Here is a 121896-nt window from a genome sequence, read left to right as displayed (position 1 = left end):
TGCTGTACAGAAACCCAGCCTAAAACCCCAAACAGCAAGCAATGCAGGTGTAGAAGCACGGTGGCTTGGAAAAACTCCTTATAAAGGCCAAAACCTAGGAAGAAACCTAGAGAGGAACCAGGCTATGTGGGGTGGCCAGTCCTCTTCTGGCCGTGCCGGGTGGAGATTATAACAGAACATGGCCAAGATGTTCAAATGTTCATAAATGACCAGCATGGTCGAATAATAATAAGGCAGAACAGTTGAAACTGGAGCAGCAGCACGGCCAGGTGGACTGGGGACATCAAGGAGTCATCATGTCAGGTAGTCCTGAGTCATGGTCCTAGGGCTCAGGTCCTCCGAGAGAGAGAAAGAAAGAGAGAAAGAGAGAATTAGAGAGAGCACACTTAAATTCACACAGGACACCGAATAGGGCAGGAGAAGTACTCCAGATTTAACAAACTGACCCTAGTCCTACTACTGCAGCATAAATACTGGAGGCTGAGACAGGAGGGGTCAAGAGACACTGTGGCCCTATCCGAGGACACCCCCGGACAGGGCCAAACAGGAAGGATATAACCCCACCCACTTTGCCAAAGCACAGCCCCCACACCACTAGAGGGATATCTTCAACCACCAACTTACCATCCTGAGACAAGGCTGAGTATAGCCCACAAAGATCTCCGCTACGGCACAACCCAAGGGGGGCGCCAACCCAGACAGGATGACCAAATCAGTGACTCAACCCACTCAGGTGACGCACCCCTCCCAGGGACGGTATGAGAGAGCCCCAGTAAGCCAGTGACTCATGCCCTGTAATAGGGTTAGAGGCAGAGAATCCCAGTGGAAAGAGGGGAACCGGCCAGGCAGAGACAGCAAGGGCGGTTCGTTGCTCCAGAGCCTTTCCGTTCACCTTCCCACTCCTGGGCCAGACTACACTCAATCCTATGATCCACTGACTTAAATGTTGAGACCGAGTTTGCATCTCTGACATGGGTAGGCAGACCGTTCCATAAAAATGGAGCTCTATAGGAGAAAGCCCTGCCTCCAGCTGTTTGCTTAGAAATTCTAGGGACAATTAGGAGGCCTGCGTCTTGTGACCGTAGCGTACGTGTAGGTATGTACGGCAGGACCAAATCAGAGAGATAGGTAGGAGCAAGCCCATGTAATGCTTTGTAGGTTAGCAGTAAAACCTTGAAATCAGCCCTTGCTTTGACAGGAAGCCAGTGTAGGGAGGCTAGCACTGGAGTAATATGATCAAATTTTTTGGTTTGAGTCAGGATTCTAGCAGCCGTATTTAGCACTAATTGAAGTTTATTTAGTGCTTTATCCGGGTAGCCGGAAAGTAGAGCATTGCAGTAGTCTAATCTAGAAGTGACAAAAGCATGGATTAATTTTTCTGCATCATTTTTGGACAGAAAGTTTCTGATTTTTGCAATGTTACGTAGATGGAAAAAAGCTGTCCTTGAAATGGTCTTGATATGTTCTTCAAAAGAGAGATCAGGGTCCAGAGTAACGCTGAGGTCCTTCACAGTTTTATTTGAGACGACTGTACAACCATTAAGATTAATTGTCAGATTCAACAGAAGATCTCTTTGTTTCTTGGGACCTAGAACAAGCATCTCTGTTTTGTCCGAGTTTAAAAGTTTCAGAGTTTTCACTCACTCACTCAGATAGTTACAGCAGGCCAAGGTAGGAGAGTCAGACACACACACATGCAACATCACTCACACTTACTTCCGGTATTGAAGTTGTTGGTTCTGTGGGTCGGGCAGATGGTACACCAGCATCCTCCCCCTGAATCCTCCTCACAATGACTGCAGAAGCTGTGGTCCTTGAGATATGTCGCCTCCTATGGATTTGAGGTCTTGTCCAGCTCCTCGAGAAAGACCCTTCTCCTCTGGAGCTTCCCTCTGTTCCAATCTGGGTTCAACGCCATCCAGATGACAAATGCCAAGATGTTGAAGAATATGAGAAGTGCCCAGCGTAGGGTTCTTCTTTTGCAGCTGTGGCCAGTCACTAACTTGTCTAAATGGTCCCTCCGTACTTTTGTGGCATTGTAATCAGTTAGACACATTTCTGATGTTTCTGGCTACAGATTCTCCCATCCCTATGCAGGGTACTCATGAGTACCACATTTTTGCCTTTCTTTGGCAAGTAGGACACTAGGGAAGTGTCGGCCGTGAACACAAACTTAGAGGAATTGATAGGCCTGTTCCATGTATTCAAGAGCTGAGGTGGGAGCTCTGGCTTGTTTTTGCATACTGTTCCTACCATCGTCAGATTCCTCTTGAGGAGCTCCTGTCCCAGATTGTGCGAAGTAAAAAAGTTATTGCATGTGATGTTGTGGTCACAGAGCCTGTGTCATGTCCAGGACAACCCTTGGTTCTTCAGGGGAAGGCGGTACACCCACTTGTCCCACACTGACCTGATTACAGCTGGCTTGTCTCTCTGCCGCCAAGCTGGTCTGGTGTCTCAGTTATCGAAGAAGATAATCCTGAAAATAATGTGGAAGTTTTCAAGAGACATTGTTGCACGGAAAAGTTATCTGCCAGCTTCTGCATCTCACAGGGATTCCCCATTGGATCTGAAAACACTAGCAAGAATAAGAACCCCAAAGTATGCATGTAAATGGTCCCTCTCCTTCCATCCCTCTCCAAAAATCCACTTTTCCCTCCAAATTAGTGCAGTCCAGAATGATTTTGTGGATGGAGTCTGGAATGAACAGTTCAAAATAAGACTATGTCCTGCACATGAGTAACCGCCATCCGCGTCGGCCCTGGTTGCATCCTTATCACATTGGCAGCCATGCGGGTGGCTCATTCCTTGGCCAAGAAGACCATTCAATTTCACAACATTTTTTAACATACATATTTCTCCTCCTGCAGGCTGATGAGCTGGTTGCTGATGGGCTGGTCCTGGGGAATGCTGAGGGTCAATCTCATCCTCTCCTTCCAACTCACTGTCAGACTCTGAATAGACAGAAACATTATCCTCATATTTCGGAAAACTCCTTCCACACTAGCTTCTCTCTCTGCGAAAATAATTTTAAGGGCCCCCTGAGCAGAGATCATTCTTGCCATACTGATCGATTGTGACAAGGAGCTACACATGCAAAGCTATTTGTTGTGCCCCTCCTCCCATTTGCACCTGGTTGGGGTAGAGTGTGGGAAATACTTACTTTTTTACAATGTATCAAAATAATGTAATGTAATAACATTGTTCAGGTTCCCACAAGACATTGTGTAGTTTTACACACTACAAAAGGGTAAAGAGAGACAGCAGGAGACAGGTTCTTGGTGCTATGTTGAAACAGCAGGCTCAAGGAGGAGCAAGGCAGAGTGAAGGCACACAGCAAACCTTGTTTATGTATTACTTGTTTTCACCTACACACACACACTTGTATTACACTCAGGTCCAGTGGACTCAAACACCACATATGTAATATAAATGTGCAGGGGGGGTGGGGGTGCAGTGCATGACAGACTCAATGAAAATGTGTTATTTTACATGTTCACAGAAAATGAGCCAAGTCCAATGAGTCTCAGGTTGAAAAAATTATTAATTGTATAATTTGTCTTTTAGTAAACATTGAAAATGGGTTCCACAGACCTGAACACTACACTAGGGTTAAAGGTATTTTTTAAACTTTACATATTTTTTTAGCTTTTATTGAAGCAATAGAACAGTGTTGGAAAGATGGGGAGGGCGAAACACAGGGCAGTGAGACGGATTCGAACCCATGCCGGCTATTACCACACAGGCCACCTACCATCCATAATATTTTTGAGAATGAACATCAGATAAGTGCATGCTTGAGTACATTGAATTGTCACAATCCCAATTCAAAACAGTCCTTTTTACTTATCTGTACATTTACATGCTCCTTTTCTCATTGCATTCATCAGAAGTTCCATTTTTTAAAAAAATCACATTTGACCTCGGGCCAAACTGAGATTTGCTACTTCTTTCCTATCAGTAAGTGTTCACCAATGCTGTTGAAGATAAATAGTCAAGTAGAAAAAGTTGGGGTTGTCCAGATAAACCAGCTGCCCTATTTCATTCTGACACATTCTGAGCAAAATAACTAGATTTAGGTAATAACATATAAAAAGTGTAATGTGTAAAAAAAAGTATTTGGTTTATTTCAGTACAAAATACACATGGCAGATGGCAGATTACAGGATGCAAGTTAGATATAGTTTGAGATTCATTGGTATACAAATACAAACTGCTCTTTGCTGTTAAAAATTATTACAAAGAACAGACTTAAGTACAGTTGTATGTTGTGGCTTATTAGACTACAGTAATAAACACAGAGTCAATGCATTATTCTAGAATTAGGTAAAGAACAAATGGGGGACAAACGTTGATCCTACATCAACAGGGTTCTATTTCACAAATGGGAATGAATACGAACGTATTATCATCAGCATAGCGGCCTTCTCTTTCCTATTAGCCACGCCCGGAATGTAATTCATTATTTACCTTATAACTCATAAGCACGGCACAATAATGCACATTCCTCATGCCTGCTGTTCAGTTTGAGCTCACTTTTAATTAGCACCGTCCTCTCTCGCAACCAATGGGCAATCTTACGATGTATTTATGTGTCAACTTACCCATGTTCTCTCACTTTCTCATCAACAGTTGTCGACAACCATCCCCTCCCCCAGTTATAATAACGGGCAGCGGGGTTGGTTTCCGATGCCAGCTGCCCAGTGTAGGGCTACCCGTCATCAGCATCTGGCTCTGAGGAGCCCTCCCCGGAGACGAGGCCATACCGCAAATTTAAGAAAATTCCATATTACATTCTGCCTCTGTTGTTAATTCAGTTAACCCTGTATACTATTGAACTTTACATAACACCAAAATTATAAATACACTGCATTTGTTGTCATTGTTGTACCCACAAGTATTTTGGTTGATAGGAATGATGCCTTGTCTGCAGCATTTCAACGGATCTTCATTAGCTTTGACTCATTCATTTAATACAGTTCAAAAACGAACTCCTTGATGTACATGGCTGGTAAGCAGTGTGACAAAAAAATTGCAAACAGCATTACAATAAAAATGACTTAAAAAGCAGGCCTACACCTGTATGCAGACAAAAAGTACCTGGACACGCCTAAACTTCCACCCAATAATTTTAAAATAAACAATAGTATTTTAGTGTCAAACTACTTTTGCCTACCAGTCCGTAAGTTGAAGTTGTGCAAAAAATATATATTATGTGGTCATGGATACTACACCGTGAAAAAATACCAGTGTTTCAAACATTTGTTTCCACTCTCATTCTGCTTATTCTTTATCTCACTCGTTTCCATGCGGTTTTTCAAAAATCCAATTTATCTAGTCAGTTTAACTGGGCTCCCTTCCTTTTCTGTTGTAGGTATGAATAACAGCACCCTCTAGTTTCTAAATGATCCCATTCCTTCCAGCAATGTCAAACCAGTGACTTACATCAGGTTGACCCAATGTAGGAGGCCACCTAAAACACAGTATCTGTGAGATCTCCCCCTTACCATCCCTCCTCTCTCACTCTTTCTTCAGGCTGTGGACTCATCTCTTGCTCTCTTCTCATCTAGCTCAAGGCCTCCCTTTACATCCTTACTCAATAATGAAATAACAAAACCGTAAATACAAAAAGTATAGGAAAAAAAAGTTTGAAGATGCTAATTTCTATGTGTGAATGAAACCATAAAAATGTGTAACACCACTTTGCCCACCATTGACGTAAGCAAGCTCTCCCACACACACACATCCCTGCCCCATTCACCAAACAGGTTTTTTTGCATTTCCAAGTGTATATTTCCCCCCCCCCTGCCCAATTTTCCCATTTCCCTCCAGGTAAGTCAGATAAGACTTGCATCAGTGGTGAGGTGAGGAGGTTTTGGTCTCTGTGACAACAGTGCTATGCCAGGGGAGGGGACAGTTAAAGGAGGGTGCAGGGGCAGCCATCGCTCTTCCGTTTTCCTGTGTGGTTTGCAGGTAGAGGGGGACTCTCAGTCTCCTGAAACTTTCTGTGTTTAAAAAAAAGAGAATGAAAGAGATAGAGAGAGTGAGGGAAAGAGCATTGGATGCTTCGACTCAGGAGCAGGCTATAATGGACACCACAACATCTGTCCCTCAACTTTACCTCTAGTCACCAACTCTTCTAATCATCTAGCTATAAACATGATGACCTATTAAAAAGTACCTTACAGCTTTCTGCAACATAATAAAATATTTAAAACAGCCTACCTTGCAGCTAGCTGTTAACGTTGTGACATTACCTTATAGCGCGCACCACCTCCAGGAAGGCTTCGTCTACGTTGTAGCGGTTCTTAGCCGAGGCCTCCATGTAATGGATCCTGTTCTCTCTGGCAAAGCCCTGGGCCTCCTCTCTGGAGATCTACGGGCAGTACAGAGAGAGAGGTACATACACTCAGATTAAAAGCGAGCTGCTCGCCAGGCGAGTTTCATTTCCTCATTCCATTAAACTGTGTAAGATTAAGAAGTTGCTATTAGATCTAGCCAAAGAAACACTTGTAGCCACCTGTTGGCAACTCAAACGTATTTTCAAGGCCTGAGATTTTGAACCAGTAGGATCTAAATTGGCATTAAAGCTAGCAGAAGATCTCTTTTAACAATGAAGACCAGTACCACTCTCGACTGGTCCAGGTCAGCCTTGTTCCCCACCAGCACCATGGGGAAGTCATCCCGGTCCTTCACTCTCAGTATCTGGGTGTGGAACTTGTGGATCTCATTGTAACTGAAAAAAGGGAAGGAAAGTGATCAAAACGAGAACACATTAGGAACTGATCACAAGTGCTTTGTCCTTAAAGGTGCAATCCATTAATTACATTTACTGTAAAAAACAACAAGTATATATACCCCCTAAAACAGAGGCATATTCATTTGCATAAATCCAACTTATTTTTTGTTTGTTGAATTGTATACTCTTATTTTAAAATGTACACAGATGACAGCACAGTGACAACAAACACTAGAAGAGGGAGGGGTAGCCTGTGTCCTACCAGGACACAAAGGACATCTATCGAACCCTGCCAAATCAAGCCAGGCATCCTGTGTGACCTGGCAGGAGTCAAGTCTGGGGGGAATGGTACAGTTCATAAATAAATACAGACAATTGTTATATTAGGCTAAGCTCTACATATGTTCTTAGAATGTTGTGTTTGTACTTAGACTCGTCGCCGCATGGAGACAGAACTTCTGCAGTGCACCTTTAGGACCCATTCTACAGCCCATAAGAGGGCAAGGGTTTGTTGCAATTCATAGGAGCTTCACAACTAATCTAAACTAACGGCACACATGAACTCTGTTAAGGTGCAATTGCACCCATCCACCTTTCAATTCAGAGAGAACTACTACAGTAGCTCATTACGCTGCCTGTATTTGACACCATGTCATGAATGCGACACTTATGAGAGGTGAACGCCTATAACAAGTCTCACTTCCCCTAGTTACTGTAGCACTGTTTGATTAGTGTTGCACGGCCAAAACCAGAACACACAGTATAGACTAAGTGTAATACTGACCATGGCTTGAATGCCTCAACACCTCAAGGAATGAATAAATGATCATGAGTGTGCTGCGTTTGCATCGCAAATAGGGATGTTAACGGTTAACCGTTAAATCGGTTAGCAGCCAAAAATGTATTTGACCAGTCATGCTTATTGGTCTATACAGGGATCATCAACTAGATTCAGCCGCTGGCCAATTTTTCTTGAACAGACGGTCGGAGGGACAGAACATAATTTTTAAAAGTTAGACTGTAAATAGTACGACAAGAACAGATATACATTTTGACTAAAATAATAATTTCAGACCTTGATTACATTTGGGAACATTGCCCTGCGTAGGGTGCTGTCTTTTGGATGGGACGTTAAACGCGTGTCCTGACTCTGTGGTTATTCAAAATCCCTTGGCGCTTATTGTAAGAGTAGGGGTGTTCACCCCGTTGTCATGGCAAAATGTTCTACCTGGCTACATTCCATCATGGCCACTTAATCATCCCCTTCATTCCTAATCGCATACATCACTCCCCACCTCTCCACCTGATGTGTAGTGGTCGCTGTGCATCACTGAGGTGGGTGAGGGGAGTCTTCCCTTGACTATATAAAAGTGCTTTGAGTACCTCAGCTGGTAGAAAAGTGCAATATAAATCCAATCATTTATTTGTAAAGATTATTATTTGAATATGATCACATCTCTATAATGCATAGGAATATATTTCCAAATAAAAAAAAACTCACTTGGAGCCGATATCCTGGTGTTTATATAGTCTTATGTCCAACAATGAAAATCCAAATGTATTTATTGCTCAGAAAACTGGGGGGTGGGGGCAAATAAAACCACCCACAGGCCACATTTGGGCCACACGTTTTGGGGAACCTGGGTCTATAGGTTACTTTGCATAATTTTTTTACATTAAAATTGCCGCATGTGTATTTTCAATAGTCGTCATAAATCAAATGTATCACATGTGCACAGCATACAGAGAGCCTAGTTTACAGAGAGGAATAGCCTACCAGACAGCGTGAGAGTAGCTCCTCAAAACCTGTAGGCTACTGGAGTGAAACCTGCATTTGTAAGCCCACTCATTGCACAACAAACAACAATTCTAAATGCAACCGCATGTTAAAACCTTGTGGCCATGACTAAAAAGGAGCTATTTTTATTTCTCAATCTCAACTCGTAAAGCGAGCCTCCCATTTGCCATAAGCTATTCATGAAAAATGTCCGGTCCTTGTATGCATATGCATGCATAGTATCAGAGAGGAAGAGGCAAGGCGCCAAAATCTGTCCAAAATACTGTCCAACATGTTTCTATGGGCTTATTTTGGACCTAAGATTGTCGCCTGCTTTCCTGCCTTGGGACGACTCCCATTGTTAGAGCGGAAACATAAGCATCTCATCATTATATTATTATCTCTGATAGTATTTTCTGTTGGTTATTTTAATGTTCAGAATTTTTTTTTACCCTTCATTGGACTGGTTAATGAGGGTCAGTTAGTTGGCAGCTAAATTTACCAAAATATGCATCCCTAATTGCATACAGTAATGTTGCCTTCCTGAAACCTTGAGTACTGTGGCCCTGACAAATGCTTTAGCTCTGAGGACTTCATAGTATGTTGTGTAGTTGGGAATACTGTTTTGAATCTACAGCTTGCCTATGACTCGAGATTGTCTGGGTGGATGCATTCACCCAGACGATTCTTACCTTCCAGTGTCATTCAGAGCGAACACCAGCAAGAAGCCTTCTCCTGAGCGCATGTACTGCTCCCTCATTGCCCCGAACTCCTCTTGACCTGCTGTGTCCAAGACTGACAGACACACAGAGAGAGAGAGAGAGAGAGATTCAGATGTACGTACACAGGGATAAATATGTATAGTGACATACTGTGCATTCGGACAGTATTCAGACCCCTTGACCTTTTGTTATGGTACAGCCGTATTCTAAAATTAAACTCCCCCCATCCCTGACCATTGTGTTCTTGGTCACCTCCCTGACCAAGGCCCTTCACCCCCAGTTGCTCAGTTTGGCCGGGAAGAGTCTTGGTGGTTCCAAATTTCTTCGAATGATGGAGGCCACTGTATTCATGGGGACCTTCAAAGCTGCAGAGATTTTTTGGTACTCTTACCCAGACCTGTGCCTCAACACAATCCTGTCTCGGAGCGCTCTCTAAAATTCCTTCAACCTCATGGCTTGGTTTCTGCTCTGACTTGCACTGTCAACTGCGGGACCTTAAATAGACAGGTGTGTGCCTCACCAAATCATGTCCAATCAACTGAATTTACCACAGGTAGACTCCAAAACAAGTTGAAGAAACATCTTAAGGATGACCAATGGAAACAGGATGACGGCGATCACTCTTGAGTCTCATAGCAAAGGGTCTGAATACTTATGTAAATAAGCTTTAATTTTTTATTATGCAATTGAAAAAATTGCTAAAACCTCTTTTTGCTTTGTCATTATGGGGAATTGTGTTTTAGCCCGAAGAACTACCTCTTCCCCTACTGTATTTATTTTTCTCCTTTGCACCCCATTATTTTTATTTGTACGTTGCACATTCTTCCACTGCAAATCTACCATTCCAGTGTTTTACTTGCTATTTACTTTTGCTTTATCTTGGCCAGGATGCAATTGTAAATGAGAACTTGTCTCAACTTGCCTACCTGGTTAAATAAAGGTGAAATAAAAAATAAAATAATTAAAGATGAGAAAAAATAATTGCATGAATTTTAGAACAAGGCTTTAATAACAAAATGTGGAAAAAGTCAGGTGATCTGAATACTTTCCGAATGCACTGTCGATGCAACATAGTAACAAATGCAGGAGGGGTGCAAGGAAGGCTCACTGACAAACACAACACCCTCCTTTTGTGTCAGTAGGAATTATGCTTCAGCTCAGATTTTCACTTTAAAATGTATGCAAAACAAAAAACATTGATTTAAAAGTTCAAACCATACAACTCTATGCACACAAAAACACATTTACTGATAGAACTTGAGCAGATGCAAAGTTTCTAAAAAATAATTATGATAAACTGATTTTATGAGACCACATTTTCCAAAAACGGTTAAATATCTGCTCCGAATTAAGATTCAAAGATGTCTGCTGAAAGAATGGGGTGTCAGTTATGACAGGACACCTTGAGTTTAAAATAAAATATTTTGGTCATTGAATAACAGTAGGTGAGTGAAGTGGATTTACACCCCTGATCTGTACTATGCAGGAATGCATAATTATGGATATGAATATCATTCTCTTCATGGTGATGTATCCTGAACCATTCAGAGGTGTGGGGGACAAATATAGAACAAAGAGGATAAAACGACAGAAGAGGACAGAGACAAAAGACAAAGAACAGCTTAAAAGAGGAAGAGCTTGCGTGCAGTGGTGGAAAAAGTACCCAATTGTCATACTTGAGTAAAAGTAAAGATACTGGAGTCATTTTCTATTAAGGTAAAAGTCACCCAGTAAAATACTACTTGAGTAAAAATCTAAAAGTATTTGGTTTTAAATATACTTAAGTATAAAAAGTGAAAGAATAAATAATTTCAAATTCCTTAAGCAAACCAGACAGCACAATTTTTGAAAAGTACTTGTTACATTTTGAATGCTTAGCAGGAAAGGAGGAATGTTCAAATTCACACACTTATCATGAGAACACCCTTGGTCATCTCTACTGCCTCTGATCTGGCAGATTCACTGAACATGAATGCCTCGTTTGTAAATCATGTCCGAGGGTTGGACATAATTTACAAACGAGGCATTCATGTTTTGTGAATCTGCCAGATTTGGATAGAAAACCGTTAAAATTATGTCTGAGTGTAACAGAACTGATATGGCAGGCGAAACTCCGAGGACAACCCCCCCCCTCCCCTCCCACTATTTTCAATGGCTATCACTTTTATTATAAGGCCAAGTCTTCCCAGATTGCAGTTCCAAGGGCTTCCACTAGATGTCAACAGTCTTTAGAAAGAGTTTCAGGCTGGTTTTTGGAAGAATGAGCCATTTGTGATGTAACTGGGACCTTTTGGAGTGCCAACAGAAGAAGATCAAAGGTAAGGCATTTTTTATATCACTATTTTGTGATATATTTGGACTTGTGTCACACCTGCCTGGTTGAAATATGTTTTTCATGTGTTTGTATGCAGGGAGCTGTCCTCAGATAATCACATGGTTTGCTTTCGCCGTAAAGCGTTTTTGAAATCTGACAATGGCTGGATTAACAAGAAGTTAAGCTTTATTTTGATGTATTACACTTGTGATTTTATGAAAGTTAAATATTTATAATACTGTAGTTTGAATTTTGCTCTCTGCAATTTCACTGGATGTTGGCCAGGTGAACTCTACCGTCCCACCTGCCCATAAGAAGTACTTTACACTACTGCTTGCGTAAGTGATTCAAATAATAGAGGCCTATCTGCTATCATTCAAGAGGTCAGCAGTAAGAGAACTATGGGCCCCAGAGCGGTGGGCAGGGATGCTGGCCCCCTTTCTTTCTGGGTGTGTGCAGGCTGCGTAATTTCAACCTGGATCCTGCAGATGCAGGGAACTAAAAGCCAAAATCTTATCCCGGTGCTGTCTGAATCCACAGGCCAAGCGTTTCCACGAGTTGACCTTCGATAGCAATGAGTCAGTGCTGTCAGCAAGAGCCCAAATGTATCAACTAATATGGCTGACCAGGGGTTGGAGGGAGACGGTGTGTCTGGTGCCCACTGAGCCTTCCTCCGGTTCAAGGGGTGCACATCCATGTAATCTATCCCCGCAGTGTTGGACCATAGAGGGAGCCCCTGTATTAAAAGTCCAAGGAGAGGATGCAGAAGCGATGTAAGATTACCCTAGTTCGGTCACACATAGTACAGGAGGGAGATTTATGTCAGGAACAGATGTCAGTCTCCTGTATCCATGGGGACACAGGGGCGCAGGTTACGTTAGTTACTCCACGCGGCAAGTGCACTATGAAGGTGGGGGTTGTGAACCAATTAACAGTACTGCTAGGGAGAGACTAATTTGTTCGAGAGTTTGTGGCGGATTAAACAGAGCAGCCCCAAGACCGCACCAGTGCGTGTAAGCAATGCAAAGCAGTCACTGGCACACTAAGAGAAAACACATCCCCAAAAGGCACGCAACCGATATGCCCCACTAGCACTCCAGGGAGAAGTCACCCAGATCAAGAGCAGGGGAGGAAGAAAATGAAATTCAAGATCAGAGGCACAGGCAGCTGTTTCAAGAAAAGACCGGAGGATACATGCTCAGATCTCACAACGGAGAGCGGAGGAGACCAAGGGCCCGCACGGGCCCCAGTGAGAATATACAGCCAAGACGTTAATTTATCTGATGAGTTGACAGGACAGTTTAGCACCACACAGCTGCAGGACCCAGACCTGGTCTCGGCGCAACACAGAGTGAAGGTGATGGATGGGAAGCACATGGAGAACATCAATCACCCTTATTACTGCATAAAGGGCTTACAGTACTGGTGGTTAAGAGAAGGGGCCTAGAGCATATAGAGACATGGTACGGTACCTGGCGCATGTGTTGAGAGGTCACTTGGCAGTAGACAAAACTAAAGAGCACATCATGAGTAGATTCTACTGGCCCCACATTACAAGTGATAGTAAAGAAGTACTGCAAGTCAAGTGACAAGTGCCAAACATAATGCCTCCGCAGCAAATTACAGAAACCCACTCATCCATGGATCTGGTAGGTCCTATTCCCAAATCAGCCAGGGAGCACGAATATACAGTGCCTTGCACCACCATCCCCCTTGGTGGTTTTCCTATTTTGTTGCAATTACAACCTGTAATTTAAATTTATTTAGATTTAATGTAATGGCCATACAAAATATTAAAAATTGTTGAAGTGAAATGAAAAAAAAGTAAAAAAGAAAAAAAATGTAAAAATCAAATTAAAAATGTTAAGTGGTACGTGCATATGTATTCACCCCCTTTGCTATGAAGCCACAAAATAAGATCTGGTGCAACCAATTACCTTCAGAAGTCACATAATTAGTTAAATAAAATTAACCTGTGTGCAATCTAAGTGTCACATGATCTCAGTTATATATACACACACACCTGTTCTGAAAGGCCCCGGAGTCTGCAACACCACTAAGCAAGGGGCACCATGAAGACCAATGAGCTCTCCAAACAGGTCAGGGACAAAGTTGGAGAAGAACAGATCAGGGTTGAGTTGTAAAACTATATCAGAAACATTGAACATCCCACGGAGCACCATTAAATCCATTATTTTAAATTGAAAGAATATGGCACCACAACAAACCTGCCAAGAGAGGGCCGCCCGCTAAAACTCACAGAGCAGGCAAGGAGGCCATTAAATCAGAGGCAACAAAGAGACCAAAGATAACCCTGAAGGAGCTGCAAAGCTCCACAGCGGAGATTGGAGTATCTGTCCACAGGACCACTTTAAGCCATACACACTTTGCGGAAGAGTGGCCAGAAAAAAGCCATTGCTTAAAGAAAAAAAACAAGCAAAGATGTTTGGTGTTCGCCAAAAGGCATATGGGAGACTCTCCAAACATATGGAAGATGGTACTCTGGTCAGATGAGACTAAAATGTAGCTTTCTGGCCATCAAGGAAAACCCTAAGTCTGGCGCAAATCACCCAGAAAACACCATGCCCACAGTGAAGCATGGTGGTGGCAGCATCATGCTGTGGGGATGTTTTTCCATCGGCAGGGACTGGGAAACTGGTCAGAATTGAAGGATGGCGCTAAATACAGGGTAATTCTTGAGAAAACCAGTTTGTCCTCCAAAGATTTGAGACTGGGACGGAGGTTCACCTTCCAGCTGGACAATGACCCTAAGCATACTGCTAAAGCAACACTCGAGTGGTTTAAGGGGAAACATGTAAATGTCTTGGAATAGCCTAGTCAAAGCCCAGACCTCAATCCAATTGAGAATCTGTGGTATGACAAAGATTGCTGTACACCATTGGAACCCACCCAACTTGAATGAGCTGGAGCAGTTTTGCCTTGAAGAATGGGCAAAAAATCCCAGTGGCTAGATGTGCCAAGCTTATAGAGACATACCCCAAGAGACTTGCAGCTGTAATTGTTGCAAAAGGTGGCTCTACAAAATACTGACTTTGGGGGGGTGGGGGTTGAATAGTTATGTACGTTCAAGTTCTCAAAATGTTTTTGGTCTTATTTCTTGTTTGTTACGTAATTTAAAAAAAATTGCATCTTCAAAGTGGTAGGCACTGTGTAAATAAAATGCAAACCGCCCAAAAATCTATTTTAATTCCAGGTTGTAAGGCAACAAAATAGGAAAAATGCCAAGGGAGGTGAATACTTTTGCAAGCCACTGTATACCGGTGGTAATTGATTTTGACACGCTACCCCAAAGCCATACCACTGCGTAATATGTCCACTAAAAGGTATTGCTAAAGAGTTGTTTCAGATATTCTCCCGAGTCGACATACCCTCCTCTATTTTGACCGACCAGGGACCCCGTTTATGTCCCGCATAATGAAAGACTTGTGTGCCTTGTAACAGGTTAAACAGATACACTCAAGCACATTTCATCCTCAGATGGTTTATGAGAATGCTTGAATAAAACTGTAAAGTCGATGATAAAAGGTGGTTGTGGAACGGCACAGGAGGAACTGGGACATGGTATTACCTCACTTATTGTTTGCTCTTAGGGAGATACCCCAGTTGCCAATGGACTTCTCCCTGTTTTAACTGTTAAATGGGAGGCCGTGCCGAGGGATCCTGGACTTGTGTAGGAGATAAGGTACATTGGATCTTACCGCAATGGAAGTAATGGCAAGAGTATCCCCTGTAAACTGCAAAGTAAGGCAGCCAGGTAGGAGAAAACCTGAGCAGCTATACCACATCAACCTTATGAAGGAGTACCATGAGAGAAATGAAGATATTAGGTTCTGCTCCCAACCCGCAGTCCAACAAGATCAACCCCAACTAGAGGTGCGGGTAGTGAAGTCACTGACACACCAGCAAGAGCAGGACCTACATGCCCTAGTGGTCCGACACCAGGAGGTATTCTCTTCCCTCAAAGGGAATATAAATCTCATCCAGCATCATTTATACACAGAGCCAGGCAAAGGAGTGAACTTAAGGCCTTACAGAATCCATGCTGCGGGACAAAGAAATAGTCAGAGAGATGCTGGGTTGGGGAGTTAGAAGCGTCTCAGTGCATGGTTACGAAGCCAGATGTAACGGTGATATTCTGTAACGACTTCCGAAGCCTGAACGACATCTCCAAATTTGAACCCAATGCCCAGGGTAGATGAGCTGATAAATCAAATCAAATGTTATTTGTCACATACACATGGTTAGCAGATGTTAATGCGAGTGTAGCGAAATGCTTGTGCTTCTAGTTCCGACAATGCAGTGATAACCAACAAGTAATCTAACTAACAATTCCAAAACTACTGTCTTATACACAGTGTGAGGGGATAAGGAACATGTACATAAGGATATATGAATGAGTGATGGTACAGAGCAGCATACAGTAGATGGTATCGAGTACAGTATATACATATGAGATGAGTGTATAGACAAAGTAAACAAAGTGGCATACTTAAAGTGGCTAGTGATACATGTGTTACATAAGGATGCAGTCGATGATGTAGAGTACAGTATATACATATGCATATGAGATTAATAATGTAGGGTAAGTAACATTATATAAGGTAGCATTGTTTAAAGTGGCTAGTGATATATTTACATCATTTCCCATCAATTCCCATTATTAAAATGGCTGGAGTTGGGTCAGTGTCAATGACAGTGTGTTGGCAGCAGCCACTCAGTGTTAGTGGTGGCTGTTTAACAGTCTGATGGCCTTGAGATAGAAGCTGTTTTTCAGTCTCTCGGTCCCAGCTTTGATGCACCTGTACTGACCTCGCCTTCTGGATGATAGCGGGGTGAACAGGCAGTGGTTCGGGTGGTTGATGTCCTTGATGATCTTTATGGCCTTCCTGTAACAACGGGTGGTGTAGGTGTCCTGGAGGGCAGGTAGTTTGCCCCCGGTGATGCGTTGTGCAGTCCTCACTACCCTCTGGAGAGCCTTACGGTTGAGGGCGGAGCAGTTGCCGTACCAGGCGGTGATACAGCCCGCCAGGATGCTCTCGATTGTGCATCTGTAGAAGTTTGTGAGTGCTTTTGGTGACAAGCCAAATTTCTTCAGCCTCCTGAGGTTGAATAGGCGCTGCTGCGCCTTCTTCACGATGCTGTCAGTGTGAGTGGACCAATTCAGTTTGTCTGTGATGTGTATGCCGAGGAACTTAAAACTAGCTACCCTCTCCACTACTGTTCCATCGATGTGGATAGAGGGGTGTTCCCTCCGCTGTTTCCTGAAGTCCACAATCATCTCCTTAGTTTTGTTGACGTTGAGTGTGAGGTTATTTTCCTGACACCACACTCCGAGGGCCCTCACCTCCTCCCTGTAGGCCGTCTCGTCGTTGTTGGTAATCAAGCCTACCACTGTTGTGTCGTCCGCAAACTTGATGATTGAGTTGGAGGCGTGCGTGGCCACGCAGTCGTGGGTGAACAGGGAGTACAGGAGAGGGCTCAGAACGCACCCTGTGGGGCCCCCGTGTTGAGGATCAGCGGGGAGGAGATGTTGTTGCCTACCCTCACCACCTGGGGGCGGCCCGTCAGGAAGTCCAGTACCCAGTTGCACAGGGCGGGGTCGAGACCCAGGGTCTCGAGCTTGATGACGAGCTTGGAGGGTACTATGGTGTTGAATGCCGAGCTGTAGTCGATGAACAGCATTCTCACATAGGTATTCCTCTTGTCCAGGTGGGTTAGGGCAGTGTGCAGTGTGGTTGAGATTGCATCGTCTGTGGACCTATTTGGGCGGTAAGCAAATTGGAGTGGGTCTAGGGTGTCAGGTAGGGTGGAGGTGATATGGTCCTTGACTAGTCTCTCAAAGCACTTCATGATGACGGAAGTGAGTGCTACGGGGCGGTAGTCGTTTAGCTCAGTTACCTTAGCTTTCTTGGGAACAGGAACAATGGTGGCCCTCTTGAAGCATGTGGGAACAGCAGACTGGTATAGGGATTGATTGAATATGTCCGTAAACACACCGGCCAGCTGGTCTGCGCATGCTCTGAGGGCGCGGCTGGGGATGCCGTCTGGGCCTGCAGCCTTGTGAGGGTTAACACGTTTAAATGTCTTACTCACCTCGGCTGCAGTGAAGGAGAGACCGCATGTTTCCGTTGCAGGCCGTGTCAGTGGCACTGTATTGTCCTCAAAGCGGGCAAAAAAGTTATTTAGTCTGCCTGGGAGCAAGACATCCTGGTCTGTGACTGGGCTGGATTTCATCTTGTAGTCCGTGATTGACTGTAGACCCTGCCACATGCCTCTTGTGTCTGAGCCATTGAATTGAGATTCCACTTTGTCTCTGTACTGACGCTTAGCTTGTTTAATAGCCTTATGGAGGGAATAGCTGCACTGTTTGTATTCAGTCATGTTGCCAGACATCTTGCCCTGATTAAAAGCAGTGGTGATAGAGCGATTGGGAAAGGCAAGCTACATAACTACGCTAGATCTCACGAAAGGCTATATGCAGGTGCCTCTGGCGGCCTTTTCCATTACATGAAATTACCGTTGGGTTTCACAGCGAGACCACGTCACAGCTGTTAATGGACAGCTACTCAGACCCCACCGAGCCTACGTGGCCACTTACATCGACAACGTGATGATCCATAGCGAAGACTGGGAGATGCACCTACAACAGGTACGGGCCATGCTGGGAAGCCTAAGGAGAGCGGGCTTGACAGCTAACCCTAAGAAATGCAGGCTCGGGTTAAGTGAGGTAGAATATCTGGGGTACACTGTTGGGTGTGATGTCATACACCCCCAGACAAAGAGAATGGAGGCTATCCAAGAGTGGCCAAGGCATAAAAATCAGGTGTGATCCTTCTTTGAGATCACAAGTTACTACTGGTGCTTTATACCAAATTATGTCTCTATAGCCACTCCATTGTCCGACCTGACCAAGAAAGACCTCCCCACACATGTGAGATGGACTCAAGCAGCAAAGATGGCTTCCTTAAACTTTTAGAAAGCTCTGTGCGGAAAACCAGTGCTAAGAGCACCAGATTTTGGCAGGGACTTAAAAAAAATATATTTCACCTTTATTTAACCTGGTAGGCCAGTTGAGAACAAGTTCTCATTTACAACTGCGACCTGGCCAAGATAAAGCAAAGCAGTGTGACAAAAAACAACAACACAGAGTTACACATGGAATAAACAATTGTACAGTCAATAACAATAGAAAGATCTGTATACAGTGTGTGCAAATTGAGGTAAGGCAAAAAATAGGCCAATAGTGGCAAAGTAATTACAATTTAGCAATTTACACTGGAGTGATATATGTGCAAGTAAAAATACTGGTGTGCAAAAGAGTAGAAAGACAAAAACGGGGATGAGGAAGAGTTGGTTGGATGGGCTATTTACAGATGGGCTGTGTACAGCTGCAGCGATCGACAAGCTGCTCTGACAGTTGACACAACATTAGCGAGGGAGATATAAGTCTCCAACTTATATGATTTTTGCAATTTGTTCCAGTCATTGGCAGCAGAGAACTGGAAGGAAAGGCGGACAAACGAGGTGTTGGTTTTGGTGATGACCAGTGAAATATACCTGCTGGAGCGCGTGCTACGGGTGGCCGTTGCTATGGTGACCAGTGAGCTGAGATAAGGTGGAGCTATACCTAGCAAAGACTTATAGATGACCTGGAGCCAGTGGGTTTGATGATGAATATGTAGCGAGGACCAGCCAACGAGAGGATACAGGTCGCAGTGGTGGGTAGTATATGGGGTTTTGGTAACAAAACGGATAGCACTGTGATAGCAAATTGGATGTAGTCTGAGTAGTGTTGGAAGCCATTTTGTAAATGACATCGCCGAAGTCAAGGATCGGTAGGATAATCTGTTTTACGAGGGTAAGTTTGGCAGCATGAGTGAAGGAGGCTTTGTTGCAAATTAGGGAGCCGATTCTAGATTTAACTTTGGACTGGAAATTCTTAATGTGAGTCTGGAAGGAGAGTTTACAGTCTAGCCAGACACCTAGGTATTTATAGTTGTCCACATATTCTAAGTCAGAACCGTCCAGAGTAGAGATGCTAGTCGGGCGGGCAGCTATTGGTTGAAGAGCATGCATTTAGTTTTACTAGCATTTAAGAGCAGTTGGAGGCCACGGAAGGAGTGTTGTATGGTGTTGAAGCTTGTTTGGAGGTTTGTTAACACAGTCTCCAAAGAAGGGCCAGATGTATACAGAATGGTGTCGTCTGCATAGAGGTGGGTAAAATAATCACCCGCAGCAAGAGCAACATCATTGATATATACAGAGAAGAGTCGGACTCAGAATTTAACCCTGTGGCACCCCCATAGAGATTGCCAGAGGTCCGGACAACAGGCCCTCCGATGTGACACACTGAACTCTATCTGAGAAGTTCATTGTCCAGGTGGATACCTCTGATGTCGGTATCGGAGCGGTCCTCTCCCAGGGAGTGGGAAAGGTCGAACACCCCATAGCCTACATGAGCAGTAAGCTCTCAGGGATGGGCAGTAAGCTCTCAGGGAGGGAAATAAAACATGCCACGGTTGACCGAGAGGGGCTGGCTATAAAATTGTCACTCAACTACCTCAGATATTATCTGCTGGGAATAAAATTCCCCCTCGTGACTGATAATGCGCACTCACCTGGATGGCGAGAAAAAAAAAGAGAATAACAGGAGGGTATGTAGATGGTTAATGTGCTTGCAACTCTGTAACTTGACAGAGCTGCAAAATCTGGACCCCTACAAATCAGCCGGGCTAGACAATCTGGACCCTTCCTTTTTAAAATGATCTGCCGAAATTGTTGCCACCCCTATTACTAGCCTGTTCAACCCCGTGTCGTCTGAGATTCCCAAAGATTGGAAAGCAGCTGCGGTCATCCCCCTCTTCAAAGGGGGGGGACACTCTTGACCCAAACTGCTACAGACCTACAGTGGGGCAAAAAAGTATTTAGTCAGCCACCAATTGTGCATGTTCTCCCACTTAAAAAGATGAGAGAGGCCTGTAATTTTCAGCATAGGTACACTTCAACTATAACAGACAAGATTAGAAAAGAAATCCAGAAAATAACATTGTAGGATTTTTTATGAATTTATTTGCAAATGATGGTGGAAAATAAGTATTTGGTCACCTACAAACAAACAAGATATCTGGCTCTCATAGACCTGTAACTTCTTCTTTAAGAGGCTCCTTTGTCCTCCACTTGTTACCTGTATTAATGGCACCTGTTTGAACTTGTTATCAGTATAAAATACCTGTCCACGACCTCAAACAGTCACACTCCAAACTCCACTATGGCCAAGACTAAAGAGCTGTCAAAGGACACCAGAAACAAAATTGTAGACCTGCACCAGGCTGGGAAGACTGAATCTGCAATAGGTAAGCAGCTTGGTTTGAAGAAATCAACCGTGGGAGCAATTATTAGGAAATGGAAGACATACAAGACCACTGATAATCTCCCTCGATCTGGGGCTCCACGCAAGATCTCACCCCATGGGGTCAAAATGATCACAAGAACGGTGAGCAAAAATCCTAGAACCACACGGGGAGGGTGGGGCTAGTGAATGACCTGCAGAGAGCTGGGACCAAAGTAACAAAGCCTACCATCAGCAAGGGCATTGAAGATGAAACGTGGCTGGGTCTTTCAGCATGACAATGATCCCAAACACACCGCCCGGGCAACAAAGGAGTGGCTTCGTAAGAAGCATTTCAAGGTCCTGGAGTGGTCTAGCCAGTCTATAGATCTCAACCCCATAGAAAATCTTTGGAGGGAGTTGAAAGTCAGTGTTGCCAAGCAACAGCACCAAAACATCACTGCTCTAGAGGAGATCTGCATGGAGGAATGGGCCAAAATACCAGCAACAGTGTGTGAAAACCTTGTGAAGACTTACAGAAAACGTTTGACCTCTGTGATTGCCAAGGGCTATATAACGAAGTATTTAGATAAACTTATGTTATTGACCAAATACTTGTTTTCCACCATAATTTGCAAATTAATTCATTAAAAATCCTACAATGTGATTTTCTGGATTTTTTTTCCTCATTTTGTCTGTCATAGGAGAAGTGTATCTATGATGAATATTACAGGTCTCTCATCTTTTTAAGTGGGAGAACTTGCACAATTGGTGGCTAACTAAATACTTTTTTGCCCCACTGTATATCTATCCTACCCTGCCTTCCTAAAGTCTTTGAAAGCCAAGTCAACAAACAGATTACCGACCATTTCGAATCCCACCATATCTTCTCCGCTATGCAATCTGGTTTCAGGGTGCACCTTATAGTCACGCTCAAGGACCTAAACGGTATCTTAACCACCATCGATAAGAAACAACACTGTGCAGCCGTATTCATTGACCTGGCCAAGGCTTTCGACTCTGTCAATCACCACATCCTCATCGGCAGACTAGACAGCCTTGGTTTCTCAAATGATAGAGTTCAGTGTTTCAAATCGGAGGGTCTGTTGTCCGGGCCTCTGGCAGTCTCTATGGGGGTGCCACAGGGTTCAATTCTTGGACCGACTCTTCTCTGTATATATCAATGATGTCGCTCTTGCTACTGGAGAGTCTCTGATCCACCTCTACGCAGACGACACCATTCTGTATACTTCTGGACCTTCTTTGGACACTTAACAACCCTCCAGGCGAGCTCAATGCCATACAACTCTCCTTCTGTGGCCTCCAATTGCTCTTGAATATAAGTAAAAACTAAATGCATGCTCTTCAACCGATCGCTGCCTGCACCTGCCCGCCTGTCTAACATCACTACTCTGGACGGCTCTGACTTAGAATATGTGGACAACTACACATACCTAGGTGTCTGGTTAGACTGTAAACTCTCGTTGGCTGGCCGCTTCTACATATTCATCATCAAACCCAATTCTTCCTTTGGCCGCCTCTCCTTCCAGTTATCTGCTGCCAATGACTGGAACGAACTACAAAAATCTCTGAAACTGGAAACACTTTTCTCTCACTAGCTTTAAGCACGAGCTGTCAGAGCAGCTCACAGATTACTGCACCTGTACATAGCCCACAACTACCTCTTTCCCTACTGTATTTATTTTGCTCCTTTGCACCCCATTATTTTTATTTCTACTTTGCACATTCTTCCACTGCAAATCAATCATTCCAGTGTTTTACTTGCTATATTGTATTTACTTCGCCACCATGGCCTTTTTTTTGCCTTTACCTCCCTTATCTCACCTCACTTGCTCACATTGTATATAGACTTATTTTTCTTCTTTATTAGTGACTGTTTTTTTTTTACTCCATGTGTAACTCTGTGTTGTTGTATGTGTCGAACTGCTTTACTTTATCTTGGCCAGGTCGCAATTGTAAATGAGAACTTGTTCTCAACTTGCCTACCTGGTTAAATAAAGGCGAAATAAAAATAAATAAAAAACTTCATCATCCACAGATCCATCACGGAAATACAGACGCACTATCCCGCTGCGACACACTGAATTTTGTTTCCCCTTCTTGAACCGGCCGAGTGCAATTCGATGAACATTAAATATATTGTTTAGATTTTTGCAACTTACAAAGCCAACTCGTCATCTGTTTACACCACTCCTCGCTACCGCATAGATCGCAACCCCTCTGGACCGATCCCAGTACACAAAAGCTAGAAATATGCAATATCCTTCTTTTGCATATTTGGGTATTAATCTAATGAGCTCTGCCTCCAAACAAGACCAGTTTTGGTTGGTCCGGACCAGACCAAATCTGAACCAATCATAGATGTCGGTGTTTCTCAAGTTTGGACATTACAATAGAGCACAGTAGAGTACAGTTCAGCACAGTAGATATTGGGCGGATTGACCAAATTTCAATTACTTTTCAACATCCATGGAGGTCCGTTGTCGGTTGATGCTCAGTGGTTGAGGATGCTTGTTATAGTAAATGGAAAGAGGGTAGGTGGTTCGGTGTAATGGTAGGTATCAGTAAGAGTTGGGAGAGGTGACATTAACTGGAGAGAGATTAAAAGAAGAGAGCGGCAGAAAGGAGAAAAAGAGAGAAATTTTTAAAAAAGAGAGAAAGAAAAAAGAGAGAGAAAGAGAAAAGAGAGAGAAAGAGAAAAGAGAGAGAAAGAGAAAAGAGAGAGAAAGAAAAAAAAGAGAGAAAGAGAAAAGAGAGAGAAAGAGAAAAAGAGAGAGAAAGAAAAAAGAGAGAGAAAGAGAAAAAGAGAGAGAAAGAGAAAAAGAGAGAGAAAGAAAAAAGAGAGAGAAAGAGAAAAAGAGAGAAAGAGAAAAAGAGAGAGAAAGAGAAAAAGAGAGAAAGAAAAAAAGAGAGAGAAAGAGAAAAGAGAGAGAAAAAAAAAGAGAGAGAAAGAGAAAAGAGAGAGAAAGAAAAAAAGAGAGAGAAAGAGAAAAGAGAGAGAAAGAAAAAAAGAGAGAGAAAGAGAAAAGAGAGAGAAAGAAAAAAAGAGAGAGAAAGAGAAAAGAGAGAGAAAGAAAAAAGAGAGCGAGAGAAAAAGAGAGAGAAAGAAAAAAGAGAGAGAAAGAGAAAAGAGAGAGAAAGAAAAAAAGAGAGAGAAAGAGAAAAGAGAGAGAAAGAAAAAAAGAGAGCGAGAGAAAAAGAGAGAGAAAGAAAAAAGAGAGAGAAAGAGAAAAAGAGAGCGAGAGAAAAAGAGGGCGAGTAAGAGAGAGCGGTTGTCGAGACAGTTTTCACAGTCTTGCTTTGACCACCAGACGACAGAAAGAAAACAGTTATGAGCAGAAGATAACAGTATGCCAGTTGAAGGGAGGACAGTAGCAGGTGATCCACATTGGACCCAAATGTTCCGTGTAGAGCATGGCGCTTGCAATGCCAGGGTTGTGGGTTTAATACCAGTATGGGAAAAAGTACAAAAATGTATTCACTTACTAATGTAAGTCGATCTGGGTAAGAGCATCTGCTAAATGACTCAAATGTAAATGGTTTGTGACTACTATGACTACTACTACCCATTTTAGCCAATTCAATCGCAGTAATTCCGTTACTGATTGTTCGGTAATTCCATTACGGATTTGGTAACAGAATTACAAGTTTTAATCACTTAATAATTCATAAACAAACTTGTTATCAGTAAAACCCCTATAACGAATTATTAGGTCTACCTTTGCTTGTTACTTATGTGAACTTTCATTATCCTCCTTAGAAAATATTTTAGATGTATGCGTTTCTGGTAACAGAATTACAAGACAAGGCAATGTTTCTTAAACTTACAGAAGGCAAATAATTTCTCTGTAACTAAATATAAGTGTTCATATTAGTTGGCAGGGGTCTTTACTTCAACATTGTGTTTTGATGTATTTATAATACCTTAAAAAAAATATCTGGTAGATGTTGTCTAAGACCCCTTTTCCATCTGTACAACCAGAATTCGAAGCCTTTGATTATTCCTCATTTTTAGGATGGAAATGGTTAAAAACATATATGTCTTAATTTAAAAGATAATAATATAGACTTCGCTTTCATTTGACACTCAATTTGACATGTTCCTATGAACTCCTCATGGGTCCTTTTAGATGTAAATGCCCAGGGTTAACCGACTCGACAGGGGCCAACAGGCCATATAGTGCACTTACATATTGTTATCTTCCTTGAATATGAACACAGACGGACAGAAACACTTTTGTTACGGCATAGTGAAAAGACTACACCTTGGCTTAGAGCATCAACATCTGCCAACTGCAAGTCATAACAGAGCAGATGTTGGTGAATCATACAGACAGATTTGGCCTTGCTCACTCACCGACTCAAGTAGTTTACGCTTTCCCTCTATTCTTGGAGCAAAGAACGCAAATAAACTTACAGTATGACTTACTGTCTAATCGTGTCTCTTTCCCATCCACTGTGCATATTTTGGTGTAGGAGTCCTCGATGGTTGGGTCATAATCCGATACAAAGTATGACTGCGAAAAAGATAGGAGAGCATGGGTCAAGACTGTGTGGGTTGGCCTATATGGGTTAATATGCAAAAGTTCAATGACCACTACAACATACTAGTCACATCAGAAGATGTGACAAATTCAAGACAAACAAAACAACACACAGTTGACAATGTCCAAACAGTTGGGGGGATTCTCTCACCTGAATGAATTGTATGGTCAAGGCACTTTTCCCCACACCGCCCCCGCCCACGACGACCAGCTTGAATCTCTCCTCCTCAGCAGACATGATTCGTTTCGTAAAATACTTTCAACAATTGTCTAAAAACGAAATGATAAAACTGACTAGCTGGTAGGATCTATTGACTAAGTGTAATTTAGTAATCCGCAGGGTAGATGAGGGGGGAAAATGAAAGTCCACTTCTCCCACGATTGAGCGAACTACTTTTATCAAGGTAACGTTAGTTCATAGAAAAATCCGAGAAGGTAGCAGAGTTGGGTTTTTACCTCGGTATTACGCCAATATATTTAACTTGAATTACCTACGATAGGTTATCAATATCTCAAATATAAAATGTATAGTTCGTTTTCTGATACTATTTCGTAACATTGAAAAGTTTAGTTTTAGCCTGGCCCAGTGTTGTAAACGATCCACAAAAGTCGCCTCTAACCCCAATAGTTTCGTATTACTGCTCCTAAAATGCATAGGTCGCTACATAACCCAGTAAAAAATATATATATTATTGTTAAAATCTAACGGTTTATCGGTCTATCTCACATCATTTTTGTCAGGTGAAAAGCCTTCCGCACCCGCCTTAAGTAAATTAGGCTACCGATGCCAACTTTGTGACTCCAGAAGAAAGAAAAATATGAGCTTGATTATCAACTACCCCGTCAAACTTCAACCCACTTGCCTAACTTGCATTATCTCGAGATTGATCCGTCTACATATCTCTGCAGACGCATTATATACAAACGTTTGTGATGTCTAAGTTACAGGGTTTTTCTTGGCGATGTGTTTTTTTCCCTCTTCTTCACGGACTTATTTTTTCATCGCTCCAAGGCAACTTTTGTTTCTCAACCAAGAAGGGTTTCTCGAAATCTCATGCATATGTAAAACCAGGCGTGTCTTACCGACACTGTTTCCTCATTGTATAAATTCTCACGCTTCTCCCTCTTTTCATGAATCAGCAAAGGCTCGATTAGAATGAGATACATTCTAAAAATGTTTATTTAATTAAAACTGACCGTGTATTCGTGAAACTGAAACAATACGGTTAAACCAGATTTTAAATGAGTTAACCATAGTATTCACACATTATGTGTACTACATTACGTTTACTACCTTATTTGGCCGTTGAGCCCAGTTGTATGAAGGTCTAGTCATTCATTTGTTTAATGAGGAATTTTACAGCAGAGTGTACATATATCTAGGGCAGGGGAGTATACCTATAAAGCTGCTTTTGCAACATATGGGGGGGGGTGTATTGATCCCTGGCACATGGAATGTTTTTTTTACCCCTTTATTTCTTTTTTTGTTTGGGTTTAGTACTTTAGCCAATTCTTTTGAGAGTATTGTATGATTACCATCAAACGACTAAGGCCAACCTGTTGAGAATATGAGGAGATATGGGAGGGAAAACTAGCATATAGTATTTTATACTAATAGTTCTTGCCAAGTAAAGCATTCTTGTCTTCCTTTCCCTCCCTAATTTGCCCATCCCTCAACCGGATGTGACTCATTTACATGGGCATGTTGCTCATTTTTACCACACCCACATTCAGCCTAGTAGTTAGAGCATTGGGCCAGTAACCAAAAGTTTGCTGGATCAAATCCCTGAGCTGACAAGGTAAAAATCTGTTGTTCTGCCCCTGAGCAAGGCAGTTAACCCACTGTTCCCTGGGCACGGTGGATGTCGATTAAGGCAGCCCCCGTACCTCTTTGATTCAGAGGAGTTGGGTTAAATGCGGGAGACACATTTCAGTTGAAGGCATTCAGATGTACAACTGACTAGGTTTCACCCTCAACTCCTCCTTATTAACCCAAGTAATTTGTTGATGTTTAAGGGTGGATTTGTCTAAATGTGAAAATGATCCAAACTTTATTTTGTGTTCTTGTAATATTTTATAAAATAAGTGAATAACCATATCAGATTTTTTCCTCATAGGCCTAAATGATTGTACATTTATGGTGAAATACATGGGAGATGAGTCAGAATTGAAGAACCAGGAGAGAACAGGAGTAAAATATGTCATCTCTAATGAACACTTGTGATCCCATTACAAACAACAGTGCCAAAATACCATCCTCAAAATATTCATTTTATAAATAACAACAATAAACTGATCACTTAATTCACATCAATCAATAAATAAAAATCAACATAATCAAGCCTTAATCCATGAGCATTGTGTTGGAGGCATAAACCGCCCTATTTGTAATATACATAGTGCTTTTGAAGGAAGTCAACAATAAATGAGCATTTATAGGACAAAGCATTCACTCAGAGGACTGTGAACTTGGTATGGGCAGACAAATATTATACATGGAGTTCAGTTCTCTGTTCACACACACACACACACACACACACACACACACACACACACACACACACACACACACACACACACACACACACACACACACACACACACACACACACACACACACACACACACACACACACAAATCAATCTCCTGGCATTTATCAGCCCTCTCTCTGTCCTCGCCAACGGTCTCTTACTGCATCAGCACCTATAGGGCAGAATAGCCGGTTCCACTTTGATCCGGGGGCCAAACAGCACCCCCAGCAGCATCTTCTCCCCCCAGCCCAGCAGCTTGTTGACAGTCAGGTTGAGAGGAAACAGGAGGCCCTGTTCGGCATCCACTCTTTCCTCAGCCCTCACTGCAGATGCAGACAGCTTAGCTGCTGGCGACACCTGCTGGTCAACTACGATACTGTCCTGGCTCAAAACAGAACTGCTGCTCAGGCTCCCTGTTAGTGTCTCCCTCTCTGCTCTTCCCTTGCTGTGGTCGTTCCCTGTCTTTGGAGTCGATTTAGGCCTCCCCTTCTTCACGCTCTGACAGCGGCTGGGCTCTCTTTTAGGCTTGCCTCTTCCCTCTCGCTCTACCTTTGCCTGGGTTTGGGAGGAGTAGCGATTGGGCCAACCTGCTGCTTTGACACAGGATGTGCTCCTCTCTCTCTGTTGTACATCTGTCTGTGAGGAGGAAAGGGCCATCGTTGAAGGCTTTCTACCGTGCCTTTTTGAACCACTGGTGCCTTCTGACTCCCTCTTGTGGATGGTGTTAGAAACGCTGGACTGCATTGGCTTGTGGCTAATGCTGTGCCTATTGCTGCTTTCTGGCTCATTCTGGTGGGGAGTTGGGGGAATTGCACAAACGAGAGACAGGGAGAGGGTGAGGCTCTTGTGCTTCTCAGAGTGAGATGCAATGCCTGTTGGGATTTGTGGTGTGCTGGACTTTGGTGTCGGTGTCGCTGGTTCGTTGGGGCTTGGAGTCATTGCTCCACATGGGCTCTGGGCCTCCCTCTGGTTCCGGTTATGGTTCAGGTTGAGAGTGAGCGTTTTATGTTTTCTGGAGAGAGACAGCACGCTCCTCTGGTCTTGCTGTGGCTTCTCTGATAAACTCTGAGTTTCACCTGAATATGAGGACCTTTGCTCTATATTCTCTGTGTTACAAGTGGAATTCTCATTGTACATATTATGTACTTTAGCAACCTCTAAAAAGTCCTTAGCAACATAGCCATTGTCGTGAATATTCATGATCTGATTGGCTGACAGGGGGACAGAGGATCCGCCGCTAATGTTTTCATTGCTTGGCTGCAGACATGTGTCCAGTGATCTGATTGGCTGGATAATGGGGTTGCCATTACAGGTTTTCTGAGTGAGGGTTCCTTGGAAGTGTTGTAGCTGACCCAGAAAATTGAAGTTTGGGGAGATTGAAGGCCTGCGCTCTTTCACAAACCTGAAAGTGAGGAACAGACAAGATCAGATGTGAATAGTTTACACACACACACACACACACGCACGCACGCACGCACGCACGCACGCACACACATTATAATACACATACAGCACAGACAAACACACCTGTAGGCATGGTCAAGGTCCATCCCCAGGTTGTACATAATGTAGGCCACAGCCAGGGCAGGGGAGCGAGAGATTCCTGCAGCACAATGAACTACCACAGATCCACCTGATGACATAGCCCCATCTGAGAGAGAGAGAAGAGATAAGACATTTTCTTTTATTTGAAATCATCCATACTGTATTGCATGACATCACTTCAGCCAGACTGCAAACTGTGCAAAGCACACAGTTTATGTCAACTGTCATGAAGTCGCTCTGGATAAGAGCGTCTGCTAAATGACTTAAATGTAAATGTAAATGTAAATGAATGGGCTTCCTGCAACAGTAGGCTTGTATCAATTGTCCGTGGTACTGAATGGGATGTAACAACATTCAATATTTCTGAAACCATGGGAGCATAACTGGCCTGCATGAAACCCTGATCAATAACTGCTCATCACTTGAACTGGGTCATCTGTGTTTCTTCCAGACAGACAGTCGCCAGTGTGTAATGCATACATGATGATGCAGACTATAGCATAATGATGACATGCAGAAATGTCCTATTACCTCATCTGCAGGATTTGCGTTGTCAAATCTCCAATGATGCCTATATTCCCCTTATACTGAACTAGCTCTATCGTGCACTAGCTGTGTCTTGTCGAAAATAGTGCATTTGCACTATATGGGGAATAGGGTTGCCATCCATTTGACACCAAACTAACCCAATCTCATCATTATTCTCACCGATAAAACGCAGTGCCTCCGGGATATGGGGCAGCAGGTCGTCTCGGAGAGAGTCCTCGATTGGGATGCGAAGGTACTGGGAACGGGGAAGGAAAGTAGGCTGCGGGCTGAAGCGGCTCACGCTTAGCACGTATGAGATCCCGCGGGCGTCGAGGCAATCCTGCAGCCGAGTAGGGAGTGCACGGGGAAAAGCGTGACAGGGAACACGAAATATTAATAAATTCTAGTCTTCTGGAAGAGGTACATTTTCGGTGCATTGTGAAAATACAAAACTTTGGCCAGTGACGAGAGCTAGGTTATCAATTATATAGACTGACCTACTGTATGAAAACATTATTACCTGCGTAACGTCCGTCTCTGCACCCAGGTAAAGATGCGGTAGGATGAGAGACAGCGGTGGACGCTCGCGTGTGCCGTTCTCTCTCTCCCTGTAGAACACCATCTCTGTCCTTTGTGTCTGGAACCGAAACATGAGAGAAAACGGTGTTCATTTCAATATCAAGGGATTACAATTATGTATTAGGCTACAATACATAGGCATCGAAAAAAGACTGCATGTAACTTTGACAATCATTTTAACAGTTGCATGAAATATATTAGCATTATTATTGCTATGAATGTTAATGAAGAAAACATTAATTTGTTCTATTGCTGCTAGAGAATGACGTTCTCTTTGCATTACGTCGTGGATTTTGCAAGTTTGCATTCATTAGATGATCATAGGAGAATATAAAAACCAGTCATAAATGATGCAAGCAAAATGATGCAAGCAAAATGCATATTACATTGTACTTACAGCGACGATTTTCACTCCAAACGAAGATACTGGAAATATCGCACAAATCAACTTGCACACCAAATAACTCGATCTATTCAACCCGAATGGTCTCAAAGAAAATGGATTAAGAATGCAAAAATATATGTTATGCTTAATTAATAATAAGTAGAGTATAGAGCTCGCTCTCTCTTTCTTGACTTGTACTCTCGTCCTCTTCCTTGTTTGTCTGCGACTGTAACATTATTTGTTGTTGTATGGCTATACCTGCGCGAGGGGGAAAGGATGAGGTAATGCTGTTTCTACAAGCTAAGAATAGTACAATTGTATGTGATGTCATTTTCAACCAATCCGCCGCCCATGCGGACTCATTTGTTAATCATCATCAATTCGCCTGAAGACCCTTTGCCTTTTATTGTGACGAATCGTACCTTTTCTGACGCTATTGTTGCAGAGGCGTTTAAAAAAACATGCAGCTGCAATACGTCGTGCGAAAAGCATTTATTTGTGAAAAAAAACCTATAATCTCTTCCAGTGGCGATTTTAGCATGTAAATCTTGGCGGGGCAAAAAAGAAAAGAAAGAGTGGGATGCATGCCAGCAAAGCCACAACACAACACTAAACAATACATTAATTGTACCATAACGGTGACAAACGGTGCCCATAAACTGTTAGGGCCTACATAAACCTGTCCCAACAGCAGAGTCCCAACACTTTACCACTGCTACACCTGGCTGTCAGTGGAGCCTGGTCTGGCAGCGAAACAGTTCATTTAGCCTCATTTACTGCCATTAAAAAACCCATAACTGATATGGCTGACTTCCTTAAACAAATGTGGTTTCTGCTGACAATTGAGATGTACAAACTACGGCATAGGGGGACGACAAGCGGATTAAGAGGCTATCTGTAATTCCGATTAAGACATTAATGAGCGAGCTAGGATATAACTATTTGTTCAGTGTTTTTGAAATGTACAGCAACAGAATCCATGTAACAGTATAACTTTAGACTGTCCCCTCGCCCATACCCGGGCGCGAACCAGGGACCCTCTGCACACATCAACAACAGTTACCCTCGAAGCATCATTACCCATCGCTCCACAAAAGCCGCGGCCCTTGCAGAGCAAGGGGAACCACTACTTCAAGGTCTCAGAGCAAGTGACGTCACCGATTGAAACGCTATTTAGCGCACACCACTAACTAAGCTAGCCGTTTCACATCCGTTACACTTACAGTGTTCTCCCTGTACACCAAGTCAGAACTGTAGGATAAATAAAGGAGGCATATAAGCAGACAAGGAAAGCTCTTACAATATTTGATGATTACATTTATCACGACTCAGGATATGACCCAGATGCAGACAGAGGACCCGGATAGTACAGTTCTCAATCATTTATTATAACACTGGGCAAAGGGGAAAGGCATAGGTTCGTAATCAGGTAAGAGTCAGGCAGGTACAGGACTGCAGGAGGCTCGGAGTCAGGGCCGGCAGAGGTTTGTAATCAGGTCAGAGTCAGGCAAGCACAGGATGGCAGGCAGGCTCGGGGTCAGGACAGGCAGAATGGTCAGAACTGGGAAAACTAGGAAACAACCACTTGAGAAAATTGAAAAATTCCAAGTTTAAAATGATAAACATTCAACATTGGCCTTGCTGTCAATGATGCATGATTTGTGCCGCGCTCAAAACAACTGTTAACTCGGAACTGCGAAAACTTGACTTCAGTGAGTTCAAGACAACTGGGAAGTCGAGAATAAACATGCTCCGACTGAGTAAAAACCCTTTTGAACCGTCATCCAACTTGAAATTGTAAATCCGACCTCTTTCTAGAGCTACGACCTGAAGATCAACGACATCATTATGAATCGACCTTGCTTTTTTCAGAGTTCCCAGTTGTTTTGAAAGCACGATAAATCCAGAGAATGCAAGACTGGAATGCCAGAAAGGGATGTTAGGATGGCGCCGAATAGGATGGCTGACGTTTTACATGCCCAACTGTGCAATTTTGTAAAAAAATGTTGCATTGTTTGTAACTTTTTAAACTTATTTTGTATATAATGTTGCTGCTATTGTCTCTTATGACCGAAATTAACTCAGAAAAGATGGAGGAAAAGGGGGCTGCCTTCTGAGAATCCTTAGGCGAGTGAGTAAACTCCCACTGCCATCCGTTCTACTGGCTAACGTGCAATCATTGGAAAATAAAATGGATGACCTACGATTACGATTATCCTACCAACAGGACATTAAAAATTGTAATATCTCATGTTTCACCGAGTCGTGGCTGAACGACGACACGGATAATATAGACCTGGCGAGATTTTCCATGCCCTGGCAGAACAGAGAAGAAGCTACGTCTGGTAAGACGAGGGGTGGGGGTGTGTGTCTATTTGTCAATAACAGCTGGTGTGCGATGTCTAATAATAAAGAAGTCTCGAGGTATTGCTCTCCTGAGGTAGAGTACCTTATGATAAGGTGCAGACCACACTATCTACCAAGAGAGTTCTCATCTATATTATTCGTAGCCATCTATTTACCACCACAGACCGATTCTGGCACTATAAGGCCATAAGCAAACAAGAAAATGCTCATCCAGAAGCGACACTCCTAGTTGCCAGGGACTTTAATGCGGGCAAACTTAAATTAGTTAAACCAAATATTTACCAGTATGTGTCACCAGAGGAAACTAGAGGGAGAAAAAAAACTCTAGACCACCTTTATTCCACACACAGAGATGCATACCTCGCCCTCCATTTGGTAAATCTGACCATGATTATATCCTTCTGATTCCTGCTTACAAGCAAAAACTAAAGCAGGAAGTACCAGTGAATCCCTCAATAAGGAAGTGGTCAGATGATGCGGATGCTACGCTACAGGACTGTTTTGCTTGCACAGACTGGAAAATGTTCCGGGATTCATCCAATGGCATTGAGTATACGACCTCAGTCCTCAACTTCATCAGTAAGTGCATTGACGACGTCATCTCCACAGTGACCGTACGAACATATCCCAATCAGAAGCCATGGATTACAGGCAACATCCGCATCGAGCTAAAAGCTAGAGCTACCGCTTTCAAGGAGAGGGACATTAATACGGATGCTTATAATAAATCCCGCTATGCCCTCAGACGAACCATCAAACAAGCAAAGCGTCAATACAGGATTAAGACTGAATCCTACTACACAGTCTCTGATGCTCATTGGATGTGGCAGGGCTTGAAAACTATAACGGACTACAAATGGAAAACCAGACGCGAGCTAAGCAGTGACGTGAGCCTACCAGACGAGCTAAATGCCTTATATGCTTTTTTCAAGGCAAGCAACACTGAAGCATGCATGAGAGCACCAGCTGTTCTGGATGACTGTGTGATAACGCTCTCAGTAGCCGATGTGAGCAAGACCTTTAAACAGGTCAACATTCACAAAGCCGCAGGGCATGTACTCAAAGCAAGTGTCTTCACTGACATTTTCAACCTCTCCCTGACCGACTCTGTAATATCTACATGTGTCAAGCAGACCACCATAGTCCCTGTGCCCAAGGAAGCAAAGGTAATCTGCCTAAATTATTACCGTCCGTAGCACTGACGTCGGTAGCCATGAAGTGCTTTGAAAGGCTGGTCATGGCTCACATCAACAGCATCCTCCCAGATACCCTAGACCCACTCCAATTTGCATACTGCTCCAACATATCCACAGATGACACAATCTCAATCGCACCCTACACGGCCCTTTCCCACCTGGGCAAAAGAAACATCTATGTGAAAATGCTGTTCATTGACTACAGCTCAGTGTTCAACACCATAGTGCTCACAAAGCTCATCACTAAGCTAAGGACCCTGTGACTAAACACCTCCCTCTGCAACTGGATCCTGGACTTCCTAATCCTCAACACTGGGGTCCCTCAGGGGTGTGTACTTAGTCCCCTCCTGTACTCCCTGTTCACCCACAACTGCGTAGCCAAACACGACTCCAACACCATCATTAAGTTTGCTGACGACACAGCAGTGGTAGGCCTGATCACTGACAACAAGGACACAGCCTATAGGGTGGAGGTCAGATAACTGGCAGTGTGGTGCCAGGACAGCTGATCGTGCACTACAGGAAAAGGCGTGCCAAACAGGCCCCCATTACCATTGGCGGGGCTGTAGTTGAGCGGGTCGAGAGTTTCAAGTTCCTTGGTATCCACATCACCAACAAACTATTATGGTCCAAACACACCAAGACAGTCATGAAGAGGGCACGACAAAACCTTTCCCCCTCAGGAGACTGAAAAGATTTGGCATGGGTCGTACTGCCCAGTATATTGCGTAAGTCCCAGTACATCACTGGGGCCAAGCTTGCTGCCATCCAGGACCTATATAATAGGCGGTGTGAGAGGAAAGCCCATAAAACTGTCAGAGACTCCAGTCACTCAAGTCATAGACTATTTTCTCTGCTACCGCACGGCAAGCGGTACCTGAGCGCCAAGTCTAAGACCAAAAGGCTCCTTAACAGCTTCTACCCCCAAGCCATAAGACTGCTGAACAATGAATCAAATGGCCACTGGACTATTTACATTGAGTCCCCCTTTTGTTTTGTACACTGCTGCTATTCGCTGTTTATTATCTGACAGTTTGTAGGCACCATTTGACATCGTTATAGTGCAATTAATGTATTGTTTAATGTTGTGTCGTGGCTTTGCTGGCATGCATCCCACTTGGTATTTTTATTTGTTGCCCCACCAAGATTTACATGCTAAAATCGCCACTGCTGCTAGAGCTGCCCTGGTCAACTAAGTGCTGTTATTGTGAAGTGGAAACGTCTAGGAGCAACAAAATCTCAGCAGCGAAGTGGTAGGCCACACAAGCTCAAGGTCACAGAACTGAAATGCTTGATAATGTTTGTGATATCAACAGAGAGAATTGTGTCAAGGCACAGATCTGGGGAAAGGTACCAAAATATTTCTGCAGCATTGAAGGTCCCCAAGAACACAGTGGCCTCGCTCATTCTAAAATGGAAGAAGTTTGAACCACCAAGACTCTTCCTAAATCTGGCTGCACGGCCAAACTGAGCAATCGGGGGAGAAGGGCCTTGGTCAAGGAGGTGACCAAGAACATGATGGTCAGTCTGACAGAGCTCTAGTTTAAAAAACAGATACAAATACACCTTATGGAACAGCAGGGATTGTGAAGAGACAAACACACATGCACAGACAAAAACTTACACAATAAGACACACACTCTACAAACACATAGATTTTGCATTGTAGATATGTGGTAGAGTAGTTGACTGAATGTACACACTTAATGTAATGTAATATTTTAAATTGTATATAACCCCCTTAATGTTGCTGTACCTCAGAAGAACAGCACCTGCATTGGATCCTAATAAATACAAATAATGTAATCATTCAATCATAGCCTATATATAGTGACCCACAGATGCAAGAGGGGGAGAAAACTCACATAACATTGCACAACTCAAGATAAAATGGGTTAACATGAGAAGTACATAGATCATTTATATTAAATTCACGTTTTATTTCTGCATCAAGGCTGATTTTTGCTTTGCACGGGGCACACGTTTGCATGTTCACTGTAGCCTAGGAGACGGCCTAGTTCGTCCCATTGGTGCATCATGACGAGTTACTCCTCTTGCTGAAGCCCTATATTCCCATTGGATCAAATTAAGAATAAGAAATAATGAATCTAATCTGATCTCAATCCAGTTCTGCGTTTACCCCTGTTAACAGTTCAGGTTTATGACTGGGGGAAGATTTGCTGATCCGAAACCTGTGCTTGAGGGCCATTTTAACCTGGTGTTGAATTAGGAAAATAGAAATATGACTCTAGAACTTGTCTGTTGTCGTTTTGATTATTGAGGGATAAAAACACATGCAGGTGCCGCTTTCTTCAGTTGAAGCTCGTAATAAATGTGATCAGCACAACAAAGGACACCGGGAACAGGTGAATAATGGGTTTGGGTCACTTTCACTCCCCCTCTGACCTGTTCATAGAGGTTGTAATACCAAATCAGGAGTTCCTTTATGATTAATCAGGAAAAATCTAATCTCACACCAGAAGACATACATTTAATTTACATGTGGATTGAGGGTCGGTCTCCCAAACATCTCCATTGATCATGCTTTTTAGTCCAGGAAAAAGGCTCTATTATGTCAAGATAACAGTGAGGATGGAATCCGTTATCTTTGCACACTTGAGCTGCATTTACACAGGCAGCCCAATTGTGAATTGGGCAAAAGATCTGATCCGATTGGTCAAAATACAGAATTGGGCTGCCTGTGTAAACACTTCCTAAATGATCTGTAAAGGCCCACTGTGACACTCCATATCCTATCACCCCTTTCATCCTCAGCCATTAGGTTAGAGGTACAGGTTGGTAACATGGTGTTTGAGAAGCTACTCTGAAAATATTGTTAACCAAGCTACCAATTACTTCACACTGGAAGTTAAGCTACACTAATTCTAACCTCAAGAAAATATAGTTCACTTTGAAGTAGTAGTTCACTACATCCAAACTAGTTCATGAAAAAGCATCATATGTAAATCCGATGTCAGACTACAAATCAAGAAAAGATCACTTTGGGGTCATATGTTAACATAATGTGGAATTTAGCCTATTAAACACCATTTCAAGTGAGAGTTCGGCAACTATGATGCAGAAAAAGGAACTTATTGCCTACTTCACCCACATTTTATTTTAGCAAAATCAGTAGTGTCTAGTTCCAGTAGTTAACTACACTGCTACATGGCAAAAAAATATTCATTCAATGAGCAAAATCACATAACATCTACTACTTTAGTCAATGTGATGAGTTCTTATTGATTGGACTATGTGATACATCCAACTACAGTTCTGGAGAGCTGCTGGGTGTTCAGGCTTTTGTTCAAGCCCAGCACTAACACATCAGTTTTTTGTTGTGGACGTGGAACTGTGGTGAGCTTTGGAAAGAAATTCCTCTTCACATCATCACACACAGACACACTTTCCCACCAAGAAACAGAGAGCCAGTGGTAGAGTATATGGCATAGTTTTACTTTCACATTATTCAGTACAGAGTAAATCTTAAATCTAACACAGGTATCTCACAGGTTTAACACCGATACACAGGGCTGCATTAGCTAGCAGATACTGCACACACACAAAATTATTCTACAGTTTCCCCTACAATGATCAGACTGTCCCACTAATGTTGCATGGGTTAGACATAGAAGTGACTCCTGTTGAAACTAATATGACCATGTCTCAAAGATAATTTAGGATATTTTTATCATGTGGTACACCGACACACACACGCGATGCCCACCCCTGATGATTAGATCCTGGTAGTTGTGATTGACAATTGGTCTGGGTTCTCGCCTCCCTCTCATCTCTAAGAATGGACATGTTGGTGCGTGTGTCTGAAATGTGAGTTTACAGATAAGTGCTGTCCAGTGTCTTTGTGGTTGGTTGTGTTTTCAAAGATTATAATCAATCTATTTGCAGATTGCTATCTTCTCCCAATTAATACCATATGGTAAGTATTTGTGACGTGTGTGTGTGCATGCGTGCACAAGCCTGTGCGTGTTTAGAGATCAAGTTCTGAGGTACTCCTCTTTTTTCAGTCAATCACGGTGTCAAGCAGCACTCTACTCTCCAATCCCATCCCTCTTTTCAGCATGAAAAAATTAAAATAACGAATACTAGGCCTCTGCTCTGCTGCTTCACTCTTCATGTGAACACGGACTGCCCTCTAACTCCTTCCAACTACCACCTGAACTCCCATCAATGGGACTTGCTCAATGCTTGCTTATGCACGACAAACATTTCATAAACTGTCGTAAAACAGCCCACGTCAGTTCTCAACCAATGTTCCCTGCCTCAAGTGTCAAAAAACATTGCTAATCTGAAATAAACAGTTAATTACAATGGTGGTAAGTAGGTTTTATGACAGGTTTAAGTCAAGTGTCAACCTCACCGCTTTTTGATTAACACTGTAAACAAGACCAGCTACTCTCTCCCTCAATCCCTCAATCTCAGCCACCTTCGAGCTGACCCCTCTACCCTATTCGCAGGGTACACTGCTAGCCCTACTCTCTCACACACACACACACACACACACACACACACACACACACACACACACACACACACACACACACACACACACACACACACACACACACACACACACACACACACACACACACACACACACACACACACACACACACACACACACACACACACACACACACACACACACACACACACACCATTAAAGAAACAAACACTTCAATAACTACTACTAATAAAAGTAAAGATGACAAAAAAAGATAAAGTAATTACATTCTTTTTTTAAATATATATATATATAGATATATAGATATATATATATATTCCATGAACAGGTACATAATCATTTGAGTTTATGTATAAAGTATGGGTACACGCCAGAAAGACAGGGGAAGTGGGAGAGGGGTGGTGTGTGTATGCGTTTGAGGGGTATTGAAGAACTGAGGTCTCTTAGAACCACCTAAAGTGCACTGGCCATTTCCACTGGAATAGAGCTGGAACTGTAGACTTGGGAATGTGCCGGAGATTTTTATGGAATATTACATCTCAGGGATTATACTGATAGAGGCCCTTGGAATGTATAACCGGTGGGGGACTGGGACAGCAGAGGGTGGAGAAGAGATGGGGTTGGGATGAAGGTGGGGGTTTAGAGTGTCATTTTGGACCCTTACACAGAAGAGTCCCATTTCTTTTGTGATTTCGTTTTATCCCTCCCTCCAACTAAAGGAGGACCCTATACAGATATTTTACACGGACACTTAAGCATGTACAAATATATGTATCTGCCTACATGTGAGAGTATCTGGGTGTGTATTACGTGTGTGTGTGTGTGTGTGTGTGTGTGTGTGTGTGTGTGTGTAGAACTCCCAGGAATAGTCTAAGGTTGAAATGTCGCGGAATCAACGCACAGATTCTTCCACCCTCCCTCCATGCATCACACAGGCACCAGCTGTCATCACAAGTACTCAGGGCTTAAAGACAGGACGGAGAAGAACAGGACACGCACACACACACACGCACGCACGCGTAAACACCAGAAAAAAACCAAGAATTGTAGCGCCAATGATAATAAACAGTAATAACAATAAGAATCGGAATTATAATCATGACAAAAATAATAAATGACATTAATAGGGCAGTCGTGCAAGTATGCAACGGCTGCTTTTTTTCCCTTATGTAGGTATTTTTCTTTCTTCTCGTTGATTCTTTGTTCGGGGGGTTGAAACACTGGTCTCGGTGTGTTGGGCTTCTAGAGCGTGGTGATGATGGCCTGGAGCGTGTTGGGTGAGTTCTAGACTCAGGGATTCAGAACTGTTCTGCCAGGAGGTCACAGACGCGCTGGGAAACAGTGTCCTTGCTGCTGCGCAGAGTCAGCCGGTACATCTGACAGAGAAGGGACACAGATTTAACATGTGTGTACGTGTGTACACACACACACACACACACACACACACACACACACACACACACACACACACACACACACACACACACACACACACACACACACACACACACACACACACACACACACACACACACACACACACACAGTGGTCAGTAAAGTTCAAACACACATAATATATATACAGTGCCTTCAGAGAGCATTCATGCCCCTGGACTTATGACACATTATGTTGCATTACAGCCTGAATTAAAAATGGATTACATTTAGTTTCTCACCCATCTACACACAACATCCCACAATGACAAACTGAAATCAATATTTTTTTTAAATGTTTGCAAATTGATAGAAAATCAAATACAGAAATATCTCATTTACATAAGTATTTATACACCTTTGCTATGACACCCCAAATTGAGCTCAGGGGCATCCAATTTCCTTTGATCATCCTTGATACACCTGGGGCCAACTCAGTTGTTTGGACATGATTTAGAAAGAGAAACACTCTATACAAGGTCCCACAGTTAACAGTGCATGTCAGAGCGGGAACGATACCATGAAGTCCAACGAACTGTCCGTAGAGCTCGGAGATAGAATTGTGATGGTGTATATATCTGGGGAAGGGTATAGAGTGCTGAAAGTTTGCAAGAGCAGTGGTCTCCTTCATTGGGAAATTGAAAAAAATATGGAACAACCCAGATTCTGCCTACAGCTGTCCGTCCGACCAAACTGGGCAAGAAGGACCTTGGTCAGGGAGGTGACCAAGAACCCAATGACCAATCTGACAATTCCTTGGTTGAGATGGGAGAACCTGACATAAGGACAACAGTCTCTAAAGCACTTAACCAATCTGGGCTTTATAGGAGAGACCAGACGGAAGCCACTCCTGAGAAAAAAGGTACATGACAGCACACCTGGAGTTTGCAAAAAGGCACGTTAAAGACTCAAAGCATGAGGCAAAATATGATTCTGATGAGACAAAAATGTATCTCTTTGGCCTGAATGGAAAGTGTTATGTCTGGAGAAAACCAGGCACAGGTCATTGCCTGTCAACACAATCCCTATGCGATGCATTTCAATGAATGGAGCCAAATACAAATACAGCAATGCTGGGATGGCTTCAGGACAAGAATGTGAAAGTCCTTGAGTGGCCCAGCCAAAGCCCAGACTTGAATCACATTGAACATTTGTGTAAAGACTTGAAGATTGCTCCCATCTAATTTAAGCGCTTGAGAAAATCTGCAAGGAAGAATGGGAGAAAATCCCCAAATTCTGATGTACAAAGCTGATACAGACAATGACACATTCTCCAAGACGACTCAAAGCTGTAATCGTCGCCAAAAGTGAATCCATAACGTATAGACTCAGGGGTGTGAATACTTACGTAAATGAGATATTTCTGTAATTAAAAAAATAAATAAAAATCACTTTGTCATTATGAGGTATTGTGTGTAGATGGGTAAAAAATATACATTTAATCAATTTTGAATCCAGGCTTAACAATAAAATGTGGAATAAGTCAAGGGGTATGAAAACTTTAAGGCATTGTATATATTGGATCATCAAAAATTTTAACACGAGTTTAGAATGGATTTACAATGATGACACATTATCAACCTCGAGTCTAACACTGCACAGAGACCGAGAGAGACAGAGAGAGAGAGAGACAGAGAATGTGGAGATTAAAGTGTTCAATTTTGGGGTGTCAGTGAGAAAGTGTGGAAGAATCAATGTGGAGGGAAAAGAGAATGAGAACGTGAAAAAAGGGTGTGAAAGAGAGAATAGGGGGATGAGAAAGAAAGAACGATAGTGAGAGAGATCAGAGACAGTTGTGTGTTACCTGCTCGCCAGGCTTGATTTGCAGCAGCACACAGAAAGACACAGACAGCAGTGAGTGATGCAATGAGAGCAGCACAGAGAAGGACAGACGGACTCTGTGTGTGTGTGTGTGTGTGTGTGTGTGCGTGTGCGTGTGCGTGTGCGTGTGTGTGTATATATATATGCATGTATATTTGTGTGTGTGTATATATGCATATACATTTGTGTGTGTGTACCTGGGCCTGCGCATTGGGTTCCAGTCTCAGCAGACAGCCGACCTGTTGGGCCTTGGTCTGGATGACTCCAGCACACACATAGTTCTCTGGGTTAGGATCCACATTCTCCAACAGGGCTGTCCCCAGGCCCAGCAACTAGAGACAAGAGTGGGGGGAGAGAGAAAATGGGAGGGGGTAGAATGTGGTAGACATTCAGCAGGCAAAGGAATTAAATTAATATGCCTAAAGTGTGTGTGTGTGTCTACCTTGGCCTTGAGCACTTCTGTGTCCATGCCATGACTGGCCTTGAAGATCTTTTGTGCTTCTTGCTGGGGCCTGAAAAGAGAATAAGTCATAAATACACACACACACGCACGCACCCTCTTACATGCTCGCACCCTACACACACTCTCGCTCACTGGCTGAGTTGTTTCCAGCGCTGGAAGAAGTCTGCGGCGGCCATCTCTGTGGGTTGGAAGAACTTGTTGATGGTGACAGGCAGCTTGAGAGAGATATTCTGCAGGGCTCCCCCATACCTGAGAGGAACACACACACACACACACACACACACACAACTTAATAAACTGAAGATAACAACAGAAAATGTTTGCGTGTATGTTTGAGTTACTACTGATCTTCCGTGCATCATTGCGAGGTATTTGTATCATATGTTCTGTGTAATATTCTGTGCGCGTGTGCACCTGAACTTGATGTTGAGCAGCGGAGCATCAATGAAGTCGGTCAGACACTCGATATTGATGACTTGCTGCACCTGTGCTCCTCCCTCCACTAGGGGTTCCACTGTTTTGGTCTGCACGTTGAGCTGTGGGAAAGCCAGTCAAGGAGAGGAACAGAGCCGGGACTAGAGACTACACTGGGGGGACTGTAATATTGAATATAGCTATGCGTGTTAAACAGTATAGACTACAACCCAATGGACACACATAGTAGTGTTGCACAGTACAGTCGTGGCCAAACGTTTTGAGAATGACAAATATTAAATTTCACAAATTCTGCTGCCTCAGTTTGTATGATGGTAATTTGCATATACTCCAGAATGTTATTTAGAGTGATCAGATGAATTTAAATGAATTGCAAAGTCCCTCTTCGCCATGCAAATGAACTGAATCCCCCTCCAAAACATTTCCACTGCATTTCCGCACTGCCACAAAAGGACCAGCTGACATCATGTCAGTGATACTCTTGTTAACACAGGTGTGAGTGTTGACGAGGACAAAGGCTGGAGATCACTCTGTCATGCTGATTGAGTTCGAATAACAGACCGAAAGCTTTAACAGCATTCTCAAAAGTGACCACAAATGAGATTATGAGTGTAATGCTTTTATTATAAAAAGGTGCATTTTTATGGTGAAAATTATCAGCGTATGTATGCCAGTTAGGCTCTACACCCGTTGTAATGCGGATGAATGTGTTTAAATTTTAAGAAGCTATTTGGCCACATCAGTTATGATGCAAACCTCATCAAAACATATATGCCTATGGGCAAGGCTACATGAGGTGTGTGATTGTAACCGGTGTGAAATGGCTAGCTAGTTAGCGGGGTGCGCACTAATAGTGTTTCAAAATCGGTGACGTCACTCACTCTGAGACCTTGAAGTAGTTGTTCCCCTTGCTCTGCAAGGGCCGCGGCTTTTGTGGAGTGATAAGTAACGATGCTTCGAGGGTGGCTGTGGTCGATATGTGCAGAGGGTCTCTGGTTCGAGCCCAGGTAGGGACGAGGAGAGGGATGGAAGCTATACTGTTACATTGATGCTGTTTCACCCAGATCACTGGTTGCTGCGGAAAAGGAGGAAGTCAAAAGGGGGGTGAGTGTAACCGGTGTGAAATGGCTAGCTAGTTAGAGGGGATGCGCGCTAATAGCGTTTCAAAATCGGTGACGTCGCTCGCTCCGAGACCTTGAAGCAGTTGTTCCCCTTGCTCTGCAAGGGCCTCAGCTTTAGTGGAGCGATGGGTAACGGAGCTTCGTGGGTAACGGTTGTTGATGTGTGCAGAGGGTCCCTGGTTCGAGCCCACGTAGGGGCAAGGAGAGGGACTGAAGCAAAAAACTGTTACACGACTATGGTTTGGAAAAAGAAGGTGGAAAAAAGCATGTGAAACAGCAGGGCATCATTCACAAGTGAGTGGCTAATATTGTCACCCATCACACTATTCTTGATATAATCTTGTCTTTACATATACTAAATAATATACAGTACCAGGCAAAAGTTTGGACACCTACTCACTCAAGGGTTTTTCTTTATTTTGACTATTTTCTACATTGTAGAATAATAGTGAAGACATCAAAACTATGAAATAACACATATGGAATCATGTAGTCACCAAAAAAAGTGTTAAACAAATCAAACTATATTTTATATTATTCAAAGTAGCCACCCTTTGCTTTGATGACAGATTTGCACACTCCTCCCCCATATGCTGAGCACTTGTCGGATGCTTTTCCTTCACTCTGTGGTGCAACTCATCCCAAACCATCTCAATTGGGTTGAGGTCAGGTGATTATGGAGGCCCGGTCATCTGATTCAGCACTCCATCACTCTCCTTGGTAAAATAACCCGTACAAAGGCTAGAGGTGTGTTGGGTCAATGTCATATTGAAAAACAAATGATAGTGGGACTAAGTGCAAACCAGATGGGATGGCGTATCGCTTCAGAATGCTGTGATAGCCATGCTGGTTATGTGTACAGTTGAAGTCAGAAGTTTACATACATTTACGTTGGAGTCATTAAACTCGTTTTTCAAACACTCCAAAAATGTCTTATATCCGCAGTAAAAAGAGTCCTATATCAACATAACCTGAAAGGCCACTCAGCAAGGAAGAAGCCATTGCTCCAAAACCACCATAGAAAAGCCAGACTACGGTTTGCAACTGCACATGGGAAAAAGATGGTACTTTCTGGAGAAATGTCCTCTCGTCTGATGAAACAAAAATAGAACTGTTTGGCCATAAGGACCATTGTTATGTTTGGTGGAAAAAGGGAAGAAAAAAAGAACACCATCCCAACCGTGAAGCACGGGGGTGGCAGCATCATGTTGCGGGGGTGCTTTGCTGCAGGAGGGACTGGTGCACTTCACAAAATAGATGGCATCACGAGAAAGGAAAATTATGTGGATATATTGAAGCAACATCTCAAGAGATCAGTCAGGAAGTTAAAGCTTGGTCACAAATGGGTCTTCCAAATGGACAATGACCCCAAGCATACTATAGAACATTTGTGGGCAGAACTGAAAAAGGGTGTGCGAGCAAGGAGGCCTACAAACCTGACTCAGTTACACCAGCTGTCAGGAGGAATGGGCCAAAATTCACCCAACTTATTGTGGGAAGCTTGTGAAAGGCTACCCGAAACATTTGACCCAAGTTAAACAATTTAAAGGCAATGCTACCAAATACTAATTGAGTGTGTGTAAACTTCTGACCCACTTGGAATGTGATGAAAGAAACAAAAGCTGAAATAAAATCACTCTACTATTATTCTAACATTTCACATTCTTAAAATAAAGTGGTGAATATTTACTCTGAAAACCCGAGTTTAAATGTATTTGGCTAAGGCGTATGTAAACTTCCGACTTCAACTATACCTTTAATTGTAAATAAATCACTGACAGTGTCACCAGCAAAGCACCAACACACCTCCTCCATGCTTCACGGTGGGAATCATACATGCAGAGATCTTCTGTTCACCTACTCTGCATCTCACAAAGACACAGAGGATGGAACCAAAAATCTCATTTGGATTCATCAGAACAAAGGACAGATTTCCACCGGTCTTAATGTCCTTTGCTCTTGTTTCTTGGCCCAAGGAAGTCTCTTTTTCTTATTGGTGTCCTTTAGTAGTGGTCTCTTCGCAGTAATTCGACCATTAAAGCCTGATTAACACAGTCTCCTCTGAACAGTTGATGTTGAGATGTGTCGGTTACTTGAACACTGAAGCATCTATTTTTTAAATTTATTTTACCTTTATTTAACCAGGCAAGTCAGTTAAGAACATATTCTTATTTTCAATGACGGCCTGGGAACAGTGGGTTAACTGCCTGTTCAGGGGCAGAACGACAGATTTGTACCTTGTCAGCTGGGGGGTTTGAACTCGCAACCTTCCGGTTACTAGTCCAACGCTCTAACCACTAGGCTATTTGGGCTGAGATGTCTGAGGTGCAGTTAACTCTAATGAACTCATCCTCCGCAGAAGAGTTAACTCTGGGTCTTCCTTTCCTGTGGCAGGCCTCATGAGAGTTTCCTCATAGCGCTTGATGGTTTTTGCGACTGCACTTGAAGAAACTTTCAAAGTTCTTCAAATGTCTTTGCTTATTTAAGCTGCTCTATCCATAATATGGACTTGGTCTTTTACCAAATAGGTTTATCTTCTGTATACCACTCCTTACTTGTCACAACACAACTGATTGGCTCAACCGCATTAATGAAAGAAATTCCAAATTAATTTAACAAGGCACACCTGTTAACAGAAATGCTTTCCAAGTGAATACCTCGTGTTGCTGGCCAGTACATTCAGGAATTCCTGCCAGTGATGCAACAAAATGCCAACATGGCGATTTACAGTTAGCTGGTGTTCTAAAGCCTATTGTTTCCATTCCGCTTTAATGCATACATGTCTGTCTCCAAAAAATGTTGACGAAAAAAAAAAGAAATGTAATGATATTGAACTTAAAAGATGCCCAAATACTGAACAGAGCAGCAGCAGCGTTTGTCTGGATCATCTGCCATTTTGTGACTTTGGCTAATATACCTTCTTTTTTTGCAGTGGTATCATTTTGGTATCGAGTATCGTGATGGTATCGCGTATTGTGATACTAAACCTGGTGTCAGTATCGAAGTCAAAATTCTGCTATTGCTATAGTGTGCAAAATAAGGGTGTGCCGGTGTGTGTGTTTGTGCAAATGCATTGAAGGATATGAGACTGCAGCTCCCCTGGACAGCTGACTGTGGTGTTAAAGCTGACAAACTGCACCGAGGTTTTATTGCCATAGAACAGATACATCCTCCCTAAAAATATATAAAAAAAACATGTTAGAAGATATGTCAAATGGACACATTTAGGTTACATTTCCAAAATAAAACATACAGGTTATAATGCATTATGTACTGTTATGTATGCTCTCGTATTAAGGCTATAATGCAGCATTACACACCAACTCATTCCCAGTTATAATGTATTATTCATAATACCTACAGTACAACACGTCTGGACACAGTCGGTAACTCACCCATCTCATTAGTAAAAGCACATACATACATAAACACAGCAAAAAAAGAAATGTCCTCTAACTGTCAACTGTGTTTATTTTCAGCAAACTTCGCATGTTATTTTTATACAAAATATTTACACAAGATTCAACAGACAAAAACTGAACAAGTTTCACAGACATATGACTAACATAAATGGAATGGTGTCCCTGAACAAAGGGGGGGGGGTCAAAATCAAAAGTAACAGGCAGTATCTGGTGTGGCCACCAGCTGCATTAAGTACTGCAGTGCATCTCCTCATCATGGACCGCACCAGATTTGCCAGTTCTTGCTGTGAGATGTTCCCCACTCCTCCACCAAGGCACCTGCAAGTTCCCGGACATTTCTGGGGGGGAATGGCCCTAGCCCCCACCCTCCGATGCAACAGGTCCCAGACGTGCTGAATGGGACTGCTATCCGGGCTCTTCGCTGGCCATGGCAGAACACTGACATTCCTGTCTTGCAGGAAATCACACACAGAACGAGCAGTATGGCTGGTGGCATTGTCATGCTGGAGGGTCATGTCAGGATGAGCCTGTAGGAAGGGTACCACATGAGGGAGGAGGATGTCTTCCCTGTAAAGCACAGCATTCAGATTGCCTGCAACAAGCTCAGTCCAATGATGCTGTGACACACCTCCCCAGACCATGATGGACCCTCCACCTCGATTCTGCTCCAGATTGCAGGCCTTGGTGTAACGCTAATTTCTTCCAACAATAAACGCAAATCCAACCATCACCCGTTGCCACCCCCGTGCTTCACGGTTGGGATGGTGTTCGTCGGCTTGCCAAGCCTCCCCTGTTTTCTTCCAAACATAACGATGGTCTTCATGGCCAAACAGTTCTGTTTTTGATTCATCAGACCAGAGGACATTTCTCCAAAATGTACCATCTTTGTCCCCATGTGCAGTGGCAAACCATAGTCTGGCTTTTTTATGACGGTTTTGGAGCAGTGGCTTCTTTCTTGCTGAGCGGCCCTTCAAGTTATGTCGATATAGGACTCGTTTTACTGTGGATATAGATACTTTTGTACCCGTTTCCTCCAGCATCTTCACAAGGTCCTTTTGCTGTTGTTCTGGGATTGATTTGCACTTTTCACACCAAAGTACGTTCATCTCTAGGAGACAGAACACGTCTCCTTCCTGAGCGGTATGACGGCTGCGTGGTCCCATGGTGTTTATACTTGCGTACTATTGTTTGTACAGATGAACGTGGTACCTTCAGGCGTTTGGAAATTACTCCCAAGGATGAACTAGACTTGTGGAGGCCTGCAATTTATTGTCTGAGGTCTTGGCAGATTTATTTTTGTTTTTCCCGTTATGTCGAGCAAATAGGCACTGAGGTTGAAGGTAGGCCTTGAAATACATCCAGAGGTACACCTCCAATTGACTCAAAGGATGTCAATTAGCCTACCAGAAGCTTCTAAAGCCAATTTGTAAGTCGCTCTGGATAAGAGCGTCTGCTAAATGACTTAAATGTAATGTAAATGTAAGCCATCATTTTCTGGAATTTTCCAAGCAGTTTAAAGGCACAGTCAACATAGTGTATGTAAACCCACTGGAATTGTGATACAGTGAATTAGAAATGAAATAGATTATTTCATTTCTAATTTATATGTAAACAATTGTTGGAAAAATGACTTGTCATGCACAAAGTAGATGTCCTAACGGACTTACAAGAAATTTGTGGAGTTGATGAAAAACGAGATTGAAAGACTCCAACCTAAGTGTATGTAAACTTCCGACTTCAACTGTACATACACACGTGCAAATACACCCATGCCGTATGCTCACTCACCCAGCATCTAATGCATTATAGAAACTGAAGCGTACCTTACCACTGAATAAACATTCTGTATACTAAAATGGACATGACAAAGCTAGGATGTGAACACAAATACTAAATGACGCCATCTAAATGCACGCTCAGAGGTACTTACCAATGCTATAGAATAGCACAGACATCAATTCAAATAGGTTTAAGCATATAGGTTAATGTATTTCACACGGGACTGATCTGCATGAAAAGGGTTAATACTTCAAGGGAGGAATCCTAACTTGAAACTCACACATAATGCAATCTCCCAGAACTCACATCAATGTGACAAATGTGACTTAGGATTCAAGCATCTCCCCGCATTGTCTAGTAGCCCAAACTCACCCAGGTTCTGGCGGTACTCAGACTTGATGCCGATCTGAAGCAGCTGGTTCTCAAACAACACACCGTTGTTCTTACACACAAATCTGACAGGAGAGAGAGAGGGAGAAAGTGAGTGAGAATGAAAGTGTTAGGATTTATCATCATGTATCATTTGCTGCTTATAACATGTCAATCAAGTGCTACATACACTACCTATAAGTTATTGGAACTCTGCAGGCATGCCATCCTATCGCAATATCAATTCACTTTGCAGACAAACATACGTAGCTTACCATACGTAAATGACTTAAGAGAACAGACGTCAGTGACATCTACACAGTTGGTTTTGTGTCAATCCAGTATGTTGTTAGATACCTTTGCTCAAGAGTGACAGAACCCAAAAACAAGCCAGCCCCGCCGGAATGAGAGAGATAGGAGGAGCGAGAGAAAGCTCTTACTTGTTGAGAAGCTCGTCTGACTCGGGCAGAGGAGGGGCAGGATCCTCAGAGGCCACAGTAGGGGGAGCAGAGCTGAGAGGAGGAAGGAGGGATGGAGAAAGGATGGATGAGGAGAAGTGGATGACAGCACCCACAGAAAATGGCAGTGGGTGTGAGAGAATGTAAAATGTGTTTGAAGGGGATAAAATGAATTACAGATAGAAAAAGGGATAGAGAGGAGGAGGAAAAGAGTGTGTCAAGCAAGACCCAAAGCAGTGAGGCATGACAAACAGGAGGAGAAGGAGAAGAGAAAAAGCAGAGGTGGGTTAGTATGAGCACTTAGATCCAATTCATCAAAACTGACAGCATTAACAAAAACAATGAGAAGTAATTTTGCCTGTAAAAATGTTTTTGTGTGTGGAACATGTATGTATGAATAAACAGCATAGGTAAACTACAATAACATAATCCAACAACCAACATGCAATAGAGGGTATATGTGTCCATGTGACTAGTTTAAGGTTAAGGTGCCCATGCAGCCTCCCTAACTAGCTTTAGATTAGAACAACAGTGTTCATATGTATGTTTGGGTGCAACATGACAGTCAGCCATCTTATTGCTGGCCCCTTACTCCGAGTCACCAGGACCCTCCACCAATGGGGAGTCAGAGGCCTCGGGAGCGTGAAGAGCGCTGCCAATGTCCAATCACAATCGAGGACAAGAGACACACAAGCACGCACGTTGCCGGACCAAGCACGCACACGCGCACACACACACACAAAAACACAGAGAAGGGGAAATAGAAAAGGGGAAGGAGAGAAAGTAAGAAAATAGAAAGACAGTCACATACACAGCAAGATAAAAAGAGAACATACAAGATTACACATAGAAGACGCAGAGGAAATAAGAAGAATGACTGATATAAAGACAGAGACAGACATATCACAGACAGCAAGCACCACAAGAATAAAACAACGCTCATTTTCAAGAGCAAGCTTCTACCACATTGCATCTGGACAACTAAAACACATAACAGCCACACAACAAACATCAAGTATCCACTAGACACTGATCTTAGGTCAGTTTTGAATTTATCCTCAAGGGTATGCTTGGAGTGGGGGTAATCTAGGCTGATCCCAGATCTGTGTCTATGGGAGTCTTCTAGTCACAGGGTGAACATTCACCTCAGGAAGCCGTCGTCGTTCACGCCAGCAGAAGTGGCAGAAGGCCCCGCCTCTGAAAACACATCAACCAATAGGCTGCCTGCACTGGGAGTGGCCCCACTAACAGGAGCGGTCGAACGAAGGCCAAGCAGATCCGCTGAAGGGGAGGGTGTGGACTGGAAGACAAAGAAAGATGGACAGGGAACAGAGAGAGAAAGCGAGAGAGAGAGAATAGCGAGAGAAAGCGAGAGAGAGAGAAAGCGAGAGAGAGAGAGAGAGAGAGAGAGAAAGCGAGAGAGAGAGAAAGCGAGAGAGAGAGAGAGAGAGAGAAAGCGAGAGAGAGAGAGCAAGTGAACAGAGAGACATCATTTGTATAATAGCAGTGCTTTGAGAATATATTGCTCAACATTAAGTAAATCCATTACACAGACCGTGATTGTGGTTTTTCCAAAGCAATCACTATCTCTTTCAACTGCTGCCAGTCTTTGAATTGTCAGAAAAGAAATTACAAGATTGCAATAACAGTATTATAACATCAAATGGTTGTTTAATGCAACAGAATAGTTTTTTTTAACACTCATTTGTGTGTGTGGACTGAAAGTGGGTCTCAGAGATTAACCCTGACTGTGGATTTACGACGGATTGGTGATAAAACAACATCCCATTCCATGATTAGTGTCTCAGTCAGTAACAGGGAGAACCAATCTCCAGTTTCTTTAAAGAAAAGATTTAGTATTCTAGGTTGCATTAGTATTTTTGTACCAGAAAGCAGTAAATTAACTAGAGACAGATATTTGGTGCCATGTAAATCTTGATGTCTGTTGCATGAGAGCAAAATGTGCCTTTGTATAAATTCTCTCATATGTGATTTGTCATGAAAATCCAGGAGGATGGACTTTGTTATAAAATGCTGTGGCTTAGTCCTGCTGGCTCTCAACAAATCACCTACGGGGGGGGGGGGGGGCTCATTGACAAGCTCCATTACTGCAGTAATTAAATAATAACGATAACTTGCTTTGAAGAAATGTAAAAGTCTCTCCTTTTGAGTGGGGTAACTAGCAGGACTGAGTTGATAAGAGTGTTCTAAAGTGAGGTATCAGTTGCGGGCTTCCAAAGGTCCAGATCTGTGGTACTGGTTGATCACAGTAGGACTGGTGAGGTTAAAGTATTGATCGAGGAACCAGAGTGCGGGTGACGCCTTGCGAGGGCATTTGGCTTACTGAAGTTAAAATTATAACATGAAATGTTTTGATAAATTAGTTAAACAGGTATGACCTGGGTTACAATTGTTAAGAGGTTATTGTGAGTTTATTTGTTGTTGGGACCACTAATTAGGTAATCATTTGATAATGTTATGCGTTTTCCTGTTCATATAGACAAGGTTTGAAATCATGTGTGGGTAATCTTTGTAGAAGCGTTCTGACCAAGTCTGTGTGAGTGGTCTGACCATTCCTCTGTGGATGGTTATTTAGTCATGTTCTGTGTGAGCATTTGATCAATCATGTGTGGATGATCATTAAGGTTCTGTGTAAGCCTGAGACAAATAATAATTAGGAGATAAGTTCATGATATGCAATGGTTTAAAATAGGTACATATGTGAAAGCTGTAAACCAAATTTACCTATAGAAGTAAGAAAATAGTCCGTCAGGCGATAAATATTAAGTGTGTTTGGGAACAGTGCTGTGTGAATGTGATATGAAAGTTCTGAGTGTAGAAATGTGTAAAATAAGATTGAAATTTGGTTAATAAATGTTGATAATGTTATTTTGGGGTTCCGTCCATTACTTCCCATCATAGAATATCACCGGGTGGTATTGAGAGTGGGATGTGATTTTATACCTGAAGAGCATTATTCCAACGACCCGCTGGGCAGTGTCCAGGAAACTTCAGGTTTTTTCCGCTGGGAGATTGCTGAACCAATGGATTTGGTTGATGTGAGTACCTAAGAATTTCTAACGTTCTATATGGATTCTGTGAAGATATGAAAATATGATGAATTGTATGTGTGTATAATCGATTACTAGAGATTTTTTAAAGTAATTCTGGGAAAATAATGAGATGCAACTTAAACAACCCATACGTAGACGTACGTCGGTTTAGAGTTGGTCCCTTTAATGGATCATTTGATAAAGATGAGGTTTAACATTATTAAAACTGTCTACATAGTCTGGACAATTGTCTCAGAAGATGATTAGAGTGTTTCCACTTTTGGTTAACTTACCCTAACGATGTCACTATAAAACGCTTATTGGATTTTCTCCGTCCGGGTACTACATTTGAAATAAAACTGCCCTTAAGGCCATTTTTTTTCTTCTTCCCAGTACGAGAGGAGTTGCTATATTTATTGAATAAACCTTTTTACATAAAGTTCGAGCGAAGTAAGATTGAATCTCTACAAAGCCTAGGGTATCCATCAAACGATCATCAGTTCAGTAAATAAAATATATTGCATGAGAGAACAATCTGCTTTTATTAAAAAGCGAAAAATCCGTTTCCTAATCAATGAATGTCGATTTAACTCGTTGACTGCTAATCTATTCCTTTTGCGCATGTGAGAATCTCTGCAGAGACACGTGTGGACCTGTAGGGCTATTTCCTGGGAATTGTGTCGTTACTATGTGCCAGATGTTAAGACTACAAACCATTGTAATTGGGTTATTTGTGGGATTTCTTCATCATTTCAATAGCATTGGTCTATAATATTGACCAAAATATGAGTTTCTGATTGTAAATCAAGTATTGGTATGTTTTGCCTAGACAGAAACTGCCGGCAGTGTTTGTTTAATAATATAATAATAATAATAAATGCCATTTAGTAGACGCTTTTATCCAAAGCGACTTACAGTCATGTATGCACAGTCATGTGTGCATACATTCTACGTATGGGTGGTCCCGGGAATCGAACCCACTACCCTGGCGTTACAAGCGCCATGCTCTACCAACTGAGCTACAGAAGGACCAAACTGAACGTTTTAGCAGCTTGCTTAGTTCGAATTAAAAGCATTAACAGCCCCGAAACCGGAAGGATCTGGAGAAGGTCTGTATGGAGGAGTGGGCCAAAATCCCTGCTGCAGTGTGTGCAAACCTGGTCAAGAACTACAGGAAACGTATGATCTCTAATGGCAAACAAAGTTTTCTGTACCAAATATTAAGTTCTGCTTTTCTGATGTATCAAATACTTATGTCATGCAATAAAATGCTAATTAATTACTTAAAAATCATACAATGTGATTTTCTGGATTTTTATTTTAGATTCCGTCTCTCACAGTTGAAGTGTACCTATGATAAAAATTACATACCTCTACATGCTTTGTATATATATATTTTTTTTGGTAAAAGTTTCTGTTTTAGTCCACTGGTGAAAGTGAGTCGTGCTCGCTGGGCTATATCGGGCTGTAAGGGATGCAGTAGAGGTCTGAATAGTTGAATCGGAAACGTTCAATCATTTCTGATTACTGTTGCAGAGTTTTATAGTTTATGTAACACCAGTGAATTTGAGCAGGTAGTTAATGTATTCTAGCAGGTAGTTAATGTATTCTAACATTATAATACGTTTCCATTATGTGGAACAGTGTCCGGTCATTAAAGTGGATTGCAGTTCGAGTTTATTTTTTACAGGGACAGTGCACATTAAATCAACGTTTCAATAAAAGTGCCGGTTTTAGCCAGCCGGCTAATTTTCAATCACAGTCCCTGGGCAGGTTATTAAAAACAATTACAGTACAGACAATCAATGAGCAGTGAGCACATGCAGAGCAACATAGAACAAGCAACACGTCGCACGCAGACAGAGCAATAGCACAAAAAGCAACAAAACACATAAAAGCAACAAAGTGTTTCCACAACTCACAAGCTACAGACAACATGGAAAGCGGCAAATACACAGTTAGGGATACTATTCACTAGTCTGATTGGCCTTTAGCCATGTCTTCATGTTTTTTGTGAAGGTGTGAAACTTGGTACAGTTGTGTCTCTCTGATGGCAGTGTATTCCAGACATGGGAAGCTCTCACAGAGAAAGCAGATCGACTAAAGGTGCTTTTCCTTAAGGGAACTATAGGTCACCTCTCATGGCAGACCTTGTGGATCTGCTGGTTTGAGTTTTCATTTAACAAAAGTACTGAGTGGATGGGGAGCAAGGCCATTTAGGATCTTGAATACAAGACATACGTCAGTATATTGCACAAGATTTTTCCAACTCAGGAGCTCATGCTTTCTGAGGATGTAACAGTGATGATGGCAATTGGGCTTCCTATCAAGCACTTTGAGAGCCTGTTTGTAGACAGACTGAATGGGTTTTAATGTTGTACAGCAAGCTTGGGCCCAACTAGTCAAGCAGTATGTATGTTAAGGGAGACGTAGGAGACCACGTCTCAAACAACTGTTTCATAGATGCCTGAGATCAAATATCACTGATTCCTTACGCTGAGAAATTGACTACATTTGTGACCGGGAAAAAAAAGTATTACATTTAGTAACGATACCAGGATAACGTTATATGGTTATGGAAACGAGAGACCAGTCAAATAATATGATATGGGAGGGAATCGTTAGTGGCGAGACAGATTTTGCTGTGTCTAAGGGTAGCACATGCTAAATTAAGCACACAAACGTTGGGGTACATTAAAACAAAAATGATTTGAGGGAGTACAGTGGACTTATTATGTTATGTTTGTAGTTATAACTTTGGGTTGCTGATTAAGATGTAGTATAGTGGATATTGATGAAATGTACACTTTCTCTAGGATAAGAATGGGGGTTGTCATTTTCTCTCTTTGAAATGTTTCCCCGGGGCTATGGTCTTGGCGAGAGCAGTGAGTGTGACTGAGACCGAAACTACCAAATTAAATAAGGCCTGGCCATTTTTGTTTGTTTTTACCTTAAGATTTGCAAATACCCACACACAACATGTGACTATTTGTTGGTCTTTTTAAAATACTATGTTTGATTTATTGTGAGTGTTCTATTTCAGGGTAGCCTAGTGTTCAAATCCCCGAGCTGACAAGGTACAAATCCGTCGTTCTGACCCTGAACAGGCAGTTAACCCGCTGTTCCTAGGCCGTCATTGAACATGAGAATTTGTTCTTAACTGACTTGCCTAGTTAAATAAAGGTTTAGTGAGTTTTCCATTTGTCTTTGCACCAAGGTATCTTAAAAGGGACACGCACACACAAATGGAATTTTCTGAAGTTTTTATTTTCTGAGTTTTAATTGAACCCAATTTAAATATTTTGATAAGATACGCTGGAAACTTATTGGAAACTAAATGTATGACATTGACTGTTTTTCATTACTTAATCTAATATTAGTAAGAAACACTTCTTTGAAGGGTTTGTATGACCTCTGACATCTGTCCTGACTTTCCAGTGTGGTTTGATTACCCTTATTGGAAAGCCATTTGGATAATGAATTTAAGGTCAATTGTAATACTAATTTGAAGGTAATTTGTAATATTGATAATTATGATGTAGTTTATAGTTCTTAGCCAGATTTGTGATTTGGACAAATGTGAAGGAAAGGGTGTTGCCTTTGACTAAGGGTAGGCTTAAGTCTATTTTACTATGACCGTATAGGTGCAATTATTTTTCTTTATGGAGTTGTTAAGGATCGTGATTCTAATTAAATCATTTGAAATAATTTTGTTTTATTTTTAACCAGTAGTAGTTTTTTTTAATACACATTACTCACACTGGGAGTCATGCATCAAAAAGGGGGTGAGGTAACAGTCCTCTGAGGTTTTGGATTTAAGTTTACACGCCTTTAGTGATATATAGAAGTGTATTGAGTGACATGTGAAGGAATGTATTGTTGTGTTGTTTGTTCTGTTCTGTTCTGATACAAATCTCACCAGAATAGGTCTGCTGGATGGTTGGGATGTGGTCTATGTTCCTGATCCTGTGGCTCTGCGATGAAGTTGACAGTGTGATGGGAGTATAAGCCAATTTGAAAAAAATTGTTGTTTCAATATAATGTTCTCTTTGACATACGTTTAGATATTGATATTAAGAATAATTGGTAAACGTAATAATTTATCATATAGCCAATGCTTGCCTGGATTTTCTGAATCAGAAATTAACTGAGCTAAACTGTTGTTCTGATTATTTCCTCTCTCGAGGTCACAGTCGGTGTGTCTTAATGCATAAAAGGGATAATTTGCCCACGAGAAGTGTGAACCTCAAAACCCCCCCTAACTGGCTGAAGAAGAGCGACAAAGGCATTCAATACGGCCCTGTCCGCACCACTTCAACAGAGAGACCTGAGTCCGAGCCAGCAACCGGTGTACAGCATCCAATCTAAGCTGTTTTAACTTGCATGTCTTTTCTCTCAGGAGTGTGACAGGAGTCCACATTGAGTGAGCTTGGGGAGAAATCTGTTCCAAAGTTCTCTTATGTTGTTGGTATACTGGTTGACAAATGGACAAGACATAATGGGTGGTAAATGTGGTGGTGGCTCAGGTGAGACATTGAAATTGGGACATTATCATGGACATCCACTTTGAACTGTAAAGTTATCTGAAGACAATGACGAAGACGCCAGAAGAATCAGTGCCTGAAGTGTTGGGGGGGGGCATTGGTCAACAACTGTGCCCAAAATTGATTGTAGAGGTCTACACAGTGCTAAAATAGTAATTTAGATTAAGAATGATGCATTAGGATACTGATCTGTAATTATAATCATGATAAGAAAGTTAATACTAGAATTGGATAATTATGCAGTATGTTAATATAAATGTACATTCTGCCAATGTGGATGTGTGTTGAATTGAGGGTTTTGAGTGATTGGTCCTATCACTGAGCAATGTCATTCTACAATTTGGTTAGAAAATTAATTGGGTTTTAATTATGATTTGGAAACTGAATGATTTTTAAAACTGACGGATTGATTGGTGAATGGGTAGATTGAAACTGATCCTAATCTATTTGACTTAGTTCCACAACCAAATTACATTTTTGATGATAGTGATAATAGTCAGGAACTATAGCAGGTATGGTGTTATTAATGGCAGAGAAACTATAGGAGTTGCCTTATAAATAGTGGAATCATGACGCTTGTCTCGGGTCATGTTCATTAGGCACCAACGGAATACATTTTACTTAAACCAGGAGTCACTACCTGGATTTGTCCAACAATATATGCTAATTTTAGTTTCTAGAAATAGTTATTTCCACCATGCTGATCCATTGGAGTGTGATAGATAACTAATAACTAATGCTTATTTTATTAAACTCCATTGTTGCATGCACTGCATTATGCATTAAATATTTGATTTTCACTGTCTATGAAGATATATAGCCTTGAATCATATAAACTGTATGCATCTTTTGCTTTTCTTCAACTGCTGCCAGTCTTTGAATACAAGTGATTTATGTCATTGTGCTGTGTCTTGTAATTGCTACAAAACAAAATGGTCCCTTCACAGAAAAGCAATGATGATAAGGGCTTTCTACTAAGCTATCCATTAAGATGGTCATACCAAGTATCATTTAGCTACTTGATTTTTAATTTAAGGACCCATTTAGGTATAATTAATATTTGTAAAGATTGTTATGAAACATTGAATTTGGCCTTACTGCCATTAGCCCATAGAAACCCATTGAATAACAGATAGTCAAATAAATAACAAAGGGATGTTTGTTTAATTGTGTCCGTCTTCTGAGAGATAGGTGGACACCTGCTCGTCAAACATCTCATTCCAAAATCATGGGCATTAATATGGAGTTGCTGCTATATCACCCTCCACTCCTCTGGGAAGGCTTTCCACTAGATGTTGGAACATTGCTGCGAGGACTTGCTTCCATTCAGCCACAAGAGCATTAGTGAGGTTGGGCACGGACGGATATTGGGCGATTAGGCGTGACCCGCAGTCGGCGATCCAATTCATCCCAAAGGTATTCGATGAGGTTTATAGGTCAAGGGCTCTGTGCAGGCCAGTCAAGTCCTTCCACACCGATCACGATAAACCATTTCTGTATGGACCTCGCTTTGTGCACGGGGGTATTGTCATGCTGAAACAGGAAAGAGCCTTCCCCAAACTGTTGCCAAAGTTGGAAGCGATGAACAGTTATTGTGCGGACGTTGCATCCAGAGGCAGTTTGGAACTTGGTAGTGAGTGTTGCAACGGAGGGCCGGCAATATTTTTAGTGACGAACTGACTTGTTGGAAAGATGGCATTCTATGCCGGTGCCACGTTGAAAGTCGCTGAGCTCTTCAGTAAGGCCATTCTAATGCCAATGTTTGTCTATGGAGATTGCATGCCTGTGTGCTTGATTTTACACACCTGTCAGAAACGGATGTGGCTGAAATAGCTGAATCCACTAATTTGAAGCGGTGTCCACATACTTTTGTTTATATAGTGTATAATAAAGATCAGGAAATTATGTTTTATTTGGTTTGACCCATATTTCACCAATTTCTTTTGGCACTAACCTTTTTCCATATTTACTTCCATTCATTTTTTAAACTGGTACCGCTACCTTGAGACGAGTCAAATAACCAACATGTGAGAGTGAGAGTCTCAGTGTGTAATCCCAAAACTGCTCGGTAACTACAGACAGAGGTTGGCAGATCGACAATAGCGACTTCGGAGCAAAACGGAGAACACCATGGTGTTCTTGAGTTTCATCTTTTCATAGAGTGGTTTGGACGCTACAGGAGTTTTCGGGATGTCTCATGGTCTGACAAACACAGCTGTAGCTTGGCCACCTTCCACTGCAGAAGGCCACCATTGGCGGATGCGGTGGATTGAGATGCAGCCCATTCAAAAAAACTTAAGACGGGTTTTGATGAGGATTTTTTGATTATGCCAATTAGATTTCCGCGGGTGTAGAGAATAGGTGCCATTTGGGGTGCAGAGAAAGTATATTGAATTGAATGCTCACAGCGTTAGAGGCTGCGATGGCAGCGTCGCCCCCCCTGTCCCCTCCACCGTTGAGCTCTCCTCTCTCCTTGCCGTCCTCCAGCTCCACCGACACGGCACCCGGACCCTTCTTCTTCTTCAGCTTGGCCAAGATGGAGGACTCCCTCTCTGGGAAGGGAGGCATCTCCTCCAGCACAGTGGCCTGAAGAGGGGGGAGGGAGGGATGTGGTTACAGTTATGACAATGTGACTAAACCAGTCACTGAGGTTACAGTCCTGTCAGGCCTGTGACCGTATAGCAATGTCCATGACCGTGGTGGAGGTTTACATTTGAAACACTGAACCGCATCTGAACACGGCAAGGTTGTTGTTGCTCCTCTGTGGCCTGCAGTCAAATCGAAAGGTATTCTACAGTGCCTTCAGAAAGTACTCGTAACTCTAGACTTTCTCCACATTTTGTTGTGTTACAGGAACATTTTTACTAAATTAATTCATAACGAAAAGCAGAAATGTCTCGAGCCAATAAGTATTCATACCCTTTGTTAAGCTTAAATAAAGTGAAAATGTGCTTAACAAGTCATAATAAATTGCATGGACCCACTCTGTGTGCAATAATAGTGTTTAACATGATTTTTGAATGACTACCTCATCTCTGTACCCCACACAATTATCTGTAAGGTCCCTCAGTTGAGCAGTGAATTTCAAAACAGATTCAATCACAAAGACCAGGGAGGTTTTCCAATCCCTCGCAATGGCACCTATTGGTAGATGGTAACAATTTTAAAAAGCAGACATTAAATAAATGCATTCTGTTTGCAACAAGGCACTAAAAAAATACTGCTAAAATTAGACAAGTCCATTAACTTTTTATACAGAATAGAAAGTGTAATTTTATGGGTATGCTTGTATTCATTAAGAACTGCAGAGCTTTTCAGGATTAAAAAAAACAAACGGAATGGAGCAAAGCACAGGCAAAATCCAAAAAGAAAACCCGTTTGTCTGCTTTCCACCAGACAGGACTAAAACAAACCTAAAACACAATCTACTCAAGAGTTGCTTACCAAGAAGACGGTGAATGTTCCTGACCTAGTTACAGTTTTGACTTGAATCGGTTTGAAAATCTAGGACAATATTTTAAAATGGCTGTCTAGAAATGATAAACCATCAATTTGACAGAGCTTGAAGAACTTTGAAAATAATAAAATAGGCAAACAGTGTACAATCCAGGACTGCAAATATCTTCGAGACCACCCAAAGGTGATTCTAAAATGTACTGACTCAGGGGTATGAATACTTATGTAAATTTGATCTATTCTGTATTGTATTTTATTATTTTCAATACATTTGCAAAGATATCTAAAAACATGTTTTCACGTTGACATTATGGGGTATTGTGTGTAAAGAAAGAGAAAATCTATTTAATCCATTTTGAATTCAGGATGTAACAATGCGAAATAAGTGAAGAGGTATGAATACTTTCCGAAGGCACTGTAAGTGCATATAAAATAGCAACATATTTTACAGTAAACAATAAAAAATAAAGAAGTGAAATAACAAAAACACGTGCAGAGCTACGGTAGCCTGACACCTCACACTAAATTCTTACATTTACATTACATTTAAGTCATTTAGCAGACGCTCTTATCCAGAGCGACTTACAAATTGGTGCATTCACCTTATGACATCCAGTGGAACAGTCACTTTACAATAGTGCATCTAAATCTTAAAGGGGGGGGGGGGTGAGAGGGATTACTTATCCTATCCTAGGTAGGTTCTTCCTCTGCTCTGTTCGCTACAGAAAGTCTGAAACTGCTACCGTAGAAGTCATTTGTATGACTTTAAAATGAAGGGTGTGGTACAAAACAATTAAAATCAGTGATTGGATAGTGTATCAAATCTAACCAGAGGATCAAAATTGATCACGACATCTTGTAGTTCGGCTCTGGCCCAACCCATCAGTTTTTGGGACCAATCAGAACGGTAAGAATGTGTTCACATTCTAGAAATCGTCGGGGAGAGTGGCAAATCCAGACTCATTGTGGAAAAGAAACGTCAGTTGGTCAGAGCGATGTGGATGGGTAGCCAGGCAAGAGCGGTGTGTGCAGTGATAACACTCCCTGGCACAGTCACATATACAACTCTCACACTGGAGACCAGGGTTCAATCCCTGTACCCACCCTTCCAACCTGTCACAAAGTGTCAGAACACCTACAAATATATAGATCTCTTTTTTTGCCGATCAAAAACCCCAAAAGCTCACCAGGACGTCGGTGCTGGCGATGGAGGAGAGCTTGAGGTACTCCACGGCCCTCTGCTGCAGCTCCACGTCTGAGTTCCTGATCTGGCTGTCGGAGCGAAGCACCTCCTGGATCGTGGCCTTGGTCTCGGGGAACAGGTTGATGAACTTGATGTAGGCGGAGAGCAGCAGGGCGCGCGTGGGCACCGAACACAGGTGGAACTTTGAGTGGAGCAGGTTGAACTGGACCAGAGGGCTGGAGAGAGGGATGAGAAAGAGGGAGAAGAGGGAGAGAGAGAGAGAGAGAGAGGAGCGGTAAAAGAGTTAAAATGAGCATGGGAAGAGAGGATGAGAATGGAGGAGAAGAGGGAGAAAAGGATGACAAAAAGGTAGAACCATAAAAAGAAATGAGAAAGATGGGGAAGAAAAACCTGATTAATACATCAGAAAATAAGAGCACCCCGCATATTTGTGTGCGTCTCAGGTTGATGATGTCACTGGTGTGGGAGAGGACACCACTCACCTGGAGCGGGGATCCCCGGCGATGAGGTTTCCAAACTCTCCCAGGATGTACCCCCCCACCTTCACCATGTTCTCATGACAGGCTGGGGCCTGCAGCGCCTGGAGAGGGGGAAGAGGGGGACAGTAAGTAATTTGAACAGATTTTATGATAGCCAAATGCTATGGATCTTCAGAGCCGTGTTCAGTAGGCACCAAACAAACAAATTACTCAAACGGGGAGGACTTTATAAACATATATATATTTTTTTATAATACATTTTAATTGTTTTAAAAATGTTTTCACCGTAATGTACTCAACCAGGGAATATGATTGAGGAATTTCCAAGCTGAGACAAAAAGAGCACATTGGATCCAGACGTATCCGGCTTGGGGAACCCCTACCTCAAAAACAGTCTTGGCGGCGTAGCCCTGCACGTCATCGCGGTTGATGACAATCTGGATGACGCGGTACCACACCTCCTCACTGACGTAGTCCCCGGCAATGCGGATGAGGTTAAGGATGGTGTCAACATACCATGAGTAGTCCACTGCATACTTTTCTGCCAGGATGGCCACCTTCAACACCTGGGAGAGAAGGGAGCAGAGGTTACACCAGGGGTTCCTAAACCTTTTAGTCCTATGACCCCATTTTGATATCTGAAATTTATTTTAGCCTCACCCATGTGATACTTTTAAGTACAACAGCCAAGTTGTACGTTTTTATTTGGGGCTATGGCAGTCAATTGAAAAACATTTTCATTTAGATTTTTAAGATTAACCACATTACAATGATTGAGATACAAAGACGATACGATAATATATATCTACATATATATTTTTTTCATTCTGAATTTTATAAATTCTCCCACGACACCATTTTCATATCAGGCGACCCACAGTTTGGGAAACGCTGGGTTACACACTCTTTAACGCAGACACAGAGGCACTCAGAGGGGGAAAACATACAATACACACACACACACGCAGACGCATACCATCTCCTCTCTGATGGAGTAGTCGGCTGTCTCCAGGTAGCTGAGCATCTCGGCAACTATCTGCTTGGCGTTGCTACGGTCACACATGGCGTAGAGCAGGTCAGCAGCCCTCTGGCGAACACTCACATCCCTTTCAGTCTGAAGAGAAAAAAGGTAGAAAATGTGTTACAAACACCAAAGTACTTCAAATAAAGTGTTAATCATCTGAACAGTGCGTGTGTGGCGTGTGTTTTGACAGAGACTGACCTTGAGTGCGTTGATGACGGTCTCGATGTGCGTCTTGACGGCCTCATGGGAGAACTCCGAGCTGGCCAGGGTACACATGCTTTCCAGAGCCAGGTAGCGCAGATTCGTCTCTCTGTGCTGCAAGAACTGACCTAGCTGGTTACAGGCACGCACCAGCAGGTTGGGCTCACTGGAGAGGGGGAGGTAGGAGGGAGAAAAGAAAATGAGTAAGCCACACCATAATCGCCATTCTTTAGGTTTAGGATGAGAAAGAGAGAGAGAGTAGAAAGAAGAATATAATGTGTGTGTGTGTGTGTGTGTGTGTGTGTGTGTGTGTGTGTGTGTGTGTGTGTGTGTGTGTGTGTGTGTGTGTGTGTGTGTGTGTGTGTGTGTGTGTGTGTGTGTGTGTGTGTGTGTGTGTGTGTGAAAAAGTATTCCACATTTTGTTGTATTACAGGATTGATAAAATATATTTCTCTCACCAATCAACTAAGAATACTCCATGAAATACAGTATTCCAGAAACTATTTAATACACCTTTGGCATCGATTGCATCTGTTAGTCTTTCTGGCTAAGTCTAAGAACTTTGCACACCTGGATTGTACAAAATTTGAAAGGTGAATGTCTCCCAGTGTCTGTTGGAAAACTGAACCAGGTTTTCGCCTGTGCTTAAGCTCTATTCCGTTTAGTTTTATCCCCTCAAAAACTCCTAGTCATTACAAATGACAAGCATACTCATAACATGATGCAGCCACCACCATGCTTGAAAATATGAAGAACAGTACTCAGTAACGTGTTGTGTTTGCCCCTAACATAATGCTTTGTATTCAGGATAAAGTGAATTTCTTTGCTACATGTTTTTGCAGTTTTACTTTAGTGCCTTATTCCAAAACATGCATCCTTTTGCAATATTTTTTTATTCTGTACAGGCATCCTTTTCACTCTGTCAATTAGGTTAATAATTGACAGAGTGAGTCAAGAGAGTGAGTCCATGCAACTTATTATGTGACTTGTTAAGCACATTTTTACTCCTGAACTTATTTAGGCTTGCCATAACAAAGGTGTTAAATACTTGACTCAAGACATTTCATATTGTATTAATTTGTAAAAATGTGTAAAAACATAATTCCACTAGCAAGGCCAGTGACACAATATCTACATTTAATCAATTTTATATTCAGCCTGTAACAACAAAATGTGGAAAAAGTCCAGGGCTGTGAATCCTTCCTTCCGTCCGTCCGTCTCTGTCTGTATGTATATACACACACACAGAGTGTACACAACATTAGGAACACCTTCCTAATATTGCGCTGCACCCCTTATTTCCCTCAGAACAGCCTTAATTCGTTGAGGCATGGACTCTACAAGGTGTACACTGAGTACACAAAACATTAAAAACACCTGCTCTGACTGACCAGGTGAAAGCTATGCTCCCTTGATGTCACCTGTTAAATTGATTTCAAATCAGTGTAAATTAATGGAAGTAGACAGGTTACAGAAGGATTATTAAGCCTTGAGACAATTCAGACATGGATTGTGTGCCCTTTGGAGGGTGAATGGGCAACTGGGTATGGTAGTAGGTGCCGGCCGAGTGGCGCAGTGGTCGAAGGTACTGCATGGCAGTGTTAGCTGTGCCACTAGAGATTCTGGGTTCGAGTCCAGGTTCTGTCTCAGGCAACCACGACCGGGAGACCCATGGGGTGGCGCACAATTGACCAAGCCTCGTCCAGGTTAGGGGAGGCAGGGATGTCCATGTCCCATCGCGCACTAGTCACTCCTGTGGCGGGCCGGGTGCAGTGCACACTGACACGGTCGCCAGGTGCGGGCTGGCTTCTGGGTTAAGTGGGCATTGTGTCAAGAAGCAGTGCGACTTGGTTGGGTTGTGTTTCGGAGGAAGCGAGGCTCTCAACCATCGCCTCTCTCGAGTCCGTACGAGAGTTGCAGCGAAGAGACAAGACTAACTACCAAATGGATACCATGAAATTGGGGAGAAAAAAAGTGGTCAAAACCACACAAAAAAAAGAACTGCAACGCTGCTGGGTTTTTCCACACTCAACAGTTTCCCGTGTGCATCAACAATTGTAATAATATAATAATAATATATGCCATTTAGCAGACGCTTTTATCCAAAGCGACTTACAGTCATGTGTGCATACATTCTACGTATGGGTGGTCCCGGGGATCGAACCCACTACCCTGGCGTTACAAGCGCCATGCTCTACCAACTGAGCTACAGAAGGACCACATGAGCTACAGAAGGACCTTGTCCAACACCTAAAGGACAACCAGCCACAACATGGGCCAGCATCCCTGTGGAACGCTTTCGACACCTTGTAGAGTCCATGCCCCAAAGAATTGAGGCTGTTCTGAGTGCAACTCAATATTAGGAAGTTGTTCCAAATGTTTGGTATACTAAGTGTTTATATGCACATACTGAACAAAAATATAAATACAACATGTAAAGTATTGGTCCATGTTTCATGAGCTGAAAGATCCCAGACATTTCCATACGCACTAAAAGCTTATTTCTCTCAAATGTTGTACACAAATTTGTTTACATCCCTGTTAATGAGCATTTCTACTTTGACAAGATCACCTGACAGGTGTGGCATATCAAGAAGCTGATTAACCAGCATGATTATTACAGGTGCATCTTGTGCTGGGGACACTAAAAGGCCCCTCTAAAATGTGCAGCTTTGTCACACAACACAATGCCACAGATGCAAGTTGAGGGAGCGTCCAATCGGCATGCTGGCTACAGGAATATCCACAAGAGCTGTTGCCAGAGAATTTAATGTACATTTCTCTACCATAAGTCACCTCTGTCATTTTAGGCAATTCGCAGAATGTCCAACCGGCCTCACAATTGCAGAACACGTGTAACCACGTCGAGTGGGCGAAATGTTTGCTGATGTAAACTTTGTGAACAGAGTGCCCCATGATGGCGGTGGGGTTATGGTATGGGCAGGCATAAGCTGCAGACAATGAACATAATTGCATTTTATCAATGGTAATTTGGATACACAGAGATACCATGACAAGAACCTGAGGCCCATTGTCGTGCCATTCATCCGCTGCCTTCACCTCATTTTTTTTCAGCATGATAATGCATGCCCCGATGTTGCAAGGATCTGTACACAATTTCTGGAAGCTGAAAATGTCCCAGTTCTGCCATGCCCTGCATACTGAGACATGTCACCCATTGAGCATATTTGGGATTCTCTGATATACAACTTCGCACAGTCATTGAAGAGGAGTGGGACAACATTCCACAGGCCACAATCAACAGCCTGATCAACTCTACGCGAAGGAGATGTCACAATGCATGAGGCAAATGGTGGTCACATCCAATAGTGACTGGTTTTCTGATCCCCACCCTTTCCTTTTTTTTAAGGTATCTGTGACCAACATATGCATATCTGTATTCCCAGTCATGTGAAATCCATAGATTAGGGCCTAATTATTTTTATGTTTTACATTTTCTGATTTCCTTACATGAACTGTAACTCATTCAAATCTTTGAAATTGTTGCATGTTGCGTTTATATTTTTGTTTAGTGTATATGAGAGAGAGAAATATACAGAGATACTGAAAAAGAGAAAAAGAGAGCGAGAAGAAGAAAGACCCCTAGAGTGACATACAGCCTCCTCACCTGTCGTAGTGGATGATGAGTGAGATAGCCTCGAACAGGATGGCGTTCTTGGCGTTGGAGTGCTGCACCTTTTTGGACTTGGGTGGTTCCTGGGCCTTGTTCAGGATGGTCTCCAGACACTCCACCAGGCGGCCCTTCACGGCGCCATCCTCTGGCGGGGGGTAGCACTGCAGCAGGCGCAGCAGTTTACAGGACAGCCACGGGGCCGGGACAAAGTAGTAGGTGTAGTCCTGCAGGTCAGTGGAGGCTGACGACACAATCTGGAGGAGAAAGGGAGGAGATGGGTTGAAATCCAGGGGATAGAGACAATGAGGCAAAGGGAGGATGGATCGCTGGACTGACATACATTATTTTATAGGTATACATGCACACGTGCGCAGACACACACACACACACACCCTGCTCAGACGAGAAACAGCCAGGGACACACAGGTTTTGAACTCATCTGGGTTCTTCGAGCTGAGACAGGTGATGAGGGAGATGGCTGCTGTGACAACACCCTGCGAGAGAGAGACACACGCTCATCATCAGAAACAACAGTAACACCTAAAAGGCATAAACCTCAACCTTACAGTCTCAATGAAGTCAGTAGTTACGTTTCAATATCCATACCAGCATACCACTTTTAAAAAACATATGCAATGCCTTGCTTCATACTAAGAAAGCCCCCTGAGAGGGGATGTCAGCAAACGGATGCATACGGTTTTCAGGAGAAATGGAAAAGAGCCTGTAACCCAACTTCCGCTTTTGGACATTAACAAGGCGACACTCCATCTAACTCCTCCATATTTTCTGGATTGTTTGAACAGTGCGTAAGAACCTCCCCTGACATTTATTTTTTTCTCATCAAGACCATTATCTGAGGCATCTATTTTCAGGCATTTATGCCTGCTATGTTAGGTTACTCTGGCTTAGTTTGGAAAAAATCTGAATTGGGCTGCCTGTGTAAACACATTCTAGACTAGTGTGGATATTGTAACAGAGCTATTTAGCTAGCACACCTACGGCCTGGAAGATAAATGCACACCTGATTCAACCTGATAAATCAGGGGTGTATTCCTTAGTGTAGCAAACCGCTTTACAATGGAAAACGTTTTGAAACGACCGCAAATGTTTCTAATTAGACAATTCAGTTTAGTCGCTCTCAGTCTTCATTGTTTGCTTCCTAGGTGAATACACCCCAGGTGTGCTAGTGTTGGGCTGGAGCAGAAATGTATGGTCTGTTTCTCACCATGTGTTGATCGTTGAGGAGGTGCACCACCCGGGAGGTCCACTCCCCCATCAGAACCAGGTCTGGGGAGGCCTTGTACAGACGCAGAAGACACAGGGCAGCAGACTGCTTCACACTGTCCATGGTGTCCCTGGCAATCACATCACAAATAACACAATGCTCACTATAAAGGACTACCAGTCTCCAACATCTCTGGTCCTGGAAAGATATAGTCTGTGCCGCAGATTTTGTTTAATCATGCTGTTATAGCAAATTAATACAAAGAAAATCATGTCCTCTCTGTGTCCTCAGTCCCCCTCCCCCATTTGCTTCTCCGGTCTCCTCGCCCTCCCTTCCACTACCCCCCTCTCCTTTTCCCCTTCTCCATCCCTTCCATTCTTACCCGGCCACCAGAATGCGTGGTATCTCTCCAGCGAAGGCCTCGGCCATCTCGCGGCTGCCCACGTTGGCGATGCAGTGCAGGGCCAGGCACATGAAGGTGGGGTTGCGGCTAGACAAGTCGTTCTTGATGGCGTTGTTGATGAGGCGGATCAACTCGCTGTTGCTGTTCACCAGCACCGAGATGAACAGGTAGCCCTGGGAGGGGAGCGAGAGAGGGAAGAGAGAGATCAGTCAATCATATTTTATTTGTATAGCCTTTTTACAACAACTTTTGACACAAAGTGGTTCACAGTAACCCGACAAGCAGCAGCACAGTGGCAATGAAAATTCCTAAAAGAAAGAAACCTTGAGGAACCAGTAGGGAGTGATGGCAGGACACCTTGTGCAGGGTTCATTACCTCCCTGCTGTTCGTCTGTGTCACTTTCATGTGGCTGAGACTCAGAGAGACGGAGTAGGCCATCATTATGAAGCAGTCTCACCACCTGAACTGTGGCTGCCTGCCACTTCCTCTCACATCATATTCCTTCCATAACACACTCATTCCTGTATACAGTGTATTCGGAATGTATTCAGACCCTTTTACTCTTTCCAGACTTTGTTACGTTACAGCCCTATTCTAAAATGGATTAAAAAAGAAAAAAAAGAAACCCTCCGCAATCTACACACAACACCCATAATGAAAGTGAAAAACAGTTTGTTTCTTTTTACAAATGTAGAAAAAAACAGAAATGCCTTATTTACATAAGACCCTTTGCTATGAGACACGAAATAGAGCAAAGGTGCATCCTGTATTAATTTATCATCTTGAGATGTTTCTACAACTTGATTGGAGTCCGCCTGTGGTAACTTCAATTGATTGGGCATGATTTGGAAAGGCACACTACTGTCCCACAGTTGACAATGCATGTTAGAGGAAAAACCAAGCCATGATGTCAAAGGAAACCTGGCACCATCCCTACGGTGAAGCATGGTGGTGGCAGCATCATGCCGTGGGAATGTTTTTCAGTGGCAGGGACTGGGAAACTAGTCAGGATCGAAAGAAGGATGAATGGAGCGAAGTACAGAGAGATCCTTGACGGAAATTCAGGATGCTCATGACCTCAGACTTGGGAGAAGGTTCACCTTCCAACAGGACAAAGACCCTAAGCGCACAGGCAGGACAACGTAGGAGTGGCTTCAGGAGAAGTCTCAATGTCCTTGAGTGGCCCAGCCAGAGCCTGGACTTGAACCGGATCAAACATCTCTGGAGAGACCTGAAAATAGCTGTGCAGCTACGCTCCCCCTCCAACCTGACAGAGATTGAGAGGATCTACAGAGGAGAATGGGAGGAACTATCCAAATACAGGTGGGCCAAACTCGATGCTGTAATCGCTGCCAAAGGTGCTTCAAAAAAGTACTGAGTAAAGGGTCTGAATACTTATGTAAATGTCATGTGTACTTACATTTTCCCAAAACCTGTCTTTCGATTTGACATTAATGGGATATTGTGTGTAGACAAAACATAACAAAATGTGGAAAGATAACATTTGGGAACAAATTGATTGTTATAGAATAAAGTATTTTTACCTATCTATTCACCCGTCTATCCATTCCCCATCCCTCTTCATTAGCCAGACAGAAAACACTCTCAGCCATTACACAGCAGAATAAGCTGCAAATAAGCTGTTGAGCGGTAGCATAGAAAGACAGGCCCCAGAATGTTTGGAGTGTATTGTGACTGTAGGCTAATGTACTCTAATGCTAAATAGGGTCCTGACTGAGTGAATTCCTATGCTGTTAGGGGGCCGTCATAAGGCTCAGAAATGAAAATCAATCAGGAATATTGCAAAAACCCTGGGCATGCCCAAGTCACCGGTGAACGCAATTATGTCAAAAGACCCGGTAGACTGAGGAAGACCACTGTAGTGGATGACCGGAGAATACGCTCTATGGTGAAGAACCCCCCGCTGACAACAGCCCAAAAGATCAAAAACACTATCCTCGATGCAGATGTGTCAAAGTCTACCATACGTAGAAGACTACACCAGCAGGACTACAGAGGAAACACTACAAGATGCAAACCACTGATAAGCCTGAAGAACAGAAAGGCATTTCATCATTAAGACCTTTAGGAAATAATGTCTGGAGGGTGAAAATGCAAAAACAATCTCTTTTGCTCAGAGTATTATTTATATCACCTCCCCTGTCTGATATCTTAACTTTCTCTATGCCACAAAATCTAAATGGTAGAAATGTAATGTTTTTTGTCATTAAAATGTACTGCGACTGGATAATCCCTGTTGTTTCTCCTGATTGAACTTTTATGTTCACTAATTCTCTGTTTGAGAGAGCAGGAGGTTTTACCGACATAGCAGAGCCCACATGGACATTTAATAATGTAAATAACATGGGTGGTAGAACACGTAATGATGTCATTTATTTGGGGACAGTTGTCCTGTGTGTGGGTGGCAGAAATATTCACACTTCATCATATTGTTGCACTGTGCGCATCCTCTGCATTTATAGCTACCATTTGGTAGCTTGACTCCAGGCCATCCACCAAAAGTCGTCGCCTCACTGTGCGAGCAGATGCACTCACACCTGCCTGCTGCCATTCCTGAGCAAGGTCTGTACTGGTGATGCCCCGATCCCGCAGCTGAATCAACTTTAGGAGATGGTCCTGGCACTTGCTGGACTTTGGGCGCCCTGAAGCCTTCTAAAAAACAATTGAACCGCTCTCCTTGAAGTTCTTGATGATGGGATAAATGGTTGATTTAGGTGCAATCTTACTGGCAGCAATATCCTTGCCTGTGAAGCACTTTTTGTGCAATGCAATGATGATGGCACGTGTTTCCTTGCAGGTAACCATGGTTTACAGAGGAAGAACAATGATTCCGAGCACCACCCTCCTTTTGAAGCTTTCAGTATGTTATTCAAACTCAATCAGCATGACAGAGTGATCTCCAGCCTTGTCCTCGTCAACACTTACACCTGTGTTAACGAGAGAATCACTTACAGGATGTCAGCTGCTCCTTTTGTGGCAGGGCTGAAATGCAGTGGAAATGTGTTTTTTTGCAGTTCATTTGCATGGCGAAGAGGAACATTGCAATGAATTGCAATTCATCTGATCACTCTTCAAACGCAAATTGCCATCATACAAACTGAGGCAGCAGACTGAAAATTAATATTTGTATCATTCAAAACTTTTGGCAACGACTGTACATATGTGGATATCAAATTATGTTTTAATTTCAACGGTTTTCTGCAAGGGTGCCAATATTGTTGGCCACAACTGTATATAGGCTATTTCAAATCATATTGAAATCAATTGAGTCCTATTTTGCGACAAGGCTACTGTCTAATTTTATGTCTCAACGTGTTTCATGTGACCAATCTGTGATTTAGTGCATCATTATTTGGTAAGCATAATTAAGTGCCTCATAGCCTACTTGCAGTTATACAGTTGAAGCCAGAAGTTTACATACATCTTAGTTTCACAATTCCTGACATTTAATCCTAGTGAAGATTCCCTGTTTTAGGTCAGTTAGGAACCCTACTTTATTTTAAATGATTGAAATGTCAGAATATTAGTAGAGAGAATGATTTATTTCAGCTTTTATTTCTTTCATCACATTCCCAGTGGGGCACAAGTTCACACTCAATTAGTATTTGGTAGCATTGCTTTTACATTGTTTAACTTGGGTCGAACGTGTCGGGCAGCCTTCCACAAGCTTCCCACAATAAGTTGGGTGAATTTTGGCCCATTCCTCCTGATAGAGCTGGTGTAACCGAGTCAGATTTGTAGGCCTCCATGCTCACACAGGCTTTATCAGTTCTGCCCACAAATGTTCTATAGGATTGAGGTCAGGGCCTTGTGATGGCCACTCCAATACCTTGATTTTGTTGTCCTTAAGCCATTTTGCCGCAACTTTGGAAGTATGCTTGGGTTCATTGTCCATTCGGAACACCCATTTGCGACCAAGCTTTAACTTCCTGACTGATGTCTATGTGAATATAATCGAAGCCATCTCAATTTTCCTCCCTCATGATGCAGTCTATTTTGTGAAGTGCACCAGTCCCTCCTGCAGCAAAGCACCCCCACAACATGATGCTGCCACCCCAATTGCTTCAGAGTTGGGATGGTGTTCTTCAGCTTGCAAACCTCCCCCTTTTCCCTCCAAACATAATGGTCATTATGGCCATTTCTCCAAAATGTACGATCTTTGTCTCCATGTGAAGTTGCAAACCATAGTCTGGCTTTTATATGGCAGTTTTGGAGCAGTGGCTTCTTCCTTGCTGAGTGGCCTTTCAGGTTAGTTTGATATAAGACTCATTTTACTGTGGATATTAGATACTTTTGCATCTGTTTCCTCCAGCATCTTCACAAGGTCCTTTGCTGTTGTTCTGGGATTGATTTGCACTTTTAGCACCAAAGTACATTCATCTCTAGGAGACAGAACGAGTCTCCTTCCTGAGCGGTATGACGGCTACATGGTCCCATGGTGTTTATACTTGCGTACTATTGTTTGTACAGATGAACGTGGTACCTTCAGGTGTTTGGAAATTGCTCCCAAGGATGAACCAGACTTCTGAGGTCTTGACAGATTTCTTTCCCAATGATGTCAGGCAAAGAGGCACTGAGTTTGAAGGAAGGCCTTGAAATACATCCACACCTCCAATTGACTCAAATGATGTCAATTAGCAAAACAATTAAATTAAAAGAGCGTAGCGCTGCTTTTCCTTCAATCCTATTAGTATCGACACATGGTCTGACAATGTTGTACCCTGCTGAAAGTGCAATGTGGCCTTGTAAAAATACTACGTACCGTATTGCATGCCTTCCTTTTTCCTCAATGAAACCACTAATCTGACATGGCAAGAGTGAATGTGTGGTTTCCACAACATTATCAAGGAAGGAAAGGAAGGGAGGAAGGAAGGAGGATGCATTTTCAAAGTATTCAAACCAGACCAAAGGCTCCCATTGTGAAAGAGTTTGTACTGAAACAGGCCCCGTCAGGTCAACCTTAGACCAAAATATTTTTATATACCCCAATAGTCATACAGACATATTTAAGACTACTTATAAGTCTTTGCTCTGGCAATTGAATGTTCCGGAATATCTGAACACAAAAGCAGAGCTTGGCGTTCAAATGAATGACACTAAGTTCAATGATCTGTTGTACTGCAAATATAGACAGACAAGACTAGGACCCCAGAATTGGTTTAGTAAATGCATCAGTGTATGTTTTGTATCAACATTGAAAGAACAGTTTAACCTTTTGCGTTTAGGGGGCGTTTATGGCTAAAAAAAAAATACCCATTTGAAACTGCCTATTTCTCAGTCCCAGAAACTAGAATATGCATATAATTTCAGATTAGGATAGAAAACACTCTAAAGTTTCCAAAACTGTCATAATATTGTCTGTGAGTACAACAGAACTGATATTGCAGGTGAAAACCTGAGGAAAATCCAATCAGGAAGTGCCTCTGATTTTGAAACCTCTCTGTTCCTATGCATGCCTATCCTCCATTTAAAGGGATATCAACCAGATTCCTTTTTCTATGGCTTCCCTAAGGTGTCAACAGTCTTTAGACATAGTTTCAGGCTTTAATTTTGAAAAATTAGCGAGAAAGATCACATTGCGTAAGTGGATAGGCAGGGGCTCGCAGAGTCAGTTTTGTGCAACAGAGTAAAGCGGCCATTGTTTCTCCCAGTTGATACATTATCGAATATATATTTTAAAAACAACCTGAGGATTGATTATAAAAAACATTTGACATGTTTCTATGGACATGGATATTGGATATTATTTGGAATTTTCGTCTGCGTTGTCGTGACCACTCTTTCCTGTGGATTTCTGAACATAACGTGACAAACAAACGGAGGTATTTGGGGTATAAAAAAATCATCTTTATGGAACAAAAGGAAAATTTGTTGTGTAACAGAGTCTTGCGAGTGAAAACCTCCAAAGATCAAAGGTAAACGGTTCATTTGATTGCTTTTCTGATTTTCGTGACCAAGCTTCCTGATGCTAACTGTACATAATGCTATGCTAAGTTACCGATAAACTTACACAAACGTTTGGATTGCTTTCGCTGTAAAGCATAATTTCAAAATCTGAGACGACAGGTGGATTAACAAAAGGCTAAGCTGTGTTGTGCAATATTGCACTTGTGATTTCATGAATATGAATATTTTTTGTCATATTATTTGACTGTGGCGCTATGCTATTCAGCGGTTGCTAATGACAATTATCCCGCTTAAGGGATGGGTAGCATCAAGAAGTTAAGAGAAAAAGAAAAACAGTGGCAGGCAACCAGTACAAACTACTGACAAAAAACAGACACTGATACAGACAGACATAGACAATGAGAAATGGAGTGCCACAAACTGAAAATACCTAGACAACCAAACACAGACAGACATAGCTGTGGTAGAGTGGCAATTTTTCATTCATACAAAGTTCGGTGCTCTCTCACATACACACTTCACTTACGATCTGTTTCTCTGTGTACTTGTTGGAGCTGAGCAGGTTGACAGCTTCCATGTGTCCAAAGTCGATGTCATGTCCCAGCAGGAAGATGAAGAGCAGTTTGCAGACATACTTCTTCTTACTATAGCCGTCCAGTGCCTTATCCCCCTTGAACTTGGAGCGGATGTTGGCCAGCTCCTTATTGATCCGCTTGATCTCTGCCTCCTTGCTCTTACCTGGGGAAGAAGTGCAGCCCTTTTAGTTTGGATTAACGTTTTAATACTTTATTGCCATACCAACCAAAGATGTAAGGAATTAGATTTAATGCGGCTCTTAAAAAAAGGGACAAAAAGATACACATATACATAACAGGGATCAACATTCAGGTACATTTATTTACTATCAAATGAGAGACAAACTTATCACACAAGTCAGAGTAATACTAAATCTTGAATCACTTATAAGGGAGCAGGTCAAAAAACGCACACATATAAAGTGAATCGATTGAGTGCGCTACGATAATGATGGCTGGTCAACGAAACACCCTCAGATGATTCATTGAGAGCCCTGAGACAAAAAGTACAAAAGTTATTTTATAGCCAAGATACACCCGTTTCAACCTACATGACGAACAACAGATGTACAGGTCACAAGGTTAAGATTTGTATTAAAGGCACTTATATTTCACAGCAGACAGTATCTGCTGTAAAAACAGTTCCTTGTGTAGAGACCAGGGTCTGGGGTCATCTCTCCCTGGTACCATATAGAACAGAAACTGTGCTGCCATCCTGTTAGAAGGTAACAGATTATTTTATTACAATGGTTAAATTGGATTTTTCATTGTGTTCAATGGTGTATATTGCAGTTTCACAAACAAACGTTTTCAATATATTCATTCAAGAAAAGTCACGCCTTGGGATTTTATTGAAGACTTAGTTGTTAGCTCTCTGTCTAGTTTTGCATGGGAACGCAACTCAAGGGCAGAATAGAAACATTAACTTATGCTCTGGAATGCGGTCTCTTTAGGTTTTATCACCCAAATGACACCCCATTTAGTCGACTGGTTGATTGTTTAGTCGACTGTTTTGTCGATAGGCTGTTGGTCGACCAAGATCTCTTTAGTTGAGCAGGTGCAAATTGTTAGATCTTATTTTATTGGGCAAAAAAAAAATACATCGGTATGATTTGCGCCTGTCTCTGTGGACTAATCCATTGCTGAGGCCACGGGGACGGCAGTCACTCGAAGACATGTGATACTGAAATTGTATATGGTTATTAAGCAAAAATAAATCGTGCAACACTAATCAATCTAATATTATTTTATAACAAATGCGCTTTCTCCCGCTGTTGGATACGGTTGCAGTTTGTGGTTCTGTAACAGTCTTCAGTATACCGTAGAATGGCTGCCTTTCCTTATGTTGCTAGGTGCATAATATCAAAGTTACCCAACATATTAGGATTGAACACAATCGCAGCAGTAGCAGAGACGAGGAAACAGACCTTGCCTTAGCTTAATTGTTTAAGAAAACTCAGGAGATAGGAAACAAATTGAAATGGGGCTATTATTTATAGACCTAACTGTTAAATCATCCATATACAAGTGTATTCGGAAAGTACAACTTCCCCTTTTCCACATTTTGTTACGTTACAGCCTTATTCTAAAATGGATAAAAACCTTTTCTCCTCATTAATCTACACACAATACCCCATAATGACAAAGTGAAAGCAGTTTCTTAGAAAGGTTTGCAAATGTATTACAAAATAAAAACAGAAATACCTTTTATTAACATAAGTATTCAGGCCCTTTGCTATGCTACTCTAAATTGAGCTCATGTGCATCCTGTTTCCATTTATCATCCTTGAGATGTTTCTACAACTTGATTGGAGTCCACCAAGACTCTTCCTAGAGCTGGCCGACCGACCAAACTGAGCAATCGGGGAAAAAGGACCTTGGTCCTTGACCAAGAACCCGATGGTGACTGACAGAGCTCCAGAGTTCCTCTGTGGAGATGGGAGAACCATCCAGAAGGACAACCATCGCTGCAGCTCTCCCCCAAATCAGGCCTTTTGTGGTAGAGTGGCCAGACAGAAGCAACTCCTTAGTAAAGGGAACGACAGCCCGCTTGGAGTTTACCAAAAGGCACCCAAAAGACTCTCAGACCATGAGAAACAAGATTCTCTGGTCTGAAGAAACCAAGATTGAACTCTTTGGCCTGAATGCCAAGCGTGACATCTGGTGGAAACCTGGCACCATCCCTACAGTGAAGAAGGGTGGTGGCAGCCTTATGCTGTGGGAATGTTGCTCAGTGGCAGAGACTGGGAGACCAGTCCGGATTGAGGAAAAGATGAACGGAGCAAAGTGCAGAGATCCTTGATGGAAACCTGTCCAGAGCGCTCAGGACCTTAGACTCGAGCCCAGGTTCACCTTCCAACAGCACAACGACCCTAAAAACACAGCCAAGACAACACAGGAGTTGTCTCCGAATGTCCTTGAGTGGCCCAGCCAGAGCCCCGACTTGAACCTGATCGAAGATCTCTGGAGACCTGAAAATAGCTGTGCAGTGACGCTCCACATCCAACCTGACAGAGCTTGAGAGGAACTGCAGCAAAGAATGGAAGAAACTCCTCAAATACAGTCACACCCTAATCTGTGTCACCTGTCTTTGTGCTCATCTTCACCCTTATCCCCAGTGTATTTATACATGTACATGTTGTCCTGTTGCCAATTCGTTTTCCCATGCTCCTGTCTTTCTCTAGTTCCTGTTATCCCAGTTTTGACCATTCTGCCTGCCGTTATGTACCTTACGGACTCTCCATTGGATTACTGACCTCTGCCTGCCCTTGACCTGTCGTTGCATGCCCCCATTTTGTAATTATCTTTGGTTACTTCGAAACTGTCTGCATCTGGGTCTTCTCCTGAGCCTTGACAGTACGAACTGGACATGACTGACCCAGCAGACTCGGACCAGCTCCGCAATGCCGTCTCCTCCCAAGGAGCCACCCTTGGAAGGCCCAAGGAGTTGCTACATGGTCTTATGGAGGGGTTCCAGACCTTAGCCAAACGCCATGCCCGCAAGTTGAACACATTGCTGGAGCAATTACGCAGGTTGTCTGTCAGGCAGCCTACCACGACGGTAACCTCTCAGCCCCTAAGTAACCCGGCTGTTAGTAGCACAGCCACCCCGGTTTCCCGAGAACCCCACTTACCTTCTCTAGAAGGCGTCGCTGGAGAGTCTGGAACCTGTCGGGCATTTCTCGCTCAGTGTTCTCTCATCATCGAGCTGCAGCCCTCCTCCTCATCGGACCGCTCGAAGATACCGTACCTCATCACTGATGTCCGGGAATGCTCTCGCCTGGGCTACAGCTGTGTGGGAACAACAGTCAGCCGTATGCTTCAGTCTGGTGGAGCTCGTGGCAGAAGTGAAGAAGGTTTTTGATTCTCCATTGTCCGGGAGAGAGGCTGCCTGAAGTCACTCCATCTTCGTCAAGACTCCCGCAGTGTGGGAGACTATGCAGTGGATTTCCGCACATTGGCAACTGAGAGTGCCTGGAACCCGGAATCGATGTTTGACAGGTTCCTGCACAGATTATCGGAGGAAGTGAAGGACAAGCTAGCAGCCCGGGAACTACCGACGGATCTCGACTAGCTCATTGCCTTGACCACCTGAATTGATGGGCGGCTACAGGAATATAGGTAAATGTGGAGGTCCAATTCCACCACGCCTCTGAGGCGTCCCGGACGTCCCCCTGACAGAGAGGACCCGAGTCTCCCGGAGTTCCCCTGAGAGTCTCCGAAGTCTGACGATTCACCTTTTCTCGAGTTGACGCAACTAGGCAGCGCTTGGCTGTCACATGAAGAGTTGCGTCTACTGGTAATTTCGTATCCTCCAGTCCACTGAAAGACCAGCCTCACCGGTAGGGGCGAGTACTCTGGTGGGCAATACGAAGAACTTTCCCTCTTAAAATCAATTTATAACATGTTTTATGCGTTTTCTGGATTTTTTGTTGTCATTCTGTCTCTCACTGTTCAAATAAACATACCATTAAAATTATAGAATGATAATCTCTTTGCCAGTGGGCAAACATACAAAATCAGCAGGGGATCAAATATATAAGGGGATCAATGTATATAAATATTAGGACGAGCAATGTCGGAGTGTCATGTAAAAAATACAGAAAAATACAGCATTTGAAAAGAGTAAAACCGTATGTAAACAAACTGACTAGTGTTTCATTATTAAAGCGACCAGTGATTCCACGTCTATGTACATAGGGCAGCAGCCTCTAAGCTGCAGGGTGGAGTAACCGGGTGGTAGCCAGCTAGCAATGGCTATTTAACAGTCTGATGGCCTTGAGATTGAAAAACAGATTCTGTCTCTCGGTCCCAGTTTCGATGCACCTGTACTGACCTCACCTTCTGCATAATAGCAGGAGTCAACAGGCCGTGGCTCAGGTGGTTGATGTCCTTGATCTTTTTGGCCTTCCTGTGAAATCTGGTGCTGTAGGTGTCCTGGAGGGCAGGCAGTGTGCCCTCAGTGATGCGTTGGGCAGACTGCAACACCCTCTGGAGAGCCCAGTGGTTGAGGACAGTGCAGTTGCCATACCAGGCGGTGATGCAACCTGACAGGATGCTCTCAATGGTGCTTCTGTAAAAGTTTGTGAGGGTCTTAGGGCTCCCGAGTGGCGTCAGTACAGTCTCTGGTTAGAATCTAGGCTGTATCACATCCGGCCGGGAAGTCCCATAGGGTGGCGCACAATTGGCCCAGGGTCAATTGGCCAGGGAAGACAGTCATTGTAAGTAAGAATTTGTTCTTCACCGACTTGCCTAGTTAAATAAAAGGTCAAATAAATATATATATATCTCAAATACATTTACAAAAAAAGCCACATTTCTTCAGCCTTCTGAGGTTGAAGAGGCACTGTTGCACCTTCATCACACCATCTGTGTGGGTGGACCATTTCAGTTAGTCAATGATGTGTAAGCCAAGGAACTTGAAGCTCTTCACCTTCTCCAGTAAGGCCCCGTCTATGTGGATAGGGGCGGGGCTTCCTCTTCTGTCTCCTGAAGTCCATGATCAGCGTTTTCATTTTCTTTACGTTGAGGGAGAAGTTATTGTCCTGGCACCACTCCGCCAAGGCCCTCACCTCCTTGTTGGTAATCAGGCCTGCTACCGTTGTGTCGTCTGCAAACTTGATGATTGAGTTGGAGGCGTGCGTGGCCACTCAGTCATGGGTGAAAAGGGAGTACAGGAGGGGCCTGAGCACGCACCATTGTGGGGCCCCTGTGTTGAGGATCATTGTAGTGGTGTTGTTTCCTACCTTCACCACCTGGGGCAGACATCTGAGGACGCGGATGGGAATGCCGTCTGGGCCAGCAGCCTTGCGAGGATTAACACATTTAATGTCTTACTCACGTCAGCCACGGAGAACGGGAGCCCACAGTCCTTGGGAGCGGGCTTCGTCGGTGGCACTGTGTTATCCTCAAAGTAGGGGAAGGAGGTGTTTAGCTTGTCCGGGAGTAAAACGGTGCCCGTGACATGGCTGGTTTTCACCTTTGTAATCCGTGATTGTCAGTAGACCCTCTCTCATACGCCTTGTGTCTGAGCCGTTGAATTGCGATTCCACTTTGTCTCTGTACTGATATTTTGCCTGTTTGATTGCCTTACGGAGGGAATCACTACACTGTTTGTATTCAACCATATTCCCAATCACCTTGCCGTGGTTAAATGCGGTGGTTCGCACTTTCAGTTTTGCTGCCATTTATCTGCGATCTCATTCGGGAAAGTTGTATTTCTTGTAGTAATGCTATTGAGTTACCACCACTCTGATATCCAAAAGTATCTTCTGACTATGTAATAACAAAAAACATTCATGGCTAATAATCTAAGAAATAACAAAAAAAAACTGAAATAGAAGCAAAGCTGCCATGTCTGACGGCTCCATCTTCTGATGTTGTCTTGCTCATAATAACCACACATGGTTAGCGCAACAGAGTACCGCAAAAAAAACTCCAATTGAAACGCCAGTAAACAAACTAAAGCGGCTACCTCTCTCATAAAAACTGATCAGAAATTAAAATAACAATAATTATATTGGAGCAGTAGATATTCTAAATCAGCTACAATGACTAAGGACAAAATACCATATGGAAGTGTCAGATTTTCAAGATGGGCTATTCCATGGTGACCATTGCACATCACAAATATTCAACCAAGACTTTGAACTTTTTAAATACCTGGTTTTCATACCCATTCTGCAAACCCATTCTTGCCTTACCATTTACTGGTAGATATCACTTGGAACAGCTTTCCTACCCCTACCGGTGTTGGTCTTTGGTGAGCTGCTCCTTGCAACAACCAGCTGTTTGAGAGCTGAGCGCCCTCTCTGCCCAACAGATTACCTCAAACAAGGCTATGTGCGCAGCGCGTGTACACAATAATCAACATTAAAAAATTATAATCCCGAAGCTGGTAGTTTAATCAATTATATAGCCTTGATAAAAAATAGCATTATTACAATCTTTTTTTTTCTTCCACTGGCCCAAGTAGGCCACTGATGGAGATGCTCAACTGGCCAGCAGGCAGCCCTGTTTGTCGAGCCCTGAATACATTCATTTGCATAGCTGTTACATACAATCAAGACATTACATATGTTAGGAAAGTTCATAATCAGCAATATAAATATGGTCGTGTGTGGTAACATCTAGGTTACACGATATACATATTGTATATCGTGATTGTATATCGTGTAACCTAGATGTTACCACACACGACCATATTTATATTGCAGATTATGAACTTTCCTAACATATGTAATGTCTTGATTGTATGTAACAGCTATGCAAATGAATGTAGTATGGAGTAAATCCATTTTAATTCAATCACTTTTTGACATCACCCTTTTGATTTTAATAAAACCATCCATACATATTTGCCCATTGTAGAAGTGCTCAGAAAGTGAATTTTTGGACCTCAATGCCAAAACATTCAAGAGATAAAAGGTGCTCAAAGTTGACCCATTTTGCATACCCCACCATACGATTAGACATCCATGTCTTCATCACTGCAAAAGATAAAAGGTGTAGACTTATTTAATTTAAAAGCTTACAAACAGGGTTGTCAAAGTATTTTATCATTTCTGGGAAAAAAATGTTTTATCAAAATGCATGTCCTTTTTAACCTTTAACATCAATTATCTAAAAAGCACTTAAAAAACATATGCATACGTTGTAGTTTAGACCTTCCTATTTATATTTTTAGCAACAGATCATAGAAACGTTTTCACATAGACACCCGTTTGGTGCTGGAGGTGATAAATATTAGGTTGAAAAGTGGTGGAATTGCCCTTTGACATACAGTGGGGCAAAAAAAGTATTTAGTCAGCCACCAATTGTGCAAGTTCTCTCACTTAAAAAGATGAGGCCTGTCATTTTCATCATAGGTACATTTCAACTATGACAGACAAAATGAGGGAAAAAAATCCAGAAGATTACATTGTAAGATTTTTAATTTATTTATTTGCAAATTATGGTGGAAAATAAGTATTTTGTCACCTACAAACAAGAAAGATTTCTGGCTCTCACAGACCTGTAACTTCTTCTTTAAGAGGCTCCTTTGTCCTCCACTCGTTACCTGTATTAAATGCCACCTGTTTGAACTTGTTATCAGTATAAAAGACACCTGTCCACAACCTCAAACAGTCACACTCCAAACTCCACTATGGCCAAGACTAAAGAGCTGTCAAAGGACACCAGAAACAAAATTGTAGACCTGCACTAGGCTGGGAAGACTGAATCTGCAATAGGTAAGCAGCTTGGTTTGAAGAAATCAACTGTGGGAGCAATTATTAGGAAATGGAAGATATACAAGACCACTGATAATCTCCCTCGATCTGGGGCTCCACGCAAGATCTCACCCCGTGGGGTCAAAATGATCACAAGAACGGTGAGCAAAAATCCCAGAACCACACGGGGAGACCTAGTGAATGACCTGCAGAGAGCTGGGACCAAAGTAACAAAGCCTACCATCAGTAACACACTACGCCGCCAGGGACTCAAATCCTGCAGTGCCAGACGTGTCCCCCTGCTTAAGCCAGTACATGTCCAGGCCCGTCTGAAGTTTGCTAGAGAGCATTTGGATGATCCAGAAGAAGATTGGGAGAATGTCATATGGTCAGATGAAACCAAAATATAACTTTTTGGTAAAAACTCAACTCATCGTGTTTGGAGGACAAAGAATGCTGAGTTGCATCCAAAGAACACCATATCTACTGTGAAGCATTGGGGTGGAAACATCATGCTTTGGGGCTGTTTTTCTGCAAAGGGACCAGGACGACTGATCCGTGTAAAGGAAAGAATGAATGGGGCCATGTATCGTGAGATTGAGTGAAAACCTCATTCCATCAGCAAGGGCAATGAATTTGAAACGGGTCTTTCAGCATGACAATGATCCCAAACACACCGCCCGGGCAACGAAGGAGTAGCTTCATAAAAAGCATTTCAAGGTCCTGGAGTGGCCTAGCCAGTCTCCAGATCTCAACCCCATAGAAAATCTTTGGAGGGAGTTGAAAGTCCGTGTTGCCCAGCAACAGCCCCAAAACATCACTGCTCTAGAGGAGATCTGCATGGAGGAATGGGCCAAAATACCAGCAAGTGTGAAAACCTTGTGAAGACTTACAGAAAACATTTGACCTCTGTCATTGCCAACAAAGGGTATATAACAAAGTATTGAGATAAACTTTTGTTATTGACCAAATACCTATTTTTCACCATAATTTGCAAATAAATTCATTAAAGATCCTACAATGTGATATTCTGGATTTTCATAGTCATAGTTGAAGTGTACCTATGATGAAAATTACAGGCCTCATCTTTTTAAGTGGGAGAACTTGTACAATTGGTGGCTGACTAAATACTTTTTTTGCTCCACTGTTTGTGACTTGTAATCACGTCAATATCGCAATTTCAATCTGAATTTGATTAATCGTGCAGCCCTATAATCTAAGGTTGTGTTGTGCCCGCCATCGGTTGAGACAATATGCTCTTGAATACAGGGTGAGTGTCATGTTTTGGCTAACAAAAGTACTAACATTTGAAAAAAAAAATGTACATTTCAACTGGTACCACAAAGTTGTTTGGAGGTCCACACATCAGAGAATGTTGACTTGAAATGGGAATGTCGTTTTAAATTATAGTCAATCTTCCATAGGAAACCTATTGAAATCATAGAAATATAGGTAACTTAATGGTCATGTCTATTCAATTAATATTTCGACAGTGGGTGGACCAGCAGTTTGTGGTAATAATAAGTTGAATTCTTATATCGAATCCACATTTTAATGGTGTACCAGTGGTCTGAATAGATTGAAAAACATTTCTTAGAATGGACCTATGATTAAAATGACACCCACCCTGTATTCAAGAGCATCTCAACCGATGGCAGGCACAACATAAAAACCTGAATTTACGCGTTTTAGATAATTGTTGAAGGTTTAAAAATTATCCCTTTTATTTTGATGATAACCTCAAATGCTTATTTTTTCTAGGGATGACGACATGGATGTCTCATTGTATGGTGGGTTATGCACCATACAATGAGCACCTTTAAATGCTAAAAATTGTGGCATTCAGGTCCAAAAAGTTACTTTCTGACCACTTCTTCTATGGGCAAACATGTACGGAAAGTTGTTTAAATCAAAAAGGGATGCTGTCAAAAGGAATTGAATTCACCTTATGGTTTCATGGATTCACCTTAATGTGCCCCTGAACTATGGCACATTTTTGGGCTTAAAGATCCAAGTCACAGAATCTGCAGTTTAAGAAGTAGGCCTATGTAATCCAAGGTTGAGCTAAAGGTTTAGGCTACAGTCTTTGACTAAACTGAAGAATAAATACCTACTCTGGATTGGTCTAATCTGAGTCTGTTAAACCAGCTCTCAATAGAATAGTGTAAAGCTAACTCATTTCAGATAATCTCTTCAGTTTGCACAAAATGTCTGGAAACAATAAAATGCTGCAAACGGACAAAAATATGCAGGTCCGATGCATGACCAATAAGGTTTGAGGAAACCACACCTTTTACATTTTGAGACATAAATTTAAGGAATGCTTATAACAAGAGAAAAGTTGTGTGAAGGGTGTGGTGAAGAGGCGACTATTTTCAAGAGTGAGGAGGTGGGTAAAATGCTCTTGGAACCTCTTCAGACTTAGTATAATGTTTGTAAAAAATACAATTGGCTTCACATATTACTCAAATGTAGGAGGTAGCGCACGAACTCGCCCGACAGTTGCCCCCTTGAAGCAGGGCAATGTAAACAGAACTGTTTCACTGAGCCAACACTCAGTCTAAATGGTAACAGCAGAGCAATATTTTTGAAACTGCTGAAATGTACAGACATTTTCCTAATATGAGACTTGTTTTATTGAGTTTTACCTGAAATTGCAGGAACAGACAGTTACATTATTTGTCGCAGCAGCCACCAACTGCACTGAGCCACAAAGCTATCAAAGCCCATCCAACACCAATTGATTTATTTTTATGTAGATCATACAAATAAGATAAGGTTATCCAAACAATAATTATATCCCAAGAGCAGTAAAATAATATATTTCACTGAAAGAATAAAAGTTTTGTTTTCGAAATTATAGTTTCCGGATTTGACCATATTAATGACCTAAGGCTCGTATGTCTGTGTGTTTATTATATTCTAATTAAGTCTATGATTTGATAGAGCAGTCTGACTGAGCGGTGGCAGGCAGCAGCAGGCTCGTAAGCATTCATTCAAACAGCATTCATTTGCCAGCAGCTCTTCGCTGTGCTTCAAGCATTGTGCTGTTTATGACTTCAAGCCTATCAACTCCTGAGATTAGGCTGGCAATACTATAGTGCCTATAAGAACATCCAATAGTCAAAGGTATATGAAATACAAATGGTAGAGAGAGAATAGTCATAATTCCTATAATAACTACAACCTAAAACTTCTTAACTGGGAATATTGAAGACTCATGTTAAAAGGAACCACCAGCTTTCACATGTTCTGAGCAAGGAACTTAAACGTTAGCTTTCTTACATGGCACATATTGCACTTTTACTTTCTACCCCAACACTGTGTTTTTGCATTATTTAAAACAAATTGAACATGTTTCATTATTTATTTGAGACTAAATTGATTTTATTTATGTATTATATTAAGTTAAAATAAGTGTTCATTGAGGATTGTTGTAATAGTCTTCATTACAAATATATATATATATATAAATAAATGGCTGATTAATCGGTATCTGCTTTTTTTGGTCCTCCAATAAATCAGTATTTGCTTTGAAAAATCATAATCGGTCGACCTCTAGTTCTGATAGTACGAACTAACCATGACTGACCAAGCAGACTCAGACCAGCTCCATAATGCTGTCTCCCTGCAAGGAGCCACCATTGGAAAACACGAGGAGCTACTGCAATGTCTTTACAGAGAGACTCCATACCCTGGCAGAACACCATGACCAGGCTTTCGATACATTGCTGGAGCAATTCCGATTCCCTCCTGGGCAGCGGGTCACACCAGTAATCTCCCAGCCTACCCCAGTGTCATAAAAACCCCGCTTACCTCCTCCGAAGCGCTACGCTGGAGAATATGGAACCTGCCGGGCTTCTCTCGCCCAGTGTGTTCCCTCGCCTTCGAGCTGCAGCCCTTTTCATTCCCCTCAGACTGCTCAAGGATAGAGTACATCATAACACTGACGTCCGGGAGGGCACTCGCCGGGGATACGGCGGTGTGGGAGCAAAAGTCCGCCGTCTGCCTCAGTCTTGAGGAGTTTGTGACGGATGTTCGGAAAGGTGTTCGATTCTCTGTTGTCCGGGAGAGAGAGGCTGCTCGTAAGCTGCTCCAGCTATGTCAAGAATCACGTAGTGTGGCAGACTATACGGTGGATTTTAGCACATTGGTGGCTGAGAGTGCCTGGAACCCGGAAGCATTGGTCGAAATGTTCCTTCACGGATTATCGAAGGTGATCAAAGACGAGCTCGCAGCCCGGGAGCTGCCCACGGACTTTGACTCCCTCATAGCCTTGACCATGCGGATCGATGGGTGGCTTAGAGAATGTAGCAGGGAGTCTGTGCCCTGTCGCGAGTGTCAGGGAACCACAGCGAGGCAATCCAATTTATGTTGATTAAGTCTCTTCAGGTTTCTGTGGTAAAGGGGATTCCCTTGGTTCCAGCAATACAATCCCCTCAAAGACTGAACTGCTGGTGCCATTATGAGCTGGAGCCCGTTCTGCCACGGCCATTGAAGTCAGCACAGCCTGCCCCGGGATATCTTCCTGTGGGCTCGGAGGTTGCCCCGGACCCCTCCGCCATAACCGCGGAGTACCAGGAACTGGATACTGGAAGGGGACGAGTGGAAGACTACCTCCAACACAGCCAGCGGCCACTACAAATACCTGGTTGTGCCATTTGAACATGTTGAACCGGTTAATTTGTCTACCTCGATAACATCCCCGTTTCTCCCACTCAGCCAAAAAACACATGCTCCACGTCCAACAGGCCCTCCACAGCCTCCTGGAGAACCAGCTTTTAGTAAAAGCAGAGTGGGGGCGGTCCTGTCCCAGCGTTCTGCCATGGACCTCAAATTACATGCCTGCGCCTCCTCCCATCGCCTCAACGCCATGGAGAGGAACTACGATGTGGGGAATCGTGAGCTTCTCACGGTGAAGATGGCGTTGGAGGAGTGGAGACACTGGTTGGAGGGGGCGGGAACATCCGTTCATTATGTGGACGGGCCACAAGAACCTGGAATATCTTCACACCGCCAAGTGGCTCAATTTCAGGCAAGCTATGTGGGCCCTGCTTTTCACCCAGTTTAACTTCCCACCTCGTCACCATCCTTCCCACCTCGTCACCATCCTTCCCACCTCGTCACCATCCTTCCCACCTCGTCACCATCCTTCCCACCTCGTGTCTGGCGACGGCACTCAGCTGGGGAATAGAGAAGCAGGTCAGTGAGACGCAGTGCTCCCAGTGGGGCGGTTCGGCTGGGAAACATCTGGCCCAGATAACCAGATGTTTGTACATGACGCTGTCCGCTCCTCGGTCCTGGCCCACTCCTTCAGGCTGCCAACAGGCTCTCGCCTTTCGAGTGTTCCCTGGAGTATCAGCCCCCACTCTTCCCGGAGGAAGAGGTCGGCATAGCCTCGGCCCAGATGTTTGTCCTCCGCTGTTGCCATACCTGGAAGAGAGCCCGGTTGGCTCTTCTCAAGACCATCTCCAGGTATCGACGACAAGCAAACCGCTACCGGACCCCGGGATCGTCTCGGGCAGAGGGTGTTGGCTGTCCACTCATGACCTGCCCCTCTGAGTGGAGTCCCGCAAACTTTCCCCATCTCCAAGACCATTAGTCCCTCTGCTGTTCAGCGTCTGTTACACCGTATCATCCCACTTTTCATGTGTCACAGATTAAACCTCTCACAGCCCTTTGTCTCCTGTAACGTAGCACCCAAAGTTTTAATATAAACCAAATTTGATCATATTCTCCAAGAACACAAATAAAATGGGAATATTTGATTCTATAAATACAAAGCTTAGGCTATAAAAACACGACATTTATTTCCCCTTGGTCCAGATGAGATCAGAGTGAATAGACTTCTCTAGGCTACCTGTAGCTGTGGTCGATGTCAGTAGGCTACAGTTGATCAGACTGAAGCACAGACTAATTATGCACCTTCACAAGTAATTAAGCATTTATTTTGTGTGGCAGGTATGGGCTTACACATAAAACAACTCATTGCAACTCCACAGTGAATTCACTTACACCCCTGTTTACATGATATTGATAAAAAATGTCTGATTTGTTGTAATGTTGTAAGGTAGGCCTACTGTACTTTTATATTCGTATAAGAGAGGGTTAATTGTTGTTGTTTTTTTAAAGCTAACGTGACTTGATGAACACATCCCATTTGTCTTGCAGCTAAAATGTAATGAGTGTAGACTACAGAGAAGAAAATATACCTTTTAAATTGTCTGCACCTGCTTGTGAATTGTTGCATTATTCAAGAGTGAAATGTGGTTTGGTTACCTTATTCAATAGTGTAATATGTTTTAGAAGAGAAGTTTGTGGTTTACTGGCTTGGCTAACTGTGATATTCACAGTCAATTTGAGTTATGGACCAAGAATGTCACGTTGCCAACCACAAAGGAAGGCAAGGCAAGAATGAGAACTGCTTCTCCACTCTTCAGACTCTCCTTCATATCTCAGAGGGAATAGGGCCATGTGGGGGAAAGAAAGGGGTGAGTAGCCTATTGAGTAACTTGAAAGAAATCGGGCCTAGCATGTGTAAAGTTCTTAGATAGGGTGAATGTTGGAAAATTAGGCTGTGTATTTATGAGCAATAAATAAGCAAAGAACTTGAGTTAACTAACAGAATAACAGGAACAGCGACTAAATTGGGGAACAGTAGGGAAGGAGAGATCAAAGAGAACACAACGTTCCAGAGGGAGAAGAGAGGAAAAGCCAAACTGTACAAATCATCAGAGGGATGGATGGGAAGAGGACAAGAGTTGGAGGTGGGACAGGGCTGGGGTGAATAAGGGTGAAAGTCAACATCTTAGTGTGTGACACTGTCCATTTCAAATAGAGGCAGTCCTTGCCATTTCAGTTTAGACGCTGGACTAAGGTAATGCGTGTGCCGTTTGAGTTTTCCAACTTTTCAATCTGGACTACTAGGATGTCATTTTGTGATCTCAGAGAGCAGTCTATTCCAAATCAATCTTAGACTAACCCCACAACACCACTAGCAGTCGTGTAACCTCTTCAGGTCTTGTTTCTGTTGTTTATCATATTTGAAAGAGGGGCAAGGTACCCTAAATGCCATGCGGTGCCCCCTTATGAAAAAAATATTGCAGTCAGAGCACAGTAAACTGAAGTATAATGCAATTTTTTTTTACTGCAAATACCACAGTCGACTGTTGTTACTGCACTTTTTTGTAAGGGCCAGCTTTACATGAAACAGGCTGCAAGCAAGACACTGTCTATTATTCTTAAAGCCTGCATTTTCCCTTACAAAAAAAGATTGCAGGTTTGAAACTGCAGTAAAAGTGCAGTAACTGCAGCCGACTGAGGTATTTCTATTGCAGTAAAAAAAAATGTATATTGGACACAGTATTTGCAGCATACTGCAGTTATACTGCACTCTGACTGCAATCTTTTTTTTGTAAGGGTTAATGTGCACACGGTGTGTGTGTATTTTGAGTGAGTGAGAAAGATAATTCTGCTCTATCATGACAGTGGTTATGAAAAATGGCAGTGTCATGCACAATATCTGTATAATGTTTGGGCGTGTGCGCGCTATAACAGACAATGCACTCGGAATAAACCAGGCCTCAAATTAGAAAAACTGGATTAGCAACATTTGTCTATTATTCCAACTATTCCAACTAACCTATACATTAATATCACTAAACAAGGTAGGCGCAAACATATGATCGACTACTATGCTGCGAGTGGCGACCAATTCTAATCGACCCAGTAGTTTAATCGGTTGGTTTAGCTACTGTAACGTTCTCTCAACAGCGATACAACACAACTATCCATCCAGCCCTGCTACATTTCGCCCTATGCGACTGCCTGATAAATGTAATATCACAAAAACTGTGCAAAATTAACCCTGGTGGCCCATCGCGATAACAAGTCAGCTACTCTGCTTCTGTTCTGGTACGGATGACGTGAACAGCAGTGACAGTATCTCATGAGTAGCGGCCTAGTAGTATGCTACGAGTCTGACACACAACACACGGTCGACCGTGTATAACCACCAAGCACAGTAGTAGACAGCGCAAATGGAAAAGGGATGTGGTGCAGCAGCAACTGTACCCGCGAATGACCTATCCATAGTTATAACCCCTCTCTCCTTACCATTGAGCTAGCTGATTCACTTTACACCACTACATTTCAGGGTACACTTGAAAACAAATGTATGTTGATCAAATGTCGTCCACCATGCAAATGTTTATAATAACATGGCACGTTGAAAAACCAATTAATGATGGAAAAAGACACTTACAATTCCGTATGTCCGAAATGAACACCGCTAATCCGCGCATCCCATCTCCCTTCGACACAGCCGGCATTTTTGCTGGTTTCTGTCCTCACTCCGGCCTTTCCCGTAAAAAATGTAATTGTCGATGGTCAGCTATCAAACGTCAGCTGGCGTTTAGGTGTTACAGTGAAGGGTGTGTTAGCTTGTTTCCTAGCTAGTTAGCCAGCTAACCAACTTTTAACCGTTTATATCCCTTGGCGTTTTACCAAAGATAGCAGGTTTGTAATAGCTTGCTAGCAATGTAGATTAGCTAGTTTGGATGACAGTGCCGTTGATCAATTCAGCAAACTAGCAGTATGGTTACTCCAAGTGTATCCGTGTTAACTAGCCGACGTTTCCGCTGGCTAGCAAATTCATTCAAACCTTCTCTTCGTTCACGACCAGATGACGGTTAAAGTACACGCAGTTGTAACTAACTACATCTACCCGCTAAATATATTAACGTTGTATATCCAGATATCAGAGAAAAAGCACAATGCCAAAAAAATGCCACTCAGTCTGATCTCTGACTCTGTCAGTGAGTCACGCAAGCTAGCTAAACAGCTAACGTTAGCTGGCTAGCTAGCTATATCAAATCTTGGAAAACATCACCAGTTGACCGTGATCAGTCAGCATACCATCGTATTTCCACAATGTATCTATTCCAATAATGACGTATGTCCTATGGCTAAACGAAGGCAATTCGATGTCGTCAATAATTTATGTCAATTCACTACTCGGTAGCCTTGGACAAGGCTCGTGACAGCACAAGCAGCGCGACCACGAGACGTGTTCGTTTTGCGCAGACTCCGGCGCTTCTTTTTCCTTAGTCTTGTACTCACCAGTGTGTTGTGAACATCATTCGCGTAAGCAACAATAGCTGAATCCGCGGTTCGCCTTCAAAATAACAGTTCCCCATTGAAACTGGCGCAAACAGATACAAATTGTGTAATCATGCTACAATTGGACTAGATAATGCAAAACAAGGTGGGAATGTTGTAATATAACTTCAACAAAAGACAAGTATTAGTTAATTTGACTCAAAAAAGTTTACACAAATATTAGCATCTTAGCTCTTAAACCACTGAAATGAGCAACATTAATCTCACCAGTTACAGTATATTGAAAATTCATATTACACTGTGCAGCCTAACCTATGGATTGTACACCCACAAAATGGGGTATCACCATAGTGCCCTCTAAGGTCACCACAAAGCTCATGGTCCTGGGACTGAACTCCTCCCAAGAGGACTTCCTGACGGGCCGTCCCCAGGTGGTGAAGGTAGGCAACATTACCTCCACCACACTGATCCATAACACGGGACCCCACAAGGGTGCATCCTCAGTACACCCCCCCCCCCCCCCCCAGTACTCCCTATATACCCACAACTGCATAGCCTCACAGTTCCAACTCCATCATCAAGTTCGCTGATGACATAATGTTAGTAGCTCTGAATACTACCAGTGACAAGGCAGCCTACAGAGAGAAGGTAGGCACTCTGACGGTGTGATGCCTGGCAAACAACATCTCACTCAACGTCAGCAAAACAAAGGAGCTGATTGTGGTCTTCAGAAGGAACCAAGCTGGGCACACCTCCATCCTCATCAATGAAGCAGCCTGGAGATGGTCAAAAATGTCACGTTCCTCAACTTACAAATCTCAGAGGAACTGAAATGGTCAAACTAGAAGGACACAATGGTTAAGAAGGCACGACAGTGTAGTCACGCCTTATAGTATTGGCAGTATAGTAGCATAAACTGTGATACTGGCCAGTAGCTTCTACCCCTTTTTATAACTAGGCAAGCCAGTTAAGAACAAATTATTTTCAATGACAGCCTAGGAACAGTGGGTTAACTGCCTATTCAGGGGCAGATCGACAGATTTGTACCATGTTAGCTCAGGGGTTTGAACTTGCAACCTTGCAGTTACTAGTCCAACACTCTAACCACTAGGCTACACCCAGACCATCAAGCTGCTGAATAGTTACCAACTGCTCCCCATGTCCCCCAGACTTAATACCCCTGCGACCCTGTGCATCTGACTAATAAACTCATGTAATCTAATCTATCAGCCTATTCAGTGACACACACAGAACACAAATGTGTACAGTTTATACAAACATTAGCATCTTAGCTCTTATCGCAGGAATTTGAATGTGGGAAATCAACTTTTCAGTCAGTCTATTGTGTGTATTTGGACATTCATACTGCACTGTACAGCCTAAACCAGTGGTCACCAACCTGGTCGATCTTCAAGGCATTCCTCGTCGATCACCAAACATTTCTGTAGAAAAGACAATGATAAAGGCTTGCCTTTTTGTATTTTTGTGTTGCACTGTTGGCGGTCAGTGCACTTGATTCAGAAGCCCTGCGCACCGGGTAGGCAAAGTGTTCCCATTATTTAACCATTTAATTTGTCTGAAAATACTAACTCTGGCTGCCTGGAGGACCGGGAGATCTGTGGCTAAATCGAGTGTATCTACTGCTGGCCAATCTGGATAGCTCAAATCACAGTGCCTACAACTTCCATGATCTTATGGCCACAGCAAGATTTTACACTAGCCTACTTGAGATTTCATAACTTTTTAAACAATGACCAGAGGGAGACTGTAAAGAATACAGCAAGAGCTGCTGTTTTTACGAGTGAGTTCATGTTTAAGTATTTATTCAGCACTGGTTTTATTCAGCACTATTACAAAACATAAAATGCTAATCTCCCTACTTCCACTCGAGCTGCAGCTGCATTGAATGAGTAGCCAAGTGTATCAATAGCCCTGCGTTTTTATTATTATTAGCAGCTCGTCGTATCCATTTTAAAATTGAAGAATATTTCACTTTCTTTGGTCATAGGAACAACATCAATTTGTACATGAGGCAGATGCAGAGCCAGAGCGACTCGAGTTTCGCCATGAGGCAAAAAACGGTGTCCCCTCTCTCTGGTCAGTCTCACCTGAGGAAAGGAAGGAGAGAGCAGGGACCATGTCTCTCTCCCTCAGCTAAGATTTATGGTTCAACTGGAAACTCGGAAACAAACAAGGTTGAACCATGATGTCAGTAATCTTCAGGTCGGAAAGTCAGAGCTCGAGAAAAAGGCCAGAGTTCCCAACTTGGAATTCCGAGTTTGATGATGATCGGAGATCATGTTGTCCAGAGTTCCTCAGTTGTCTTGAACACTCAGAAGTTCCTTTCCCAGTTCCGAGTTCCCAGTTGTTTTGAATGCGGCATAATGCCATGTTCAAAACAACTGGGAACTTGGAAATCTTAGACTTCAGAGCGATCAAGACAACTGGGAACTCAGAGAAAAACAAGATCGAACTGGGAAAAATTGCTTTAAACAGTCATCCAAGACACAAATATTTGTGTAAACTCTACATAGTTGTGTTCTGTTGCTGTCACCTAGTTGCACAATCTGTAACTTAGGCTGTACAGTCCAATATGAATGTTAAACAGACATAATAGGCTGTAAAGTGAGCTGATTTCCCACAGTTAATGTTCCCCAATAAGAGCTAAGATGCTACTACTTTTGTAAACTCTTAAACTCTTAACAGTTGTGTTCTGTGAGTGTCACCGAGTAGACCATTTCATAGGTGCACAATCCATAGGTTATGCTGTACAGCTCAATATGAATGTCCAATACACACAATAGACTGACTGGAAAGGTGATTTCCCACAATCAAAATCCTGCAATAAGAGCTAAGATTCTAATATATGTGTAAACTCTACATAGTTGTTTTCTGTGGGTGTCACTGAGTAGGCTGATACATCATTTCATAGGTGCACAAGTCATAGGTTAGGCTGTAATGTGTATATAAGTATGCCCCCAATGCAATTCTGAATTGCAATTATTTATATTATTTATATAACAACATTCCAACCTTTTTTGTTGCATTATCTAGACCAATTGTGTCATGATGATACTATTTTTATCTGTTTGAATCCATTTCATTCAAGGTCTTTTAATTTGATGGCGAACAGCCGATTTCACTATTGTTTCTCACACTAATGTTGTTCACGACACACACATCTCGGCCTCAGCTCAAAACACAAAAACTGATTGGTGGAATGTTGACTATTTATCTCAAAGTTGGACCCTTGGGTGAAACAAAATCTGCCGTATTTAATCAGTTTAAGTGCATATTATTTTAATGACAAAGATTTGAAAGAGATAATACAATTGTTTTATAAAAGGAGACTTTTTAACTCAAGTAAGTTGGTTTCTTGCCCCCCCTCCCCTCCATGCAAATGTGGCATGCAGTCAGCTCAATGTTACTAGCTAGTACTACTGCTAAGCCTCATCAATAATGTCTGCTCTGCACTTTCTGCAAATACTAAACAAATGAAGCGCTTGACCAAATTGAAACTAAAGCCTAATATTGAGCATACCATTGAAACCCTGTTTTAAAAAACAAACATATTTATAACCAATTTTAAGGTGAAATACATTGATTCGATGATGCACCATGGTCAGGTTAATTATCTATTTTTTTGAGTGGTATCATCCTCTGGGAAAGGTAGTGGTCAATATTTTCCATCTTTCATATGAGACCTCCAATTGAAAATCTGTTCTGACTCTTTTATGGACAGTTTTCCAGAGCATTGCTGGACTTAAAAGCCCTTGACACCCCTGATTCCATATTTGCTTCATTGTCCCTAGCTTGTTGGCTCCACTGCAACGCTTTCCTGTTCAAATAAAGGTGCATAAGAACATCTGTAATTGCAAGTGGCGCAACGGTCTAAAGTATTGCCTTTCAATGCTAGAGGCGTCACTACAGACCCTTGTTAGATTCCAGGCTGTATCACAAATGGCTGTGATTGGGAGTTCCATAGAGCGGCACATACTTGGCCCAGCATCGTCTGGGTTAGAGTTTGGCTGGGGTAGGTCGTCATTGTAAATAAGAATTTGTTCTTAAGTGTCTTGCCTAGTTAAATAAATAAATAAAAATTGCCATTGTAATATTCACTGCTGGGATAAAGCCTTAGTCATATAGTTAGTTGTTGATGAGCACTACTTACATTTTGTTTGTTTGATAGATTGCGCAAAGATCTTAATCCAATAATCTTTCATTAGTCAGAAGTGCAGCAGTTTTAGCCAAATGCAATCATAGCTGGCAGGGCATGCAAACCATTACAGACTACAAAGGGAAGCACAGTCAAGAGCTTCCCAGTGACACGAGCCTACAGGACAAGCTAAACTACTTCTATGCTGGCTTCGAGGCAAATAACACTGAAACATGCATGAGAGCACCAGCTGTACCGGAAGACTATGTGATCACGCTCTCCGCAGCCGATGTGAGCAAGACCTTTAGACAGGTCAACATTCACAAGGCCACAGGGCCAGATGGATTACCAGGACGTGTACTGCGAGCATGCTCTGACCAACTAGCAAGTGTCTTCACTGACATTTTCAACCTCTCCCTGTCCGAGTCTGTAATATCAACATGTTTTAAGCAAACCACCATAGTGCCTGTGCCCAAGAACACAAAGTTAACCTGCCTAAATGACTACCGACCCGTAGCACTCACGTCTGCAGCGATTAAGTGCTTTGAAAGGCTGGTCATGGCTCACATCAACGTCAACATCATCCCAGAAACCCTAAACCCACTCCAATTTGGAACACCTATGTGAGAATGCTATTCATTGTCTACAGCTCAGCGTTCAACACCATAGTACCCTCAAAGCTCATCAATAAGCTAAGGACCCTGGGACTAAACACCTCCCTCTGCAACTGGATCCTGGACTTCTTGACGGGCCGTCGCCAAGTAGTAAGGGTAAGTAACAACACATCCGCCACGCTGATCCTCAACAAGGGTCCCCTCAGGGGTGTGCGTGCCCAACCCCCTCCTGTACTCCCTGTTCACTCATGATTGCACAGCCAGGCATGTCTCCAAAACCATCATTAAAGTTGACGATGACACACCGATGACAATAACGAGACAGCCTATAGGGAGGTCAGAGACCTGGCCGTGTGGCGCCAGGACAACAACCTCTCCCTCAGCGTGATCAAGACAAAGGAGATGATTGTGGATGACAGAAAAAAGAGGACCGAGCACGCCCCCATTCTCATCAACAGGGCTGCAGTGGAGCAGGTTGAGAGCTTCTCGTTCCTTGGTGTCCACATTAACAAACTAACATGGCCCAAGCACACTATGACAGTCGTGAAGAGGTCAAAACAAAACCGATTCCCCCCCAGGAGACTGATATGGTATGGGTCCTCAGATCCTCAAAATGTTCTACAGCTGCACCATCGAGAGCATGGTTGCATCACTGTCTGGTATGGCAACTGCTCGGCCGCAAGGCACTACAGAGGGTAGTGCGAATGGCTCAGTACATCACTGGGGCCAAGCTTCCTGCCATCCAGGACCTCTATACCAGGCGGTGTCAGAGGAAGGCCCTAAAAATGTTCAAAGACTCCAGCCACCCTAGTCATAGACTGTTCTTGCTGCTACCACACGGCAAGCGGTACCGGAGTGCCAAGTCTAGGTCCAAGAGGCTTCTAAACAACTTCTACCTCAAGCCATAAGACTCCTGAAAATCTAGTCACATTGCCCTCCCCCCTCCCTCCCTTCTCCATACCACTGCCACTCTCTGTTGTCATCTATGCATAGTCAATTTAATTAACTCTACCTACAGTGCCTTGCGAAAGTATTCGGCCCCCTTGAACTTTGCGACCTTTTGCCACATTTCAGGCTTCAAACATAAAGATATAAAACTGTATTTTTTTGTGAAGAATCAACAACAAGTGGGACACAATCATGAAGTGGAACGACATTTATTGGATATTTCAAACTTTTTTAACAAATCAAAAACTGACAAATTGGGCGTGCAAAATTATTCAGCCCCCTTAGGTTAATACTTTGTAGCGCCACCTTTTGCTGCGATTACAGCTGTAAGTAGCTTGGGGTATGTCTCTATCAGTTTTGCACATCGAGAGACTGAATTTTTTTCCCATTCCTCCTTGCAAAACAGCTAGAGCTCAGTGAGGTTGGATGGAGAGCATTTGTGAACAGCAGTTTTCAGTTCTTTCCACAGATTCTCGATTGGATTCAGGTCTGGACTTTGACTTGGCCATTCTAACACCTGGATATGTTTATTTTTGAACCATTCCATTGTAGATTTTGCTTTATGTTTTGGATCATTGTCTTGTTGGAAGACAAATCTCCGTCCCAGACTCAGGTCTTTTGCAGACTCCATCAGGTTCTCTTCCAGAATGGTCCTGTATTTGGCTCCATCCATCTTCCCATCAATTTTAACCTTCTTCCCTGTCCCTGCTGAAGAAAAGCAGGCCCAAACCATGATGCTGCCACCACCATGTTTGACAGTGGGGATGGTGTGTTCAGGGTGTTGCTTTTACGCCAAACATAACGTTTTGCATTGTTGCCAAAAAGTTCAATTTTGGTTTTATCTGACCAGAGCACCTTCTTTCACATGTTTGGTGTGTCTCTCAGGTGGCTTGTGGCAAAATTTAAACAACACTTTTTATGGATATCTTTAAGAAATGGCTTTCTTCTTGCCACTCTTCCATAAAGGCCAGATTTGTGCAATATACGACTGATTGTTGTCCTATGGACAGTCTCCCACCTCAGCTGTAGATCTCTGCAGTTCATCCAGAGTGATCATGGGCCTCTTGGCTGCATCTCTGATCAGTCTTCTCTTGAGCTGAAAGTTTAGAGGGACGGCCAGGTCTTGTAGAGTGGTCCTTCTGAGCTCAGTTGAAAGTTTAGATCCCCGGGACGTAGAATGTATGCACATGACTGGTCTTGCGTCTGCTAAATGGCATATATTATATTATTATATATTATTGTTGAGCTGAAAGTTTAGAGGGAGCCAGGTCTTGGTAGATTTGCAGTGGTCCTTCCATTTCAATATTATCGCTTGCACAGTGCTCCTTGGGATGTTTAAAGCTTGGGAAATCTTTTTGTATCCAAATCCAGCTATAAAATTCTTCACAACAGTATCTCGGACCTGCCTGGTGTGTTCCTTGTTCTTCATGATGCTCTCTGCGCTTTTAACGGACCTCTGAGACTATCACAGTGCAGGTGCATTTATACGGAGACTTGATTACATACAGGTGGATTGTATTTATCATCATTAGTCATTTAGGTCAACATTGGATCATTCAGAGATTCTCACTGAACTTCTGGAGAGAGTTTGCTGCACTGAAAGTAATGGGGCTGAATAATGTTGCACGCCCAATTTTTCAGTTTTTGATTTGTTAAAAAGGTTTGAAATATCCAATAAATGTTGTTCCACTTCATGATTGTGTCCCACCTGTTGTTGATTCTTCACAGAAAAATCCAGTTTTATATCTCTATGTTTGAAGCCTGAAATGTGGCAAAAGGTCGCAAAGTTCAAGGGGGCCGAATACTTTCGCAAGGCACTGTACATGTACATACTGCCTCAACTAACAGACTCTGTACCAGCACCCCCCTGTATATATATATATTTTACCGCTCATCTTTAAATACTTGTTGCTTGTATCTGTTATTCTTATCCGTATTTCTTGAAACTACACTGTAGGTTAGGGGCTGGTAAGTAAGCATTTCTCTGTAAGGTCTACTACACCTGTTGTATTCGCCGCATGTGACTAATACAATTTGATTTGATTTGATTCGAGGTGAAATTGTGAACCAATGATAAATCTTTATGCAAAACTGGGGCTGTCGTTTGGGAGGTGCCTGCAACACGGATCAAATTACGAACTGTATTTTGCGTCAAAGGGTGGGGGCTCAAAGCTGTGCGTTTTAATACCACTATGAGCCTGCGTCCAGGACCACACGGAATTGAAATGGCGGAGACAACAGATAGAATGGAGGTAAGCGCAGCGGTGTAGTCGAATACACTTTAAAACATATAATTTGTTTCCGTAGGTTAAAATATAAGTATTTTCACTAAGCAAAAGTAACTATATGTCCAATGGCACCGTAGGCCGCGGAGCCTGCTAGTTCAGACAACACACGCACTTCACTATCAAAGCATCCATTTTAGCCAGGCACCATATAACGTAGGCTCATTCATTTGTCGCCACGTTTGCTAGTACAGCAAACTCTTACTGTGTATACGCGGTTGTCATGTAATTATAGTTACTGAATTATGAATGCAATTGGGTAATTGATTAGTAATGACAGATATATATGTTGTGATCTAATCATTATCAAGCCATCGCTAGCTCGTGCTTCGGGGAGAGCCCGCATGGGTGCCAGGTTGGTAATGCTAACTAGCATTTCACAAGGCACATCTGGCACTGTGCCGGCATTTGATTTATGTAGTCCAAATTCCGTTTTAATCCATCAAGCAAGTGTCGATAACTAAATCAATGTAATAATTGTTAGACATTGTTGTAAGCTCTAAGTTGTGCTACTTACGTTAACCTAACCGGCAGCCCGGGAGGATTTAGACGCCACTATTTTAGCTAGATAATTTTGTTTCTTGAATAAGGCATGGCACATTTTCATTATGGGAGCTCGTAAGAAACGTTCTTATGTTCAGCGCGCACAATTCGGTTAACTAATGGTTTTCTACGTGTATTTGCTGTCCCAACTTCACATCTGTCAGTGAAGGCCTAAATCACCATGTGCTTTCTCTCTCCCTTTGTGCTCGGAGAAAAGGAACGCTTCATGCACTACACTGAACTTGGGCTTAACTACAACTGCGTGAATTTAACACCGCACTCCCGTACTCTCAAATGTAACTAAAAAGTTGGAAGTATTGTCCTATGAACATGAAATGTTATAAGTTTTTAGCTACTTAAAGAAATGAACACACACTTCACATCTGTTCAATAGTTATTTTATCAGCATGTTCTGCCTGGCTGTAAATGGTTTGGATGGAGAACCTTCATACATGTTCATTGTTGCCAGTCTGGTGCTGGTTGTGATTGTTATCTCTTTTGGTGAGATTTCTCAGGGGGAGAGCTCGGCCAAGCCAGCAGCAGAAGACATGACTTCTAAGGACTATTACTTTGACTCATACGCCCACTTCGGTATCCATGAGGTAGGTATATTTGGAAAAAATGGTAGTTGTCATACATTTACAGTTGAAGTCAGCAGTTTACATACACCAAGGTTGGAGTCATTAACTCGTTTTTCAACCACTCCACAAATGTCTCGTTTAACCGCAAGTCGGTTAGGACATCTACTATATGCATGACACAAGTCATTTTTCCAACAACTGTTAACCTGTTACTCCTACCCCCTACTTTTTTGAACATTCTGTTAAAAATCGCGCAACATTTCAGCGCCCTGCTGCTCATGCCAGGAATATAGTATATGCATATGATTAGTATGTGTGGATAGAAAACACTCAGACGTTTATAAAACTGGTTAAATCACGGCTGTGACTATAACAGAACGTGCGTTTCATCGGAAAGCGCAGGAAAATCTGATCACTGAAAATTGAAATGTATCCATCCGCCACTTCAACCCATTGATAAAGGCGACCCACAATAAATGGGGCTGAGGTTGCAAAACCTACAGCTTCCACACGATGTCAACAGTCTTGTCATTTGCCTAGGCTTTGTTTCTTGGTCAAACGAATTAGAGACGAGCCATTTCTTCCGGTCTCCGACCGGATCTTTTGGTTGAGATTTACCCGGACATTATTTCCAGACGGACAGCTAAAGAATATACATCGCCTTGTGATCAATTTGGTCGCTTATTAACGTGTACTAATACCTAAAGTTGCATTACAAAAGTATTTCGAAGTGTTTTGTGAAAGTTTATCGTCAACTTTTTTAATTTAAAAAAGACGTTACGTTATAAGACGCTATTTTTTTCCGTTTATCACACAGTCTTCATAGATCGATATCTAGGCTATATATGGACCGATTTAATCGGGGGAAAAAAGACCCAATAGTGATTATGGGACATCATTGAGTGCCAGCAAAGATGGTCAAAGGTAATGAATGTTTTATATTTTATTTGTGCGGTTTGTGTAGCGACGACTATGCTAATGATTTTGTTTACGTCCCCTGCGGGTCTTTTGGGGTGTTACATGCTATCAGATAATAGCTTCTCATGCTTTTGCCGAAAAGCGTTTTAAAAATCTGACTTGTTGCCTGGATTCACAACGAGTGTAGCTTTAATTCAATACCCTGCATGTGTATTTTAATGAACGTTTGAGTTTTAACTAGTACTATTAGCATTTAGCGTGGCGCATTTGCATTTCCAGATGTCTAGATGGGACGCCTGCGTGTCAGGTAGGAGCAAGAGGTTAACAGACAGATTAATTTACTGTATCACAATTCTAGTTCATCCTTGGGAGCAATTTCCAAATGCCTGAAGGTACCACATTCATCTGTACAAACAATAGTACGCAAGTATAAACACCGTGGAACCACACAGCCATCATACCACTCAGGAAGGAGACAAGTTCTGTATCCTGGAGGTGAACATACTTTGGTGCGGAAAGTACAAATCAATCACAAAACAACAAAAAAGCACCCTGTGAAGATGCTGGAGGAAATGGGTACAAAAGTATCCATATCTGCAGTAAAACCAGGCCTATGTTGACATAACCTGAAAGGTCGCTCATCAAGGAAGAAGCCACTGCTCCAAAACTGCCATGAAAAAGCCAGACTACGGTTTGCAACTGCACATGGGGACAAAGATTATACTTTTTGGAGAAATGTCCTCTGGTCTGATGAAACAAAAATAGAGCTTTTTCGCCATAATGACCGTTGTTATGCTTTGAGGAAAAAGGGGAGCCTTGCAAGCCGCGGAACAACATCCCAACCGTGAAGCATGGGGGTGGCGGCATCATGTGGGGGTGCTTTGCTGCAGGAGGGACTGGTGCACTTCACAAAATAGAGTGCATCCTGGGGAAGGAAATTTGTACGTGTCTTGAGATGTTGCTTCAATACATCAGTCAGGAAGTCATAGCTTGGTCGCAAATGGGTATTCTAAATTGAAAATGACTCCAAGCATACTTCCAAAGTTGTGGCAAAATGGCTTAAGGACATCAAAGTCAAAGTATTGGAGTGGCCATCACACAGCCCTGACCTCAATCCTATAGAACATTTGTGGGCAGAACTGAAAAAGCGTGTGCGAGCAAGGAGGCCTACAAACCTGACTCGGTTACACCAGCTCTGTCAGGAGGAATGGGCCAATATTCACCCAACTTATTGTGGAAAGCTTGTGGAAGGCTACCTGACACGTTTGACCCAAGTTAAACAATGTAAAAGCAATGCAACCAAATACTAATTGAGTGTGAACTTGTGCCCCACTGGGAATGTGATGAAAGAAACTAAAGCTGAAATAAATCACTCTCTCCTATTATTGACATTTCACATTCTTAAGATGAAGTGGTGATCCTAACTGACCTAAAACAGGGATTTTTTAAACTAGAATTAAATGTCAGGAATTGTGAAACTGAGTTGAAATGTTTTTGGCTAAGGTGTATGTAAACTGCTGACTTCAAATGTAAATGTTTATTTGGTGAGAATTGGTACCACAACCAAAATGGTTGAAATGTGGAGACTCCTGTCACACTGCCTTATACTGAATTGTGGTCAGTATACCTGTACCAAAATACAATGGGGCTAATAATAGTCTTCGACGGGTAGTACATTTGACAAATGTTCGGTCATGTATACATCCCAGTTGGCGTGACTCACCTTGGTAAGTGTTGCCTTAACTAATGTTCCTCATGTCGTGCTCTGTAGGAGATGCTGAAAGATGAGGTGCGCACCCTGACCTACCGGAACTCAATGTTTCACAACAAGCACCTGTTCAAGGACAAGGTGGTGTTGGACGTGGGCAGTGGGACTGGAATCCTCTGCATGTTTGCAGCCAAAGCTGGTGCCAAGAAGGTCATAGGTGTAAGTATCCCCACCTTGTTTGCATATGGAGAAGAGACTCATACACGCACCTCATTTACTACCATGCATTGTCAATAGTCTGTAGTACGTTTAGAACTTGTGATACAGCTTACCATTCTATATGCTATGTGTGACATGTCCCCATTGTCATACCATATTGTGTAAGGCACACCTGTTCTTAATCTGTTCTTAATCTATCACAGATGGGACTGCTTTGCATCTAGCCCTGTTTTATTTGCTTAATCATAATGAACATAGAAAGCCCACAAATTCCAAGTGGACTTCAATTCACTTGATTAAAGGATACCATGGTTCTGGTTAGTTGTCATTACTTGACACACCCAAAGGCCTGCTGTCTAACCCTCGCTTCTGTGCTTTCAGATTGAGTGCAGCAGTATTTCTGACTATGCCGTGAAGATTGTCAAGGCCAACAAAATGGACCACAGTAAGTCGGTACTTTTCCCCTGCCACTTCAGTCTTCGGTTGCACCTATCCTTCAATGCGTCAACCTGGCTTGAAACAATGTGGCTATTTGGTTGTAATTCCTTCTCCTTCAGTTGTGACCATCATCAAGGGGAAAGTGGAGGAGGTGGACCTTCCTGTAGAGGGAGTGGACATCATCATCTCCGAGTGGATGGGGTACTGCCTCTTCTACGAGTCCATGCTCAACACTGTCATCTATGCCAGGGACAAGTGGCTGGTATGTTCTTGTCCGTATATTTAATTAGTACATTATGGAATAGACTTAAATGCTTGTTTGAATGTCTTAATTGCCATCTTTCCCTATACTGAAATTTTCGGGGACAAGTGTTAAACTGTTTGGCCATATACCAAGGCTTTTAGGAGATTCAGTTCCTGACTTGCTGTGGAATTGGCCATAAAGTAGAACTCATTCCAGTGGATCTCTCCAGCGCCATGCTGGGGTGACTTATTGGGAACATTTCAGCTTTTGCTCTGGTGTAAACTCAAATGTTGTCCATACCATGGATAAGTGTTTGTCCTGTAACAATATTCAATCTGATCGAATTACGCAATTGTGAAGTGTTTTAGATCAGTGTTAGACTTTGTTCTGGAGTTGGCTTCCCTCTTTTGGGGGCTCAACTCCCCTTGCAGACTGATTGCATGCATACCACCAGTAGTCATTGTGCCATGATTCCACACAGCTGCAACAAAATGTCAGGCCTCTAAATAGGAATGACAGATTAGCAGGCTAAGTGTATTAACCTGCCATGCTCTTTTTCTCTCTCCCTTTTTGTCTCCCAGAAACCAGAGGGCCTGATTTTCCCAGACAGGGCTACCCTGTATGTCACAGCCATTGAGGACAGGCAGTACAAGGACTATAAAATCCACTGTGAGAATTCCTCTAAATTTTGGGGTAATGTAGTTGGTGTGATTTGGCCAGCGTTGTACCCATGTTTTTGGTTGGAGAGGAGCTAGTCAGGGGACTTTTGAGTGTCAGATTGGATTCTGTGGTCAAGCACTGTCATGGCCCTTATTGAACAGATTCAGCTAACTCTCAAGGTGGAGTCTGTCATTGGAGCCAAAAGCTACTTTTACTGACTGTCATCAGCAATTTGGGAAATAACATTTACTTGTTCTGTGTTTGTATTAAGATCACTTTATTTGTCAATTACATGCAAGGTCCAACCAAAATGTAACTCCCTTTTAACCCCTCCGGAAGATGCATGCACGTGTTTTGGAGAGTTGCAATGAGATTCCGCACTGGGTGCCTGGGGAGTTAAGTGCCTTGCGCAATGGTGTCTGATTTGATACCAGCAATCCTTACTGCTGGGCTACCTGCCACCCCTGTAATAGTTAAGCATAATGCTGATCTAGCTAGCTAACTAGTCTGGACTTTGAAGTATGTATTTCTAGACCTAGCAAAGCTTTCCTTTTCCTTCAAAGAGCAATGCCTAGATGACAATTTAATAAAGTTACTTTCTAAACTCGCCGTCTGCCCAGTTGTGGTGGTAACCCCCTATTTCTTCTCTAACAGGGTGGGAGAACGTGTACGGCTTCGATATGTCCTGCATCAAGGAGGTGGCCATCAAGGAGCCCCTAGTGGATGTGGTGGACCCCAAACAGCTGGTCAGCAGCGCCTGCCTCATCAAGGTGAGTCAATCGCACTCAGCAGCCTCCCCAATATAGTTCTGTGACTTTGCATTGGCACCATATCTCCAGTCCTTCTCACCAGTTCAAACAGAGGATTTTGCCTTGTCATCTGAGTCTCCCCCCCTCCCTACATTGTCCCCAGGAGGTGGACATCTACACGGTGAAGATCGACGACCTGTCCTTCACCTCGCCCTTCTGCCTGCAGGTGAAGAGGAACGATTACATTCACGCCCTCGTCACCTACTTCAACATCGAGTTCACTCGCTGTCACAAGAGGACGGGCTTCTCCACCAGTGAGTCTTTGCCCCCCCCTGTAAACAGTCTGCACTACAATAATAGACCTGTTCACTGAATCCTCGTCAATTTAAGTCTATGGTAAATGACAGCACACGAGTAGTCTTTAATAATTGAGAGAATACATTTGACTCTTAAGGGCTATATTTTCTTTCTGTTACGTGAAGTCATATTAGACCTGTTTCTCCTCTTCCCAGGTCCAGAGTCCCCCTACACCCACTGGAAGCAGACTGTATTCTACCTTGACGACTATTTGACTGTGAAGACTGGAGAGGAGATTTTCGGCAACATCAACATGAAGCCCAATGTCAAAAACAACGTAAGAGGAAAAACCTCCCAGTCTTAGTTTGTTGGGATACCTTTTTAGTCTCCAAGCCCACCCTTTATTTTTGCCTTCCGTTGGTTTGACGGTCTTATAAGGCTGTTTACGCTTTTCCTGGGTATAATTTTCCAAAACTAGAAATTATTAATCTTCTGTGGTTTTAAAGCTGGGAGTTTATCCCGTGCCCACTCTTTTAACCTGTTTCTGTATGTTTTGCTTGCAGAGGGACCTCGACTTCACAGTTGACATAGACTTCAAGGGTCAGCTCTGTGAGGTGTCCAAGACCTCAGAGTACAGAATGCGTTAGGTGCCCCCTTCTCCCACACCTTGTGTTTTGTGAAAGGGGGCGTGCTGAAGGAAGAGCAGCGGTCAGTGTGTGTCTGTATGATCACTTAATTCTCATCCTCCAAAACTAGTACTCTTAAGCAATATTTGAAATATTCTGTTTTCTTTCTTGTAACGTTTAATCAGATCTGAGGTTTAAAACAACCAGTGGAAAGACATGGCGACTCATTGTGCAATAGTCACTGAAATGTTTTTTTTTTATTTTTACATGTGCTTATGTCTCTACGTTCAGCTCGATCTTAGCCTGTGCTTAAACTCGCAGCGTACACACACGCTGACCCCCTCACCTGCCTGTACATAGTGTTATTGTTCAGTTATTTTGGCCCTTTTTTTTCTTCTTTTTTTTTCAGTCCTGGATCTTGTTGACTTGGCAGAACCCCCCCCCCCCCCATTTTCATAAGAAGTGCCTCCTGTGACTGGTTTATTTCCCCCTGCCAGCCAATTAGATTGTCTATTGGGGGGATGCAACTCAGCCATTGGTGTATTTAAAAATTCAGATTGAGAGTAATTGGAGAAAATCCAATTACAATTGTAGCTGTGATATGACATGGGGCCTTCCTTAAGATGAGCTGAGTGGCCCCGTGGATCATCATGTCTGATAGGGTAGGCCTGTGCTGATCTTGCACAAGACTGACCGTAAAGCGGTTTGTTCTCATCCAGCAGGTGGGGGTGGTGTAGTCTAACCATGAATCAGTTATAATTTCCACGTCTTTCAGATTAGTCTTTGCTGAACCTGTTCTAGCAATCAGAATTTATAAGAACCCCCTACTAAGAAAAGCAAACAAGTTTGTTTTGGTTAGAGGGGTTTAGCCCTGTGTACCTTAGAGCTAGACCTGGATGGCTGGTTTATTGGGACCACAGCAAAGCGTCCACTCTTCCCAGTGCAGGAGTAAACGAGATTCCTCTACCCTGTTGTCGTCATCGCCTGGATTCCGTAGCATTGGTTTAGCCGAACCCAGGGACCCTTGTTTGCCCTCTAGCGCAAAGTGCAGCACTTAAATCTGAACCGTGTGCCAATATAGCCAGGCCGTCAGCCAGAAGTGGCAGATGTCTACCTCTGAGATTGGTTATTACTAGTTGGCTATGCAGGGTGGAGATGGGTCAGACCGGACTGTTTCATGTTATGTCTTTTTTGGCCTTGCTGCTTCATGCGGCTTGAGTGCGGACCCAACATACTTTTAAATTTTATTTATCTTTTTTTTTTTTTTTTTTAATAAAGTGAAATGGGAAAATATGTCTTTAAATTTTATTTTTTACTTCTGTTCATAATATTTGTATTGGCTCATGTCTTTATGGCAATTGGAATAGAGTTGGCTCTGAAGAAACCATTCATAAATAGAGGACACATGGCCAGTGTTGCTTAAACCTGTAAAGATTTGTGTACTCCCTTATTAAACTACTTGGCTTATCAGAGTCCATTTGTCGTCAACAGTGGGTGGGGACTGTTTGAAAATAAATTGGGTCAGGTTTATGTTAACATGCAACAGTCTTTTAAGCAGTGGGTTTCTTGACAATCTGCTATACTAAACAAATGCAACAATTTTACTGGGTTACAGCTCATGGAAGGTAATCAGTCAATTTAAATAAATGTTAGGCCTTAATCTATGGATTTCATATGACTGGGCAGGGGTGCAGCAATGGGTGGGTCTGGGAGTGCACAAATCAACCCACTAGCCAATCGTTATGAGCCCCCCCCCACACACACTATTTACACTTAGCTCAAAGTATAAGTGTGCAAGCACTTAAACGGAGGCCTACAGATGTTCAGAAATTCAGCAAGATGTTGAGGCCTTAACTTTATTCTTAAGGTACCACACAGACTCACTGAGCTTACCATTTGAAGTATTTTGGATAGAGGTCGACCGATCATGATTTTTCAACGCCGATACCGATTAGAGGACAAAAAAAGCAGATACCGAGTAATTTGCTGACTTTTAAAATGTATTTGTAATAACTCTTACAACAATACTGAATGAACACTTCACTTATGTCTCAATTTAGCCTTGAATAAACAATGAAACATGTTTGGTTTAAATAAGGCAAAAACAAAGTTTTGGAGAAGAAAGTAAAAGTGCAATATGTAAGATGTAAGAAAGCTGACGTTTAAGTTTCTTGCTCAGAACACATGAAAGCTGGTGGTGGCTTTTATAACATGATTCTTCAATATTCCCAGGTAGAAGGTTTTAGGTTGTAGTAGTTATAGGACTATTTATCTCTATACCATTTTGTATTTCATATACCTTTGCTGTTTAGTATTCTCAGTGTAACTGTATAGCTCCTACCTAGGCTCGAACCAGGAACACAACAGCCACCCTCGAAGCAGCGTTACCCATGCAGAGGAAGGGGGACAACTACTAGTCTCCGAGCGAGTGATGTTTGAAACGCTATTAGCGCGCACCCCGCTAACTTTCTAGCCACTTCACATCACATCGTTACACCAGCCTAATCTCGGGAGTTGATAGGCTTGGAAGTCATAAACAGCGCGATGCTTGACGTACTACGAAGAGCTGCTGGCAAAATGCAGGAATGTGCTGTTTGAATGAATGCTTATGAGCCTTCTGCTGCCTACCATCGCTCAGACTGCTCTATCAAATCATAGATTTAATTATAACATACACAGAAATGCGAGCCTTAGGTCATTAATATGGTCGAATCCGGAATATCATCTCGAAAACAAGACGTTTATTCTTTCAGTGAAATACGGAAACGTTCCGTATTTTATCTAACGGGTGGCAATCAATCAGTCTAAATATTCCTGTTACATTGCACAACCTTCAATGTTATGTCATAATTACGTAACATTCTGGCAAATTAGTTCGCAATGAGCCAGGCGGCCCAAACTGTTGCATATACCCTGACTGCGTGCAATGAACGCAAGAGAATTGACACAATTTCACGTGTCTAATATTGCCTGCTAACCTGGATTTCTTTAAGCTAAATATTCAGGTTTAAAAATATATACTTATGTGTATTGATTTTAAGAAAGGCATTGGTGTTTATGGTTAGGTACACGTTGGAGCAACGATAGTCCATTTTCGCACATGCGCACTGCATCGATTATATGCAACGCAGGACACGCTAGATAAACTAGTAATATGTAACCATAACCATGTGTAGTTATAACTAGTGATTAGGATTGATTAAGTTTAATGCTAGCCTGCAACTTACCTTGGCTTCTTACTGCATTCGCGTAACAGGCTGGCTCCTCGTGTGGCAGGTGGTTAGAGCGTTGAACTAGTTAACCGCAAGGTTGCAAGATTGAATCCCTGAGCTGACGAGGTAAAAATCTGTTCTGTCCCCTGAACAAGGCAGTTAACTCACCGTTCCTAGGCCGTCATTGAAAATAAGAATGTGTTCTTAATTAACTGACTTGCCTAGTTAAATAAAGGTGTTAAAATTACCGATGTCAGATTGTTATGAAAACTTGAAATCCTAATCGGTCGACCTCTAATTTTAGACCACATAGGCCTAATAAAACATGGTTACAGACCTAACAACATATAGCATCCCCACGTGAAGAAAAGCACATGAGCTAATACACAAAGTAAGCAAAACAAATAATTCCAATATTGCCTAAAATGATTAAGATACTGAGATACACCTATAGTGTTTATAATCAATAGGCCTTTATCAACAGTGGCTATCTGTAATTTTTATTTAGACCTTAATGAATGAGCTAAGACCTAGGTTAGTCAATATTTGTTCAGCACTTTTGTAATGTACAGCGACAGAATTCAGAACATGGGCTGTTCTTACAGTATTCTCCCTGTACACAAAGTCAGAACCATATTATAAATAAAGGGGGCATATAAAAAAAACAATGAAAGCTTTTACAATATTCAATAACATTTCTCAGGCTATAGGCTAAGAAATGCACCACAAAGTAGGCTAAGTTATCCAGGGGAAAGTTACCAAATGGTGAGGCACATGGGCTACGAACAGTTTACTACACAACATACATTTAGTATTACTTTCTTAGCTACAGTATTGTTAGGGTTGCGTAAATTCAAATCTGTTATCAGGATAAATATAACAATGAGTCACCGATTTTATACTATGTATTTTTTATTAGCTAAGTAATAAATGGCAAATGCAACTTTCGTATATACGGGCTCACTGTAATGCCACGCAGGGCAGAACAGAGAACTGACAAGATGTATGTAAACAGTATTCTTTATACTGTGATAGACAGTTCCAACCCGTCTGTTGGCCTATCACAGTAGAGACTGGGCGTGGTTTAAACTTGCTCAGCCTATTGCAGGCGCTCAGGCGGGTCCCCGCCTCTTGGTGCTTCTGTTGATAGATGTAACTGTTGCTGTAAAGAACATCCATGCGCTCATACTGTTATCGCGCACCTGGCTCCTGTTATCTAACAAAAGACCGCTTGTTCTCGCAACACCCCGCTCTGAATGTGCCCCCCTCCAACTCATTTGAACATTTCCTGTTTTCACGCTTCTCTGTATTTTTCCATCATGAGAAAGTCCCATGGTCCTGACACTTTTAACAATGTTTCAAGTCAGCTATGTTGCATAACATATACATACATCCACACAAGCCAACAGCAGATAATATTCAATCATATATATACTAATGGCTATAATGTAAAACACAGGATCCAACAGTATACATATCTCCCTGGCATATTACATAATTTACTTAGTCATCAAAGTCTGGCATTCTCTGGATTTATGGAGCTTTCAAGACAACTGGGAAGATAGAATCATGGCGTCAGTGATCTTCAGGTCGGAGCTCTAGAAAGAGGCCAGAGTTCCTGACTTGGAATTCCGTGTTGGATGACTGTTCAAAACCTATTTTCCCAGTCGGAGCAAAAAAAAATTCAGAGTTCCCAGTTGTCTTGAACTCACTGAAGTCTGAGATTTCCCAGTTCTGAGGGTCCAGTTGTTTTGTGGGTGGCGAAAGTCATGCTGGATTGACAGCATGGCCAATGTATTCAACCTTTTCTGGCCCATGGTGTTGCGTGTGAATGTTTATTTTAAGCTTGGAAAAGAGACCATTGAACCCAGACTTTGACCACAAACCCTCTCCACTGAATAGCAGGCAGGGGAAACAAAATAGTGATTGCTTTATATCGCTTGCAGTTAGCCGCTGATTCCTTCTAAAACCACTCATTGTTGAATTTGTGATTTCCAACTTGTGTAATGTTTATGGCGAGAGCACCGATTAAGTTTTATCTATAATTTCTCTTCATATGACAAGGATTGAAAAGGATTTGCCAGTAGATTGTCAATATGATTCATGATAATGACTGCTTGTCTAGCTTGCAAGCTAAGATTGTGAAAGTATGATGTTGACATGATCAGCCAAAGACTTGAACCCGATCAACCTGAAAATAGTTGTGCAGCGACCCTTCCCATCTAACCTGACAGAGCTTGAGAGGATCTGCAGAGAAGAATGGGAGGAACTTCCCAAATACAGGAGTGCCAAGCTTGTAGCGTCATTCCCCAAAAAACTTGAGGCTGTAATAGCTGCCAAAGGCGCTTCAACAAAGTACTGAGTAAAGGGTCTGAATACTTATGTAAATGTGATATTTCATGTAATGAACATTTGCAAAAATGTTTTTGCTTTGTCATTATGGGGTATTGTGTGTAAAATTGTGCTTCCGAGTGGCGCAGCGGTCTAAGGCACTGCATCTCAGTGCTAGAGGTGTCACTACAGGCCCTGGATTGATTCCAGGCTGTATCACAACCGACCGTGATTGGGAGTCCCAAAGGGCGGCCCACAATTTGCCCAGCGTTGTCTGGGTTAGGGTTTGGACGGGGTAGGTCGTCATTGTAAATAAGCATTTATTCTTACCTGACTTGCCTAGTTCAATAAAAGTTCAATAAATAAAATAAAAGATTGATGAGGAGAGAAAAAAAAACAATTTAATCCATTTTAGAATAAGGCTGTAAAATAACAAAATCTGGGAAAAGTCAAGGGGTCTGAATACTTTAAGAATGCACTGCAGATAAACAGTATCAGTCAAAAGTTTGGACACTCCTACTCAAGGGTTTTTATTTTTTACTATTTTCTACATTGTAGAATAATAGTGAAGACATCAAAACTATGAAATAACACATATGGGATCATGTAATAACCAAAAAGTGTTAAACAATTCAGATTCTTCAAATAGCCACTCTTTGCCTTGATGACAGCTTTGCACACTCTTGGCATTCTCACAAACAGCTTCACCTGGAATGCTTTTCTAGCAGTCTTGGAGTTCCCACATATGCTGAGCATTTGTTGGCTGCTTTTCCTTCACTCTGCGGTCCAACTAATCCTAAACCATCTCAATTGGGTTGAGGTCAGGTGATTGTGGAGGCCAGGTCATCTGATGCAGCACACCATCACTCTCCTTCTTGGTCAAATAGAACTTATACAGCCTGGAGGTGTGTTGGATCATTGTCCTGTTGAAAAACAAATGATAGTCCCACTAAGCGTAAACCAGATGGGATGGCGTATCGCTGCAGAATGCTGTGGTAGCCATGTTGGTTAAGTGTGCCTCGAATTCTAAATAAATCACTGTCAGTGTCACCAGCAAAGCACCATCACACCTCCTCCTCCATGCTTCACGGTTGGAACATGTAGAGATCATCCATTCATCAACTCTCTGTCTCACAAAGATACAGCGGTTGGAATCAAAAATCTCAAATTTGGACTCATCAGACCAAAGGACAGATTTCCACCACTGTTGCTTGAGTTTCTTGGCCCAAGTAAGTCTCTTATTTGTGTCCTTTAGTAGTGGTTTATTTGCAGCAATTCGGCCATGAAGGCCTGATTCACGAAGTCTGAACAGTTGATGTTGAGATGTGTCTGTTACTTGAACTCGGTGAAGCATTTATTTGGGCTCCAATCTGAGGCTAGTAACTCAAATGAACTTATCATCTGCAGCAGATGACTCTGGGTCTTAACTCGGGTCTTCCTTTCCTGTGGCGTCCTCATGAGAGCCAGTTTCATCATAGCTTTTAATGGTTTTTGGGACTGCACTTGAAGAAACTTTCAAATTATTTGACATTTTCAGTATTGACTGACCTCCATGTCTTAAAGTAATGATGGAATGATTGATTTGATTTGATAATGATGGACTCTCGTTTCTCTTTGCTTATTTGAGCTGTTCTTGCCATAATATGGACTTGGTCTTTTAACAAATAGGGCTATCTTCTGTATACTACCACTACCTTGTCACAACACAACTGATTGACTCAAACACATTAACTTGTTATGGCTGCAATCCCGCTAACGGGATAATTGTCATCAACAACCGCTGAATTGCATAGCGCTACATTCAATGAATATTACTACAAATATTTATATTCATGAAATAACAAGTGCAATATAGGAAAACACAGCTTAGCCTTTTGTTAATCCACCTGTCGTGTCAGATTTAAAAAATATGCTTTACAGCGAAAGCAATCCAAGCGTTTGTGTAAGTTTATCGATCGCTCGACAAAACATTCAGTACACTTAGCATCATGTAGCTTGGACACGAAAATCAGAAAAGCAATCAAATTAATCGTTTACCTTTGATGATCTTCTGATGTTTTCACTCACAAGACACCCAGTTACACAATAAATGTTCCTTTTGCTCCATAAAGATGATTTTTATATCCAAAATACCTCCGTTTGTTTGGCGCGTTATGTTCAGAAATCCACAGGAAAGAGTTTGGACAGCCTTTTCTTTTCCCTCTCCTACTGATAAAAACATTTGCGGTTGATATATTATCGATTATATATTTTAAAAACAACCTGAGGATTGATTATGAAAAACGTTTGACATGTTTCTGTGGACATTACGGAAACTATTTGGAATTTGTCTGCGTTGTCATCACGACATGCGACCACTTGACGTGATGTTATCTTTCTGGCTCATTTTCCAAAATAAAAGCCTAAAACTATGTCTGAAGACTGTTGACACCTTGAGGAAGCGATAGGAAAAGGAATCTGGTTGATATCCCTTTAAATGGAGCAAAGGGAGGCTATGGAACACAGAGTTTTCAAAATAGAAGCTACTTCCTGGTTTGATTTTCCTCAGGGTTTTGCCTGCAATATCAGTTCTGTTATACTCACAGACAATATTTTGACAGTTTTTGAAACTTTAGAGTGTTTTCTATCCAATACTACTAATAATATGCATATATTAGCAACTGAGACTGAGGAGCTGGCCGTTTACAATGGGCACCTTTTCATCCAAGCTACTCGATACTGCCCCTGCAGCCATAAGAAGTTTAAAGGAAAGAAATTCCACAAATTAACTTTTTATAAGGCACATCTGTTTAATTTAAATGCATTCCAGGTGACTACCTCATGAAGCTAATTGAGAGAATGCCAAGAGTGTGCAATGCTGTCACCAAGGCAAAGGGTAGCTACTTTGGAGAATCTCAAATATAAAATATATACACTTTTTTTGGTTACTACATGATTACATATGTGTTATTTAATAGTTCTGATATCTTCACTTTTATTCTGCAATGTAGAAAATAGTAAAACTAACGAAAAACCCTGGAAGGAGTAGGTGTGTCCAAACTTTTGACTGGTACTTTAAAGTAACATCAAATTGATCAGAAATACAGTGTAGACATTGTTAATGTTGTAAATTACTATTGTAGATGGAAACAGCTTATTTTTTTATGGAATATCTACATAGGCGTATAGAGGCCCATTATCAGCTAATCCAAGTTTATCATATTAAAAGGCTAATTGATAGAAAACCCTTTTGCTATTATGTTAGCACCGCTGAAAACTGTTGTTCTGATCAAAGAAGCCATAAAACTGGCCTTCTTTAGAATATTTCAGTATCTGGAGCATCAGCATTTGTGGGTTCGATTACAGGCTCAAAATGGCCAGAAACAAAGTCCTATGGCTTGATGGTAGCAGCTGTTAAGAAGTCTTTTGGACCTAGACTTGGCGCTCCGATACCGCTTGACGTGCGGTATCAGAGAGAACAGTCTATGACTAGAGTGGCGCAAGTCTTTGACAACTTTTAGCGTGGCTGGAGTCTTTAACAATTTTTACGGCCTTCCTCTGACACTGCCTGGTATAGAGGTCCTGGATGGCAGGAAGCTTGGTCCCAGTGAGGTACTGGGCCGTACGTACTATCCTCTGTAGTGCCTTGAGGTCGGAGACCGAGCATTTGCCATACCAGGCATGTTTATAAATATACACAGACCCCCACTCCTTGTCAGCTGTTCTATCTTGCCGATGCAGCGTAAAACCCGCCAGCTGTACGTTATTCATGTCGTCGTTCAGCCACGACTCGGTGAAACATAAGATATTACAGTTTTTAACATCCTGTTGGTAGGAAATATGTGATCGTAGTTAATCTATTTTTGTTATCCAGTGATTGTACGTTGGCTAATAGGACTGATGGTAAAGGGAGATTACCCACTCGCCATTGGATCCTTACAAGGCACCCCGACCTACGTCCCCAATATCTCTGTCTCTTTCTCCTTTCAAATGACGGGGATAAGGGCCTTGTTTGGTGTCTGAAGTAAATCCTTTGTGTCCGACTCGTTATAGAAAAAATATTCTTCCAGTATGAGGTGTTTAATTGCTGTCCTTATATCTAGAAGCTCTTTTCGGTTATAAGAGACGATGGCAGAAATATTATGTATAAAATAAGTTACAAATAACGTGAAAAAACACACACAATAGCACAATTGGTTAGTAAAACCACAGCCATCTCACCTGGTGCCATTGTATCAATATACTTGCACAGTACAGCTTAGGTACAGCTTGGGCTGGCATGACTGTGAAAGACCAATATGGTATGTATTATTTTAGGTCCTTCAGAGTGTATGTTACCGTTGCTCATAGAATTTTTCACACAGGGCACATTTTTTTGCCGGGTGGGCCATTTGGATAATGTTTGGAAAAATTACAGTATATTCACTTCTCCAGACACCACAGCACATCAAGAGACTATGACTGATTGCTTGGCCATATTCTCAGAATGCCCAGATATTAGACTTATGTCCCAATGTGGATGAAGTGAAATGAAGTATAGAATATTAGATATTTGTCGGCCTATGTGGACAACTCTGGCTAGAGGGTATTGTACACTCTGATCTACTATGCAATGATTCTTGGTCATATATACTTTACGATACTCTCTTGCCTAAATTGACAACTTGTCTGGCCTGGATGGTCATATCATCTGAGTAGGTTAGAGTGAATACGACCCAAAGGGGGCTGGTGGGAGGAGCTATAGGAGGAAAGGCTCATTGTTTTTTTTTTCTTGTTTTCTTTCAGCCAACTTGACACAACTGTGGGAAGCATTGGAGTCAACATTGGCCAGTATCCCTGTGGAATGCTTTTGACACTTTGTAGAGTCCATACTCCAACGAATTAAGACTATTCTGAGGGCAAAATAGGGTGCAGCTCAATATTAGGAAGGTGTTCCTAATGTTTTGTGCACTCTGTATTTTTTGCTAGCTTTCCATCTGACTGATGAAGTAGAGAAAATGCCATAGTTCGCAAGATTGAAACTGCTGGGTGAAAGCTAGCTAACCTTTGCTGATGTTAACTCCCACCATCAGTCTGAGTTGAGTTCACCTTAGCTAAGTGGACTGTAGCTAGGTTTATAGAAAATAACAACTAGCTATATAATTGTTAATTATATTTTAAAAACTAGTTACTGATATAAACACTTTTAGTCAAACTACTTTGTTCCCCAGCCTGTTTATAGATGAATTGATGATTGAAAAAGTTAGCAATATAAATGCCCCTTTTGATTTCACTGCAAATAATTTGGGTGATTTGGCTTGTGCACATTTAGCTGAGTGTTTCATTAGTTAGCTAAGTTACTGACTGACTAGGCTTATTCTTATTCATGTTTTTGTTGTTGTTGCATTTCAGGTGGAGAGTGAGTGGGATCACAGAGAGCAGCATGCTGCTGACCGTCCAGGGCCCACATTCATAAAGCATCTCAGAGTAGGTGTGGTGATTTAGGATAAGTTTTGCCTTCACACAGAGTACAAATACATTGACAAGGGGGAGCTGATCAGAGATCACTATTCCTACTCTGAGACACTTTGTGGATATTGGCCCCGGAAGAAAGCTGTTACCCAATACTTTGCACAGCAGTCGTTTCACCATAGTACCCTAGAGGTATTACAGTCAATGATTATTAACTGAATATTGTATGTAAATTGCCATATATTTGTTGTTGAAGTATAAAGACATGTTACAAAACACACTCGAAGGGTTGGTTGTCTCGAGTTGGTTCCTCGGGTCTCCACCGAATTGGGTAGATCTGCTTTTAGTTTTTATGTGCCCGGCTGCTGGAACAATCTGCAGATCTCGTTGAAATGAGATGTTCTGGTGGCCACTCAGGCAGTTTAGTGTATTGATTGAATACCTGGTAGCTGAGAGATGTAGATGTTATCTATGATTGTATTTTTGATTTGTGTATTGTAACTGTTGCTTGTATTCTATAAAAAGTGTCAATTGTAAAATGTAGGGCTCCCTTGTAAAAGAGACCTTGGTCTCAATGGGACCCCCTGTTGAAATAAAGGTAAAATCAAAATAAATATATCAATGACACTTAAGAAAGGGTTGGATTGTCAGTAACGTGCAGTAAATACTAACACGGCTTTTGTGATTAAAGGTACATAATGTATTTATTGTAATCTCCCTGTTAGTCTAATCAATGTATGCTGTGACATGGGCCTGGATGGTGAGACATCTTTTTCAAGCTGCCTGTCTGAATATTGTGGCCTTCTGTGCTACCGGAAGCAAGGGCCTTACCTGGGACTGCAGCAACACCCTCTCTCTCACACAGCCATTCTGTCAACATGTATTCTTCCCATTGAACAATGGAACAAATAGACAAAGTGAATATGTCAGTGCTTTCGCCTGTAGAAGTTTGTATGAATTTGAATGGTCAAATACAAACTTCCACAGGCAAAAGCACTGACTTATATTCACTTTGTTTATTTGTCCCGTTCTTCAATCTTGACTGGGATATATATTTTAGTTCACACACCTGTGTGATGTGTCTGATATACAGTACCAGTCAAAAGTTTGACCTACTCATTCCAGGGTTTTTCTTTATTTTTACTATTTTCTACATTGTAGAATAATAGAAAATACATCAAAACTATGAAATAACACATATGGAATCATGTTGTAACCAAAAAAGTGTTAAACAAAGTAACCAACCGTTGCCTTGATGACAGCTTTGCGCACTCTTGGCATTCTCTCAACCAGTTTCATGAGGTAGTCACCTGGAATGCATTTCAGTTGTGTCTTGTAAAAAGTTAATTTCTTTCCTTCTTAATGAGTTTGAGCCAATCAGTTTAGTTGTGACAATGTAGGTGTGGTATACAGAAGATAGCCTTATTTGGTAAAATACCAAGTCCCTATTATGGCAAGAACAGCTCAAATGAACAAAGTGAAATGACAGTCCATCATTATTTTAAGACATGAAGGTCAGTCAATATGGAACATTTCAAGAACTTTGAACATTTCTTCAAGTACAGTCGTACAAACCATCAAGCGCAACGATAAAACTGGATCTCATGAGGACCGCCACAGGGAAGGAAGACACAGAGTTACCTCTGCTGCAGACATGAGACGTAAATGGCAGGGTCTACAGACAATCACGGACTACAAAAAGAAAACCAGCCACATCATGGACAGCGACGTCTTGCTTCCAGACAGAGTATATACCTTCTTTGCCCGCTTTGAGGATAATGCAGTGCCACCAAGGACTGTGGGCCCTCCATCTCCGTGGCCGACGTAAGTAGGGATTTAAACGTGTTAACACACGCAAGGCTGCCGGCCCAGACAGCATCTCTAGCCGCGTCCTCAGAGCATGTGCAGACCAGCTGGCTGGTGTTTACAGACATATTCAATCTCTCCCTATCCCAGTCTGCTGTCTCCACATGCTTCAAGATGGCCACCATTGTTCCTGTACCCAGGAAGGTAAATGTAACTGAAGTAAATTACTATCGCCCCGTAGCATTAACTTTTGTCATCATGAAGTGCTTTGAGAGACTAGTCAAGGATCATATCACCTCTACCTTATCTGTCACCCTAGACCCACTTCAATTTGCGTACCGTCCCAATAGGTCCACAGGCATGCGATCGCCATCACACTACACATTGCCCTATCCCACCTGGACAAGAGATATACCTATGTAAGAATGCTGTTCATTGACTACAGCTCAGCATTCAACACCATAGTACCCTCCAAGCTCATCAATAAGCTTGCGGCCCTGGGTCTCAACCCCGCCCTGTGCAATTGGGTCCTGGACTTCCTGACAGGTCGGCCCCAGGTGGTGAAGGTTGGAAACAGCATTTCTACTTCACTGATCCTCAAACAATGCTCCACAAGGGTGCATGCTCAGCCCCCTCCTGTACTCCCTATTCACCCATGACTGCATGACCATACACGCCTCCCACTCAATCATCAAGTTTGCAGACGACACAACAGTAGTAGGCTTGATTACCCACAACGAAGAGATAGCCTATAGGGAGAAGGTGAGGGCACTCGGAGTGTGTTGTCAGGAAAACATCCTCTCATTCAATGTCAACAAAACAAAGGAGATGATCGTGGACTTCAGGAAACAGCAGAGGGAGCACCCCCCATCCACATCAAAGGGACGGCAGTGGAGAAGGTGGAAAGTTTGAAGTTCCTCGGCGTACAAATCACGGAAAAACTGAAATGGTCCACCCACACAGACAGTGTGGTGAAGAAGGCGCAACAGCGTCTCTTCTACCTCAGGAGGCTGAAGAAATTTGGCATGTCACCTAAAACCCTCACAAACTTTTACAGATGCACAATTGAGAGTATCCTGACGAGCTGCATCATCGCCTGGTACGGTAACTGCACCGCCCATAGCCACAGGGCTCTCCAGAGGGTGGTGCGGTTGTAATGGTTTTCTTCTGGTGAAAGAGAGGCGGACCAAAATGC

General features: G+C 42.5%; 4 protein-coding genes across 12 annotated transcripts; 1 reads left to right on the top strand and 3 right to left on the bottom strand.

Moving 5' to 3' along the window:
- Nucleotides 1-4096: 4096 nt before the first annotated feature.
- Nucleotides 4097-26513, bottom strand: LOC124037933 (ras-related protein R-Ras-like). Its single transcript, XM_046353215.1, has 6 exons — nt 25615-26513; nt 25349-25436; nt 9206-9308; nt 6625-6733; nt 6255-6373; nt 4097-6002 (listed from the first exon to the last, which is right to left on the bottom strand). The coding sequence occupies exons 1-6, from the start codon at nt 25699-25701 to the stop codon at nt 5915-5917; spliced, it is 594 nt and encodes a 197-aa protein (XP_046209171.1). The 5' UTR covers nt 25702-26513; the 3' UTR covers nt 4097-5914.
- A 1202-nt stretch (nt 26514-27715) lies between these two features.
- LOC124037134 (tyrosine-protein phosphatase vhp-1-like) lies at nt 27716-31289 on the bottom strand. Its single transcript, XM_046351795.1, has 5 exons — nt 31045-31289; nt 30589-30705; nt 30249-30408; nt 29523-29646; nt 27716-29397 (listed from the first exon to the last, which is right to left on the bottom strand). Exons 2-5 carry the CDS (start codon nt 30688-30690, stop codon nt 28161-28163), a joined length of 1623 nt encoding a protein of 540 aa, XP_046207751.1. The 5' UTR covers nt 30691-30705; nt 31045-31289; the 3' UTR covers nt 27716-28160.
- A 6741-nt stretch (nt 31290-38030) lies between these two features.
- Nucleotides 38031-92913, bottom strand: LOC124037932 (AP-2 complex subunit alpha-2-like). Of its 6 annotated transcripts, XM_046353209.1 has the most exons (23): nt 92080-92913; nt 76059-76270; nt 69583-69776; nt 69201-69330; nt 68368-68469; nt 67970-68229; nt 64339-64507; nt 64093-64230; nt 63500-63682; nt 63120-63217; nt 62621-62852; nt 60384-60563; nt 51526-51680; nt 50973-51032; nt 50363-50434; nt 49926-50008; nt 47437-47526; nt 43211-43334; nt 42929-43045; nt 42776-42845; nt 42531-42665; nt 42317-42328; nt 38031-40454 (listed from the first exon to the last, which is right to left on the bottom strand). In XM_046353209.1, the coding sequence occupies exons 1-23, from the start codon at nt 92144-92146 to the stop codon at nt 40377-40379; spliced, it is 2961 nt and encodes a 986-aa protein (XP_046209165.1). In that variant the 5' UTR covers nt 92147-92913; the 3' UTR covers nt 38031-40376. The 6 variants fall into 6 exon arrangements, with proteins under 6 accessions (XP_046209165.1, XP_046209166.1, XP_046209167.1 ...); XM_046353210.1 differs by lacking the exon at nt 42317-42328; XM_046353211.1 differs by lacking the exon at nt 50973-51032.
- A 7869-nt stretch (nt 92914-100782) lies between these two features.
- LOC124037931 (protein arginine N-methyltransferase 1-like) lies at nt 100783-109394 on the top strand. 4 transcript variants are annotated; one of them, XM_046353205.1, is made up of 10 exons: nt 100783-100906; nt 101998-102084; nt 104753-104908; nt 105290-105353; nt 105466-105608; nt 106172-106283; nt 106905-107020; nt 107163-107313; nt 107512-107633; nt 107860-109394. In XM_046353205.1, the coding sequence occupies exons 1-10, from the start codon at nt 100847-100849 to the stop codon at nt 107941-107943; spliced, it is 1095 nt and encodes a 364-aa protein (XP_046209161.1). In that variant the 5' UTR covers nt 100783-100846; the 3' UTR covers nt 107944-109394. The 4 variants fall into 4 exon arrangements, with proteins under 4 accessions (XP_046209161.1, XP_046209164.1, XP_046209160.1 ...); XM_046353208.1 differs by having other exon boundaries at nt 100786-100906; nt 106172-106259; XM_046353204.1 differs by having other exon boundaries at nt 100813-100906; nt 101989-102084.
- Nucleotides 109395-121896: the final 12502 nt, after the last annotated feature.

The sequence above is a fragment of the Oncorhynchus gorbuscha genome, linkage group LG06, assembly GCF_021184085.1.
Source record: "Oncorhynchus gorbuscha isolate QuinsamMale2020 ecotype Even-year linkage group LG06, OgorEven_v1.0, whole genome shotgun sequence".
Taxonomy (NCBI): Eukaryota; Metazoa; Chordata; class Actinopteri; order Salmoniformes; family Salmonidae; genus Oncorhynchus; species Oncorhynchus gorbuscha.
Note: the sequence above shows the minus strand (reverse complement) of the source record. Positions and strands in the feature narration are given on the sequence as shown.

Coding starts and splice junctions, on each gene's coding strand:
- LOC124037933 (XM_046353215.1), bottom strand. CDS start 25,701: ATGTCTGCTGAGGAGGAGAGATTCAAGCTGGTCGTCGTGGGCGGGGGC. Junction 25,437..25,614: donor TGACCATACAATTCATTCAG/GTGAGAGAATCC, acceptor TCTTTTTCGCAG/TCATACTTTGTATCGGATTA. Junction 6,734..9,205: donor GCTCTGAATGACACTGGAAG/GTAAGAATCGTC, acceptor CCCTTTTTTCAG/TTACAATGAGATCCACAAGT.
- LOC124037932 (XM_046353209.1), bottom strand. CDS start 92,146: ATGCCGGCTGTGTCGAAGGGAGATGGGATGCGCGGATTAGCGGTGTTC. Junction 69,331..69,582: donor CCACGCATTCTGGTGGCCGG/GTAAGAATGGAA, acceptor TGTGATTGCCAG/GGACACCATGGACAGTGTGA. Junction 50,435..50,972: donor GAGGGTCCTGGTGACTCGGA/GTAAGGGGCCAG, acceptor TCCTCCTCTCAG/CTCTGCTCCCCCTACTGTGG.
- LOC124037134 (XM_046351795.1), bottom strand. CDS start 30,690: ATGGTGTTCTACAGGGAGAGAGAGAACGGCACACGCGAGCGTCCACCG. Junction 30,409..30,588: donor CAGAGACGGACGTTACGCAG/GTAATAATGTTT, acceptor ACTCGGCTGCAG/GATTGCCTCGACGCCCGCGG. Junction 29,398..29,522: donor GACCTTGACCATGCCTACAG/GTGTGTTTGTCT, acceptor CCTCACTTTCAG/GTTTGTGAAAGAGCGCAGGC.
- LOC124037931 (XM_046353204.1), top strand. CDS start 100,847: ATGAGCCTGCGTCCAGGACCACACGGAATTGAAATGGCGGAGACAACA. Junction 106,284..106,904: donor GAATTCCTCTAAATTTTGGG/GTAATGTAGTTG, acceptor CTTCTCTAACAG/GGTGGGAGAACGTGTACGGC. Junction 107,021..107,162: donor GCAGCGCCTGCCTCATCAAG/GTGAGTCAATCG, acceptor CATTGTCCCCAG/GAGGTGGACATCTACACGGT.